The 134,638-nt window shown below is 52.1% G+C and overlaps 4 protein-coding genes and 1 long non-coding RNA gene across 7 annotated transcripts; 2 read left to right on the top strand and 3 right to left on the bottom strand.

The window, feature by feature from the left end:
• Positions 1-28,268: 28,268 nt before the first annotated feature.
• RRP1 (ribosomal RNA processing 1) lies at positions 28,269-44,551 on the bottom strand. Of its 2 annotated transcripts, XR_014076752.1 has the most exons (14): positions 44,359-44,551; positions 42,347-42,429; positions 40,887-40,944; positions 39,299-39,384; positions 38,829-38,890; positions 37,127-37,256; positions 36,968-37,032; positions 36,656-36,801; positions 33,750-33,829; positions 32,992-33,089; positions 32,838-32,857; positions 31,851-31,961; positions 29,586-30,878; positions 28,269-28,781 (listed from the first exon to the last, which is right to left on the bottom strand). XR_014076752.1 is itself a non-coding variant. In XM_081570032.1 (13 exons), the coding sequence occupies exons 1-13, from the start codon at positions 44,489-44,491 to the stop codon at positions 30,646-30,648; spliced, it is 1,305 nt and encodes a 434-aa protein (XP_081426158.1). In that variant the 5' UTR covers positions 44,492-44,551; the 3' UTR covers positions 28,269-30,645. The 2 variants fall into 2 exon arrangements, 1 of the variants encoding a protein (XP_081426158.1); XM_081570032.1 differs by having other exon boundaries at positions 28,269-30,878.
• Positions 44,552-57,735: 13,184 nt separating this feature from the next.
• Positions 57,736-59,393, bottom strand: LOC145538275 (uncharacterized). The gene is made up of 3 exons (XR_014076751.1): positions 59,222-59,393; positions 58,748-59,018; positions 57,736-58,129 (listed from the first exon to the last, which is right to left on the bottom strand). It is a non-coding gene; the product is annotated as an uncharacterized LOC145538275 (long non-coding RNA).
• A 57-nt stretch (positions 59,394-59,450) lies between these two features.
• Positions 59,451-62,919, top strand: LOC145538274 (cystatin-B). The gene is made up of 3 exons (XM_081570031.1): positions 59,451-59,642; positions 62,071-62,172; positions 62,584-62,919. Exons 1-3 carry the CDS (start codon positions 59,577-59,579, stop codon positions 62,710-62,712), a joined length of 297 nt encoding a protein of 98 aa, XP_081426157.1. The 5' UTR covers positions 59,451-59,576; the 3' UTR covers positions 62,713-62,919.
• Positions 62,920-75,472: 12,553 nt separating this feature from the next.
• Positions 75,473-79,496, top strand: LOC145538273 (stefin-C). The gene is made up of 3 exons (XM_081570030.1): positions 75,473-75,554; positions 78,649-78,750; positions 79,161-79,496. Exons 1-3 carry the CDS (start codon positions 75,480-75,482, stop codon positions 79,287-79,289), a joined length of 306 nt encoding a protein of 101 aa, XP_081426156.1. The 5' UTR covers positions 75,473-75,479; the 3' UTR covers positions 79,290-79,496.
• Positions 79,497-85,802: 6,306 nt separating this feature from the next.
• PDXK (pyridoxal kinase) lies at positions 85,803-116,543 on the bottom strand. 2 transcript variants are annotated; one of them, XR_014076750.1, is made up of 12 exons: positions 116,313-116,543; positions 102,794-102,848; positions 99,121-99,225; positions 98,444-98,527; positions 97,696-97,742; positions 96,696-96,781; positions 95,592-95,637; positions 93,480-93,591; positions 92,448-92,584; positions 91,333-91,399; positions 90,904-91,083; positions 85,803-86,776 (listed from the first exon to the last, which is right to left on the bottom strand). XR_014076750.1 is itself a non-coding variant. In XM_081570029.1 (11 exons), the coding sequence occupies exons 1-11, from the start codon at positions 116,397-116,399 to the stop codon at positions 90,971-90,973; spliced, it is 939 nt and encodes a 312-aa protein (XP_081426155.1). In that variant the 5' UTR covers positions 116,400-116,543; the 3' UTR covers positions 85,803-90,970. The 2 variants fall into 2 exon arrangements, 1 of the variants encoding a protein (XP_081426155.1); XM_081570029.1 differs by having other exon boundaries at positions 85,803-91,083.
• Between the last annotated feature and the right edge of the window lie 18,095 nt (positions 116,544-134,638).

Raw genomic sequence — 134,638 nt, 5'->3', positions numbered from 1 at the left:
TCTCACTTCACTCTGTATGACAGACTCTAGGTCCATCCACGTCTCAACAAATGACCCAAATTTGTTCCTTTTTATGGTTAATATTCTATTGTACATATGTGCCACTTCTCATTTATCCATTCCTCTGTTGATGGGGCTTCCCTTGTGGCTTAGCTGGTAAAGAGTCCACCTGCAATGCGGGAGACCTGGGTTCTATCCTTGGGTTGGGAAGATCCCCTGGAGACGAGAAAGGCTATCCGTTCCAGTATTATGGCCTGGAGAAGTCCATGGACTGTATAGTCCATGAGGTCACAAAGAGTTGGACACAACCGAGCAAATTTCACTTTCACTTTTCTCTTGATGGACATTTAGGTTGCTTCCGTGTCCTAGCCAGTACATTAATTGTTGTTGTTTAGTCACTAAGTTGTGACCAACTCTTTGGTCGCTAAGTTGTCACCCCATAGACTGCAGCCCACCAGACTCCTCTGTTCATGGGATTTTCCAGGCAAGAATACTGGGCTAGGTTGCCATTTCCTTCTTCAGGAGATCTTCCTGACCCAGAGCTCAAACCTGTCTTCTGCTTGACAGGTGGAATTTTTACCACTGAGCCACCTGGGACACTCCAAGACATTCATACTATTGTACGAATACATAGTGCTGCGAGTTTTAGCCATTCTGATGAGTGTTGTAACAGTAGCACATTGTGGTTTTTACCTTTATTTCCTTGATGTTTAATGATGCTTTTAATGAACACGTTTTCATGTGTTTGTTGGTCGTTTGTATGTCTTCTTTTGTGAAATGTCTGTTCCAATTATTTGCCCATTTCTTAACTGAGTTGTTTGTCTTTTTATTGTTGAGTTGTAGGAGTTCTTGACATATTCTGGACCTCAGTGCTTAACAGATATGTATTTTTACACACATTTTCTCCCAGTCTGTGGCTTGCCTATTTACTTCTTTTTATATTATTTATTTATTTGGCTGTGCTGGGTCTTTGTTGCTACATGAAGGCTTTCTCTAGCTTTGGTGAGTCGGGGATACTCTTCCTTGCAGCGCACAGGCTTCTCATTGCAGCGGCTTCTCTTGTTGCAGAGCACAGGCTCCAGGCATGCTGGCTTCGGTAGTTGCAGCACACAGGCTCGGTAGTTGTGTCTTGCTGGCTCTAGAGTGCAGGCTCAGCAGTTGTGGTGCATGGGCTCAGTTGCTTCAAATCATGTGGCATCTTCCTGGACCAGGGATTGAACCCATGTCCCCTGCACTGACAGGTGAATGCTTATCCACTCTTCTACCAGGGAAGTCCACCTATTTATTTCATAATGAAGCATTTTGATGAGCAGAACTTCTTAATTTTAATGAAGTCTAATTTTCTGTTATGGTTATTGTTTTCTGTGTACTTTGTAAGAAAGCTTTGCATACCCCCAAGTCAAAAAGATATTTTCCTGTTTTTATTCCTGGAAGGTTTATAGTTTTAGCTTTTACATTTATGTCTAGGATCCATCTCCATTTAATTTTGCATAAGATATAAAGTAGGGACGTAGGTTCATTATTTTCCACGTGGATATCTAGTCATTTAAGACTTTCTTATCTGCGTCAGATCACTTTAGTGCCTTTGTTGGAAATCAGATGGTGGTGTCAGAGGAAATCTAGTCTATTTTGCCCTCATGATGTATCTGTCTACTGTTTGCCAGGACCTTGCTGTCTGAATACTGGAGTTTTATGATGAAACTTGAGACGCAATAATGAGTCTTCCAGCTGTTCTTTTTCAGGAGAGCTTTGGCTAGTTTAGGTTTTTGTGTTTCCATATACATTTGAAACCGGTTCATCAACTGCCAGTTCATCAATCCCAAAGTCTGCTGGATTAGGATTGGGATTTTGTATTAAAGCAATAGATCATTTTGGGAGGGACTGACCTCTTAACAGTATTGGGTCTTCCAAGTCATTGAACATGGTATATATTAGGTCTTGTTTAATTTCTCACACCATGTCTTTGTATGTGTGTGTGTACATGTGTGCAACTTATTCATTATTAAAATCACAAAGTTTCATTGTTAAAAAAAAATGGATACTGTATATAGCACAGGGAACTGTGCTCAACCTTGTGTGGCAGTCTGGATGGGAGGAGAGTTTGGGGAAGAATGGATACATGTATATGTATGGCTGAGTTCCTTTGCTGTCTACCTGAACCTATCACACTGTTAACTGGCTTTAGTCCAATTAAATTAAAAAAAAAATTTAAATCTAAAAACGGAAAGTACAGTAAAGTCAATATAATGAACAGAAAAGAAAATGCCCCACTGTCTGTGCTATTGCTCAGAGACCCCAACTGTTAACAGTCCAGTGTGTTTTCTCCCTGTCCTCTTTCTATGCAGTTTTGTCTGTTTTGTGTGGCTGTTAGTAGTGAATATAAAGTTGTGTGCCTTGCATTATGACTCAAGCATGCTGTAGCAAACTCTGCTGGTGCCTGCCATGTGCCCTCAGTTTTCCCCAAAGATGGATCCAACACCTGTTTCTTGCCTCTCTGCCTGAGGGTGTATGTCTCCAGCCCCAGAGACTGCTTGGATGGTGGTGCACAAAGCTGCTGGAAGCCTTGGGGAGTTGATGTAACAGGAGCAATCCTCCAACAAGGAGACAGGAGGCTGCACGGATCTCTGGGAAGTGTTTCAGCGTCCCCGGTGGGATGGAGCTCCCAGCTCAGGAGGGCATTCTCCTCCCCTCTAGGTCCTCTCCCATCTCCCCCAAGGGGATCACCTCATGCCTTGGACCAGCTTTGGCAGGAATTCAAACTAAGATGCCTAGACAGCATATTAAAAAGCAAAGACATCACTTTACTGACAAAGGTCCATCTAGTCAAAGCTATGATTTTCCAGTAGTCATGTACAGATGTGAGAGTTGGAAAGAAGGCTGAGCGCCAAAGAATTGATGTTTTCAAATCATGGTGCTGGAGAAGACTCTTGAGAGTCCCTTGGACAGAAAGGAGATCAAACCAGTCCAACCTAAAGGAAATCAGTCGTGAATATTCATTGGAAGAACTGATGCTGAAGCTGAAGCTCCAATACTTTGGACACCTAAATGGGAAGAGTCAACTCTTTGGAAAAGACCCTGATGCTGGGAAAGATTGAACTCAGGAGGAGAAGGGGATGACAGAGGATGAGATGGTTGGATGAAATCACCAATTCAATAGACATGAACTTGGGCGAACTCTGGGAGATGGTAAGGGACAGGGAGGCCTGGCATGCTGCAGACAATGGGGTCACAAAGAGTCAGACACAATTTGGTGACAAGAAGAACAACAACAACACACTAATATGCATTTCCCTGGTGTCTTAATTCTCTTGGAAACATCAGCTTTAGTTGCCATGTAATAGTCCATCCAATATGTTTACCGTTGTTTTCTCAACCCTTCTTTCCTTTTTGGTGAGCTTTTCACTCTCAGAAGTTGTATGTGATACTTTTTCTTGTACCAAGAGTAATTTCCTTAGGATCGCTTCCTGGAACAGGAATTTTTTTAAGGCTCAAATTCATTCTGTCAAAATGCTCTTCTGAAAAACTTAAACCAATTTAGAGTCCTCCTAGTAGGATATAAAAGTGCCTGCTTTATCATATGCTAAGTGGCTCATATTTTTTAAAAGGAATTAGCATCTACTCTTAGTTTATGTAATGGAAAAATTAAAAACCTGAGTGGTTTTTTTCCATTTCAGGTGATTCAGGAAGGAAACAGACACACCATTGATTTTCACAGCTTTCTTCTGTGTTTCTCTCCTGTGCATGCGTGTTAAGTTGTGTCCAACTCTGTGTGACCCTATGGACTGCAGCCTGCCAGGCTCCTCTGTAAATGGAATTCTCCAGGCAAGAATACTGGAGTGGGTTGCCATGCCCTCCTCCAGGGTATCTCCCCGACCCAGGGATCAAACCTGCATCTCTTATATCTACCTGCATTGACAGCAGCAAATGGCTATCATGGCTATCATGGCCATCAGGGAGTGCTGGCCAGAAGGCCCACTGGAGCAGAGGAAGCAGCATCCACAGCAGTAACAGTGTCTGGGCTTGGAGTCAGGTCTGTCCTCCTTTGGAGCAACTCAAGGACCAGGTTTGGAGGAAAAATTGATTTCTCATTTTTCAGATGCTTTTAATTTGGCTGAAGAAATGTAATAAGGTGACAAGACATGTATAGCTGAGAAATGTGACTTAGGAGAAAAAGATTATTAAAAACTAGCTCTTCATTTGGTCTCCAAAGAATTCCACTAGGGTCAGTGTCTTGGCATCGACCTCCTGGATAAGCAAGATCGACTTCATGTTTAGCTGGTTTCCATGGTAAACAGAATGATGATCCCAAAGAGGTCCATGTTCTGATCCTCAGAACCTGAGAGTGTTACCTTATGAGGCCAAAGAAACTTTGCAGATGGGGATAAAGATGGGAAGACGCCAAGGTGAGGGAGCTTTGATATAATCACGAGGGTCCTTTTGAGAGGGAGGCAGAGGGTCAGAGTCAGAGGAGACTAGATGCTACCAGCAGGTTGGGGGAGGCCCTGTGCTGCTGCCCATGGGGGCAAAGGAGGGGCCATGAGCCAGGAAGCAGTGCCTGTAGAAGCCGAAAGGCAAGAAAAGGTTTTTCCCCAGAGGGCCCAGGAGGAAAACGGCCTTGCCCAGACCTCGATTTTAAGACTTCTGACACCCTGAACCAAAAGATAACACATCTGTGTTGTTTCAAGCCGCTGTGCTTGAGGCCATTTGTTCAGTAGCCACAGGAAACCAGGGCAGCTATGGTCTGCTCTCCTGGTCACCAAAGACCCTCACAAGCTTGTCTCAATGCTAAAGTCTCCCGTGCAAGCACCACTGTCTTAAAATGTCCAGCAGAGTGAGAACTGCTTTAAAAAACTCCAACATGGATGGACCTAGAGGTTATTATGTTAAGTGAAGTAAGTGAAACAGAGAGAGATAAATATATGATATCACTTAAACGTGGAATCTAAAAAAAATGGTACAAATGAACTTATTTATGAAACAGAAATAGACTCACAGACATAGACAACAAATTTATGGCCACCAAAGGGGAAAGTGGGAAGTGATAAATTAGGAGTTTGAATGAACAGATACACACTACTGTGTATGAAATAGATAAACAACAAGGACCTACTGTACAGGACAGGGAACTGTACTCAATATCTTATAATAAACTATATGGAAAAGAATCTGAAATAGAATATATATCAATGGGTTTCCCTGATGCCTCAGCAGTAAAGAATCTACCTGCAATGCAGGAGACACAGTCAATGTGAGTTCGATCCCTGGGTCAGGAAGAGGCCCTGGAGAAGGAAATATCAACCCACTCCAGTATTGCCTGGGGAATCCCATAGACAGAGAAACCTAGCGGTCTACAGTCCATGGGTTGCAAAGAGTCAGACACGACATAGCATACATGCACAATATGTATAACTGAACCACTTTGCTCCACACTTGAAACTAACACAACTGTAAGTCATTTATACTTCAATTAAAAAAAAAAAAAAAAACTTCAACCAGTCTCCCAGAGGTGGTAACTCTGCAGAAGCTGCTCAAAAATCCATGACCGGGGATAAAGTATGTTGTGGGTGGGAACCCAGGATCGTATCGGGGCAACCCCTCTCTGTGCCAACACAGTGGGGTAAATGGTGTCAGATGGTACAAACTAGCAGTACATTTAGAAGAACAACTAATTCTACTACATATTAAAGATAAAATGGGCATCTTTTTTCTAAGACAGGGCCAGCTGGTCCCCTTCCTGGGCCTCAGCTGTGAGAGCCCACACCATGCACTGGAGGGCGTGATGTAGACGCCCCCTCCTGCATCCACCCAAGAGACGCACCTGCCCTCTCCCTTGGGAGATGGAGGGGGGACCAGGTCGTGCCTGTCATCCTTCCGTGGGTCTCAGTGCTGTTTCATATTCACGTGGTTGTGTTTTCAGGGACCTCCACCCACAGTTTTAATTTGATTCCTTTCAGTTCAGTTCAGTCGCTCAGTCATGTCCTACTGTTTGCAACTCCATGAATTGCAGTATGCCAGGCTGTCCACCACCACCATCACCAACTCCCAGAGACTACCCAAACTCATGTCCATTGAGTCGGTGATGCCATCCAACCATCTCATCCTCTGTCGTCCCCTTTTCCTCCTGCCCTCAATCTTTCCCAGCATCAGAGTCTTTTCAAATGAGTCAGTTCTTCGCATCAGGTGGCCAAAGGATAGGAGTTTCAGCTTCAACAACAGTCCTTCCAATGAACACCCAGGACTGATCTCCTTTAGGATGGACTGGTTGGATCTCCCTGCAGTCCAAGGGACTCTCAAGAGTCTTCTCCAACACCACAGTTCAAAAGTATCAATTCTTCTGTGCTCAGCTCTCTTTATAGTCCAACTCTCACATCCATACATGACTACTGGTAAAACCATAGCCTTGACTAGATGGACCTTTGTTGGCAAAGTAATGTCTCTGCTTTTTAATATGATTCCTTTAGCCGACCAATAAAGTGACATTAAGCACCTACTGAGTACAAAGCCTGCTGGTCACTATTTCTGCCAGTGCAGGGCCATTTAGGGGAGACTAAAACATGAGTCACACTGCCAATACCTTGACTTAATTTCTATTGTATTTTTTTTACTTTCTTTAAAAATTGATTTTCATTGTAGTATATTAATACTTGCTTTACAAAGTTGGATTAGTTTCTGCTGTGCAACAAAATGAATTGGTTATATGTTTAAATGTATCCACTCTTTTTTTTTTCTTATAAATAAGCTTTAAATTTCCCAAGGTCTGACCGGGCCCCCAGGTCTTTGTGGAAACGAGTGCATCAGGTGGGAGGACAGAGCTGATGTTGTTAGTGGCTGGTTGGCTCGGCCATGACTCAAATATCGAAGCACAGCCGCCTGGCCTGTGTGTGTCTCATCCCCCAAGCAGGCCCATGACTGTGGGGGTGCTGGAGGAGGGGGGCTGATGCTCACGGCCCTCCACCATTCACACTGTTCCTCTCCCTGTGTCCCGGAGGAGCTAGGATCAGAGGGACGTTCCTGGGCCACAGAGACAACAGTGGAGCCACAGAGCCAGCAGAATGAGCACCTGGGAGGCACTCAGATGCTGGGGAGGGGAAAGAGGCCTGCAGATATTGAGCGCCTGCTGTGTGCCCTTGGTGAGTGACCTCTAAACAGTCCCTTTAAAACGATCCCCAAAGATAAGCCTTATTGTGCTAAAGTACTGTTATTCCCACTGCCCTGTGAGAACACTGGAATAGATTGGAGGATGGGGCTGGAAGACCCCTCCTCCCTAGAGCCGGCTGACTGCTCTGAGATGGAAATGACGAGTGCAGGCCTGCGAAGGCGCTGAACCCAGAGCATGCACAGACCCCCGAGACAGTGCAGACTGACAGGCTGCTATTACTAATACTATTATGACCTCCGTGCTCCAATTGCCTGTTTCACAAACTCTCAGGGCACAGCTAAACATGTGGGATACAAGGGCAGGGTTGCTGAATGTGAAGGGGTTTGTCTCTGATCACTCGAAGCGCTTTGGCCTCCAGGAACGTGGCTGCAAATGGTCCGCCTTGGATCCGGGACGGGAGGGGGCCTGGCTGACGGATTCCTGAGCACCACCCATGACGACCAGGCTGGCCAGAAAAAGGCAGGCTAGGGCGCATGGGCGTGAGGAGGGGGATGCAGTAGGAGGTGAGCCTTCTACAGCTCCTGCTGCCAGCACTTCTAGAAACAGGTATTTCAGGGTCCTTTTGGAAAGCGGTTTCCAAAGAGGGGTTTTGCCCTGCCGTCATGTACCCAGGACAGAGAGGAGAGACACTCAGGGCTGAACCTGAGGTAGAGGGGAGGCAGGAGGGGGCTGAACCCTCCTTCCCTCCTGGGGGCCGAGGGCCTGTGAGCCAGGTGGGGCCCTGGGGCAGGGGCTCCTTCCACAACCACCTCAGGGCTCCCAACACAATTGAGAGAGGATCTCAAGGAAGATGGGGACCTTACTGAGGGTGTGTTTCTAAGGTTCCACATGGGGTCTCCGCAAAGGTCTTCACCACCCTCTCACCTGATCCCAGCGTGTTGTCCAAGATGAATCTGGCCAAGGTCACCACGGGACAGACACAGAGCCTGGAGGCCTCAGAGCAGGGGATCTCCACCCTCCTTGTGGGCGGCAGACCTGGCCGGAGGAGAGCTGAGGGGCCGGATCCAGGTAGCTCCTCTCTCTGGGCCTTTTTCCTCGTTTGCATAAAAGGAGCAGCAAGAGGAAGTTTGGAGGATTCTAGAAGATTCTAGAAGACTAGCCACAAGACCCTCTGCAGTCGAGGTCTGAGCAGGGGCCATGGAGCCCGACCCCTCAGGACTGAGCGCTCAGACCCCTTATCATCAGAGAGCAAGTCACCTTTTGGCACTCACTTTCCAGACACCTGTCCTTGAAACAAAAGAGCTGATTCCACCCAAAACAACCTGAAAACAGGTCAGCAGGGACAGGGATGCTGGGCAGCACCCCTTCCAGAGCCTGACAGTCGAGAGAAAACTGCTTCTGGAGACATTCTCAGGCCTGAACACAACAGTGTGTGGAGAATACCCACTGCTGACCCCAAGCTGGGGCCTGTGGGCCCAGAGGATGGGCTCCTTCACCCCCAAGTCCTCCTGAAAGTGTCAGAAGGTCCTAGAAGCCTGTGTTCTCATGGTAGAAATTGCCGTCAGTAGGCTGTCTACCCCGTTTCTGATGACAGTGTTATCTTGCCCAGTGTGGACACCCTGCGGTGTGGGTTGGGTTGTCTATCAGCTTGATGGACATGAATCTGAGCACGTTCCAGGAGATGGTGAAGGACAGGGAAGCCTGGAGTGCTGCACTCCATGGAGTCACAAAGAGTCGGACACGACTGAGCGACTGAGCAACGCTTGGCAGGGTACATTCTTCATAAACAAACCCTGACTCCCAGTGTGATGGCATTAGGAGAGGGGACTCTGGGAGAACAACAGTGACCTGCCCCTAACTGGTTGACAGGGAATCGAGGTCCCACTGGGGTCGCTCTGTCACCGGAGCCTGTGCTGGAAACTGGGACAGTCTTGTGTCCCTCTGCTCTCAGTCCTGTCCCCTCACTGCCCAGCCTGGCTGCTATCTAAACAGTCGCTGCTTCTTGCCCTGTGACCATCTGCAGCTCTGCCTGGTGACAGAGGTCTGCTGGGTCACCCCACACCTCTCTGCTGCCCCTGAGGCTCCCAGAGACTGAAGCTGCCTCCCCTCCAAGCCGTGACCCCTCCCCATGTCCGTCTGTGCCTCCCTAACTTCTGCCAGTCCGCTGGCACTGCCCCTCCTCAGGGCGCCTACCTCCTGCCCCTGCCCTGTGGTGTGGTCCTGGTAGCCTCTCCCTTTGCCCCTTGCCCCAGGGTGTGGGGACCCACAGCCCCCATCAGCCATGCCCCTGAGCCTCCCCGGAGCCCAGCCCAGAGCCAGGTCAATGCTTAGACAGCAGGGGACCAACAGGCAATGAAGACAAAATGAACACGGCTATTTTTTTAAAATAGCAGTTACTCTCAGAAACTGAGAAGAGATGAGGCTTCCTTAGCGGTCCAGTGGTTAAGACTCTTCGCTTCCAATTCAAGGGGCTCAGGTTCCATCTCTGGTCAGGAAACTAAGATCCCACAAGCCACGTGGTGCGGCCAAAGGTAGAAATAAAGAAGAAGAAATAGAAGTGAAGATGGGTATTTTTATTAATAAACGTGGGTGAATTTACTAAAAAAAAAATTGACGTTGACATTATTTGAAATGTGAGGTTCAGTTTTGTGACCAGACCAATCCGAGCTGCAAAATGCAGGCTGCTTCCCTCCCAAGCGTTCCTACTGAGGGCCAAGCCCCCGACACCCCAGGAGCATCCCGGCCTAAATGACTCAGGAGTGATAAGCCCCCACTTTATTCCACATTCTCCTCCTTAAGAGTTGTGGACACTTGGGCTACATACACATTTTTGCCATGAAGTGTGAGTCTGCGATGGTCTGTGGGTTTCAGGGACCCCTGCTCTCCTTCATTCCAACTGCTAAGACCATGGAGACTGATCCCAGTTGGAAACCTGACCCAGTGCGAGGAGGGAGGGGCGTGTGCAGGGGCTGAATCAGGTGGGGCGCCGCCAGGGCTCAGACCCACCCTCCAGGAAAGACTCACACTGCACTCCTCTGTGGGCCGATCAGGGCCGGGGCCAGCAGTTGGGGACAAGTCAGCCCAGCCCCCGCTATGAGGAAGCTTGTGCCCTTATGAGGAGACAGACAAAGCCTGTATTACAGACTGCGGTTACTGCCATGAACAAAGCCAGCAGGGGCTGAGGTAAACAGAGTGTGGGGCACCTCCTTCAGTGTTCCAGTGAATGCCTGCCCCTCACTGCCTGTCCACTATCCATTCTCCAGGCCTCCCTTTAAACACAACCCCAGTGTTGATGGTGTGGCCATGATTACAGCTCTGAAAATGTTTCTCAGCTCCCCTTGCAACAGGGTTTGCCAATGAGATAGAAATGATGGGCTGAGACTTCCAGAAAAGTTCCTTAAAGAGGGCAGCCTCCACTGAGAAATGCTCTCTTCCCTGTTCCGTTCTCTTTCTTCCTGCTTAGAATATGATTGCGATGGTTGGGGTTCTAGTGTCCACTTTGTGACATGAAGTGATCTTCCGAAATAGTATTTGGGAATCCAAAGTTTAAACAGAAAGTAAGTTCTAGAGCCAAGCACTGGACTTGTGATTCTAAAACCTGTATTCCTCACTCTCTCCAAACCCTTTCCTCTCAACACACTCAGACACACACACACACACCTGAGATGGAAAACATTTTAAGGGGAGCTTCTTGTGGGAAGGAAGGCCCCTCTGAGTGCAGAGAATGTTTCTACTCATGTGAGTTCAGCTTCATGCAGAAGGAGCAGACAGATCAGATGACAGTAATTCTTGTTCTCCTGAGAGCTCTAAAATCAAACTCTCAGTTTTCCTCTGTGACTACAACCAGATAGAATTACATGGTGCCAGCAACTTATAAATAGGATGAAATAAATGGGGAGAAACGAGCAGATTAAGCCACAAGCCACCAGGAGAAATCAGGAGGAGGAATTTGCTTGGTTGCTTTTTCTCACATCCCTCGACACTGGCTGGGGTGCTCCATCTCTGCATCTGCTGTGTGGCCTCCCAGGGAGCTCTGGCTCCACTCCCCTCTCACATCAGCAGAACCTGACATGCCAGTGCAGAACATGGTGCTCGGGAGTCCCGTCTGCACTCTCGGGTCTGCCTAGGACACTGAGTCGGTAGAGTGAGACACACCTCAGGAGAGAGACGTTCATCGCGATAGTCTGTGTTTGGTGGCTCCACATTCCTGCAGGTGAGGGTCCCGCAGAGAGCAGCTCCAGGCAGATTCCAAGGCAAGCCGGGTAGGGGCACACCGGCTCCATGGCCAGGTCAGCCCAGGGATGCTTTCTCCTCCAGCATCTTCACCAGGAATCAGATGCTCACTCGTCTTTGCAAACACGCCCCAAGTCCAGAGTCCACATGAAACACACTGAAGAGGAGACAAGATTAAAAGTAAGATATGCAGCGCTTTGTCTCCGGAGCTGTCAAACTCCTGGGGTGTGCAGGAGAGGCACAGCTGTGATCTGCTCTTGATGGTACTGCCGCCACACAGAAGGCGATACTGAAATACATCAGATGGGACGGCAGGAGATGTGCTGAGAGGCAGGAGCAGCTCAGCCTCCCTGCGACACCCCCCCCCCCCGCCCAAGCTCTGCCCAGAGAGACGTCTGCTAGGGTGAGTCTCAAGGAGCCCAGCCTGTGTCTCTGGTCTGCAAGTTTTCTTTTTTTTCATGGAAGAATGAGGACTATTTTCCTCTCTTTTTCCTTCTTTTTCATTTTTGGTCTGCAAGTTTCTAAGCAGGACAGAGAACCTGCCTGGTGGAAGCCTTGGGCACGGCTGCCAGGAAGACGTCCAGATGCCCATGTGCAGTGACACCTGTCCTGGCCCTTGCTGTCTGCTTTTTTTTTATTATCACATTTTAAATTTTGAGATGTAGTAGATTGACATGCAGTTGTAAGAAATAATACAGACTGTGTTTTTATCCCGCTTCTCCCGTGGTGACATGCTGCAAACTGCAGAGCTCTGTCACACCAGCACAGTGACACGACACAGACACAGCCCCGCTTCCCCACGAGCTCCCTCCCGCTGCCCTCATCTCTTCACTCCCAACCCTCCAGCCCCACTGGCTGCCAATCTGTCCTCTCTTTGCAGCTTTGTCATTTTAAGGATGTTCTCTAAAAGGAATCATATGTATGTAACCTTTGGGGCTTGGCTTTTGCTTCCTCAGCTTAATTTTCTGGAGATTCGTCCAGTGGACCATGTTAGCCAACAGTCTGTTCCTTTTTGTCACCAGTGTCTTTTGAATGGCCCATCTGTATTTGGGGACACGCCGGGACAACCGTGCCCCGGTGTAGGAGCCAGAGCTCCCTCCCCACCTCTCCACCCCCAGCAGCCTGACCCAGGCTGAGCTGGGTGTCCCAGGTGAGGCTTCAGGTAGGGGAGGGGGCTCAGCATGTGACAGGCATGTTTCCAGGTGCAGGCGAGCTCAGACAGCTTTTAGGGCCTCAGTGTCCAGGGTCAGGGTGGGCAGCAGGCAGCCAGGAACTTTCCTGACACGAGTGTGCAGCACCAGGGCAGAGGCTAGGGATTCTGAGGGCCTGATCTCAAGGTTTGGAGTACTGCTTTTAGAAGCTTCCACCTGCTTCTCTGGCCTCCCCACCAGGCCCTGAGCCCCTGCTGTCCCTTCAAACATCCCTTTCCAGCTGAACAAGCCTGAGAAATGTCTCCTGCTGTCAACTGAAGACACTGATTGGGGTACCCACTTCTCCAGAAATGAGATGGGCTATGGGCCTGTGAACACACAGCTAGGGACAGAGCCCCATATGCATGAGCCCACCTGGGTGATGAGAGGGGAGCACTGGATAAGGAGGCCAGCCCAGCTGTGCAAGGGTCACACCCCCACCTCTCGGGTCTCGGTCTCCTTGGCTGGAAGCCAACACACGTCACACAACGCCTGTCCTGACAGCACCTCTGTTCAGTGGCCGAGCCCTGGTTCTGGCTGCGTGGCTGTCATCGAAACAGAGAGCTTCACCCCATGAGACCTTGTCTCAGGGCGGGTCTAGCCCCGGAGTCTCCTACCGGGCACCTGTCTCCTTTCTCTGCCATCCACCCCTCCCCTTGCACACTCACAGGCACACACACTTGCACACCCAGGCTCACCATCACACTCACAAGCCCACATTTGGGGTCTGAGCCACTTTCTGGGAACTTTATGCTCAAAAATGAGCTTGAGATCAGGAAAAAGAAAGCTGGCAGTCTGCCTGCTGTTTAATTGCTTCATCTTCATTTCTTATGGTGCCCTGGTGAGGCATCCATTTGGTTTTTGTTTCGTTTTGATTTTACCTCTTAGGAAATGAAACCAATGATGCTGGGCAGGCATCTGACAGCAGGAGACACCACCCTTACCTTCCTCCAGCAGGGTTAGGGTGACTGCAGGCCTCTCGCCACCGACCCTGGGGGTCCAGACCCCCCCACAGGGTCCTCTCATTTTGCCCCTCCCATCCCACTAGGCCCAAGGCATTGGCAGGTCACTCCAGATTAGATGTACAAAGGACAAGAACCCCCAGATGCTGTGGTGGGGGCATGGGGGCTGGCCTGGGTCCCCCAAGGTCAGGAGACGGCTCAGGGATCCTGCGGGCAGGGCCAGCCCAGGCAGGAGAGCCTTGCTCACTCAGGTAAAAATATAAGTGAAAGCCAAAAACTCAGCAGTGGGATAAATAATATTTTAATAAGTCAAAATGGATGCCCACCTCCCAGATATCAAAAGTTTAAGTAGGACATCTCAGTGGGGCAGTGGCTAAGAATCCGTCTGCCAATGCAGGGGACGTGGGTTCAATCCCTGGTGTGGTGAAATCCCACATGCTGAGGAACAACTAAGCCCCTGCACCACAGCTGCTGAACCTGTGCTCTAGAGCCCAGGAGCCACACCTGCGGAAGCCCCTGTACCCTAGAGCCTGTGCTCTGAAACAGAGAAGCCGCCCCAGTGAGAGGCCCATGCACCCCAGCGAGGAGTAGTCCCCATTTGTTGCGGCTTGAGAAAAGCCCCCGCAGCAACGAAGATCCAGCACAGCCAAAAATAAATTAATTAATTTTAAAAATTTTATAAATAAAAGCAGAATCTGGCCCTAGCTTCACTAACCCTTTTCACTCACCTCTCGTGACCCCAGCCCCACTCATGGGCAGCTTGATCCCCAAAGCAGAAGTGGAAGGATGACTCAGGGGTCCGCGTGTGGCTCAGGGCTCTCTGGGCTTTGCAGCCAGTCAGGTCCTCCTGTGGCCCATGTGGAAGAGGGCTTTGAGAAGTGAGTTGGGGTCGTTCCCTGGAGTCCTACAGCTGTTGCTCTGAGCATCACCAATGCACATGCACATGTGCTCACGCACACACATTCACATCCACATGTGAACATGTGTGCACAACAGCCGGCCTCCAGGGAGCCCCTCCTCACTGACTGTGGGCTGGAGCAGTGGCTGCTGAGTCCTCTTCAGCCAGAGCAGATTTCTGAATCCAGGTCAAAAGTCATCTAGGCAAGAACTGATGGAGGCCTAGGTCCCCCACGGGGCTTAGGTAGTGATGCTCTCTGACTCAGGTGCCAGCTCTGCCTGGGCACTGACCCTCCTGCAGGGACACTTCTACATGTGCATGTATGTGTGTGTGTGTGAGCACGTGTGGGTGTGAGCTCTGCGTCTACTTCCCTGGCTGGACGTCATGTCCACCGGGCACAGCCTCTCATGCTACCCACCCCTCCACTCTGCAGCACAGAGTCGCTCACTCTGCTGGAGTGAGGAAGGAATGACATGGGCAGGAGTCAGCGGGCGTGTGCCTTTCTGTGCAGTCCGTCCTGTGAAGCTCCACATTGCAGGGTGGACTGTGTTCTACTGCCAGCGCTGCAAGGCTGCCTGTCGACCTCGTGGCTCTTCAGGGCTGTGGGGAAGGCAGGTGGGCTCCAGGGCCAGAGGTGCGATTCCCACTGGCCCCAGGGAGGGAACGGCACAGACAGCACCACCCACACTGGCTGTGCTGGGAGCCCCATCTCGAGGCGGGAGCAAGGCAGAGATGGGGCTCTGTCCTTGCTTCCCCTCCCAGCCACGATCCTCCAGGCCTGACCCGACCCGTCGTGCACACTCATTACCACTCCCTTCTTGCAGCTTCCAGCTCCGTCCGCCCCACTGTTTATAGTTGACTGTTTTGGGGACACAAATGGCCACTGTGACTCGGCCTTTAAAATCCACTGATGACACTGGGCTGAAACGTTTGCCGGCAGACTTGGAGTCTGGAGGGGAGGCAGTAAAACTGTCTCTCTTCTCTTCAGCGCTGTGTGTCCTTTCATGTCCCAAGAGGCGTCTCCAAAAACACAGCTTATTTTAAATAAACCGCCCACTCCTCCCTCTCCTAACCCACCATCCATGGGAGAGAGGCGTCTCTTCCATTTGCAGGTTTAGGAAGGTCCCGGCTGTTTCCACGTGGCCCCAGTTTCCCAATTTCACAGCTTCTCCTTTGTCCTCCCCAATCTTGGAGGGCAACCTTTGCTCAGCACAAGCAGATTGAAAAAAAAATGATAAAAACCTTATCCACAACTTATCCACGTATCCACACTGCTGTGGGCCTGTGTGCCTCTAAGTACTTTACACGCATCAGGTCACTGAATCCTCAGACAACCCTGAGCTGGTGCGTTGCCAATTACCAGGTGAGAGACGGGAAACGGGGCTGGCTGTCAGTGCACCGCGTCCCGAAGCTGCTCTGGGCTCGATGGTCCTGAGGTCCCCAGAGCCTGAGCCCTTCCTGCCCCCTCATTGCTTGTTAGGAGGCACCAGGGGCTGCGGGCTTCCGACCAGGTGAGTGTGTGAAGTGTGGGGGGTGATGTGGGGAAGACCCCACGTCCTGGGGACCTCTCGCCAGGGAAGCTTTCATGAGCTTCCGGCCAAGCCATTCTAAATGCCCATGGGACTGGCCCAGGAGGCAGAGAGGGTCTCTGGCCTCTCAGCAGGCCCCCACCCCAGGGCGAAGGGACCCCTCATCAGCAGGTCTTCCCCTCCCGCTGGGTTGCCATAGCTGCCGAATGCTGCCCTCATCTGCACTATTGGGTGGATCGGGCTGCCATCATCCTGCTGAGCAGCCGGGCAGGTGGCGGGAGGGAAGCGTGGCTGCTGGCGGCTCTCTAGCCCAAGGAGACACCAGAAGCCCTGAGCGAACCTCCTGAGGCTCATGCCCCAGGCCTGCGGGGCCAGCGCCCAAGGAGCACAGGGAGACAGGCACCCTTGCCTGAGCCAGGTGTTGGCTTGTCCGCCTCCTGGAGACAGTCACCCATTCCTCTCCTGGAAGGAACTGGCAGATACCCAGGCAGGAGAGAGCAAGAGGGGAAGTCCAGTGAGAGGGCAAGTCGGATGAGGATGGCAGAGCCTCAGTGCTGGCCAGAGAGCAGGGGTACCTCCTCCTTCCAGGACAGATGGGCCAGCTTTCCTGTACACACACACACGCACATGCACATACACACCACACCACACACACACACATACATTCACTCACATGCATACACTCACAGCACACACACACCCCAGATTCACACATGTGTGCATACACACAACACAGATACACACTCACATGTGCATGTGTTCCCCTGATCTGAGCTGTGTGTGTGGTCCTGTGGACCCATGCAAACTATGAACACAAGAATGCATGTGGACGTGGGTAACAGCCTCACCCCTACTATGGTCACACTGAGGACCTGGGACAACAGCCTGGAGACTGCTAGGCCCTAGGGGGCCCCAAGCTGAGACCCTGATCACACCACACACACACACACACACACACACACACACACACACACACACACACACACACACACACACACTGGCTCTGGTCCAGTAAGAATGTGTCCCGGAGGTTCGTGGCAGTGCAGTCGGGGGTGTGGGCAGCCCAGGCCGTCCAGAGGGCTTCCCAGGTGGGGAAGGGGCTCCACATGGCCATGAGCCATGGAGGAAGGGATGTCCCCACCACACAGGGGAAGCCTCACAGTCAATGCAGGAGTTAACAATGAAGGGGGGATGAAGTCCCCGCACAGTGACAAAAACGTGGACCCAACAGGCAGTCCTGCAGCGGAGGACCCACCAGCAAAGTCCAGGAGTGGACAACTGAGGTCAGAGAGAAAGAAAGGGATGGAAGAGGGACTCTGGGTGAAGAGACGTAGGCATTTCAATCTAAAAACAAACGGGCAAGTCTGGCGGCCCTGCAGTGGTTAAACGGAGTTTAAATAGAATTGAAAAGAGGTGTTCAGGACTTCCCTGGGGGCTCAGTGGTAAAGAACCTGCCTGCCAATGCAGGAGACACAGGTTCCCTTCCTGGGCCAGGAAGATCCCACATGCTGCAGAGTATCTAAGCCCGTGCTCCACAGCTACTGAGCCTGTGCTCCAGAGCCCGTGTTCCATGACAGGAAGAGCCACTGCAAAGAGAAGCCCACACACCACATCTAGAGAGGAGCCCCCACTCACCGCAACTAGAGAAAAGACTGACAGCAATGAAGAGTCAGCTGAGCCAAAAATAAATATTTTAAAAAACTGTGTCAATAATCTAAGAAAGTAGATGTTCAAACAAAAACTTGTCCTCCCAGGAGAGGGACGAAGATGGACCTGCTCCCACGACCACGCTGAAATCACAGCTATTCACAGAGCAACTGTTGGTGAGAGGGACTGGAAGCCTAGAAGAAAATACCCAGAGTAACACACCCATGGAGACAGAGAAGTGTAGTGGAAGTCAGGGGCTGAGGCTGGGGTGGGGTGATGGGTAATGGTGCAGGGCTCCTTTGGGGTGATGGAATGTTCCAGAACTAGGCAAAGTGGAGGGTTGCACCACCCCGGGGATGTATGAAATGCTGCTGACAGTAAATGTCATGTGATGTGTGTTTTACTGCAATAAAAACTGCTTAGGAAAACAAGAACCAGACCAAACTATTGGCTCTAAGGAAGAAAGCACACTTGGGTGGTGACCTGTTCAAACGCACAGGCAGAGATAACTGTGATGAAACCAAGTTTATATGTGAAGGCAGGACAAGAAACATTAAACATGAGATCCTCTCTGTATGTTTGTTTGGGCCTCTGCCTCGCACAGGAACCTGACCTCCTTCAAGGTGGGAAGTCCTGCGGCCCACAAAGATGGATTCATTCTCTCCCTCCTGACGCTGGCGACACTTCTTAGAGGAATGACTGTAGAAGGTCATGGTGACTGGCCGCTCTCTTGTACATGCTACCTGGACTCTACACCCCTGGTGAACTTGAAGTAAAATGCCAGACCATCATTTTGATGCATAATCCTTTGTCTCAAACCATCCTGTCATGGAACACAGGCTGTGGAGCACAGGCTCAGTAGCTGTGGAGCACGGGCTTAGATACTCTGCAGCTTGTGGGATCTTCCCAGACCAGGAAGGGAACCTGTGTCTCCTGCATTGGCAGGCAGGTTCTTTTCAACTCCTAGCAAGTGGTCAGTGCTCAGAATTTCTGAGAATCTGCTTCCCAGGTTAGAATCCTCAGTTTGGAGTAAAATTCCGTTTGACTCTTCACATGACCGTGAACTGAATTTTCCTGGCCCACCACGAGAAGCTGGGATGGTGGTTACCTGTGTGGCTGGGTGCAGTATGTGGAGGGGCCTCGGGGCGGGGTGGGGGGGCTTCCGGTACTGCTGTCTGGCCTGGGTGGGCTCCCCTCATAAGCACGTTTCTCATGGTTTCTATGTCTGGTTTCCAGGACTACAGGCTTTTGGACGCGCCCTGGTGGCCATGAGCCTGATACAGGGCAGCTGCTTCTCCCCTCCAACACACACCTGCCACCCCTCACCTGCTCCCTCCGCATGGCTTCCCCGAGGGCTTGCCCATCTATGGGCACCTCTAACCATCTGTGTAACCCCCAGAGGAACAGCCAGCTGGCTCCTCTGAGCCCACAGACATTGTTGGAAACAGGAGGAGGCAGGGCTGGCCCCTGCTCCCAGCCTCCCGTGTCCATGGGTGCTTGTGGGCAGAGCCAGGAGGAAGCTGGCCAGTGAGGAAGCCGGCGGGGGCGGGGCGGTCCTTCAGAGAGACCCCCATCCTGAGCTGAGGACACAGGCAAGGCGACAGCCAGGCTGAGGGGGGAACACTGGTCTGTGCCCAGAGTCTGGCCAGTTCCTCAGCACCCCTGGCCCCTGGCTCCCACGTGGGTGTCGTGGTGGGAGGGCGTTCAGTGAAGGGGTCAGGGTGAGTGGTGGCTGCAGAGGCTGTGACCGTGGTGCTGACACTGAGGGTGGGGTGGCCTCGGTGATCCTAGGAGGGAGCTAAGATGATTAAACATGAGAGTGCACATATTTCTCTCCAGGTTAAGTCTGGAAGGAGGTGGCTGCCTGCCATGGTAGGTCCCTGTCCCCGGGGGACCCATCTGACCCATATCCCAGAAGGGCCTCCTGTGTAGACAGTGGGTTCGTAAGTAAGCAAGGGGCCGGCCCCACACAGGACATGGACTTTTCATCTAGATTCAGGCTTTCTGTGTATAAACTAGAACGGGATGATTTAAAGCAAAATTATTTTAATTTTACAACGTAATATAACCAGTTGATCTACTTTGTTTTCATGTAAATGCTTGGCTTTTTAAACACATCCCATTTCCAAAGGTGGCAATAAAAGAGAAATCATGAAAATGATGTTTTCCAAAGCTTTCTTTTACTTCTCACAGAGAAGCAGATAACATCTCAAACAGTTGAAAGAAGAAAGAATCGTACAATAAACCCCGATGATCTCAGTGTTTCCCCACTTGAACACCTGCGTGTGTCCTTCCCACAAGGATGCTCTTGACCTTCCCTGGTCAGCCTGGAGGTCAGGAGACACGGGGGCGGGTGGCGTCCAGCCCTTGCTCCCGCTTGAATCCTCTGGGGTCCTGTGACATCCTTGGGATCAAATCGGGTTCCCTGAGAGCATCACTCTTCCGGCACAGTCCCGGCAATGTCTGTGTTTTCCTAGTGTGTTTACTGGTGTCATAGATTCGGTCTATAGATGGAGACCAGCTGGTGTCTCCACTGTGCTTCTGTAGCACCCCACCCCCAACCCCACTTCTTTTCCTATAGTTTCTGCTGAGCCAGGCTGCTTGTCCTGCGGCATTTTCTCTGGACTAAAGGACATGTTTCTATAAACAGGCATCCACTCTGCAGACCTAATCCATCCTGGATTCCTCTTCTTTCTTTCTAGACTTCCTTGCAGGCAGGGATAGGGTCTCTGCCAGGAGGCACTACAGCTGCTTGTTTCTCCTTTGTGATGTCATATCCATTGGTTTCCATCCCTCACACCCCTTAATTCATCAGGCGCCACACAGTGATTCCCGGATCCTATCCTCCTGTCTTTGTCTAACTCCCCGTAGTCATCTCTCGACTGCCCTCAGGCGGGGGAGGGTCTGGGGGGTCTGAGCAGGAAAGGTGAGATTGGCGTGGAATCTTCAGTGGGCCCCCAGTTCAGTTCAGTTCAGTTGCTCCTGACCCCATGGACTGCAGCATGCCAGGTTTCCCTGTACATCACCATCTCCCAGAGCTTGCTAAAACTCATGTCCATTGAGTTGGTGATGCCATCCAACCATCTTATCCTCTGTCGTCCCCTTCTCCTCCTGCCTTCTATCTTTCTCAGCATCAGAGTCTTTCCTAATGAATCAGTTCTTTGCATCAGGTGGCCAAAGGATTGGAGCTTCAGCTTCAGCATCAGTCCTTCCAATGAATATTCAGGATGATTTCCTTTAGGATAGACTGGTTTGATCTAGTTGCAGTCCAAGGCACTCTCAAGAGTCTTCTCCAATACCACAGTTCAAAAGCATCAATTCTTCAGCACTCAGCTTTCTTTATGGTATAATTCTCACATCCATACACAACTACTGGAAAAACCATAGCTTTGACTACATGGACCTTTGTTGGCAAAGTAATGTCTCTGCTTCGTAATATGCTGTCTAGGTTAGTCATAGCTTTTCTTCCAAGGAGCAAGCGTCTTTTAATTTCATGGCTGCAGTCACCATCTGCAGTGATTTTCGAGCCCAAGAAAACAAAGTCTGTCACTGTTTCCATTGTTTCCCCATCTATTTGCCCTAATGGGATGGGACCGGATGCCACGATCTTCATTTTTTGAATGTTGAGTTTTAAGCCAGCTTTTTCACTCTCCTCTTTCACTTTCATCAAGAGGCTCTTTAGTTCCTCTTCGTTTTCTGCCATAAGGGTGATGTCATCTGTGTATCTGAGATTATTGATATTTTCCCCAGCAATCTTGATAACAGCTTGTGCTTCATCCAGCCCAGCATTTCTCATGATGTACTCTGCATAGCAGTTAAATAAGCAAGGTGACAATATACAGCCTTGACGTACTCCTTTCCCAAGTTGGGACCAGTCCATTGTTCCATGTCCTGTTCGAACTATTGTTTCTTGACTTGAATACAGATTTCTCAGGAGGCAGGTAAGGTGGTCTAGTATTCCCATCTCTTGAAGAATTTTCCACAGTTAGTTGTGATCCACACAGTCAAAGGCTTTAGCATAGTCAATGAAGCAGATGTAGATGTTTTCCTGGAATTCTCTTGCTTTTTCTATGATCCAACAGATGTTGGCAATTTGATCTCTGGTTTCTCTGCCTTTTCTCAATCCAGCTTGAACTTCTGAAAGTTCTCGGTTTATGTACTGTTGAAGTCTAGCTTGGAGAATTTTGAGCATTACTTTGCTAGCATGTGAGATGAGTGCAATTGTGCAGAACATTCTTTGACATTGTCTTTCTTTGGGATTGGAATGAAAATTGACCTTTCCCAGTCCTATGGCCACTGCTGAGTTTCAGCCCCATCCAAACCCCACAGGTGTATTTGCACAGCCCTGTCCACAGAGCTCACATCTGACCTGTTAACCCAATGGCAACTTCCATCCTGGTGGATCTTCTCCATCACCTCCCACCTTGTGCCATCAAGAGCTGGGCGAGTTACTGACATGGCACCAACAGTGGAGGATGCTGACACTACATTGGGGTCAGGGTTTGCATGTTGGGCGTGACCTCAGGCTCAGTGTGACAAAAATGGAGGGAGAATGGATGGCAGAGCTGGGCAGGCTGAGGGACCCGCTCCCCACTCTCCTTTCTGTGCTGACTTTGACACAAAGCTAGTGTCTGGCGCCATTTCATCTCATGCTATCTGCTCTGGGACATAGCTGTTAGGGGCTTTTGAAAAGCGGGGAGACTCTCCCCTCTTTCTGCCTCATGCAAACACTGGCTAATGTTTGGAAATAAAATCTGAGCTTGGCAGAGATTAAAACAGGGCATGAATTTCACAAGATGCCTTCTGGTCTGGGGACACGTGAGTTTCACAAAATAAACTGGCTTCTGTTTTCTGTTAGAATCTACAAGTGTCCATCTGGTCCCTGCCATGAAGGAAAAAAACAATCTTCAGAAGGGTGTTGAGAAATACTTTAAGATTATTAATTATTTTCAAAATTCCTGCCAAGGCAGGAGAGACCCTCTCTCTCTTATTAAGGCTTGGTTACCACACACCTCTGGGCACGGTCCTTAGACAGGAGCGGCTGCCAGCGGCTGAACGTGTCCCCCCAAATTCATGTGTTGACATCCTGACTCCCAGCGTTTCAGAGTGTGACTCTGTGGAAAGAGGCGACTGAGGTCAGATGAGGTCACCAGGGTGGATGTTGACCCCAGATGAGTGTGTCCTTATGAGAAGGAGGTCAGGACACAGACAGGTACAGAGAGATGGCCTAGCGAGGAACCAGCCCTGCACACACCATGGTCTTGGATGTCCAGCCTCCAGGCTGTGAGAAGCTAAATTCCTGTCATCTGAGCCCCTGTCTGCAGTACTTGTTAAGGTGGCCCCGTGACTGCTCACCTGTTCCCACCCACCTCACCCTGCAGCCCTCTAGCCTCCTTGCTGCTCCACCAGCAGTCACACTCCCCATTCAAGGTCTCTGCTCCTAATATCCACTCGACTCCTAGCTTTGCCCAAAGGTGACCTCAGAAGACCACCCCTCGCCCTCCACACCTGATCCTTCTCCTCCCTCTACTGTCTCCAGACCCGCAGTCTCTGCCTCTAGAGTGTGATTCCGTGAGGACAGAGTCTGGCTGTAAGAGGAACCCCATCCGGGGAGCCCACAGCAGTGATACCAGGATCCCTGGGGGCAGAGGGGCTCACTCCACTGCTGAAGCCTGGGTGGTCACTTGGGCCACTTGGGTTCATGTCCTGTTTGAAATTCTGAATGATTATAAACAGGGGTTGTAATCATTCATGATCTGCCCCACAGATTCATTCTTTAGACAAGATCCTGCAAACTGTGGGCCTTGGCGACCCCACCATATTCTAGACTCGTGGGCACACGCTCCCAGACACCAACACCTTGAATGTTCTCATCAAGGTTGTACCCCAACTTCACGGTCAGTGTTGGATTTGGGGGCCTTCCCCAACTGGCTGGCCTGGCCTCAGGACAGTCTAACCCCGTAGCTGCCCTGCTCCAGGGCTCCCATGGAGCCAGGTGGGAGCAGGTCCCCAGCCAAGCCCATGAGCAGCCGCTCCTTCCCAGCCCAGCCCGCCTCCCTACCTTCTCCTGTCAGTCACATGGATGAGAAACCACCCCCAGCCATCAATGTCCCCCAGATCCCCTACAGGCAAACTTGGGGTCCACATTCCCCTGGGCTGCGTGTGCCCCAAGTTCATGCAGAAACGGGAGCTTTCACAGCTCCCAGAGACCTGGGTGCAGCCGCCTCACTGCCTCAGGGACCCATCTGGCCTGAAGCTGGCTTCTGGCCAAGAGTCTTTTCTCCAGTCAGCTCACCGCCTCCTTCCTGGAACCTTCTGGAACGTGCTCAGACTCCACAGGGTCGTTACTATGAGGGAGGCAGGTGGGGACTTTGCTCTCATCTAGAGAGAAATGCATGAATGTTACCAGGACTTTCTGAAAAGGAATTCTTTGAGAAGGAAAAATAACAAAATAATCAAATCTCACCAGGCCTCTCAGCTGCTTCCAGCCAGGAGAGGAAAACACTCACATCAAACAGGCAGGGGCATGGCCGAGTAGGAGCAGGCCACCGACTGATCACAGCACCACGCTTCCCACAAGGCGAGGTGGGCGAGTCAGAAAACCCACCTGAGTCCTGGACCGGGGGCTTCGGGAGAGAGAGGGATGGTCAGGCCTGATGTGTCCTCAACGACACTCAGCTGCAGAGCTGATGGGCCTGACTGCATTGTGTTTCTTTGCTTTGTCACGAGTCCTTACCCTTAGAGAGGGACCCGGGAGGTGTTCTTCACTCTGCCCACCCGATGCTTCCATCACTGCTATGGTCCCAGAGGCTCTGTGGCCTGTGGGTGTCAGAGTGAGGCCTTTCCTCTGGCCAGCGGAGGGCCAGGGCAGCATGAGGCTTGGGGCCTGGGCTGCAAGCCCAAGACCTTCTCCAGTGGGGATGGTCAAGGCCATGGGAACCCTGGTATGAGGGGACACCAACCACACAGGTCTGAGGACCAAGGACTTGACCATTGGTGACCTCACCTGAGGCAAGACAATTCCTAGAATTCACAGGGGCAAGCCTGGGAACCCCTCCCCTGTGTAAGCCCGCGTGTGTCTGGGTTCTGGAGTTAATGCATTCTGAATCCAAAAGCCCCCACTTCTGAAATTTAACCACATCTTTAGTTCACAGTAAGGTAGAATTTACTTAGATATTAAAGGACAGGGGCACTTCCCTGGTGGCCCAGTGGTTAGGACTCCGCACTTCTACAGCAGGAGGCATGGGTTCACTCCCTGGTTGAGGAACTAAGATCCTGTGTGCCACATGGCATGCCACCAACCCCTCCACCAAAAAAAAAAACAAATTAAAAGAACAGACACAGACTGTGATGCCAAAAGCCCAAAGCACAAACCCCTTGTCCTGAGAGCAGTTGAGGCCACTCTCCTCGGGGAAAGGGGCTGGAGGCAGAGGCCCAGACTTGGACTGGAGTCCCAGTGAATCTGCTTGGTGCCAAGTCAAAGGAGCTAGGAGAAAGTGAGAACCGGTCAGGCTGACCTGGAAGGCTCGTTTCCTTAGAAACCGTGTTGCTGAGAGAAGCGTAGCCAAGCTGAGCGCCCTGGGCACAGAGAGCCGCACACCGACGGCTGCAGCAGAGTTAGGGTTTACTGCAGGCACAAGCCAGCGAGGGACGACAAGCCAGGATCCACCTCCACTGGGTCTCTGGGTTGGGGGATGTGTTTAGGGGAAGAGCAGAACAGCTGGGGTGAATCACCGTCTCCAGACATTTCTGACACGTGGTTTCGGGAGGCAGGAGGTTTCAGGTGGTCCATGGCTCAGGAGTCTGTGAGCTCGTCTTGCCCTGGAGAAACTGCTTGGATGTGCACGTTAATGATGAGGTTATAGCAGCAATTTAAGTACCTGCATGATGTTATCGCCAAGAGTACTCTCAGTCACCTGATTGGCTGACCAGGATAGTCAGTGCAGGATTGCGGTCAGAGGGGACAGAAAGGGGGTAAAGTTTTGGATAAGAAATGAATCATAAACTCAGTATGGGAACTTGGCTTTAGGGGACGGGGTTCCAGAAGAGGGACCTGGCCCGGAGAGTGGGGAGCCTGATCTGGGGGGCTGTGCATGGCTGTTCACGGAGCGCTTAGGTGAGAGCAAGAGCAGGACGTTCTGTCCTCACAGTGGGAGGCTGTCAAGGTGGGCACCAGCCAGACAGTCCTCCACTCCCTCCCTGGAGGGACACAACCCAAGGCAAGGCCCAGGCTGCTCAAGTGCCAGGAAGCACGTAGGGTGCCTCCCCGGCACTGCGGTGTTCTCTAAGCCTTTCACTCTCTGGCAAAGCTCCCAGGGCAAGCAGCTCTCCAGGGGCAGGAGTCTTCTGCTCCTGGGTCAGGCTCTGAGGGTAAGACTCAGGAGAGAAAGAGGACATGGGGCCTATGGCATTGGACCTCAGGCGACCCAGGATGCTCCCCTGGTTGGAACCTCCTCCCCACCCCCCACCATCCCGGGGTGTGCACACCTGCAGATACCCTCCCCTAGCACAGTGGGCCTGACCTCATCAGATGAGCCGGGCTCGGGACGAAGTCAGAGGGATTCAGAACATGAGGCTTTCTCCTGCCAGCTGTAAGCACATGGCCGGGAGCCATGGGTGTGTGGCTGGGAAACGTGGGCCCATGGTTGGGAGCTGTGGGTGTGTGGCCAGGAGCTGTGGGCAGTGGAGGAGCTCAGAGCCAGTCCGGCGGACAGCCACCAAGAAAATGGGGACCTCAGCCTCGATCTTGGGTGCAAAGGATTGAATTCTGCCAGCAAGAAGCAAGCTGGACAGGGCTCGGCAGCCCGGAGACCCCTGACCTCCGAGGCTGCTGTTTTCATGCCACGCTCGCGGTAATTCACGAGGGAGCACAGCTATCTCGTGCAGGACTGAATAAACATTTAGGCAGGAAAAGGGCAAGGGGACAGGGCAGGAAACAGGCAGGAGGGGTGGCTGTGAAGAGGGGTGCGGAGCTGGGCTGCCAGGGGCACCTCAAGGCCTGGGGTCTGGCTGGGGAGTATAGCACCCCAAAACACCAAATGTCAAAACTGGAAATCACATAGCTTAGGCCCCCAGGTGAGGTGGAGGAGGGGAAAGGCCGATCAAGGTCACCAGGTGATATGCGGGCGCCGCATAGCCAAGGCCCCAGGGGCAGGGGTTGTCCCATCACCCCTGAGAACCACTATGCAGACCGCTCACCTCCCATCCTCTGTGTGATTTGGTGATCTGGCGCTGGAGCAGCAGTTGCGACACACTGGGCAAACCCCGACTAGGGTGACCGCCTCCCGGGAAAGGAGGACAGAGGTAAGACTGGTTTCCATCGCCTCCCCCAGGACTGGCCACAGTCCACCAATCAGGGACGCTCTGTGAAGTCACCTGAGATCCCCAGCCCCACCCCGTGTACAGAGGACACAGGCCCAGAGCAGACGGGGACTCGCCAGGGCAGACCAGGACCCAGGCTTGGCTGTTGGCAGGTGTGTCCCCAAGCCCACTCCATCCCACTGCAGGGTGTATGTGTGTGTCCCAAACCCCTCTGGCTGGTCCCTCCCCTGCGACATGCAGACCCCTCCTCATCCCCTCCCCCTACAGCCTTTAGACTTGGCCTGGGCCAGAGCTCCCCACTGTTCCCTGCTCCTGTTACAGTATTACTTCACCTGGCTCCAGCTACAATAGAGGGGGTTTGGGGAGGGTTTGATGAGCAAACCATGGGCTGATGTAAGCACTTTAAGAACTCTGGGCTGTTGTTTTGGACCCTCCTTAGCAGGCCAGGATGAGAATAGACTTCAACCAGGGTGAACCAGTGGGGGAGCTGAGAACCCACACGGCTGCCACCCCTGCCTAGCAGGACAAAGTTCCAGGTGGGCCCACGTGTACTGACACACAAAGGGGGTCCCGGAGACACCACTAGTGAACATGCTCCAAAGCCCGTCCACTCTCCCAGGAAGAGAACCATTAACAGAGCTGTTATAACCACAAAGCTGTAAAACATACTTGCTACTTGACACTCTCAGGTCACTCAGACATAGGGCTGTTTGTTCTAGACCCCGACTGCTCCAAAAAACTGTAAGTGAACTTCCTAGCCTGGTGATCACTGGCCCCAAAGCCTCCCCAAGGGTAAGGAAACCCTAAGCACAGGGTTCCTTTGGGGGTAAATGAAGATGTCCTAAGAAGGGCCGAGGTGATGGTGCACTACCTTATGAATATACGAAGAACTGCTGGATTGCATCCTTTAACTGGGTGGACTGAATGTTTATAAAGTAAATCTGAATAAAGAAGCGGCCCCAGCAGACCCTCATCCACAGCAGCTCCTCCCAGGGCTGGGGCTTCCTGCCAAAGCAAGGGGTAGGGAGCGAGCGCCTGGGGCAGGGTCTTAGGAGCCGGCCTCAAGTTTCCCACTGGAGACTGAGCTGAGGATTAACATTCCTGGTATCAATGGAGTACGTATAATCTACTGGATTAGACAGGAAACCACGAGCCCCTGACACAGATCAATGAATAAGTGGCAGTTTGAGAGAAACTGGGTACCAGAATTTCAGAGCCCCTTCTACACTGTTAGCCCCAGGGGGAAGGCCACTTTCTCAAGATCCGCCGCCCTCTCCACACACACACACACACAGGCAGGTGGAAACTCTGCGGGCTGGACACACACACACACAGGTGGGTAGAAACTCTGTGGGCTGGGCAGGATCCGGGGAGAAACCACATGACATCTGGGATGCTCCCACCCGAGGGTGGATCTGCACAGAGAGGTATTTATTACTCTGCCCCAAAGGGAATGAAGCTGACACACGTCCCAGTGTGTGTGAACAACAGACACACTGAAGGAAGGCATACACTGAATGATCCCCCCCATCTGAAAATCCAACATGGAGCAATCAGCACGGGAAGTAGGTTGGGGGGGAGGGTGGGGACTAGGGGGGGACCAGGCGTCCTCGGGGATGGAAATGGTTGATGGCGCGTTAATTACATCTCAATAAAGTGCTTTAAAGGGAAAAAACATGATACATGGGGAAATAAAAACAATGCCTCCTTTTGAACACAAGTTTTCCAGGGAACAATGGTTGGCATCTTTACCCATCTTGCCCAATGGGAACGTTTCCTAACACTGGAGAAACACTGCCCTTCAGAACGACAGCGACCCACTGTCCACCAGCGCCCGCAGCTAGATAACGCGGTTAAAGTTGAAGGATCCTGAAGACACGGGATGCGTTTGTACAGCTTGGCCTGCAATGGTGATAGGAGCAGGGTGCTGAGGGAGTTTCGGAGGGCCGGGGTTTGAGAACTGCAATCAGGCATGACGCTTTTTCTTCCCCCCAGAAACTTCTGCAGAGATGGTTGCTTCCTTACTTTTTGATCAAATGAATTTCACCAAACAGAAACCCATACCAACTCGCACCCACAGAACAGCACTAAGAGCAGCAGGACCCGCCCTCCCTCCCAGGGTCCCTGCTGAGGAGGAAGGGAGGGCTTGAGGGCGCCAGTCAGGTCAGCCCCTCAGCCAGCCCTGCTGCCAGCAGCTTGTCTCTTGAAGCTGCTTTGAGTGTTCACCCACTGAGGTGAGAGGAAGGCATTCTGGCTTGTACAGGAGTTAACCTGCATTTTATGCTAACTGCAGCAGTCTGATAGTGGCCTATCCAAATTACACCGTGACTGTGCTTTAATGACTGAATAGAAGGGCACAGTCACAAGGAGTAAAAACTGAAGGTTAAGTGCCTCTCTTCCTGGGACGCCAGTCCTTCCCTAAGGCTCCTTCCCAGGTGCCAAGGCCGTGCTGACTCACTGTGCACCTGTGGGCCTGGTTTTGAAACCGTGAAGGAAAGTGTCCCTGACTTGTCAGTATTTTTCATTCTGACAAGACATAAACCTGTATGGAGGACTTCCCTGGTGGTCAGGTGGTTAGGACTCTGTGCTCCCAACACATAGGGCACAGGTTCAGTTTCTGGTCAGGGAAGACCCTGCAGGCCAGGTGGGGCAACCAAAAAAACAAAAACAAATTGTGCTGTAAACCTCCCTTCTCTGGAGCAGTACCTTAGCTGAGAGGCTGTCCTCCGTGTTCCAGTCCTCAGTCTGGCTCAGATAAAACTCTCTTCTATTCCTATCACAGACTGGTGACTACTTCTATCAACAGGGGAGAGAAGCACCGTAAACTCGGGGACTTAACCTTCCCCCCCGACCTGGACTGGAAGGGGGCCCACTGGGGACCTCCTCCGAGGGTACGAGCCTGCACACAGCTGGGCTCGGTAAACTGAGGTTCAGCTCCAGGCTCTTTGGGTCCTCCCAGGCTGGGCCTCTTGCTGGGCTCAGCCACATACCTCGGCCCAGCAGACGCCAGCCTGGCTGGAGATGGCACCCACTCAGGCAGCCCTCTGCCACGGCCACAGCACCACCTGGAAGCCCCCCAGACCCCACACTGTACTGCACCCCGTTTCCTGTCTCCATTTCCTGTCCAGTCAGGGGTCAAGCCAGGAGCTGAACCCCAGTGGAAGGGAGCAGGGGGCCTGGCAGGCAAATGCCCACAGGAACCTCAGGCCCAGCTCTGCCTCCATGTCACAGATAAGGGGAGGGTGGGGAGCCGACCCTCCTGCCCACGCAACAGGGCTGGCACAAAGCACCAGTTCACTGTCAGCTCTCAGCCCGAGCTGATAATGTACACGTGCAGACAGCACTGTTAATGCTTGGCATCATCTCCAGTGTCTGAGGAAGACATGCACAGGCTCTGGGGTCCAACACCAAAACTGCCGGCACCTGCCAGGTCACATGACTGGACACCCCGTGAAATCACACCGGGGCAGGACCGGTGTATAGGCACCACATGGCACTTTATTTATCAACACCCGTTGAGTGGCCAGTCTCCCGCCCAGGGAGGGTGTCTGGCGGGGGGGCCTCCAGTCCCAGGGCTCGCCAGCCTGCGAGGTCAGCACAGCCACAGTGTTTCTGGGATGTGGGCACCAAGTGAGGGCCCGACCCCGTTAGTCCTGGCCTTGGCTGCTTCTTGACACAGTAAGTTGGGGAACAGTTAGCTTCTGGAGTCTCAGGGACCCGGCCCGACTGTCTTGTCCCCTCATCCTTCCAGGGGGCCTGGGGGATGTCACTTCTGGTCCTCTGGCCTCCGCTTCCTTTTAGCTTTTGGTTCCTGGCAACTGGCCATCCTTGCTTTGGCCCCCACCCGAAGCCACCGCTGCCTCCTGGGGGCCCCTCTCCCGCCATGGCCCCCGGGCCGCTCCTGGGGCGCAGGAGGGTCACTGCCTGCTCTCTGCCACCGCCTCCTCCTCGTGGATCCTGAGCTCGAGTCTGGATGTAAGGCCTCCTTTGCACATCTCCCTGAAACACAAGGCCGAATGAATGAAGCATCAAGATCAGCTCCGACTCCCGAGATTGTCTGGGGTGCTGGGCCCGGGTGGCAGGGACAGTGTTCAGCACGATGGCCCTGGGAATGGACCTGAGTCAGCCACCCAAGGGCCTGCATCAGTGAGGCTGGAAGGTCCACAGCCAGCAGGTGGGTGCACAACCTATGTAGACTGACCAGGAAGTGGGCCTTTAGGATGACCCGAGTGAGGACAGGACCAGGAGAGAGAGAAGTGGGCAAAGACAAGATGGACGGGGGCCCCAGGCTCAGTGCATGGGGGCGGAGGGGCCACTGAGAAGGTGGGGCTGCAGCTCAGTCGATGTGACAGCTGTGAGTGGCATCCAGGGCCCAGCCTGGCGTGGGTGCGCAAGACGTCCAGACTGCAGAGCAGCCTGGCATAAATGGACCCGGACAGGACTGGCCTGGGCTGGAGCAGGGGTGAATGGAGACCCTTCAAAGGGCAGGTCACATTCCAGCCACTGGCCTGTGTACAAGCTGGTGGGGAGGGGAGGAGAAGGGGAAGGGGAGAGGAGTGGGAGGGGAGGGAGGGAGGGGAAGGGGGAGGGAAGGGTGGGAAGGGACAGGAGGGAAGGAGGGAGGATGGGGGAGGGGAGGGGGAGCCTCTAAAATCAAGGAGGGCGCAGTGAGGTCAGGGGGTTCCTGGAGGATGCTGCAGAGGAGGAAGGGGAGGCGTGGAGCAGGTCAAATCAAAGATGGAAAAGGGTCAGGAAGAGGCAGCAGACCAAGCCGCAGGGAGGGAAGGAGAATGGGGAAGAGAGCGAGGGCGTCTGGGCCACGTTGCCACATCTCCAAGACACCTGGGCGGGGGGCGGGGTCGGGGTTTGCAGCAGGCTGGGGAGGGAGACAGGCCTCAGTCACAGGTCACACAAGCAGGGAAGGGGCGGGGAAATGGACACAGGTAATGAAGCCCACACCGCCAGGCCTACCTGTCTTGTCCTGCAGCTGGGATCCAGACAAGCGCTTCTTCATTCTCACCCGCCTCCCGCCCCGCGGATTCCGGTATGCTTCTTCTGGGATGTCAGCTTCAGGGAAGAGGCCTGAGGACCGAGGCAGGTGTTCAGGAGGCTGCAGGCCAGGGTGCTTACGGTCCGTGCGTCCACTGCCTCCAGCACCCCGCAAGCACCACAGCCATGAGCTTTGGGCAAGGAGCCCTGGTTTGATTCCCACATGGCCTAGAGCAGCTCACGGGGCATTGCCAGACATTGTCTGGAAGAGCCCACGTGGAGCGCTGGACGCGTCACACTCTGCCTCACACTTAGCGGGGGAGTCAGGAGACCCTTCAAAATACTGATGGGTTTGAGTCACACAAGTGTATGTCAGTCAAAACCCACCAGATGAACCCAATGTTCACGTGCTCTGTTGTATGTTAAATTCACCTAGAAAGTACTACCCCAGCATGAAGTGTTTAGAAAGGACACTCTGACTGAGGGGTGGGGGTGGATATATGATAAATCAAAGATGATAAAATGCTAACAGTAGAATCTAGATACTCACCGTAGAATCCTTGAGACTGCACATATTTAAAAAGTTTCATAATGAAATGTTGGGGGGAAAACACTTACATCTTCAACCTTACACTTTCTAGGAAACTGTCTTTCAGAACAAGCCCTACCAGCTCCACCAGCCACACACCGAGAAGTGGAGCTATATGTTGCACTGCAGGCCAGCAGCATGGCCGGCCCGGGGAACTTGCTAGAAATTCAGGTTCTCGGGCCAGCCACCCCCCACCCGACACACTCAGCCCTGAGAACCCCTGGGCTTCAGCAGGATGTGAGATGCACAGGCCCGCAGCAGCCTCCCCCAAAGAAACACCACTGGCCTCCCTGCAACCACCGGTGCTGGGGGGGTGAGCACGTGACCCGATCCACTCCCTGGAGGAAGAGATGCTGTCGAGTCTGGCGCCCAGTGCTCACCTTCCGCGAGGACCTGCAACCTGGAAGGACGAGAGAGTCACTCACCATGCACCTGAAGAGGAGGGGTCGCCCCCCCGGGGAAGGCCCTCAACCCGACCTCTAAAGATGGGCCACCCATAAGAAGACAGGCAGAGCAGAGGGCCGGGGCACTCACTTCCGGATCACTTTGTAGAGGCGCTTCCGGTTCTGTGGAGGGGTGTCCTGGCGACTGGCCATCTCGAACAGTCTGTTGGCAACAGACTTGTAGTCGAACTGCTCAGAAGAGAGAGGCCACAGAGGCCCAATAAGCCCCCAGGTGCTCCCAGAATGAGACCCAACAGAGAACACTCACGAGAACCAACGCTAAGGCCACCCGAGGCCCCTGGCTCTGCCCCCACACCCTCCTCCACCTGGCAAGTGCTGGCCCCAGCACACGTGGCCCCTGAGAACATGAGGGGCCGCACGGCGAGCCTCTGCACAACTGCAGATCCTCCGGGAGCCATGTCAAAACGAGCAAGAACAAGTAAAATTAATCTAGTGAATTTAGCCCAAGACATCTAAAATTTTATTAACTCATCAAGTAATCAACATCTGACACTGACTAGGAAGGCCCGTACAGGTCCAAATCACCTGAAGTCCCTGATCTTGTCTGCTGAGCTCAGGCTCCGAGTGCGGACCTGAAAGCCCCCGCTCAGCAGGCGCCACCCCAGTGGCCCCAGCACCCGAAGGGGCCGGGAGCAGCGGCGGGGTGACTGCCGAGCGGGAAACCTGGACTCAGCTTCCCAGGGCCCGGTCACCAACTCCCCTTTCAGCAAGTTTGTGTTCTACAGATGAGCCTCCAGGGCCCCTGCCTCCCACCCAGTCCCAGCCAGACAGATGCCGCCCTGCTTGACGTCCAGAGCCAAGAGCTCAGCCCACAAACCAGCCACACACCTGCAGGACAGTGCTGGCGCTGTCCTCATCGTCACTTCCCGCCTGCTCGTCCAGAGGGGGCTGAGCCCTGCGGACACAACCTAGAACAGAAGGGCCCCATAGACATGCCTGATGCCTCAGGAGTTACAGGCCTGACCTGGGACCCAGGCACTCTGCCTGCAGGGCCACACTCGGGCTGAGGAGCCCACAGGGGCATGGCAGGGGCACTGAGGGCCTTGCCCCAGGGCAGCAGTGCCCCCACAGACTGGGAACCAAAGAGCTATCCCAGAGACGGCAGGGCCTGACCACTCCCAGTGAAACCGGGAGGGGCTGACAGAACACGGGGGCACCTCCGGCAGCAATGGCGGGCCAGGAGTCCCAGGAGGAGGAGGAAGGGGGCTGTCTGGCCATGGGGTGGCCTGGACTAAGAGGCAAACAGGGAGAGCAGTTTTGGGTGAGGGAGCAGACACCAGACACTCGGGGCCCTGCCATCTCCACCTACAGGGGACAGGTTCGATCACCAGCTGGCCTGAGGGGCGAGCATGTGTGGCAAAGAATGACAACAGCAGGGCTGTGGGCAGGCCCTACGCCACCATGGGCCCCTGGGTCCATCTGTGCTGGTCACTCAGGCTACTGAGGACGAGGAGGGGAAGGAGGGCCAGGAAGGACGCCCAGGACGGCCGGGGAGTGTTGAGGGGGACGACTGACCAGCAAGAAAGCCAGGGGCACCAGCAAGGGGGCCGGACTCAGAGGCTGCAGCAATCAGCTCCTGCTGCCACCATCCGATGACCACCCACCAGGGCAGAGGACCATCCAGGGGTGAAAGGACAGTCCCTTCAACAAATGTGCCAGAACACCCGACATCAACACAGAGAAAGAAGCTGGACCCTTACTACCACCACGGACTAAAACTAACTCAACACGGACCAAAGACGTAAAGAAAGAACCAAAATAGTGAAACTCAGACGAAAACAGGGCAAAAGCCTCAGGAGACTGGATCTGGCCACAATTTCTTGAACTAAATGCACAGGTAACATGGAAAATTAAGACAACCAGACCTGATGAGAACTTTCAAATCTGTACATGAAGAGACTGTGAATACAGTAAGAAGGCCACCCTACAGCAGAAGACCCCCGCACATCGCAACCTGGGGAGGAGCTACGACCGGAACATGTGGAAGCGCACGTCAGTTGCAGTCGTGTCCGACTCTCTGCGATCCCATGGACTGTAGCCTGCCAGGTCCTCTGTCCATGGAATTTCCCAGGCAAGAGTACTGGAGTGGGTTGCCATTTCCTTCTCCAGGGTCTCCTGCATTACAGGCAAATTCTTTACCAACTGAGGTACTAGGGAAGATGCCAGAACATATGAAGACATCCTAAAACACAATGAAAAAACAATGACTCAAAAAATGGTCCAAGGGCTTGAATATACATTCCTCCAAAAACACATGAAGAGCCAACAAGCACATGAAAAAGCGCCTGACACCAACAGTCATTAGGGAAATGCAAACCACAACCATGGTGAAGGCACTCCCACTCGAGGGCCACTAGCAAAGAAGACCAGAAACTGGGAGGACGTGGAGGAACTGGAGCCCTCTTGCGCTGCTGGCGGGAACGTAAACGAGGCCGCTGCTGTGGGAACCGTGTGGCGGTTCCTAGAGAGTTAAACACGGATTACCTGAGGACACAGCAATCGCACTTCTGGGCGCAGACCAAAAAGAACTGAAAGCAGGGTCTCAAACAGATATTCATACACCCGTGTTCATAACAGTGTTAACCCCAACAGAAAAACACGGAAGCAACCGCAAATTCCATCTACCAACGAAGAACAAAATGTGCACTACACATTCAATGCTGTATCGCTCAGCCTCAAACATTCCCACACAGGATACGGCGTGGCTCAGGGAACTAAGCCAGACACAATGACAAATACTGTGTGAGCCCACTGCTATAAACACAGATGCCAACAGGCAGGGTCACAGGACTGACAGCAGGGCGGCGGGTGCCAAGGGCTGAGCTGGCCAGAGGGAGGCACGGGGACAGCTTTGGTCTGGGAAGAAGAGAAGTTCCAGAGACGGACAGTGATGACAGCTGTACAACGTGAACGTACTTAGTGCCACTGAGCTCTGCGCTTACACACAGTTAAGCTGGTAAACCTCACATCACATGTGTTCTACAACAAAAGTCAGGGGTGAAAAAGTCTGCAGCTGGTGGACGACTCGCACCCCTAAAGGCACGAGGACCCACCACACAGTCCCCCCGAGGACACAGCCATGAGCTTAGCTGGCGCCCCCCAAGGACCCACTTAACACAAGGTGGACAGATGGGACCGGACACAGTCGATGCAGGCCCACGGGCCCTGCCTCCAGGGGGATGTTCACACGTGCTGCCTGCTATTCTTCGTTCACACCCTCTCCCTCGTCCAGCTCGATCCAGCGGGCCCCACTCCCAACACCAGGGACACACAGCTCCCATCCTGGTGGGTGGGGCCGGGCAGCCGGTGGTGGGAGACAGGCCAAAAAGATGAGCAAGTGACTTGTGTAATTTTAAGTGATCTACTCCAAAAAGTGATCCACCATGGAAGTGCCCATTGAGCAAGCTGGGTAGGGGTTGGGAGGCTGCACTCTAAAAGGTGGGCAGGGCAGGGCAGGAGTGATGGAGGGCAGAGACCTCACAGAGGCAGGGAGAGCGGGGCGGATACCCGGTGACAGAAGCAGAGCCTGGGGAGTTGTGAGGACGCAGAGGGCATGGAGTGGGCCCTGGGAGAGCAAACGACACGTGTGTTTGTCACCCTGGCTGCTGCACTGAGAACAGACTTCAGGGGTGAGGGCAGAAGCGAGGGGGTGGGAGGGTGTATGAGAGGAAGGTGAGGGTCCACTGCAGGCTGGGACCAGGACCGGCTGCCACCCGGGTGCGTGTGGTCCTCACCTTTAGGGGGCTCTCTGGACAGCACACCCTGCTCCTGCGCCTCCTCCTCCTCCTCCAGCTCATACATGAGCTCTTCAATGGCCAGTGGGGCCTGCTCCACGATTGTTTCAAAGATGCCTTGAGCGATGTTGTGCAAAACCAGGGAGCTGAGGGGCAACACAGAGCCGCTGTCAGGCTGGACCATCCTTGTGCCGCCCCTCCCCACGTTGGCCTCTGGACCTCGCTGGACCGTCGTGAGCACACGGCATCTCCCAAGGGCAGCCCCTCAGGGACTCAACGGAACAGAGGAGGCAGGCGGGAGACAGCACTCACTCCTGAGTCTGGGCAGCGATCGTGCAGAAGGGCTCGATGAGCCTGAGGTTCTGGTCTGCGGTCAGCTGCAGGGAGAGGGTTGGGGCTCAGCTCCCGGGCCACAGGCACCGAGCAGCCTGACTACTGCCCCCTCACCCTGCCTGGCTGCCGTCCACCTACCTCGTGGGCGCCCACTTTGGTCAGCTCCTCCAGGAAGATCTCGATGAAGTGGCTCTTCACCCCGTTGGGGGCTTCACTGTCCGGGTGCAGGATCTCTGTCGTTAGCAGCTCCAGCAGCTGCTCGGTTTCTCTGGGGAAGAAGCGGCAAGTCAGGCAGCAGCACCAGGGGCCGCTGAGGGCAGCAATACCACGTTGCTGTCCCCGGACCATAAGGGATCCAGGCCGGGGCCGGAGACCTCTCCTCCAGGCCGTGACACACACACACTTACCAAACGTCACCTCAGTCTATTACATGCGTGAGAATGGAAAAGGGCCAGAAGAGCAGATAAGCTAGCTGTTTACACAGGGCAACGGGAGGTTACCAGCTTCTTCATAAGGATCTGAGGCTGAATTGCCAGCAACAATGAGGATGGAACTACCTTCCTAACAACACCCCCAAGTTAACACACGTAACACCATCGCTTCCACTGAGCCCACTGCAAACCCTGCACCGCTCCCCGCCAGACAGCAGAGCCCTAAATCCTGATACGAGGGACACTGCCAGCCTCAGGGCTTCACAGGATTTTTAAGGATGAAAGTCACTAAAAACCAGAGGCAGCCTGGCCCTATACATGGAGTCAAGTCACCCATAGCCATTTTCAACCTAGAAAAACAGCTCCAATAACTTCAGTCCAACTCCTGCTTATTTTTTTTATTGGCTGTGGGTTAGATCAGGGGCAAGACTTGAACTCTGTGATCCTGAAGATGGAAAAGTCCTACAGTGATGTGGGCCGTAAGCGGCCCTCTCCAGTTTGGCAGCTGTTTTGACATCTGGGTCCTAGATTTATTATCCTTGTGTTTAAAAATAAATTGCTTTACCATCATTTTTTAAACACAAATCAATTCAAAATGTGCTGAATCAATGAATTCTAAGCCCTTTTCCCAGCACCGCCCTCCCCAAATTTGGTGGCAGCAGGACATTCACAGGTGGGATGTTTGGACACACTCTCAGTAAAATAAAAAAGCAGTCTCTATAAATTCCACACCCGATTCCATGCCCCTTTTGTACCAAGCACAGAACACCACCATATTTTAAAAGTAATTGTCAGAGAGTCCCCCAGTGGCCTAGTGAATTCCGGGCTTTCACTGCCATGGCTGGGGTTCAAACTGGGGTTCAAACCCTGGTTGGGGAACTGAGACCCCACAAGCCATGCAGCACAGCCAAAAAAAAATTCTTTTAAGTACTTGTCTGCTGGAATTAAAATTGCTTTTCAATGTTTTTAAGAAGTTTTCTGAGTTCTTTATACTGAGCATGCATCCCTCCTATCATTAAAAAAAAAATTTTTTTTAATTTAATTTCAAAAACTTTAAAACGTGAATCTGCAGAAACTCACTTTATGTTGTGATGTCAGACCGCCCCCTGGAGGTTTGGAAACCTGCTGGCAGAACATGGACGCAGGGCAGCGAGGTGACAGACAGGTCCAGGCAGCAGTAGCCCCGCCCATCTGCCCAGAGAGCCCTGCCCACCTGTCTCCAGGAGGGACTAGCGGGGAGGGGTAGCTAAGACCAGCAGAGCCCTGCCCAGCCCCACTGGAGGACCCCGCCCAGCTGCCAGTTGCCAGGGAGGCCTGAGATGAGCCAGGAAACACAGGCCCTCTCAGTCTGGAGGGATACAGACCAGCCAGCAATGGGTGTGAGCAGCACAGGCGGTCGGGGCACTCACCTCTCGTCCCATTCCTGCGTCTGCAGGGCCTTTAGTGCCTCGTGCAGGACCATCCGCATGAGCTGTGGCACAGGAGGAGACCCCGTGAGCAGACCAGCCCAGACCTCCCTGCTGCCCGCCATCTGTGTGCCCACCATGCACTGCAGGCCCTCGAGAGCGCCCGGGGACTGGGATGCCAGGCTCCCAGGAGCAGCAGCACGGACGCTGGGGAGCGACCGCAGCACCTGGACTGATGGCTATGATGGACGTTCCCAGAGTGAAAACAGGACAAGAAGCTCCTCTGCGGGAGCGGAGCCTCCAGACACACCAGGTCTGCACCACACGGTGCTCACCCCTCAGGGGCCTCGCCCTCAGCACTGTAGGGCAGGGGCGCCAAGACCAGGAGCCTGGACACCGAGCTCAGCTCTGGGAGCGCTGTTCCCCAGCCCAGCACCATGGGGCCCCTTGCGGGGAGCAGGCAACATCCTCACCATGTAAAACTTGTCCAAGCGCAGCCTGTCGATGCCCGGCCACTCACGGTTCATGGTCTGCCAGAAGGTCTGAAGGAACAGGTGCTCTAGGGGAGGGACAAGACCAGAAGAGTTGGGGGGAAGCGGCAGTCACCTCTGGAGGGGAGGGGAGGGCAGAGACAGTGAAGAACCCTGGTCAGGAGGCCCCACGGCAGTGACCTTGGGGGCCCTCGGCCTGAGTGCGCTGAGAGCAGCGCTGTGGGTCTGGCTTAAAAATGGGACTTTCAGGAACCTCAGAAAGAAAAGTACAGCCCAGCCACATCTCTGAACATCAAGCGTAAAGAGAAGGTGAGGCCTGGCAGGAGAGGTGATGCCCAGGCCGCCCCTCCCCACACGGCCACTGCCACTGCCCCCCCACCAGCACCTAGAGCCCACCCCACCACTTACCCACTGGATCCACTGACCTGATCAAACACAAAACCCTGCCAATAACAGGTGTGTCAGGACCAGGGGGCTGTGGGTTCAACCAGGTCCCCCAAAGTCCTAACCTTCAACCCTCAGAATATACTTGGGAGACAGGTCTTTAAAGAGGTGATGAAGAGAAAAGGTCACTGGCGTGGCCCTAATCCAACCGGACTGCTGCCTTTATAAGGCGATTCAAGACACAGACATGCACAGCCAGACGGCCACGTGAGGACACAGGAAGAGACGGCCATCCACACACCCAGAGAAGAAGCCTGAAGAAATCCTGGCCTGCTGACGCCCTGACCTCGGGACACGAAGGTCACCACTATCGCCTGCTGCAGAGCATCACCACAGAGAGGGCTGGTCAAACAGTCCAGTTAAGGACAGAACTGCGTCCATTACCTCGCTCAAGTGTCACCAACTGGACGCTCTGTACCTGCCCTCCTGCTGAGCATGGAAACGCTTCTGCACGTTCTTAAAAGGTGAAACTTACAGAGAATAGATTTCCTTAGATGCAGTACAGAGTCTCCCAAGAGAAGAAAGTAGTGTCTGTAATTGCACAACCCCTGCTTTTGATGACTTTGGCTACTTAACCATAACCAAACTACACCTACCCACATAGCCAGGGCACCACCAGCAATGGTCCCAGTGGTCCCAAGGTCCAGGCCAGGGAGGCCGCCCAGCCTTGCCTGCCCTTGGAGCAGGGTAGGGAGGTCACAGATGCTGGCACACGGGCCCCATCCCCAGAGCTCAACTCAAGAGGACCAGGGTCTACATACACATCAGGATTTCTAAAGACACAAGTGACGCCAAAGGGCAGGCGGCAGCGCTGAGGATTCCTGATGCTAGTCCGAAGAGTCAGGAAGACGCACTGCAGGGAGCTCACGCCGTCAGCTGCGGACACTCCACAGCTTCCACCAAGATTCTAAATGGAAGGCATTAGCCCTCCAGATCTCGGAGCTGAGTTTGTCCTGGGTGAGTGAGGAACACTTGCTGCAAACCAGGATAGCCTCTCCCGTACCAGCAAACGCCGGCCGGGATGGGGACCTCGCTCCTGCTCTCAGAACGCAGGGCTCGTGTTCAGGGGCTAGGCCTCTGAGGATCCAGCCTCACTGCTGGGGGTCACCGTGGCAAGGATACTTACGTGCCTCTGTGGTCTGGAAAGCATGGACAAGCTGGGAAATGGTCCGGCCAAGTTCCTCCTGCACGTGAAATAGGACAAACGCCCTCAGTCCCTGAACAAATGGGATCCTACGCAACAACCAGCGGCAGGAAGAAACTTAACTGTCCTCACTCATTGTGGGATCCGGCTCCACAGGGCCCCACAGCCCAGCGAGCTTGGGGTCTGGAAGTCTCACATCACTAGAAGAGGCCTCCCCTGAAGGCCATGCTCACCTAACCTCACAACAAGCAAGGGCAGGGACTGCCCTCCTGACCGAAGCCCAGCACTCAGTAACGGAGATTGACAGTCAAAGGGGGCAGGGGAGCAGGAGCCTGGGAGCACACAGCCACCTGGAAGGGGGGCTGAGGAGACCCCCTAGGTTACTAGCTGCCTGCTTGCCTCGGTGCACAAGCACCACCTAGTGCACTGGACCCTAGTGTAGCATCTGAACTTTATTAAGTACCATCAGTACTCAGGGTGTTCTGAAGAGCGAACACTTCCCACTGAGACACACCCCAAGAAAGGCGAGTACTTGAGGGCAGTGACACCACTCTGTAAGATACACAACGATGGACATGTGCCATGATACACGTACTCATGCCACGGCGGGGGGGGGGGGGTACACCACCAGAGCAACCCTCGTGGACTCTGGGTGCTGATGATGTGTTGGGTGAGTCCATGGATTGTGAGAAAGGGCCCACTCCCACAGGGGTGTGGATAACGGGGGAGGTAGCATGTGAGAAATCACAATACCTTCTCCTCTCATGTCGCTGTGAACCTAAAACTGCTCTAAAACTCAAAGCTTGTTTTTATAAAAGACAATTAAGAAAAAAAGGCTAAGGACTTCCCTGGTGGTCCAGTGGCTAAGACCATTCCATGCTCCCAATGCAGGGCCCCAGGTTTGAGCCTAGGTCAGAGAACCAGATCCCACATGCCGCAACTAAGACCTGGTGTGGCCAAACAAATAGAAAAGAGGGAAAAATACTTGTCTCAGAAGACTCAGATGCTGTCCCCTGGTTTCCAGCATTTCAGCACTCAGCCCTTCATCTCTGACAAACACAAAACAGACAACCCAGGGGCCTCTCCAGGGGTCCAGTGGTTAGGACTCTAAGCTTCCACTGCAGGAAGATGGGTTCAATCCCTGGTCAGGTCAGGGTACTAAGAGCCCACACTGCTCCCACCCCCAGCCAAAAAAAGCCAGAAAACCCAGTTTTCAGCCATGATGTACTCTGGCATTCACCAGCATCGCTATGGTGCCCAACTCACCAAGTGTGAGACCCTCCCTAACCCAAGGCCCTGGCCCTTAAGTCCTTAAGAAAAAAATAGCATCAAAGCTATAAAACCGCGCTCAGCATGTCTGCTACAGTAAAACGAGGGCTGACAACATGCTCGTCCGCCCTCCCACTCATACTGTGGCCTTCTGTAGCCTCTTGGGCACTCACCTGCAGCAGTGGCTTGTCCTGCATCCACATGCAATAGAACAGTCCTTTCCACACCTTCAGCAGCTCATCATGAGTGAAGCCACCTGTGCCAGAAACAGCACCATTCAGACTAAATGAACCCCATCTTTTAGTGCCAGAACAGCCAGAGAATTGTGACTGCCTGAATTAGACCCAAGTCTTCTTACTGTCCAGGTACCTGGCCCTCATTCTCAACCAATCTTCCCAACTCAGAATCTGCTGGACCAGTGGCTGCAGGGTCTCCCACAGGTAACTGCTGTTTGATTCATTCAATAAATGTTTACTGAGAATCTCCAAGTATCAGAGACTGTGCTCCATTTTTGAGATTCAAAACTGAATGAGTCACCATTTCCTGGGCTGGATGGTGGCTACGCAAGTGAAGCTGTTGGCCACAGTTCACCCAGTGTTACATCTGGGCTTTGCACACTTTTCAAATTTTAAAATTACACATTACCTTATTCAGGCTCGTTATGACAAAACTAGACAGCATATTAAAAATCAGAGACATTACTTTGGTGACAAACAACCATCTAGTCAAAGCTATGGTTTTTCCAGTAGTCATGTATGGATGTGAGAGTTGGACCATGAAGAAAGCTGAGCACCAAAGAATTGATACTTTTGAACTGTAGTGCTGGAGAAGACTCTGAGAGTCCCTTGGACTACAAGAAGATCAAATGAGTGAATCCTAAAGGAAATCAGTCCTGAATATTTATTGGAAAGACTCATGCTGAAGCTGAAGCTCCAATACTTTGACCACCTGATTAGAAGAACTGACTCATTGAAAAAGACCCTGATGTTGTGAAAGATTGAGGGCAGGAGGAGAAGGGGACGACAGAGGATGAGATGGTTGGATGGCATCATTGACTCGATGGACATGAGTTTGAGCAACCTCTGAGAGTTGGCCATGGGGTTGCAAAGAGTCGGACACGACTGAGCGACTGAACTGACAGATACATATATTGACTAATGAAGACAGATATACAAAATCACCCAACAAGTATATACTGAGGTCTTAACTATGTTCTGGCACCCTGTTTCAGAGCACTGGTTCTCAGACTTTATTAATAGGATGGCATCACCTGGAGGGTTTCTTTAAAGATTCCTGGGCTTCCCAGGTGGCGCAAGTGATAAAGAACTTGCCTGCCAATGCAGGAGACATAAGAGACGAGGATTCCATCACTGTTGGTAAGATCCCCTGAAGGAGGAAATGGCAACCTCCTCCAGTATTCTTGTCTGGAGAATCCCAGAGGAGCATGGTGGGCTAAGGCCCATAGGGTCACAAAGAGTAGAAGTCGGCTGACAAGACTAAGCACACACACGACCCATCTGCCCATCTGCCCATGTGATTCATCAGGGCTGGGATGGGACTCGCAAATTTACATTTCCAACAAATGCTCAGGTGATGCTGAATTTGCTGATGGGGCCACGGTTGTGAGAACCACATTCTGAGAACCACTAAGGAGCGTGATTTCTGCCAACTGTATACTGCATGAAACTCAAACGACAATCCAACAATTACCCGAGAAAAAAATACCAACAGTGACAAATGCCGCTCTGAGAGAAAAAAACATGGTGCCCAAACTGGATAGCAGGGGTAGCGGGATATACGGGCTGACAGGGTCCTCCTCGCAGAGTAAGGCAAGTCTGAACTGGAAATAGATTAGGGGTTTGGCTGGGAGTGAGGGGGGTGGCCCTCCGCAGAGGAACATATGGCGGCCGACAATGAGGTGACGCCGCTCACCTTCAAATCAGCCAGCGTGGATAAGGGGATCAGGGCCAAGCGTTCAGGCGGGAGCGCGAGCCGGGGGGTGGGTGGGAGCATCGCCACGGCCCGACCAGGCTCCGCCCGGCCGGCCGGACCACGTGGAGGCTCCATGCGGCTGGAAAGTCGGCTAACTCGGGCCGCCGGCCCCCAACCCGGGCCACCCCGCGCCCCCAGCCCGGCCCGGTTCGCGAGACGCCCGCGGCCCACATCCCGCCAAACCCGCGCCAACCTTCGGCCCGCTGAGTTCTGGCGACGATGTATTTCCGGAGCTTCCTCACCGCCCGGTCCCGGGTCACCTGCTCGTTCCCCGCCAGCCGCTGCGCCAGCTGGATTTCGGGCGGGAGTTGTACTCGCGGACCCATGACGACGGCGCCGAAACCCCACGATTCCAGCTACCTCGCCGTCGTTCCTTGGCGCGTTGCGTGACGTCACACGCCCGCGCCGCCCTCGATGGGATTCGGTGTGACGTCACGCTCCCGCGCCGGCCTCGCCAACCCTCGGAGTGACGTCACGTGCCCGCGCCAGCCTCGCCCGGGTCGCACGCCTCCGCCCCCTAGTGGCAAGGCCCCACAATGACAAGTGTGCGGGGCTCTGTCTGGCTCTGTTCATTCTGGACACTGACAAGTAAAAGGAGGCCAGCATTTGCCCGCCTTTTGGGAGGCGGAGAGGTGCGGTAATTTATCGTTGGCTGCAGAGGGAAGGCTCTTCTTTAGCAAAGAATGCCAGCGAGCACAGACAGAGGAGTGGTGGAATTGTAGAAATTCCCCCCAATGAATCCAGTGAATGTTGGTTCAGGCCAAGGTCATCAAAAACACCACGATGCCAGGGGAGTGTGGTCACAGCGGGGTTTGCGCGAGTATCGCCCACTCCCGCAGTGGCCTGCCGCCCTGGCGGGGCCCCCACGCTACAGCACCGTCAACCGTGTGGCATGCTGCACTGACCTCGTCCACCCTGTAGGTCCGCGACCGGCCTGGAACACAGAAAGGCGGAAGGCGGCACACAGGGCAGGGGGAGGCAGTCGCAAAACTGTTTCGGGACAGCGCCCCTCAGTAGCCTTTTTCAGTAATGGGTCACATGTCAGGGGGATCCAGGATCCCCAGATTCATTGATTCACTAGGAAGACTCTTGGCTGTGATTTATTATGGCAAAGGATTCAAAGCACAGGGAAAATGTTTATAGAGCGCATGTTCCCCTAACTTCCCAGCAAACAGCTATGACAACACATAGCTCCTCTTAGGAGGAGCTTGTTAGAGATCAGAGTCTGGGGCTTTTGGGAGACTTCCCTGGTGGTCCCATAGTCAACACTCTCCACTTCCAATACAGAGATCCCTGGTCTCCCAAATGACTCGAAACACCGCTAAAAAGTTAAAACAAAAAGCCCAGAATTGTTATTATGAGCTGGTTACAGCACCCTCTACCAGACACACCCAAATTCCAGACTCCCACAGGGAAAGCAGATGTTCAGCACCAGCTGTGTTGTTGGTCCAAACACCTTAGGCCCATGAGTCACTCTTATCACAATTAGGGTGATGGGATTGTTGTTGTTCACTCACTAAGTGGAGTCTGACTCTTTGTGACCTCATGGACTGCAGCATGCCAGGCTTCCCTGTCCTTCACAATCTCCCGGAGTTTGCTCAAACTCATGTCTATTGAGTCAGATGCCATCCAACCATATCATCCTCTGTCGCCCCCTTCTCCTCTTACCCTCAGTCTTTCCCAGCATCAGGGTCTTTTCCAGTGAGTTGGCTGTTTGCGTCAGGTAGCCAAAGGACTGGAGCTTCAGCTTCAGCATCAGTCCTTCCTAGGAATATTCAGGATTGATTTCCTTTAGGATTGACTGATTTGATCTCCTTGCAGTCCAAGGGAGTCCAAGACAAGGGTCTTCTCCAGCACCACAATTCAAAAGCATCAGTTCTTCAGTGCTCATCCTTCTTTATGGCCCAACTCTTACATGCATACATGACTACTGGAAAATCCATAGTTCTGACTATACAGACATTTGTCAGCAAAATGATGTCTCTGCTTTTTAATACATTGTGTAGGTTTGTCATAGTTTTACTTCCAAGGAGCAAGCGTCTTTTAATTTCCTGGTTGCAGTTGAAACAGAGCAGGACCCTATGGTCCTTGCCCCCTGCCCTCTCCTCATGTCCTCTGCCTGCCTTTTGTATGTGGAAAACTTTAGTGAAAGAATAAGTTTAATCAGAGAAATGAGAACATGTGAAAACAAAGAAAAAGTCTAAGGAGACTAAATAATAATAATGTAGTCATTAAGCATAGTCAAGGAACTTTAGTTCTTTCTCAAGGGCTATAGATAACATTCTGAGTCATATCCTGTGAGCTGTCTTATAGATCCCAAAACACCAGGTGAAGAAGTTAACTACATGATGACCAGACTGTACCCAGGACGTGAGCTGCCACAATTCAGAGAAATGACCGCAAAGAAACGGGAACAAATGTACCCTGGAACTGAAGATTAACTGTACCTAAAATAAGCAAGATGATGCTGGTCAGACCACTGACGACCAATTTGAAGATGACTGTGCTCTTTCTGCCTGTAACCTCCCCACCCCAACTTTGTCTATAAAAGCTCTCACCCACTGCCTGTCAGGGGGTGGGAGTCAGCCTTTGGACAGATGTCTGCCACCCTACCCCCCAGACAGTTGTCGACATATGAAATAAAGCAAATTCTCCTTTCCACCAACCTGGCCTGTGTATTGGCTTTTGAGCAGTGAGCAGCCCGACCCACACACTATTCAGTAGCATAATGACCATCTTCCGTGATTTTGGAGCCTAAGACAATAAAATCTGCCTTTACTTTCACTTTTTCCCCATCTATTTGCCATGACGTGATGGGCCTGGAGGCCATGATCTTAAGTTTTTAAATGCTGAGTTTTAAGGGAGATGAGGACCCTCCCCAAATCCAGGTTCCCAGCTAAGGGTCAAACTCATTTGCTGGACTCTCTAAAGATAGCAGTCAGGCCTTACATTAATGCTTTTCCGCACAGGCAAGGTAGTAAATATTTCCACCTCTGTGGGCCAAAACAACTGCTCCTTTGGTGCACAAAGCAGCTACAGGCAACATGTAAATGAATGGATGCGACTCTGCTCTAATAAAAATTTATTTACAAAAACAAGTGACGGCCCAGGGTTAGGCCCAATGGTTATAGTTTGCCAGCACATGGGGGAGAAGAATGTCTCAACTTTAAGGAAATAACAGTGACCTGTTCACTGAGAGTTAAATGTCATGTCAATAAATGGATCACATACATGTAGTACACAAGCAAATATGGCAAAATGTTAACAAGGATTAACTCCAGGGGAGGAATACAAGTGTTCATTGCCCTATTCATCTAACTTTTTCTGTTTGAAAAAGCTATTTAAGTTTTTCACCAGCAGTGGCACTGTTAAACAAGACAAGATCCCTGCCTCACAAGCCAGGACTCAGCAGAGATGCCAGGCAGTAAAGTAACAAATCCTTGCACTCCAGAGAGGACAGCGCTCTAGGAAAAGCCTAAAGCAGGAAAAGGGACAACAAAACCTAAAGAAAAGAGCCATTTTAATAGACATTCAGTGAACTTCCAACACAGAATGTCACCAAAATAATATAATGAAATGGAGCAACGTATACTTTAAAAATATTGGGTTGGCCAAAAAGTTCAATTGGGTTTTTCCCTAAGATGTTATGGAAAAAGCTAAATGAACTTTTTGTATGACTCAGCATACTTGACAGTGTATACAGCTATTAGATGCTGACAGCTAATGAAGGATTTCTTGCATATTCAGTGGAACTAAAAAATACATGTCTTTGTTCAGATGAAATAAAATTTATATTTTAAGGCAGGATGAGAAAATTAAGCATAAATTTCTGTCCATTTGGGCCTCCTTCTGCCTTTGATGGCCAAGTGCATCCAAATTATACGTTAACCAGACCTCCTCAAAGGTGGGAATGCCCTTTCAACCATAAAGATCATTTTTTGTTTTGTTTTGTTTTTCCTGACACTGGCAATGTGACTTCTTAGAATAGCGTTCTTTCCCATCTTCGTAGGGGGTCATGGTGACTGGCTGCTGGCTTTGCTGCCTGGACTATGTATCCTTGGTGAACTGTATCTAAAATGTCAGTATGTCATTTTGATGGATGGTTCTTTGTCTTGAAAATGTATATGACCATGCCTTCAACTTCTAACAGCCAGAACAGTCTTCAGAATTTTCTATAGGAGTTTCTCCTGGGTTATAATCCTCAATTTGGCTGAAATAAAATTCTCTTTTTTCTTCTTGTCAACTGAATTTTCCTCGACAATTCTACATGCAAAATTATCCTTCTTTAGGAGACTTTTCAAAATCCGCTGTGCGTCGCAGGCAAGAACCACCCATGGATACTCATCAGTGGGAGAAGGGTGATGACAAACATGATATTCTTATAGCCTCAAAGTACTTATTGGTTAATGGGAAAATTAGTAAAGTTACAATGGAGAAACCCAGCAGACATGCCTTCACTCAAGATGGAGATCTACATCACCAGCAAGACATATGGACATCACATGCCCTCAAAGTGACGCACTGAAAGGACAGCATCACTTTGGTGTTGTCCCTGCCCCCACACACAGCCTCCACCTCATCCAGAGAAACACCAGACGAGCCTAGGCTAGGACCATTCCTCAAAATAGGCAATCCACCCTCTTTAAGTGTGTCAAGGGTATAAAAGGCGAGGGCTGGGAACCTGTCCCAGGTTGATGTCTGCTCAGAGGACTTGACCGGGAAGGGCCAGGTGGAAGGAACCTGGGCCAGGAGGACTCTAGTGGGAGTGCAGTGAGACAAGCCTGGATTCTGGACACAAGCTCCTCACAGGGCATCTCCAGCCTCACTTCCTGCTTTGGTAACTACTATGTTTAGGCTTGTGTAAGAGTTTAAGGGTGTCCCTGGTGGTTCAGATGGTAAAGAATCTGCCTGCGATAAAGGTTTGATCCCTGGGGCAAATTCCCTGGTGAAGGGAACGGTAATCCATTCCAGTATTCTTGTCTTGAGAATTGCATGGACGGAGGAGCCTGCCGGGCCATACTCCATGGGGTCGCAAAGAGTCTGACATGGCTGAGTGGCCAACACTTCAAGAGTTTAATATTTAGGGAAACTGGATGAAGAATTCACAAAAACCCTGTAGTATTTTTGCAGCCTAAAATCATTTCAATATAAAAAATTTTTAAAAAAAAACAAAAAAAATTAAAGTTTAAAAAGAAAGAAAAGCAAGGGACTTCCCTGGTGGTCCAGTGGAAGACTCCCAGCTCCCAATGCAGGGGGCCCAGGTTTGATCCCTGGTCAGAGAACTAGATCCCACATGCTGCAGTGAAGGTCGAAGAGCCTGTATGCCACAACTAAGACACAGTGCAGCCAAATAAAGAAATAAAATGAATATTTAAAAATTAGAAAAGCAAGAACAGAAAATCTGAGAAGACTTGGGGAAATGATGTATTTTTCCATTTCTACAAGCATTATACACCCTCCACCCCATCCTACCCCAAGGGCAGGGTTTTTCTCTGTCCTACTTGTCTGTACCCAGGACGGTGCCTACGAGATGACAGTGTGCAGAACAGATGTGAATAGCTCACTAGGTACAAATTAACAACAGAAGTGTGCTCACGTATTTGACAAATAACAAAACCCAGCATCTCTCATCTCCTGCAGCATCGTGGGAACCCACTTCCCATCCTGAGGTCGCCCTGCTTGTGTTCATTTTCTGGAACATGGAAAAACCCCGTTTATAGACCCTGTGTGTCTTCCTAAGTCATAGTCTTTCAACTCCAGACCAACTTGGTGTAGACCAGAAGGGTGTGTGTGACACCTCTGAAGCACAATTTCATATCTGTGCTAGGAAGCATGTGTGTTGAACCAGGGAGGGACTCCGTTCCCTGGAGAGGCTATAACAAAGTGCCAAAAACTGAGTAGCTTAGAACAATAGAAATGTATCATCTCCCAGTTCTGGAGGCCAGAAGCCTGAAATCAAACTGTCTGCAGGGCCATGCTTCCTCTGAAGGCCCCAGTGGAGGGTACTCTCTGCCTCTTCCTGATTCTGGGGCTCCTGGTGTTTCCTGGATTGTGGCCGAGTCATACCAGTCTCTGCCTCCATGCTCACACGGCCCCCTCCCCTGTAGCTCTGTCCTCACACGCCGTTCTTCTGTCTCTCTGTGTCTGCTCATGTTCTTATAAGGACACCAGTCACTGGATTTAGGGCCCACCCTCATCCACTATTAACCTCACCTTACCTAATTACATCTTCAAAGAACTCACTTCCAAATTAAGGTTCCATTCTCAGGTTCTGGGTGGATGCGACTCTGAGGGGACACTGTTGAACTCATTACAGAAGGGGTAAAGAAGACAAAATAACTGACGGTTACCACCATCTAACGAGGGCCTACCATGTGCGAGGACTTACTCGTAAAGTATATAAAGCCTCTGTAAACTTTAAAAGAATCCTGCAAGGAAGGGATGGATCATGCATTTCTAAAATAAATATTCATTGATTTATTTGGCTGCACTAACTGTTCGTTGTGGTGTGTGGGATCTTTAGCTGTGGCATTTGAATCCCGGCCCCTGCAATGGGAGCGCAGTCTTAGCCATGGGACTGCCAGAGAAGTCCTGACCTTTGCACTTTAGTAGGTGAGCAAGGAGGCTTACAGGGGATGCTCTTGTGCAGAGTCTGTAAGAGACAGGTGAAGGTGACACCCAGGCCAGCCCATGTGCCCACCACAGCTGTGGGCACCCCACATGCCAGCCAGGACCACTTCACGGGTGGCAGGTGGGTCATGTGCACAGTTAGCAGCATGGACCTGAGCACAAGGGCTGTGCCCGGTGTAGTTCAGGTGCTGCCTCCGTGAGATTCTTGGTACTTTTAGAACAAGGGCCTGAAGGTTCATTTTGCACATGCATTAGACAGCCTGGCAGATCCGGCTGTGGTCATGGCCCCGCCCCTCCTCCTCCCAGAACCCCCTACCCCATCCCCCAGCCCCCTGCTGCTCCAGGACTCACACCCATTCACTCCATACTGGCTGCTTCTCCCCCCATATTCATCCCTCAGTTGTTATCATAGAAGATTAAGGAAATAGAATAAGTTAGGGGAGGGAACCAACCATGGTCTCATGCATGCGTGCTAAGTCGCTTCAGTCATGTCCAACTCTTTGTGACCCCATGGACTGTAGCCTGCCTGGCTCTTCTGTCCATGGGGTTTTCCAAGCAAGGATACTGGAGTACATTGCCCTGCACTACTCCAGGGGATCTTTCCAACCCAAGGATCAAACCCATGTCTCTTATGTCTCCTGCATTGGAGATGACAGGTTCATTACCATTAGCACCATCTGAGAAGCCCATGGTCTCATGGTCTAAAGGAAAAATTTCTGACAGATTTGTTCTCTATTTTCTGTGCATAGGATTTTTATTAATTATATGTCAATTAAATAGAATCTATCAATTGTATTAACCACATTATATTGACTGTTTTGAAACTGCTTCTCAATAACACATCTAGCATTCTCCCATGATGTCATTTACTCCTCGAGAATGAACACTATTCCAAAACTTTTTTTTCCTAAAAACAAAGAGTCCTAGGACTTCCCTGGTAGTCCAGTGGCTAAGACTCTGAGCTCCCAATGAAAGCGGGATGGGTTCGATCCCTGGTCAGAAAATTCGATCCCATATGCCATAACTAAGAGTTCACATGCCACATCTAAGACCTGGGACAGCCAAATAAATAAATAAACATTTAATTAAAAAAAAAAGAGTCCTTTAAATAAAACTTTGGAAAAACACAGAAATTCACAGAGCGTTGTTAAATACCCTTTCCCCACCTCTAGTGATGGCTACTGTTAGCATCAGTGAGTGTCCATCAATCCCACAGATGCCTGGGCCCCACCAAGCACCAGGGAAACTTGGAATCTAAAGGGCTGGGAACTCAGGGTTACAGCAAGCACCCAGTGCTGCCAACAGCAGGGCCCTGGAAGACACAGTTCTATAGACACTTTTTCCCAACTACACAGGGCTTCTGGCTATAGACAGAGGCTGGGCAGTGAGGGGGCTTCTAAATTCGGGGATGGACATTTTTACACTAATAGGTAAATCTTCTGTCCCTCCATTAATTTTCCTTTAAAAAATTTCTAGCATTGCCTGCTTTCATTGTGAAGTTTTATTTTTGTAACTGGAACAGAGCAGGACCCTATGGGGCCTTCTTGGGACAATATGTATACGTGTGCTCAGTCATGTCTGTCTCTTTGTGACCATATGGACTGTAGCCCGCCAGGTTCCTCTGTCCATGGGATTTCCCAGGCAATAAAACTGGAGTGGGTTGCCATTTCCTCCTCCAGGGGAATCTTCCCAACCCAGGGATCAAACCTGGTCTCCTACATTAGCAGGTGGATTCTTTACCACTGAGCCACCTGGGAAGCCCAGACCATTCCCTTACCATCCTCCACCCACTTCTTGTCTGTAGAAAAAACTAGCCAAAGAATAAATTTAATCAGATGAGTGAGAACATGCAGAAGCAAAGGAAAGCAGTCAAACAAGACTAAATAGTAACAGTTTAGCCATTAAAGACAAGGATCTTTGAGGAATACCCTGGCAGTCCAAAGATTAGGACTTGGCGCTTTCGTTGCTGGTGGTCTGGGTTTCATCCCTGGGTAGTGAACCAAGAGCCTGCCAGCCATGTGCTGTGGCCAAAAAGAGACAAGGACCTTTATTTCCTCTTTAAAAATCGATGATTAATATTCTGAGCCACATCCTTTGAGCTATTTTAGAGATACTGAAATCCCTACCGGGTGGAAGAAGTTAACCTCATGATGACCGGCCTATGGTCGTGATAGGAGCTGCTCCATCTTGCACAATTCTGAGAACTGGCCTCAAGGAAATGGGAACTAACCAACTCTGGAACTGAAGACTAACTGTACACAAAATGATCACGAGGATGCTGATCACACTACCACATGACTGACTCCAAGATGCCTGTCAAAGGGAATGCGTCTGACTCCCAGATGCCTGTCAGCGCTGACTGTGCTGCCCCGCACGTGGCTCCCCCTCCGCCCCGGCCTTGCACCCCCGGAACTCCCCTTTGAAAGCTCTTGCCCCCTGATCAGCAAGGGAGAGTTGATTCTTTGGGACATAGGCCCACGTCCTCCCCAGGATTGCCGGCTTCCTCATGATAGCCATCTTTCCTTTTACCCAACTCTTGACTCCTAGATTGGATTCCTGAGTGACAAGCAGCTGAACATGAGTTCCATAACATAAAGAGTCAAATGTTTATTCAATGCCTCCTTTGTGACAGGTATGGAGGTAGGAACAGTCCCAGTGCTGCCTGTCTGCTGGGGACCTGGACAAGCATCCGTACGTCATTAAGAGACACACACAGAACAGCTGGGTTAGCCCAGGACAGGTCAACAGGGGTACCCAGGGTGTCACCTGCCCCACATGGGTCCCAGTCTTTCCCTTCTGATTCTTCTAAGCTTAGAAAAGCTTCTGCCTACATTACTTTATAGCAACAGCCTTTCACCACGTACATCTGTTTCCTCCCTGATTTCTGCACCTCCCTCCACCTTTCAGAGGGGGCTCAGGGCTGCCTCTGCTCAAGTCAGCTGCTTCAAGGGGCCTGGCTCAGAGATACAGACTCTGCTTTGCCTCTAGCTCACCTAGGCTGCCAGGCCTGTGATGGGTCCCGATGCAGGAGGCGAAGCAGAGATGTGCCCACGTGGGGTACCAATTTTCAAGTTTATATCTACTGATATTCTCCTTGCTACTGAAGATAAATAGGGAAATTTAATCAATACTTAGTTGTTTAGATGTGTCATCTTTTTTATTTTTTTCCTCCATCCTCCTCCTCCCCACCCACGCCCCGTCAGAGGATTTCTTGGGCTAGAATTTAATCAGCACAGACTCTGGGGATGGAGTTTTTGCCTGATGGAACAGAAACAACTGAACAGAACGGGGCACAGGTGGGTAAGTCGCCCTCTTCAGCATGTCGACAGGGATGCACATAAGCTGGGGTGGGAGGGGAGCAGAAGACGCCCTTTTGGACTATTTTGAGCTGAAGGCAATCAGGACCCAGTGGATCCAGAAAACATTATTACCTCTTCCTTAACTTTCCTGGTGGCTCAAACAGTAAAGAATCTGCCTGCAACGCAGGATACCTGGGTTTGACCCCTGGGTCAGGAAGATCCCCTGGCGAAGCTACCAATATTCTTGCCTGGAGATTTCTATAGACAGAGAAGCCTGGTGGGCTACAGTCCATGGGGTTTAAAAGAGTTGGACATGACTGAAGTGACTTAACAACATAACAACCAGAAGAAGAGCTATTAGAGATTAACTTTTTTATCTGACTTACCTTCACAGCAGGGCAAGCACTGACTACCAACCTCGCTCTCTGTATCTCCCTGTGAAGAGCCCTCCTCCCTCGGGGAGCCCCAGGCCCCCACCCTATTCCTCAGCTCAGGATGCCATATAAGCCTCAATTGCCAGACTCATCACTCTTGGTCTCAGATCTTTGGAGTTCCTGTATGTCAGAAACTAAATTTGTATTTCTCCTGTTAATGTCTGGTATCAATTTAATTAACAGTCCAGCCAAAGAATCCAGCAGGGAAGAAGGGACAATGTCTGCAGCTCTACAATTGTCTTGCTGGGGAAGAAGGGGCCACGAGACACTGAGGAAAAAGCCACCGTGGCTTCTACTGACTCTGGGAAAACCAGAGATCACAAGGGAATCTTCAAAGTTGCTTGAATTTAAAACAATTGTTTGGCTTCACTGCACAGCAGGCACGTGGAATCCTAGGTCCCCAACCAGGGATGGAACCCATGCCCTGTGCAGTGGAAGCATGAAGTCTTAACCACTGGACTTCCTAGGAAGTCCCCTAAAATTTTGATCCTTCTGAATACAGATTTCAAATTGAAGTGAATGGTCCCAGGGATCAAGGCGAAGAGAGAGGAAACTCAGTCTCTTCCCCTGGCTCCAGTAAGATGAGAAGCTGTGGCCTCAAGGAATGAGAGATAGACGTCAGCATTTTTCAGGGCCTTTGGTAGAAAAAGTAATGCTCATTGTGGGTGGGATTTATGTTTGTTTAGTTATTATATACAACGATAGTGATAACATTATCCATTCACCCTAAGGCTCAGACACTGACCCAAGCATTTCATGTCCATTAACTCACTTAGTGCTTAATTTAGACACAGAGAGGTTCAGCAGTTACTCCCATGCCACACAGCAGGTACACGGAAGGGCTGGATCAGCATTAAACCATTTGACCTTATAGCCTGCCTTCCATGGCAGCTTGAAAACATGTCTGGACCCAAGCCTGCAGCAATAAAGCAACACTGACTTCATAAAGCAGCATGAGATACTGACTGTGTTGTTGTTATTGTTGTACCGTCGCTCAGTTGTATCCAACTCTTTTGTGACCCCATGGACTGTAGCCTACCAGGTTCCTCTGTCCATGGGATTTGCCAGGTAAGAATACTGGAGTGGGTTGCCATTTCCTCCTCCAGGGGATCTTCCCAACCCAAAGATTGAACCCACGTCTCCTGTATTGGCAGGTGGATTCTTTACCACCAAGCCATCTGGGAAGGCTGGACACTGACTATACATACAGACAATGGCCCATTCACGTACATGCAACTAGAGAACTCTAACCCACAAACTCTGCAACGACTGCCCAGAAGCCAGACCACAGCCTCTACAGCCACCAGCCAGGAACATCGCAAGTTGGTCATGACTGCCATCTTCCCTAATTTTTGCTCCTCCCCTTTCTAACCTAGGACAGCCAGAGAAGGTCAAGAATGCCCCCGAAATTAATCACACAGGATCCTCAGCTTTTAGCGAGCCTGCCCACAGCTTCTCCAGGCCTTGGGCACACCTAAGCTTTCCTCCTTTCTAGTACAAGCTGTGCCCTCCTCTGCCTGCCTGTGAGGCTCTGCCAAAACCCAAGTCAAGTTGGAGGACCCCTGCTACAGCCAACTCTAAAAAACAGCCATCCACAGGTGTGTTACCCTCCTACTTGTTTTTATTTTTGAAATAAAAAAGTCCATTGCTGCATGGGCTTTCTCTAGTTGCAGCGAGTGGGGGTTACTATCTAGTTGTGGCTAATGGGCTTCTCACCGTGATGGCTTCTCTTGTGGCAAAGCACAGGTTGTAGGGAGTGCAGGCTTAGTAGTTGTGCCCTGGCCCACCAGCTTACTTGCTTCACAGCATATGGGATCTTCCTGGACCAGGGATAGAACTTGTGTCCCTTGCATTGGCAGGCGGATTCTTAACCACTGAACCACCAGGGCAGTCCCCTCCTATTTGTAAAAGGTGAGCACCTACAGACCAGTCCGGCAGGGAAAGAGGGTCACGCACAGGGAGGCATCTCAAGGTGGGCCACTCCCCCCAACCTACCCCATCCCCCAGCTGTAGAATGACAAAAGCCACAGAACTGCTTTCCTTGCCCTTCTTGCTCATTATATTATGATGCTTTGTTTTCAACACAGAGTTTTCCATTTTTATGGGGTCAAATCTATCTCTCATTAATTTATTAAATTAAGAATTATGGGAGTCTTCAATGTTCATCGCAGCACTGTTTATAATAGCCAGGACATGGAAGCAACCTAGATGTCCATCCGCAGACAAATGGATAAGAAAGCTGTGGTACATATACACAATGGACTATTACTCAGCCATCAAAAAGAATACATTTGAATCAGTTCTAATGAGGTGGATGAAACTGGAGCCTATTATACGGAGTGAAGTAAGTCAGAAAGAAAAACACCAATACAGTATACTAACACATATATATGGAATTTAGAAAGATGTTAACGATGACCCTATATGCAAGACAGCAAAAGAGACACATGTATCAAACAGTCTTTTGGACACTGTGGGAGAAGGCCAGGGTGGGATGATTTGAGAGAATAGCTTTGAAACATGTATACTATCACATATGAAACAGATCGCCAGTCCAGGTTCGATACATGAGACAGGGTGCTCAGGGCTGGTGCACTGGGATGATCTAGAGGGATGGGATGGGGAGGGAGGTGGGTGGGGGGTTCAGAATGGGGAACACATGTACAGCCATGGCTGATTCATGTCAATGTATGGCAAAAACCACAATATTGTAAAGTAATTAGCCTCCAATTAAAATAAATTAAATATATATATATATATAGCAGTGAATTAAAAAAAAAAAATTACGGGAGTCTTGAAATGGAGTCCTGTGACTTCAGAGTCATGCCCAGGTGTCTCTCTTATCTTGCCTGCCTGTCCTAGCCAGACCTGTTCCATCACATTCTGTCTAATCAATTAGGAGTAGTGAAAGCCAGGGGCCTGGCTCCAGCGTCTCAATCAGCATCACTGTTTGTGTGCTGCTCTGAGTCATCCTCCAGGTAAGAAAACCTTTTACAGAGTACAGCCCCAGGGTCTGAGACCACCAGATCAAAGACATCCAGGCCATAAATGATTAAGACGATAACCCCAGGGACTTCCCTGGTGGTCCTGAGGCTAAGACTCCACACTCTGCAGAGGGCACGGGTTCAATTTCTTACTGGGGAAATTAAGATCCTAAGTGCCAGGAGATGTAGCAAAAAAAAAAAGTTCCAATTCAAGGATACCACCTGTTTTTAATGATCTTTTATTTATTCATTGGTAAGAGTTCTTTATATATTCTTATCAGGTATGTGTAATGAGAATACTTATTCCAGTGGGTGGTTCGTCTTTTCATTCTCAAAAAACTGTCCTTCAATGAATAGTTTTCTTTATATATTCTTATCAGGTATGTGTAATGAGAATACTTATTCCAGTGGATGGTTCGTCTTTTCATTCTCAAAAAACTGTCCTTCAATGAATAGTTCTTTCTTTCCATTAAACGCAAATGATCAGTTAAAAAATAAATAAAAACTGCTAACTCAGAGACTCCCCTAGCAGTCCAGTGGCTAAGACTTTGCCTTCCAACCAAAGGCTGCATGTTCAATCCCTGACTGGGAAACAAAAATCCCACATGCCTTGTAACCTAAGATACAAAACATAAAACAGAAACAATATTGTAACAAACTCAATAAAGACTTAAAAAAAGAAAAAAACTGCTCACTCAGACCAAGGAGGGTGGGCCTGAGGCTGTCTCCCCCTCCCCTGCTTTGCTGACGCCCCCCTCCTCCTCCCCGGGCGGAGTGAAGCTCTCTGAGCTTGGGCCTTTGTGGGGTGTCAGTTTCTCCTTCCCTGCCTCCCCAGGGCTCAACCTCACCTCACCTCCCATGCTGCCCTGAACTTACAGACCAGGTTCTGCCCTGGCACGTCCCAGAAAGGCTCCCCTCCCCACACACCTGCTCACCGGCCGCTCCCACTGAGGCTCCACGCTGGGCCCCCAGGAGGCAGGGCTGGCCTGCACCTGCAGAGTCAGCCCCCAGGGGTGGCAGAGGCCCAGCGCCCAATGAGGAGCAGCTGGACTTTTCTGATAGGCTAGTCCTGTCCAGACAGCTCACAGCCCCACCCTGCCCCAAAAGGACAGGGACCCTTTCTTTCCTGGGATATTACACGTACTCTAAATCCTAAGCGAAATGGCCAGCACCAAACCCTTTACTAATGCCCTCCCCCGACCCCCACCCGGGCCCGAGGCCCTGGGAGTCATCACCTCGCTGCCACTGGACTCCTTTGTGCCTCTTCTGTCCGTCCACGTAGGCCCTTCACCCTGACCTCAGGTCACACGACCATGGTGTGCAGAGCAGACCGGTACAGGTGGGGAACTGAGTCAGGCCTGGGGATGAGGGACGCCGGGCAGGGGCTTCTCTCCCCTCGGCCCTGGGCAGCTCTCAGGGCCACTCCCCGCTCCTCTGCGAACCCAAACACCTCTCATTTCAAGACCCATCACTGTCATCGCAGACAGCAGGTTAAAGTGTGGGGACCTGGAAGCCAACACAGGAGAGAGGGTCTGGGGGCCCTGAGTGGCCCGGGTGGCCGGGAGGAGGCAGGCTGAACCACCTCCACCCCGCGTCCTGCCCGGCTCGGGACGCGGAAACCTAGACGAGACCCATGGCTCAGCGCCCACCCCCGCGGGGCGGGGACCACCCCTCTCCCCCAACCCTGCAGGCCGCGCCCCCGCCCACACCCTCTGACTCAGCCTCAGGGGAGGACGACACCAAACCCCGGGAGGGGGGACAGCACTACAGCACACGACTCTTGGTCCCCAGACGGTGCCCGCCGGGGGTCCCGGGCTGCTGCCGTGCTCCTGCCCGCCTCAGTCCACACTGACCAGGCCGGCGCTCCACTCCCTTCCGGGACGCCCCGCACCCCATTTCCGGTTCCGCGCTCCCCCCGCCGCGCGCTTGGTTTCGCCCGCACATCACAAGACCGCCGCGCCAGGTCTGGGCGCTCGACTGTGCTCGACCACTCCCACGAGTGTCCGCTGCTCAGGCGCGACCGCCGCCCGGTGTCCGCACGCTCCCGCCCCGCCCGCCGCCAAGATGATGTGCGGAGCGCCTTCCGCCACGCAGCCGGCCACGGCCGAGACCCAGGCCATCGCCGACAAGGTTCGGGCTGTGTGGGGCGGATGGGGTCCTGGGGGCCGGGGGCGTCCGCGGGCATCCCCGCTGGGACGGAGGCTCTGCGTCCGAGCGCATACCGCCCTGAGCCGGGCTGGACGCAGGTGGATGCACCTCCCTGCCTGCGAAGCTCTCTGATGCGGAGGTGTCCACTGGGTTAGGGGGCGCGAGGTGACAGGGAATAGCACTTAAAAGAGCAAAGGATACGGCAGGCGGGGTGAGGTCCCCATGAGTGAGTCTGGGGTCAGGGTCCCAGGCGTGCGAGACGGGCTGGACTGAGGTTAGCCCTTTTTGTGAGTTTGAAGTGGTCTCCAATAAAAAGTTTAGAAACAGGAAGTAGCTGGGTCGAGGAGGCAGAGCCCGGTTCAGACTCTGGTCAGCTGTCCAGCCCTGTTTCCAGAAAAACAGTTACACCAGAGGATCAGGTTGGGGTGGGATGAGCTGGGCCTGTCCTGCCTGTCATCACAAGTAGGGCCCAGGAGGCTCCCGTTCTGATAAGAAGAGGCTGAAGACAAGCTTTTGTCCTTTAACTTTCCTCCCTGGCTGCTGCCTCCTAAACCTCAGGCCATGAGCTCAGCCCTGTCCTCTCTCCCGCGGTTGGGACCATCTGACTGCGGTAAAGAAGGGGCTGAGTTAGTCTCCTGAGACCTGTGAAAAGGAGGAATTTGCTGGGACGCCCAGAAGAGCCAGATAGGAGATTCCCAGCTTTTCCCCTGTGGCCACTCAGAGAGCCCAGCCCTCCCCGCCTCTTCCTAGGTCTCCAGGCCGGAGAATCCCTGCTGGTCACCTGAGCCTTGAATGAGTGTGAGCCCCCTCGGGAGACAAGAGTTGCTGTCACTAGGGCCTGCACTTGGGGTCCATCCCTTGAGAGTGCGCCATCCTCACTGCCCTGCTAACAAGGAGGCCGCCCATGTGCTGGGTGGGCTCTGTGAGGGGCAGGGGTACCATTTGGTGGCCTTTTGTACTGAAACTTTCATGAACAGGTGAGGAGAAGTGAGGCCAGAGACAGACCTGTACCCACCACATCCAGTCCTGTCCTAGGTCCCTCCCTGGCCCTCTGCCCACCTGGTCACTCTGGTCTGGGAACTGACAGCTTCCTCGTGACCTGGGGCCTTGTGAGCTTTTCCTTGGCTCCTGTCCAGCCCATCTTTCTCCTGGTCGGAGCTGTGTTGGTGACCTGCCATCCTGCAGGCCTCCACCTCCCCTGCTCCACCACCTCTACCTGGCTTCTCCCCAGTCCTTGCACAGGGTGGGGCTCTCCTGCCTCCACTCCTGAAACAGGTGATTCCATCCCAGACCCCCAGGAGGGTCTGCGGGTGTCACTCGCCCCTCCCTGGTCAGGTAAACTGTCTGAGGGTCAGTTCCCTGCACACCTAGCAGGAACAGGGGCTGCACAGGTGAGTGTTCAGTCGAAGCTGGGCACTGGCTCAGAGGAACACACCCAGCTCATCACCTGAGAGCCCTGACCAACTCAGAGAGAGCAGGCAGCTAGATTCTCACTACCTGACCCTCCCTCTGATCCTTCCTTCCACTTCTTTCACAGGGAGCGCCCCTCCCTGAAGGCCTTTGTCAAGTGACTCACTGGCATGTATGGTGGTGATCCCCTGGGCTCTCCAAGCAGCACACTTCTGGTCTTAACTGAACTCCCCTGACCCCCACAACTGGTCTGAGGATTCCAGCGCAGTCAGCGAGCGCCTGCGGCTGCCAGTGGCCCAAACAGCAGCCTGAGCACTGGGAAACTAGATTAGGTTTTCAAGTCAAGACAAGACAACCTGCTCTCCCCTTCCTCCTTAAAAATTCTCAGTTCCCCAAAGGCCAAGACCCGGGAAAACATGACTGATCTGAGAGTATGATTAACATCTGACAGCAAAGATCAGAAACAGTCTCTGCCCAAAGGCCCTGCATCCTAGAGAGACCATCTAAAGATCTAGCAAAGCATTTTTTTTCCTACAAAAGTACTTTATCTCCTGCATATTCTGTCACAGAAGAAATTAGGATTACATAAGAGAATTAAGGCACATCAGTAAGATGGGAGCTTAAATTTAATATTAAATTTTAACATTTTTAAAGGTTTTTAGTTTTCAAAGTAAAAACTATATACTCTTTCAAATGAAGGTTTGAGTAAAAATGATAAATAAGGTATGAATTTATATACACTGTTGTAACCATGAGAATATAAACTATCCATGTCTGGAAAAAAAAGTGCTAATGATACAGGCAAATGATACCATTGAAACCACAGCAGAATTAAAGAACTGTTTTCTCTACTTGAAATCAGGGCCGGCATTGTAATGTGTCTGCTCAGCTGTGAAGAACAGACATGCTCTAGAAAGTGTGTAGAATGTGTGCATTAGAGTTCAGCTGTAACATCTAATACAGGTGAGCTCACCTGTCTCTCCCTTTTCCCCTTCCCCAGGTGAAGTCCCAGCTAGAGGAGAAGGAGAACAAGAAGTTCCCAGTGTTCAAGGCTCTGGAGTTCAAAAGCCAGTTGGTTGCTGGGAAGAACTACTTCATCAAGGTGGGGTGTCCCCCTCAAAGGAAGGTCCAACCTGAGGTGGGAGCTCACCGGTGCCCAGGGCAGGGGTGCTCAGCAGGGTCCAGTGGCAACCCTCATCTTCAGGGGTTTGGTGGCTGTCTAAAATGAGCATGCGTGTGCAAGCATGTGTGTGTGTGCATGTGTGTGCTGCGGCCTCCTTGGAGAAGAGGACCAAGCCTCTCGGGTGACTAAGGGCTCTGCTGGAGTGAGTGTGGGTGAGGGGTGCTGGCTGGGCACCAAGGGCGTCCCTTGCACTTGAAGGAGGAAGGTGGGAATGGCCTCAGCCCAGTCTCCAGGGACATGAAGGGATGCACCTCCGGGCATCCAGGGCCTGCCTCCCTGTCCAGCCAGGTCCAGAGGAGCCACCTGCCCCTCACTGGACTCTCCTTTCAGGTTCAAGTGGACGAGGATGACTTTGTGCACATCCGAGTGTTTGAAAGCCTCCCGCACGAGAACAAGCCCGTGGCCTTGACCAGCTACCAAACCAACAAAGGCAGGCACGACGAGCTCACGTACTTCTAGGCCCGATTGTGCAGAGACCGTCGCACACGTGGGTCTCTCTGCTGCAGACCTGTCTGGGAGCAGGCGCGGTGCTCCTGGGGGTGAGGTGGTGTCTCTGTTCCCGGCTTTCGCTGTGTTCATTTTTTTCTCCCAATCCATGGTTTTAACTAAATTTCTTTCGAGGAGGGCTTGTGTTATCTTTCAATAAATATGCGTTTTCTGTTTTCACCAATTGTCTCTGTTGGGGTTTTTTCCTTCATCTGAAGCTATCATCACAGTAGAGAAGTGTCAGCAGGTGAGAGGTGTCCTGGGTGGAGCCCCCGCTGGGCCTCCTGCAGCCTGAGACCCCTTCCCTGAGGAGCCAAGGTGGGGGAGAGGGTGGCCCAGGCGATGGTGGGCGGTGGTACACCCAGGGTTCCGGGAGCCTGTGCTCTAACCGCAGCTCCACATGCCGTCACGGTGACTCTGTGTCGTGTTCCCAGGCCTCAGAACCCCCACCCCACCCAGTACAGTAAGAGGGGGTGAGAAAATCTGACCCTAGAGCATTAGTTCTAGATGGTCGCAGATACATTCATGCATTTCTGCTCGGGAAGAGATGCACAGATGTGTGCGGGGAGGCGGTGACCTGCAGGGCCCGCTGAGTGCCGTCTCCTGCGACTCCGGCTCCAGCTACCCACTGACTGCCCCGGGGTATGCGCTAGGACTGCCTCAATGCTTTCTGGTTTCAGCAGCCGGTTACTACCATTAATGAAGTCAGTCCAGTGGTGTGTTTGCCGTGTGTGTGTGTGTGTGTGTGTGTGTGTGTGTGTGTGTGTATGTTTGTGTGCAGTAGAATAGAAAAGTGCACCCTGCGTTGTAAGACTAAACACTGAGGACAGTTTTATGTGGCTCAGGGTCCAGGTAGACAGCCTGTTCCTGAGGGTCAGAGTCTCACCTTCCTGTCTCTGCTTTGTCTCTGGGGCAGGTGGTGTTTTGTGCCAGGCCTGTCACTGGAGGCTGGGAGGTCCAGGTCATGAGGGCCAAATGCAGAGCAGGTAAACACTCCTTGGGGAGCAGACAGACCTGTGAGAGCAGGAGAAGGAGACTCTGAGTCAGGAGCTGTGTGGGTCCTGCTCTCTCCTGAGCTCTAGGATAGAAAACTTGCATCTCGGGCTCTTGGTCTGGCAAAACAGAAGCCAGTGAGCACATTTACACTGACTTGAAACCAGCTGTATTTCCACCTGGAAACTTCCAGTGAAAGGTGGGGGATGGGGGATGCTATGTAGGTGCCTGGACAGGGTCGACAGCCCACACCTCGTAGCAGGGAGCATCTTATAGCAGGGAGCATCTCCTAGCAGGGAGCACGGAGCACAGGGACAGAGGCAAGTGTGACCACCGGGTTCAGACAGAGGGTTCCCCAGGTGGTCCTGGGGGTGACAAGGTTTTGACACTAGAAGAGGTGGTTGCACATCACTGTAAATACACTAAACACAGTGAAGTGCACACTGTCAAATGGTAAGCAGACTTCCCTGCCAGTCCACAGGGCAGACCCCACACTTCTACTGCGGGGGCCTTAGGTTTGATCCCTGGTCAGGGAACTAAGTTCCCACATGTCACACAGGGCTGCCAAAACTAATCTAATTTTTTTAAAAAAAGAGGGAACCTACTTCAAAAAATAAATAGAATAAAAAGAATAACTAAAACAGTAAAGTGTATGTTGTAAGAATTTAACCTCAGTTAAAAATTGATTCAGATGCAGACAGGACACCAGAGGCAGTTTGGGGCATGGTGGCAGAGGGTTTGGGGGACTATGGGGGGAGCTCTCTCGTTGCTCCCAGACCCAGTGTCCCCACCAGCTGTGGGCGCTGACCCAGTGGACACCCCTGCTCTCTGGCCTTTGTGGTCATAAATTCGACTCTGGTTTGGGAGGCATTTGCTGAGAGATCTGGAGATACCCAAGCCTAGGAAAGTAGGCCATGTGAAGACAGAGGGGGGATGGAGAGCTGTCTCTACGAGCCGAGGACCCCCACAGGGCAGCCACCCCTAGGACGGGGAGAGGTGGCAGGGGCTTCCCGCTGAGCCTGGGAGGGAGCATGGCCCTGCTGACACCCTGACTTGGGTCTCCGGCCTCCAGAACTGGGAGCAAGGATACTTCTGTTGCCTTACACCCCCAGTGTGCGGGGCTTTGTGCCAGCTGCCCCTGGAGACCCATCAGCAGTGGAGCTGGTGTGCTGGGTGGGTGGCATCTTCCCCTCGCCCGACTCATCTTCTCTCAGCAGCCCTCAGGGGGTTCTTCCTCTCCTGTGGGTTCCTCTGTTAAGCTGATGATTAACTGAAACGTTACTCCTTTTCGTGTTCTGCACCTGTTCCTCCTCAGGACTGAGGAGTATCAGAGAAAATGGGAGTCGGGATAGAGCAGAACCTTGGAGCACATGCCCACACCTGCCATCCAAGTAGGAAAGCAAGCAGTTGACGATCAGGTGGAGTCACAGACTCGATGCCTGGTTCACGTTCCTGAGTTGTATCACAGATGCCATATTGTTGTTCAGTCGCTCAGTCCTGTCCGACTCTTTGCAACCCCATGGACTGCTATATGCCAGGCTTCCCTGCCCCTTACCATCTCCCAAAGTTTGCCCAAAGTCATGTCTGTTACATCGGTGATAACCATCCAGCCATCTCATCCTCTGATGCCCCCTTCTCCTTCTGCCCTCTTTCTTTCCCAGCATCAGAGACTTTTCCAATGAGGCGGCTGTTCGCAGCATGTGACCAAAGTAGTAGAGCTTCAGTTTCAGCATCAGTCCTTCCAATGAGTACTCAGGGTTGATTTCCCTTAAGATTGCCTGGTTTTGATCTCTTCACTGTCCAAGGGAGTCTTCTACAGTGCCACAGTTCGAAGGCATCAACTCTATGGCTCTCTGCCTTCTTTATGGTCCAGTTCTCAAAACCGTGTGTGATCACTGGGAAGGCCATAACCATGACTATATGGATCACTGTTGGCAGAGTAATGTCTCTGCTTTTCAACACACCGTCTAGGTTTGAAATAGCTTTCCTGCCAGGAAACGATCATCTTCTGATTTCATGGCTGCCATCACCATCCATGTTTTGGAGCCCAAGAAGAGGAAATCTGTCACTACTTCCACCTTTTGATCCTCTTATTTGCCATGAAGTGATGGGGCTGGATGCCATGATCTTAGTTTTCTTAATATTTTGTTTGAAGCTGGCTCTTTCACTCTCCTCCTTAACATTCATCAAGAGATTCTTTAGTTCTTTGCTCTCTGCCATTAGAGTGGTATCATCCACATATCTGAGGTTGTTGATGTTTCTCCCGCCTATCTTGATTTAGCTTGTAACTCATCCAGCTCAGCATTTCTCATGATGGGCTCCATCTCTTCTTGATCTCTTCAGTGTCTAAATCTCTACCATTTCTGTCCTTTATAATGTCCATCTTTGAGCAAAATATTCCCTTGATATTTCCAATTTTCCTGAAGAGATTTCTAGTCTTTCCCCTCCTGTTGTTTTGCTCTATTTGCATGCACTGTTCATTGAAGAAGACTGTCTTGTTTCTCCTTGCTATTCTTTGGAGTTCTGCATTTCTCCCTTCATTTTTGCTTCTCTTCTTTCTTCAGCTATTTATAAAGTCTCTTCAGAACACCCCTTTGCCTTCTTGCATTTCTTTTTCTTTGGGATGGTTTTGTTCGCTTCCTCCTGTACAATATTATGGACCTCTGTACCTAGTTCTTCAGGCACACTCTTTACTAGATCTAATCCCTTGAATCTATTTGTCACCTCCACTGCATATTCACAGGGAGTTTGATTAAGTCATACCTGGCTGGCCTAGAGGTTTTCCACACTTTCCCCTTATTCCCCACTCCCCACTTATTCCTGAGAGAGTAAAAGGCAGGAAGGCAAGGGGTCTCCAAAAGGAGGAAATAGGCTGCAAGTGTCAGACATTTGTTTTCCTCTCAAGCAGCAGGAGGAAACAAGCTAGTGTTATATTGTTTCCCCTTCTCTATACAAATTTAAAAAGAGGTTTCTCTTAAAACACTGTTGCCATAATGACACCTGGTTCCACCTGAATGTAACTTTTCTCAAATTTTGATCTAACCAATGCATTTTTCTTATGGAAATGTTTGTCTTAAGCTATGTTAATGTACTATACTTTTACCCTAGACTCTCTTCAAGTCGGTTCTGCCTGAGAGCTCAGATTTAGGCTCAGAACTGACTTGACAAACCAGTATGTTATACTCATACATTGTTCTCCTAATCTATGTAAATGAAACTATTTGTATAGTAATCTGCCTTTCTTCAAGATTCAAGTCAATGGTTATATGGCCCAAGTTGACTGGCTTGGTGCCAAGATTATCTCAAAATGCATCTTGTGGGTGAGGGTCCTGGTGCCATTCTCTGAGTTTTGAGACATTCCTTTCTTTCTTTTTTTTTTTTTTTTAGCTCAAACACAGTAAAAGTTTATTTCTTGCTCAAATAACAGTCCTGGGCAGGTGAATAATCAAGGGGCAAGCCCTCCTCTATTTAGGATCCCAAACTGATGGATACCCAACCATTTTCAACATGTGCTTTTCAATGTCACCTCCTCAGACATCCAAGAGGGGAAAAGCATGTGAGGGATATATATACAGAGTTTTTTGTGGGTCAGGTCTAGAAATGTCTTTTCTTTTTTCTTTCTTTTTTTTTTTAAGAGACATTCCTTTCTTTCATTAACTCGGATCATGAATTCCTTATTGCCAAATTCAGACTGAAATTGAAGAAAGTGGAGAAAACCACTAGACCATTCAGGTATGACCTAAATCAAATTCCTTATGACTACACAGTGGAAGTGAGAAATAGATTTAAGGGACTAGATCTGATAGACAGAGTGCCTGATGAACTATGGATGGAGGTCTTGTACAGGAAACAAGACCATCCCAAGAAAAAGAAATGCAAAAAAGCAAAATGGCTGTCTGAGGAGGCCTTACAAATAGCTGTGAAAAGACGGAAGTGAAAAGCAAAGGAGAAAAGGAAAGATATACCCATTTGAATGCAGAGTTCCAAAGAATAGCAAGGAGAGATAAGAAAGCCTTCCTCAGTGATCAATGCAAAGAAATAGGGGAAAACAATAGAATGGAAAGACTAGAGATCTCTTCAAGAAAATTAGATACCAAAGGAACATTTCTTGCAAAGATGGGCTCAATAAAGGACAGAAATGGTAGGGACCTAATAGAAGCAGAAGATATTAAGAAGAGGTTTCAAGAATACACAGAAGAACTGTACAAAAAAGATCTTCACGACCCAGATAATTACAATGGTGTGATCACTATGACCTAGAACCAGACCTCCTGGAATGTGAAGTCAAGTGGGCCTTAGGAAGCATCACTATGAACAAAGCTGGTGGAGGTGATGGAATTCCAGTTAAACTATTTCAAATCCTGAAAGATGACTCTATGAAAGTGCTGCACTCAATATGCCAGCAAATATAGAAAACTCAGCAGTGGCCACAGGACTGGAAAAGATCAGGCTTCATTCCAATCCCAAAGAAAGGCAATGCCAAAGAATGCTCAAACTACCACACAATAGCACTCATCTCACACGCTAGTAAAGTAAAGCTTAAAATTCTCCAAGCCAGGCTTCAGCAATACGTGAACCGTGAACTTCCAGATATTCAAGCTGGTTTAGAAATGGCAGAGGAACCAGAGATCAAATCGCCAACATCCGCTGGATCATCGAAAAAGCAAGAGAGTTCCAGAAAAACATCTATTTCTGCTTTATTGACTATGCCAAAGACTTTGACTTTGTGGATCACAATAAAGTGTGGAAAATTCTGAAAGAGATGGGAATACCAGACCACCTGACCTGCCCCTTGAGAAACCTGTATGCAGGTCGGGAAGCAACAGTTAGAACTGGACATGGAACAACAGACTGGTTCCAAATAGGAAAAGGAGTACGTCAAGGCTGTATATTGTCACCCTGCTTATTTAACTTATATGCAGAGTACATCATGAGAAATGCTGGGCTGGAGGAAGCACAAGCTGGAATCAAGATTGCTGGGAGAAATATCAATAACCTCAGATATGCAGATGACACCACCCTTATGGCAGAAAGTAAAGAAGAACTGAAGAGCCTCTTGATGAAAGTAAAAGAGGAGAGTGAAAAAGTTGTCTTAAAGCTCAACATTCAGAAAACTAAGATCGTGGCATCCAGTCCCATCACTTCATGGCAGTTAGATGGGCAAACAGTGGAAACAGTGTCAGACTTTATTTTTCTGGACTCCAAAATCACTGCAGATGGTGATTGCAGCCATGAAATTAAAAGACGCTTACTCCTTGGAAGGAAAGTTATGACCAACCTAGACAGCATGTTAAAACGCAGAGACATTACTTTGCCAACAAACGTCTGTATAGTCAAGGCTATGGTTTTTCCAGTGGTCATGTATGGATGTGCGAGTTGGACTATAAAGAAAGCTGAGTGCGGAAGAATTGATGCTTTTGAACTGTGGTGTTGGAGAAGACTCTTGAGAGTCCCTTGGACTGCAAGGAGATCCAAACAGTCCATTCTAAAGGAAATCAGTCCTGGATGTTCATTGGAAGAACTGATGTTGAAGCTGAAACTCCAATACTTTGGCCACCTGATGCAAAGAGCTAACTCATTGGAAAAGACCCTGATGCTGGGAAAGATTGAGAGCAGGAGGAGAAGAAGATGACAGAGGATGAGATGGTTGGATGGTGTCATCGACTCGATGGACATGGGTTTGGGTGGGCTCCAGGAGTTGGTGATGGACAGGGAGGCCTGGCGTGCTGCGGTTCATGGGGTTGCAAAGAGTCGGACATGACTGAGCGACTGCACTGAACTGAACTGAAGAAACTATATAACATTCAGCTAAAGACTAGCAGGCGGGCACTCTTTCTGCCCCCTTCTGATGTCTCTGTCAGAAGCTCTCTCTATCCCTTTATACTTTAATAAAACTTTATTACACAAAAGCTCTGAACGATCAAGCCTCATCTCTGGCCCCGGATTGAATTCTTCTCCTCCGGAGGCCAAGAATCCTGGTGTCTTTGGTTCAGCAACAACCTTTCATTTCCCTGAGTATAAGCATGAATTTTGCTATGAGAAGCTGATGGTCTGAGCCACAGACAGTTTCAGGTCTTATTTTTGCTGACTGTGTATAGGTTCTCCATCTTTGGCTGCTGCTGCTGCTGCTGCTAAGTCGCTTCAGTCGTGTCCAACTCTGTGTGACCCCATAGACAGCAGCCCACCAGGCTCCGCCGTCCCTGGGATTCTTCAGGCAAGAATACTGGAGTGGGTTGCCATTTCCTTCTCCAGTGCACGAAAGGGAAAAGTGACAGTGAAGTCGCTCAGTCGTGTCCGACTCTTCGCAACCCCATGGACTGCAGCCTACCAGGCTCTTCTGTCCATGGGATTTTCCAGGCAAGGGTACTGGAGCTGGGTGCCATTGCCTTCTCCACTAGGTCTTCATAGAACCGATCAACTTCAGCTTCTTCAGCATTGGGGGTACAGGCATAGACTTGGATTACTGTGATGTTGAATGGTTTGCCTTGGAAATGAACTGAGATCATTCTGTCAATTTTGAGGCTGTACTCAAGTACTGTATTTTGGACTCTTTTGTTGACTATGAGGGCTCCTATGTTTCTTCTATGGGATTCTTGCCCACAGTAGTAGATGTAATGGTCATCTGAATTAAATTCACCCATTGCAGTCCATTTTAGCTCACCAATTCCTAAGATGTTGATGTTTATTCTTCCCATCTCCAGCTTGAACATGTCCAATTTACCTTGACCTGTGGTACTAACATTCCAGGTTCCTATGCAATACTGTTCTATGCAAAATCGAATTTTACTTTCATGACCAGCCAATCTGCAACTGAGCATCATTTCTGCTTTGGCCCAGATGCTTCATTCTTTCTGGGGCTATTAATACTCCTCCTCTGCTCTTCCCCAGTAGCTGATTGGACACCTTGATCAGTTCTATGAAGACCTAGAAGACCTCCTAGAACTAACACCTAAAACAGATGTTCTATTCATCTTTGGGGATTGGAATGCAAAAGTGGAAAGTCAAGAGATACCTGGGGAAATAGGGAAGTTTAGCCTTGGAGAACAAAATGAGGCACGGCAAAGGCTAACTGAATTCTGCCAAGAGAATGCAACAAGACCTGGGGGGCTCATCTTTTGGTCTCATATCTGTTCATCTTTTTGTATAGTTCATGAGGTTCTCACGGCAAATTTACTGGGGTGCTTTGTCATTCTCTCCTCCAGTGGAAATTAACTGAGCAGTCAGTGTTCAGATGGATTCACAGACTCAGTGCCTGGTGCACATTCCTGAGTTGTTCCCAGATGCCATAAGTATCCCCAGAAGGAAAAAAAGCTAATTGTGTGATGCCAGGCTGTAGCCATGACATAAGCTGTTCCACCTTGGGCAATACTGAGTCCATGGTTAGCACAATTCCAAGAACTAGCCTCAAGAGCATGGGACTAACACTCTTGCCCATCGCGATGTATATTTCTGTGGGCATCAAAGTAAGTGTACCTTGTTGTGCCCGGACTTGTAAGCAAGCAACTCAGTTGTCAGCAAAAGATGCTACAGACCCAAGTCAACATCATCTCTGAATATACAGTGCCATGTGTCAGCATGAAGAAGTTTCACAAGAAAGAGATTCCATCCCTATTCAGTTCAGTCCAGTTCAGTTCAGTCGCTCAGTCATGTCTGACTCTTTGCAATCCCATGGACTGTAGAACATCAGGCTTCCCTGTCCATCACCAACTCTCAGAGCTTGCTCAAACTCATGTCCATCGAGTCGGTGATGCCATCCAACCATCTCATCCTCTGTCATCCCCTTCTCCTCCTGCTGTCCATCTTTTCCAGCATCAGGGTATTTTTCAATGAGTCAGTACTTCGCATCAGGTGGCCAAAGGATTGGAGCTTCAACTTCAGCATCAGTCTTTCCAATGTACATTCAGAACTGATTTCCTTTAGGATTGACTGGTTTGATCTCCTTGCAGTCCAAGGGACTCTCAAGAGTCTTCCTCAACACCATAGTTCAAAAGCATCAATTCTTCGGCAGTAAACTTTCTTTAAGGTCCAACTCTCACATCCATATATGACTAGTAGAAAAACCATAGCTTTGACTAGACGGACCTTTGTTGGCAAAGTAATGTCTCTGCTCTTTAACATGTTGTCTGGTTTGGTCACAGCTTTTCTTCCAAGGGACAACCGTCTTTTAATTTCATGGCTGCAGTCACCATCTGCAGTGATTTTGGAGCCCAAGAAAAGAAAGTTTGTCATTGTTTTCATTGTTTCCCCACCTATTTGCCATGAAGTGATGGAACCGGATGCCATGATCTTTGTTTTCTGAATGTTGACTTTTAAGGCAGCTTTTTCACTCTCCTGTTTTACTTTCATCAATAGGCTCTTTAGGTCCTCTTTGCTTTCTGCCATAAGGGTGGTGCCATTATCATATCCGAGGTTATTGATATTTCTCCCAGCAATCTTGATTCCAGGTTGTGCTTCATCCAGCCCAGCATTTCGCGTGATGTACTCTGCATAGAAGTTAAATAAGCAGGATGACAATATACAGCCTTGACGTATTCCTTTCCCAATTTGGAACCAGTCCATTGTCCCATGTCTGGTTTGAACTATTGCTTCTTGACCTGCATACAGATTTCTCAGCAGGCAGGTAAGGTGGTCTGGTATTCCCATCTCTTGAGGAATTTTCCACAGTTTGTTCTGGTCCACACAGTTAAAGGCTTTAGTGTAGTCAATGAAGCAGAAGTAGATGTTTTTCTGGAATTCTCTTGCTTTTTCTATGATCCAATGGATGTTGGCAATTTGATCTCTGGTTCCTCTGCCTTTTCTAAATCCAGCATGAACATCTGGAAGTTCTCAGTTCATGTACTGTTGAAGCCTAGCTTGGAGAATTTTGAGTATTACTTTGCTAGCATGTGAGATGAGTGCAACTCTGCAGTAGTTTGATCATTCTTTGACATTGCCTTTCTTTGGGATTGGAATGAAACCTGACCTTTTCCAGTCCTGTGGCCACTGCTGAGTTTTCCAGATTTGCTGGTATATTGAGTGCATAACTTTCACAGCATCATCTTTTAGGATTTGCAATAGCTCAGCTGGAATTCCATCACCTCCACTAGGTTTATTTGTAGTGATGCTTCCTGAGGCCCACTTGGCTTCACACTCAAGGACGTCTGGCTCTAGGTGATCACACCATTGTGGTTATCTGGGTCATTAAGATCTTTTTTGTATAGTTCTTCTGTGGTATTCTTGCCACCTCTTCTTAATATCTTCTGCTTCTGTATGGTCCATACTATTTCTGTCCTTTATTGGGCCCATCTTTGCATGAAGTGTTCCCTTGGTATCTCTGATTTTCTTGAAGAGATCTCTAATCTTTCTCATTCTATTGTTTTCCTCTATTTCTTTGGATTGATCACTAAGGAAGGCTTTCTTATGTGTCCTTGTTCTTTGGAACTCTGCATTCAGATGGATTTATCTTTCTTTTCTCCTTTGTCATTCACTTCTCTTCTTTTATCAGCATTTGTAAGGCCTCCTCAGACAACCATTTTGCCTTTTTGCATTTCTTTTTCTTGGGGATGGTTTTGATCACAGCATCCTGTACAATGTTACGAACCTCATCCATAGTTCTTCAGGAACTCTATCAGATCTAATCCCTTGAATCTATTTGTCACTTCCACTGTATAATCGTAAGGGATTTGATTTAGGTCATACCAGAATGGTCTAGTGGTTGTCCCTCCTTTCTTCACTTTAAGTCTAAATTTTGCAATAAGGAGTTCATGATCTGAGTCACAGTCAGCTCCCGGAATTGTTTTTGCTGACTGTATAGGGCTTCTCCATCTTTGGTTGCAAAGAATATAATCAATCTGATTTCCACTCCGATTATGCAAGAATTATCTTGAGTCTGAAGTGTCTCAGGGCGGGAGAGCGGGACAGAATTTTTAGGGAACCATTGCCTGAATCTTCCCCCGCCGGTAAAAACACAATAATAAGCACTTGCCTGAGTTGTCTCACAATAGGAGTGAAGAAGGAATTCATAGGGCCTGGACTCCATCTTAGGCCTGTTCGTGCTGATCATGTTCGGCCACCTCTCTAATGGACTCTGAACTCTGTGCTTAGTGCCTGTGGAAACGATAATAGAAGGATAAGACCCCCTCCGGACAGGGGAATCTTGAAGATTGTATCCAGGTTACTCATCACCTAAGAGAAAACATACACTGATTCCCCTACCTCCGGACAGGTCATAAATTTTTTTCTGAAACCTCGGGCTTATTGATTATTGACTGTTTGAAATGTAACCTCGGGCTTATTGATTATTGACTGTTTGAACACATAACACATGAATGATGGGGTTATTGTGATTGTATTTACCTTTCCTTTGTTTATGTAAGTCACAAGGAAATTGGGTGGTGGGTTCAGACACATACACATGGGGTATAAAAGATTTTCACAAATGCTGGTCGGGGTCCTTGGCTAAGAGGATACTCTGCCTTGGGCCCGCCGGTGTAATAAACTGCACTTCACTATCTGCATCGTCCTTCTGAGTGAGCTTGTTTCCCAGAACGCGTGGCTATAACAGGAGTTCCCTGTAAGGTGTGCATTACTGAGAAGCTGCCACCAAAATCTAACTGGAGACTTCTGGGGGCCAGAAGGAGGTGGGTGAGGCCAGCCTGTTCTTTGTCCAGCCAACCTCCCAGAAACACTCTGGCTGGAAACTATCTTGCCTGAGAGATGTGTGCACCCCCAGGAAGGGCCTCAGACCACACCTGGGCACAAGAAGATGACTGGCCAAGGATGACCTGGAACGCTAACTCCACCAATATCCAACCCGAGACTGGGCTGACCACAGGGCAGAGCGGTTCTCCTGGGTTCCCTCGACTCTGCTGCCCACTCCCAGGCGCCCCTTCCCCACCAAGGCCTCAGCTGTGTTTCTCACTACATGTGTCCCCTCAGATAATTGGTTTCTCAGTGTTACACAAGAGCCCAGGCTTGGACCCTAGAAGGGTGCCCCCACCCCAGCCTGGGTAATAGTTGAACCTACTCTAAATCCTATCCCACGCATTAACGCATCAGAACCAAGTCCTAGTAAGTAACACCATCCATCTGACCCCTGTGCCATCTGAGGCCCTGGAGTCATCGCCTCCCTGCCCCTGGACTCCTTTGTGGCTCTTCTGTCCACCCACGTCAGCCCTTCCTGTGTCACTGGTCACATGTCCATGATGTGCACAGCAGCCCACAGGACAGGCCAGAACGGGTGGGGTGCTGGGCCTGGCTGGGGGATGAGGGGCTCCAGGCGGGCACAGGCAGGTGGCACTGAGGCCCAGGCAGCCCCTGCCCCTCTCCTCCAGCTCCTCCAGGTTCTGAGCTGGTGAGGGCTTCTCTTCTCTCTGCCCTTGGCAGCTCTCAGGTCCTGCTGTTCCCATGTCTCCAGACCCCTATGACCCCCATCATCCTCCCATCCGAGTGGACCCCTCTCTCTCTGGAGATTCTGTTGGCGCCGCCCCGCACTCCCACGCCCATCCTGCAGGGAGCTCCCACCCCTGCCTTGTGACTCTGCCGCCCAGAGGAAGATACCGAAGTCCCGCTCCCCGTGTCAGAGCATGTTCCTGAATGGGACCAGGACTTCCCCTCCCTGTTCCCTGTCCCTCAACCTAGGCACCTCTCCTGGCTCCGCCCATGCATCACAGGACCATCCCTCCAAGTCTGGGAGTTTTCCATTAGCTCCAGTCCTAGGAGTGTCAGCAGCTCCTACAGGTCACCCGCCCAGCCAGCCGACTGCCGAGATGTGGGAGCCAATGGTTGGTGGGTTCTCAGATACTCAGGCTGCCACAGCCGAGACCCAGGCCATCGCTGACCAGGTAGGGCTGCAGCAGGCAGATGGGGTCCTGGGACCACGGTGGTCAGCAGTCATCACCTCTGGGACAGAGGCACTGCGCCCTAGCACATCTCGTTCTCCCTTGAGAAGAGAGAGGGGGCAGAGGAGTTGGAGAGGGAGGTGAGGTGACAGTTGGGGAAAAGCCCACGGAGAGCAAAGTACACAGCCAGGGGTGAGGTCATCATGAGTGAGTCAGGGCCCCAGGCCTCCCAGACTCGGGCTGCTATTTTAGCACTTTTGTGTAGGTTTGAAATGCTCTCCAGTGAAACGTTGAGAAACTGAAAGTAGCTGGGTCAAGTAGGCAGAGCCTGGATCACCTGAGCAGCGATCCAGCCCCTTTTCCAGGAAAACGCTTGCACCCGAGGGTCATGTGGGGTTAGGGCCTCTCCCCCTCGACCCACCCACCCCTGCCCCACTGCTGCCTCCTACATCCTAGGGCATGTGCTCTGCCGGGTCCTCGAGCCTACCATTGGGGCTATCTGACAGCAGTCAAGGTAGGGATAAGTCAGTCTTGTGAGACCTTAGACACTGAAGGATCTGGGAGACAGCCAGTGAGAGCCAGGCAGAAGGCTGTTCCCTGTTCTCCCCCTCCGTGGCCACTCAGCCCAGCCCTCCCTGCCTCTTCCTGGGTCTCCAGGCCTGAGAATCCCCACTGGCCATGTGAGCTTTGCGTGAGGGTGAGCCCCCTTGGGAGACAAGGGTTTCTGTCTCTAGGGGCTGCACTTGGGGTCCATCCCGTGAGAGTCATGGGTCAGTGAATCGTCCTCACTGCCCCTGGGAGTGAGGTGGCCACCTGTGTGCTGGGTGGGCTCTGTGAGGGGCAGGGGCACCATCTGGTGGCCTTTTGTACTGACGCTTTCATGAACAGATAAGGAGAAGTGAGGCCAGAGACAGGCTTGTACCTATCACATCCAGCCTTCCTTGCACAGAGCAGGGCTCTCCTGCTTCCACTCCTGAGACAGAGAGGTGATTCCATCCCAGGCCCCCAGGAGGGTCTATGGGTTTCACTCACCCCCGGGTTGGGTAAACGGTCTGAGGGTCAGTTCCCTACAGCTCCGTGAAGAAGGGCTGCATGTGTGAATGTGGAGACAAGGGTGGGGACTGGCCCAGGGGGACACACCCACACTGACCACCCTGAGAACCGTGGCAGCCTCATGGAAGAGCAGGTGGCCCACTTTCTCACTACCTGACCCTCCCTCCTCCTGTCCTTCCCCCCACCTAATCACCAGAGTGCCCCTCCCTGTAGGCCCTTGCCAGGTGACTCACTGGCAAGCATAATGGTGATGCCCTTGACTCCCCAAGCAGCAGGCCCTTGGGCCTCCCTGAACTCCTCCCACCCCCAGAACTGGTCTGGGGACGTTAGCAGAGTCAGCGAGCTCCTTTGGCTGTCAAGACAGCAGCCCGAGCATTCGGAAACCAGATTAGATCTGAAAGTCAAGACAAAGCAACCTGCTCTCCCCTTCTTCCATAGCAAAGCTCAGTTCCCCAAAGGCCAAGACCCTAGAAAACCCGACTGATCCGAGAGTATTATTAACATCTGACACCAAAGATCAGAAACAGCCTCTGCCCAAAGGCTCTGCATCCTAGGGAGACCGTCTAAAAAGGCAGCAAAGGACTTCCCCAGTGGCCCAGGGGAGAAGAATCCACATGCCAGTGCAGGGGACCTGGGATCCATCCCTGGTCTGGGAAGATACCACATAGCACGGAGCAAGTAATCCCAAGTGCAACAACAATTCCCGAGCCGAGCTCCAGAGTCTGGTACCCGAGATTACTGAAGCCCCCATGCCTAGAGCCTGTGCTCTCAACAGAAGCCCCCACTCTTTGAAACTGGAGAAAGCTGGAGTGCAGCCACAAAGACCCAAGGCAGCCCTCCCAAAAAAATGAAAAAGTAAGTAAAGGTTAACAACGGAAAACCCAGAGTTATGGCACATTTAAAAAATAAAAACTAAAAATAAATAAAAATTTAAAAATAAAAAAGCATTTTTTCAACTGTAATAGTGCTTTATCTGTCGCAGAAGAAACTGAGATTCTTAAGAGAACCCTGGAAAAGGAAATGATAACCCACTCCAGTATTCTTGCCTGGAGAATTCCATGAACAAAGGAGCCATGCAGGCTACAGTCCATGGGGTCGCAAAGATTCGGACACCACTGAGCGACTAACATTTTCACTTTCACTTTTTTTTTTCAAGAGAATTAAGGCATCTCTGTAAGATCAAACCAGTCAATCCTAAAGGAAATCAACCCTGAATATTCACTGGAAGGACTGATGATGAAGCTGAAGCTCCAATCCTTTGGCCACCTGCTGGGAAGAGCTGACTCATCAGAAAAGACCCTGATGCTGGGAAAAATTGAGAGCAGGAGGAGACGGCATCAGCAGAGGATGAGATGGTTAGGTAGCATCACCAACTCAATGGAGATGAATTTGAGCAAACTCTGGGAGAATGGAGGACAGAAGGAGCCTGGTGTGCCACAGTCCATAGGGTCACAAAGAGTCAGACACGACTTAGCAACTGAACATTAACAACAGAAGATGGAAGATTGAATTTTTAATAAATATTTATTTATTTTATTTTGGCTGTGCCACTTAGTTACTTGCAGCAAGTGGATCTTCCTTGCGGCACGTAGGATATAGTTCACTGACCAGGAATCAAACCTGGGCCCCTTGCATTGTTGTCATTGAGTCTTACCCACTAGACCACTGAGGAAGTCCCTGGAAAATTATATTTAACCTTCAGTTTAGTTTAACTCTTTAAAATATTTTAATTTTCACTTTTAAAAGAGTAACTAAAAAGTGGTATGTAATCTTTCAAAAGAACTAAGTAAAAAGAATAATAGGGTGTGAACTTATACACATTGTCTTGATGATGAAAATATAAAATTCCCATCCTTGAAAAAGAAAAGAGAAATGATACAGAGAACATTTTTCTATCCTTTATCATCAGAGTCAGTTGAGTGTGTCTGCTCAGCTGTGAAGAACAGATGAGGTGTAGGAAGTGTGCAGTGCACAGGTGTTAGAGTTCAGCTGTAATGTCTAATACAGGTGAGCTCACCTGTCTCTCCCTTCTCCCCTTCCCCAGGTGAAGTCCCAGCTGGAGGAGAAGGAGAACAAGAAGTTCCCTGTGTTCAAGGCTGTGAAATTCAGGAGCCAGGTGGTTGCCGGGATGAACTACTTGATCAAGGTGGGGTGGCAGCCTCTTGGGAGAGTCCGGCTGAGGCGGGAGCTCACCGGTGCCCAGGGCAGGGGTGCTCAGCAGGGTCCAGTGGCAACCCTCATCTTCAGGGGTTTGGTGGCTGTCTAAAATGAGCATGCGTGTGCAAGCATGTGTGTGTGTGCATGTGTGTGCTGCGGCCTCCTTGGAGAAGAGGACCAAGCCTCTCGGGTGACTAAGGGCTCTGCTGGAGTGAGTGTGGGTGAGGGGTGCTGGCTGGGCACCAAGGGCGTCCCTTGCACTTGAAGGAGGAAGGTGGGAATGGCCTCAGCCCAGTCTCCGGGGACATGAAGGGATGCACCTCCGGGCATCCAGGGCCTGCCTCCCTGTCCAGCCAGGTCCAGAGGAGCCACCTGCCCCTCACTGGACTCTCCTTTCAGGTTCAAGTGGACGAGGATGACTTTGTGCACATCCGAGTGTTTGAAAGCCTCCCGCACGAGAACAAGCCCGTGGCCTTGACCAGCTACCAAACCAACAAAGGCAGGCACGACGAGCTCACGTACTTCTAGGCCCGATTGTGCAGAGACCGTCGCACACGTGGGTCTCTCTGCTGCAGACCTGTCTGGGAGCAGGCGCGGTGCTCCTGGGGGTGAGGTGGTGTCTCTGTTCCCGGCTTTCGCTGTGTTCATTTTTTTCTCCCAATCCATGGTTTTAACTAAATTTCTTTCGAGGAGGGCTTGTGTTATCTTTCAATAAATATGCGTTTTCTGTTTTCACCAATTGTCTCTGTTGGGGTTTTTTCCTTCATCTGAAGCTATCATCACAGTAGAGAAGTGTCAGCAGGTGAGAGGTGTCCTGGGTGGAGCCCCCGCTGGGCCTCCTGCAGCCTGAGACCCCTTCCCTGAGGAGCCAAGGTGGGGGAGAGGGTGGCCCAGGCGATGGTGGGCGGTGGTACACCCAGGGTTCCGGGAGCCTGTGCTCTAACCGCAGCTCCACATGCCGTCACGGTGACTCTGTGTCGTGTTCCCAGGCCTCAGAACCCCCACCCCACCCAGTACAGTAAGAGGGGGTGAGAAAATCTGACCCTAGAGCATTAGTTCTAGATGGTCGCAGATACATTCATGCATTTCTGCTCGGGAAGAGATGCACAGATGTGTGCGGGGAGGCGGTGACCTGCAGGGCCCGCTGAGTGCCGTCTCCTGCGACTCCGGCTCCAGCTACCCACTGACTGCCCCGGGGTATGCGCTAGGACTGCCTCAATGCTTTCTGGTTTCAGCAGCCGGTTACTACCATTAATGAAGTCAGTCCAGTGGTGTGTTTGCCGTGTGTGTGTGTGTGTGTGTGTGTGTGTGTGTGTATGTTTGTGTGCAGTAGAATAGAAAAGTGCACCCTGCGTTGTAAGACTAAACACTGAGGACAGTTTTATGTGGCTCAGGGTCCAGGTAGACAGCCTGTTCCTGAGGGTCAGAGTCTCACCTTCCTGTCTCTGCTTTGTCTCTGGGGCAGGTGGTGTTTTGTGCCAGGCCTGTCACTGGAGGCTGGGAGGTCCAGGTCATGAGGGCCAAATGCGGAGCAGGTAAATGTTCCTTGGGGAGCAGACAGACCTGTGAGAGCAGGAGAAGGAGACTCTGAGTCAGGAGCTGTGTGGGTCCTGCTCTCTCCTGAGCTCTAGGATAGAAAACTTGCATCTCGGGCTCTTGGTCTGGCAAAACAGAAGCCAGTGAGCACATTTACATTGACGTGAAACCAGCTGTATTTCCACCTGGAAACTTCCAGTGAAAGGTGGGGGATGGGAGATGCTATGTAGGTGCTTGGACAGGGCCGACAGCCCACATCTCCTAGCAGGGAGCATGGAGCACAGGGACAGAGGCAGGTGTGACTGACCACCGGGTTCAGACAGAGGGTCCCCCAGGTGTGTCCTGGGGGTGACAAGATTTTGACATCAGAAGAGGTGGTGGTTGCCAACCATTGTGAATGCACTAAACACATTGAAGTGTACACTGTCAAATGGTAAGCAGACTTCCCTGCCAGTCCACAGGTTCAGACTCCACACTTCTACTGCAGGGACCACAGGTTTGATCCCTGGTCAGGGAACTAAGTTCCCACATGTCACACAGGGCTACCAAAACTAAGTCAATTAAATTCTTTTAAAAAGAGGAAACGTACTTTAAAAAATAAATAAAATAAAAAGAATAAATACAATGGTAAAACGTATGTTGTGTGAGAATAAATACAGTGGTAAAGTGTATTTTGTGTGAATCACAACTCAGTAAGAAATTGACTAAAATGCCAACAGGACACCAGAGGCAGTCTGGGACAGGGTGGCAGAGGGTTTCAGGGACTGCTGGGGGTGCTCTCTCATTGCCCCCAGACCCAGTGTCCCCACCAGCTGTGGGTACTGACCTAGTGGACACCCCTGGTCTCTGGCCCCCAGCGCCTGCTTCAGGGACCCCCAGGTGCAGCTGGGCCCTGCCTGCTCCAGGGACTCCCAGGGCTACCTGGACCCTGCCTGCTCCAGGGCTATCCTCTCCAGCCAGTCTCTCACTCAGCCTCAGCCCCTAACGGTCCCCCACCAGGAAGAGAATCTGCCTGGTCTCTCTCTGCACACTTGCAAAGGGCCCCTCAGGTCACCCACCCTGAGTACCCTCTGTTTCCCAGACCAGACTGAGGTTTGTGCACTGGGGAGACACAGACACAGTGGCCCACCCCACTCCCACCAGCCAGCACCCTAGTCCTCAAGCTCTCCAGACAGGGAGGAGCCCCTCTGGGTGGGCAGGCACCTTCTCCGCGCCCACCCCACCCTCTCTCAGCAGCCCTCGGGGGCTTCTCCTCCCCTGTGCCCAGAATTCTTGGGCTATGCTTGGAGGTTCTGCCGCCCAGGTCCCCAGAACTGCTGAGTGGCCAGCCCTTGTGTGATGTGGAGGCCGTGTTCCTGCTGGGAGGTGGGCAGAGGGGAGTGCAGGGGCCTCCAGGCTCAGCTCAGAGAGAGCAGCCCGCAGGCACAAGCTCTCTGAGTGCCCTGGGAACACGGGGTCTCTGCCGACAGATGAGGTCCAGCAGGTGTGGCTGGGGGGCTTGTGCCCTGCAGACACCTGTGGCCGTGGCCATCTGTCTCATCCAGCTGGAGTGCCCAGGGGGCCCTAAGCGAGCTGCCGGAGGAGGCACCAACTCCCACTTCCCATCCTCGCCAGAGCAGGGGTGCAGGGGCTTCAGGGCTTCAGAGCTTCCTGCTTCTCAACCCCCTCCACAGCACAACCTGGTCAGGAGTCTTGTCTGGGCACAGCCGTGATGGACTCTGCCAAGCTGTTTGTGTGCCAGACCCCCCACTGGCAGGGGCAAGAGTGGATAGCAGGGCAGATGGGACCCCTTTCTAAGGGAGCTTATGATGTTGTGGGTGACCAAACACTGATGGCTTCCCACTCAGAGCCGACCTCCCCCCCTGCCCTGAGGAAAGAGGGACTGTATAATTGGGACACATGAAAACCCACACTTCCCAGACTCCTTTGCAGTAGGTGTGGTCACACAAGCAGGTGGGATTCAGGCACAGCCTGATCAAGGGGCTGCCACAGGGCCAGTCTGCTGCAGCTGGTGTGCTTTCCCAGAACTCCTCTCCCAGGAAGCTCTGTGTGACCACAGGGACCGGCGTGTAGGTCCACTGGGGTAGGGGGAGGTCCTCAGGGCCAACTAGAGGACACGGGGTGGTTCACCCACTCAGCTCCTCAGGAGACTGGTACCTGACCTGGTGTGGCAGGTGGGGAGGAGTGGAATTGCTAGGCCCCTTTGGTGGAACCTGACCATGTCTGCTTTCCTTCCTCCTCACTCTTCCCCATGGGGATGCTCACCTTTGCCGCCTTTAAGGATAAACCATCAAGGAGCACATGGGAAAGGCTGCCTGGTGACTGGCCTACCCAGGCCTTCAGTCTGCATGTGGCCCTGAGCACTCAGAGAAGGAGGGAGAATTACAGCCCCACCCAGTACACAGCTATCTGTGGATATGGTGGCCTCCTGGCCATTGAGCAGGTATGCCTGACAGGGTCTCTGGGGTGAGGGCATGATAGGCTTTTCCAAGGGAAGCAGGCCAGGGGCTCGGACATGACATACGCCCCCAGGAGCCTAGACCAGGCCCAGGCCAGGGCACTGCTGGGTGACCCACCAGCAGCCGGCTCAGCAGTCCTGGGCAGTGTTTGCCCCATAAGGTCTTTGTTTGGACTGGGGGGTGAGGGGGCAGCCAGAGATTTAAGGGGGTGGAGCTTGGGGGATGAGCAGTCTGGCCACCTCCCTGGGTGGAGAGGCACAGCTTCCATCTGGGCTGGAGCGCTGCAGGAGGGGAGGGGGGCGCTCAGCTGATTGTGTGGGTCGGGGTAGGCCTGAGACCTGCCCCACTAAAGTCCCCTGGGGATTCTGAAGGGCAGAGGGGTTGAGACCTGGGGGCCCTGGAGGACGCAGTCAGGTTGGAGCCGCACACCTGGCCGCGAGGCGGGGAGGCTGGGCTGCAGCCCTGACCCCTTTGCTTTGGGCCAGTGGCCAATCTGTGCTCCAGGGAGCCTCTCAGCAGAGCAGGGACCTTGGCTTATAGAAGCCCCTCTCCAGTCCCCACCTGTGTCTTCTTGTGGGCTTCTTTCCTGAGTCTGGGGTCTTAGGGGCCCCTACCCCAGGGTGACCTCATCTAACTAAACTGTATCTGCAAAGACCCTATTTCCAAATAAGGCTGCATTCACAACCAGGGCGGGGAGCTGGGGGCAGGCAGCAGTTAGGATAGACACTCTGGGGACACAATTCAACCCACAACCGAAGTCACAGGTGGCCCACATCAGCAGATGTTCTCCTCTTGTAGCTAACGCATTGCACCCAGCCCGGTCTCCCAGCCTGAGACTCCCACCCACCTGGTGCTCCCCATGTCTGCTGGCACCCAGGAGCTGGTCCTGTGCTCTTGGGGCGTGTAGGACCTTCCTAGTAGCTCAGGCTGTGCTTCTTTCTCCACTTGGCTGAAACCTGTCTGGTGACAGGCCTGGAGCAATGGAGGCAGTTGAGGCCCATCTGAAAGGAACAAGCATCAGCACCTGTCTCAGGTGTGTGACTGTTGCTTGGTCTCCAGATGAGGGAGCTGAGTTTCAGCAAAGGCAAAGGTGGTGGTCTGCTGCAGCATGGGGCATCCGGATGAATTAGGGGTTGGGTTCAGGATCCTCAGGTGCGTCCCTCAAGCATCCCTATCCCAGGCTTCAGGGCCCTCTCCTCCCCTATGAGGACCCTACTTTCAATGTACTGGGCTTCCCAGGTGGCTCAGTGGTAAAGAACCTGCCTGCCAATGCAGGATACGTGGGAGACGCCGATTCAGTTCCTCGGTCAGGAAGATCCTCTGGCAAAGGAAACAACAACCCACTCTAGTATTCTTGCCTGGAGAATCCCATGGACAGAGGAGCCTGGTGGGCTACAGTCCATGGGGTTGCAAAGAGTCAGACATGACTGAGCGACTTAACAACAATCAACTTTCCATGCTATCCAACAACAATCAACTTTCCATGCAATCCAGTCTTAGTTTACAGGGCTGCCAGGCCCCAGGTGTCCGCATCACTCATCTGCCTCCTCACATGTCTGCTTCCCTCAACATCTCATCAGGACACCAGGTACCATATTGAGCCCTACCCTGCTGCAGTGTGACCTCATCTTAACTGTACATCTGCAAAGACTGTTCCCAAATGTCACACTCTCGAGGTTCTGGCAGACCTTTTTGGAGGATACCATTGATCCAGGGGAGACACCTGTCAAAGCTAAATTTAAACATCCTTTTCAAGGTTGCTACCTTTATAACAAGACCCTGAATTCTACACTCCAAGGGGGCAAACTGTGAAATGTGAATTGATCTTTGTGAAACTTTAGGAAGGAAGTGGGGGCGAGGGATGGATGGAGGGAGGGGCAAGTGCCTATTCTCCTCTCCCTCTCCTCCCTCTCCCCCCACTCCAAAGTCACACACAAGGACCACACACAAGGTCCACACCCCAGGGAAAGCAGAGCAACAAGACAGAAGGGGCCAGGGCCAGCCTTGTGCTGGCTGAGACCCTGCTGCAGGGGTCAGCCTGAGTCTGCACCTCATGGGGAATTTATTCAATGCCGTAATTTAGGCAGAATTTCAGACAGGATGAGACTGTGCGGCTGTGATCCCAGAAGCCCTGGGAAAGCTCCCCGCAATGCACATCCTAGTGCCTGAATCCTATGGATGTACCCTACACAGTAAAAGGGACTTTGCAGATGTGTCTTAAAATGAGGAGTTGGTCTTGGAGTAGCCAGGTGGGCCCAGAGTCATCACAGGGTCTCCATGAGAGGGAGGCAGGAAGGTTAGTGTGAGGAAGACTGAAGAGGCTATGCTGCTGGCTCTGAAGGTGGAGGAGGAGCCATGAGCCAAGGGGCGCAGGTGCCTCTAGAAAGATGGAAAAGGCAGGTTAGAGATTCTCTCTGGATCTCCAAGAAGGAACCAGAGCCGCCCACCCATTTTCAGACATCTGACCTTCAGGCTGTAACAGGATAAATGTACATTGCTGTAAGCCCCTCAATTGGTGGCAACGTGTTACAGCAGCCACAGGATCGGTGTCCCAGCCTCAAGGGCTGCACTGGGCTGGCAGAAGGGGATTTGAGAGGTGGAGTCAGAGGTGCTTCAGACAGGACCCTGCATCCTCGCTCGCCTTCTCCCTGCCTGTCCGATGGAGCCTGGTGCTGCCTGGAAATGACCCTAGGACTTATTTACAAAGGTGTCAGTAGATGGCAGGGAGAGCAGGTACCGTCCGGCCTCACAAGACCAGTGCTGTCACCACCGAGACATGAAGGAAGCCAGAAGGAGCGTGAGGCTTGGTCAATGACCAAAGCTGCTCCTCAGAATCGGGCAGGAGGATTGGGAAAGGAACCTGCACTCTCTGAGCCCCAGCCCAATCCTGGGGGAAGCCCAAGGGCCTGGAGCCCACTGCCCAGAGCATCCAAACAAGCCCCGCCCCCACTTCCCGGGCAAAAAACAGAGAGGGTTAGATGGATAGGACGTCTGGCTACACGGGAACGAAGCTCCTCTGGGAAAAAGAAACCACACTTCAACAGCATCACCATGAAAATATTTATTTGTGATAATCATAAGTCAGTAAGACCAGAACAGACAGACACGGCCTCAACAGTGCTGCAAGGGGTTTATGTTTAAAACACATCCACAGGCGCACAGTAGGTGGGGCTGGCAAGTAGAGCACAGGGCTAGTGAAACCATCGCCGGAACTGCAGGGAGCCCCTCTGGTCCCAAGGCTGTATCACTTCCCCCAGATTCTGGAAGGACAGGGTTGGCACCAACTGGCCTGAGTCAGAGCCTCAGTCCTCCTGCGGGTCCAGGTTTGTAACTGTTGCTGGAAATCCCGAGTGAAATTCTAGAAGTATGCAGCTTTGAAGCCAAAAACATTCAACACGCCACCCACACACGCCTAATCCTTCAGGGCCTGCGTGGGGTGAAGTAAGAATTCACTTCCATCTCCCCAGCGTCAACACTGACGCCTCCCATCACCAAGACAATGGTCCCAGGTATTTTGCGGAAATGCACAAGTTGCCTCTATCCCCTCTTCACTCTCTGGGGCACATGGGAGGCGCTGCTGCCAGGCTCATCCATTCCCTTCGTCTGTCCCTCCTCCATCCTGGTCATGATCCACACTCACCCTCCTCGAGCCAGAAGCTGGGGGCTGGGTGAGGAAGCAACAGTGGTCCAGAACCCGCTGACCCAGCTCTGTATCCTTGGGTGCACGAGGACCAAGACACCTGGCTGCGGGGCTCCCGAGCAAAGGGCCCTAGGGTGGTGTGCCCCCTCCGTCTGCCTGATCCTGCCGGGCAGAAGGTGGCTCTCGTAGGACAGCGCTGCCCCCGGCCAGGCTGAGTGGTCCGTGGCATGTCCTCCCAAGACTGTTTCCTGCTGCAGAAAATTGGGCTGCTGAGGGGTCGGGAGCATCCTTCACTGCAACCCTGGAGCTTGGGGCCCCTCCCTGAGCACACGGCTCTGCTCGGCTTTGACAGTGGAGAGCTTTAAAAACACCTGTTTACTCTGCCAGGAGTTAAAAAGAAAAATTTTAAAAGAATCTTCCATTCATATAAAGTTTTAAAATATTCTCTAAGCCAGACCTAAAATTACTTGCCAAATGACCAAAGACTTCTAGTGAAAGGCAGGAATGTAGCTTGTAAGACAATGTTTCTTGATCGGTGTCTTTGCACATTAAGAACAAGACGTCTTGCACCAAGAATGAACTGCAGGAGTCCAGCAGAAGACAGGAGCTAAGGAGAGCTCATGGTTTTAGGAACTGAGACCCCGGGCCATGTGGCAGACACACTCAGGGGCCCCCTCCCCATGCAGCGAACAGACTACAAACCCCAGTTCCGGTTCCGATCACCAGACAGGAAAGCCCCTGAAGAAACACCCCTAGAAGGGTGGCTGCTGTGTCGCACGACGGGGGGCGGGGAGAGGACCTGTGCCCTCACTGCCCCCTGCTGGCAGAGACCGGAAGCAAGGCAGGACTCAAACCACAGTGTTAAGTCGCTTTAGTAGTGACTCTGCACGACCCCATGGACTCTCACCCACCAGGCTCCTCTCTCCATGGGATTCTCCAGGCAAGAACACTGGAGTGGGTTGCCAGGCCCTTCTCCAGGGAATCTTCCCAACCCAGGGGTCAAACCTGTGTCTCTTACGTCTCCTGCACTGGCAGGCGGGCTTTTTACCACTAGCGCCACCTGGGAAGCCCTCCGAAAACAACAGAGCTGTCTACAAAAGCAGGCTCCTGCTCAGGACACTTGTGGCCGCAGTAGACACAGACCCAGGCATGCCAGCTCTGCACAAGGCTGAAAGGCCACACATGTGCAGGCGCTCGATCCCTGCTTGGTGGGGGACCAGTCTGACTGGCTCTCATGGGCAGACCTGGAGAATATTGCAGGAGGGGGGCGGGGTCTTCTGGGGAGAAGACATGCATCCTGACCAAGCAGGCCCAAGTTCAAGGCTTCCTGGCCTTGAGCCATAGACCTGGGCTCCCAGAGGGAGAAGGCCCGCCTTCCCGAGGGCCAGGGGTCCCTCTGAGTGTCCCCTGGCACATCCACCTGCCGCCTCCCTCAGTAGACACGGGAGTCAGCTCTCCAGGGAGTCCGGATGCAGATGGCTACTTGGGGTGATGAGAAGGAGCCCCCAGCAGCTGGGCAGTGGGAGGTGGTGTGGACCCAAAATGGGTGGGCCTGGGATCTCAGAACTGAGTCTGGGGGCCACGTGGCTTCCACCCAGACTCAGAAAGCCAGGACCACATGGCAGCAGCCCTGTGGGCACATACCACTCTGCTCAACACAGTCCCCTCCTTCTGGCCCAGGCAGGTGCTTAGGGGTCCTAAGCAGACCCCGCCCTGCCCCAGAGGGAGACCTGAGACCAGGCGAGCAGCCAGGGTGGGTTATTCCGGCGTGGAGCACAGCCCAGTTCTGTGGTCATAGGCACTGTGATTCACAAACATGGGCCCCGCCGCCCCAGGCAGGTGGTCCCAAGAGGGCGTGTGCACAGTGCGGTCCAGGGGCCTCCAGACAGAACAGTGTCCCCTCCTCTACGGTGTGAACTGAGGAGTGAACAGGAGGTCCGAGAAATGAGAAGGTCAGGAGTCCCAAGACAGCCTCAGCCACTGTGAAATGAAGCACCCTCTGAAGACTGGGTCTGACAAGTTTAAGGATAACAAAGAGAGCATCGTTTTTTATCATCACTGACACTTCTCACAAAAACAGCGCAGACTAGCCTGGCTCCCTCTGCAGGACTTGGCACTGATTCAAGGCTGGCTCAGGAAGAAGGACCATGTTTTGTAATCTGTCTCTAAGGTCTCCAGAAGGTTTGAAATCTACACCCTGGGAATAAGCAAGCAATTCAGGGCCAATATAACTTTCATCTGAAATTACTATTTTCTGTTATTCAACTATAGAAAGTAAAAAAAAATAAAAAGGTTAATTCTAACTTGGAGCCAAACTGTATCAGAACCCACTGCCACCGGGTATGGGTAAGTTCTGGATGGGAAATTCTGAAGAGATAGCCAGAGCCTCTACTGTCGTCACGACAGATGGACGAGGTCCCCAGGGAAACGCGCCTGAGATACGCAGGTTCAGCAACATCACGACAGACAAAGAGCGCACTTTGCTTGGGTGGGGAGGTTGGAGGTGGCTCTCACAGAAGCCAAGGGTCTCTCTGTGGGTCTCGAGCACCCCAGACACTCCCGAGAGCCCCGTTTTCCTTCTCCTAGCATATGGGGCTTCGGCCCCGGCCTCTCCTCACAGCTGTGGCTTCATAGTTCAAGGAGACAGAAGAGCTTACGGTTTTACCGGTGGAACAGTTCTAATTGTTCTGTGTATGATACAGAGAATTAAGAGCTAACCCCACAGTGGGGGCCAGGACCAGGAAGCACGCTGTCTGCCAAGTGCACTTTTCTTCAACTTCACAGTGCACACAGAACAAGCTGCTACCCCCAGCACCACGTTTTCAGGGCAGCTTTTCACCATCTTGTTGAGATAATCAAGTTTCTCGCTTACAAGTGTAAGTCATCTTACATTTGCTCTCCCTAAGTTTTTTTTTTAAAACAGGAAACAGAAAAAGAAAAAAGATTTCCCATGGGCTGGCGGTGTGGCCATCTCCAAGCTCTAGTTGGCAGTGACCGTCTTTTCCACGAAAGGCTCTGTGAAGGCCAGAGCCCTGTGGGACTATGGTGGGTCCCTGGCCGCCCTACTGGGGGGCTGTGCCCCTCCTGGCCTTCCTGCTCCTCCTAGGCCAGCGTGCCCTGCAGGACCAGGAAACAGGACAGGGACACATGCCCTGACCTGCTGGCCACTGCAGGGAGCTGAGAACCCTGACCCTGTACACAGGAACTAATGCCCGAGTTAAAACATTCAGAACATGAGCGGAGTGGGGGACAAAGACGAGAGAGGTTACACAGAGCCCAGGGGAGACCAGCCTGCCTTCATCCGGGGGCATCTTCAACACAGGGAAGAGGGCGGCCCTGAGGCAGTGAGCATCCTGGAGACACAGGCCTGGCCTCAGGAGGGAGCCTGCCTGTGGGGCCGGGGCTGCCCTAGGAGAGCCTGCTTCCCCAGGGATGCCCACCTGGGCCCCGACATCCTGTAGTCTCCCTGCTTCCCTCCAGAGAATGCAAACCCTGAGAGATGCAAACCCCGCAGGCCCCAGAGTCGGGGGTGGGCTCTGAGCATGGGGCCACCCTGCCTGCATCCGCGCCAGGGGAGGGTCCTCAAAATTCTGGGCAGAGTGGAGCCGGGGAGGCCACCCGAGCAGCGGACGACTGGCCTGCTGTCCGGGCTGGCGCCCACCCACAGTGGGGAGGGGTGGAGCCGCGCCTTGCTTCCTGGCACCTGGCGGGCACAGGACACAGAGCAGCAGGGGAGCGGGAGCAGGGGGACAGGATAACTGGGGGTGGGGTTGCACACGCCAGTGGGGGGCGGGGCAGGAGGCCGCCTCCACCTTCTGGACACATCTGTCACCAGCAGGGGGCAGCAAATACACAATGTGTGACCGACTGGCTCGACCACAAGAAGCCTGAAGACCCACAGGCGCCCTCGGCCACACACCAGCCTCTGTCCCGTGGGGGTGCCGAGGGACGCTGAGTTACATGGCAGCCCCCCCCCCGAAACACAAGGAATGTGCAGAATTCCGGGGTCTTGGGAAGGTCCCCGCCAAAGTGACTGTGCTGCGTTTGTGCGTCTGAGCTTCAGGAACTCGTTCATACCAAGAACAGAAGCAGAGACCCTGAAACCCCCAGGGGCTACCCTGCAGCAAAGCAAAACGTTCTGAACGGGGAACACAGAAGGTGAGCTCAGAGCGAGGATAAAGACATTTACATCGTTTTTCTGGACATGAACACTAACCCCTGACTCGCGAGAGGCGGACACCGTGGTCTCCCTGGGCCCCACGCTCAGGAAGGGGACACGCCATGTGCCCCAAGCCAGCCCAGGGCCTGGAGACCTGAACACGGAGCTGGTTTTCCAGGAACCTTGGGGGAGGGGAGCTGGGGGTCCCAAATTACAAATCTCTGCGATCACTTTGTTATTTTTAAAAAGCACGACTGGCACATTTTCACAATTAAGACCAGTGGATGCTGGACACTCACGAAAGAAAAAAATATTAAGTTTCAGTCACACCTCTAAGGCAGACATTACATTTTTCACAAGGTCGGAAATGGAGACATCTAACACTGGGCGTGACGGAGGCGGGTTCGCGCGGCCCTCACAGCACCGTGGCGTGGACAACGATCTTGGGGCTCTCGATGTCCTTCTTGCTCTGCACCATCCTCAGCTCCAGCTGGGCCGGGCTGGGTTTCACTCCTTCCCCACACTTGGCTGCAGGACAAACACAGCATTGACGACAGGGCCAGGGCGGGGGGAGAGTCATTCCAAATTTCTCTCTTCCTTCCCTTTGCCTTTGGGGTGAGCCCCCAGCGCTCGTCCCTGAGTATCCATCTCAGCAGGGAGCTCCACCATGCTGCCTCTCCCCAGCCCTAAAGGCCCCGGCCAGGGAGACAGTGGGAGCCTCGGCCCTGCATGATGCCACCCCACACCTCTGCCTGCTCGCCTGCCTGCCACGCCTACCTTTGGCACACTTGATGGTCCGCTGCAGAACGTGGTGCATAGCTGACACAGTCTTCTCACAGGCTACCTGCAGGGAGGGGAGGATGCTGAGCCCCGCCCACACGGGGCGCTCTGCCCCCCAACCCCTATGCTGCCCGAAAGGACACTGCCCACCAACAGGGCACTGGCTCCACGATCACATGCTCCCCTCACCAGGAGAGACGAGCAGACAGGACTATGCACTAAACAGACCACAGGCAACTGTCAGTACTGCCTGGCACATAGTAGGTGCTTAAAAAGCATTTCGGGAATGAATCTGTTATAAAGAACATACACAGGAAAGAGCTCCTGCCCCCAGGCTGGCCAGAGTCACTGCGAGCCAGCCTTTCAAAGTTAAAGACAGGGCTCAGCAGTGCCAGGTAGGCAAGCGGACTCCCTCCCGGACAGCAGGATCTGGGCTGAGCTGAACTCAGGCTCAGCAGAAGGTCCCCCATGAGGCCTCAGTCTGGGCATCAGCAGGCCGTGAAGCAGGTCTGAGCTCACCCTCTGCCCTCCAGGGAGGAAGGAGGAAAAGAAACGGAAGAATGTTGGCTTGGAGTCACAGCGCTCACCCAAGCCTTGCAGGTGATGGGAAGGGCCGCGTCCCACCCTGCATTTCACAACACCGAGCGGGGCACCCAGCCATGTAGACCGCCGGGGAGGGTGCACACGTGCCCCCAGTGAAGGAGGGCAGCGCAGATGCAGGTCAAAGGACACAGATGTGATGCCTCTGCCTGACCACGCAGCACAGAGCAAGGACACCGTTCCCCAGGTTACCAACCCAGTCTTGCAATTGCTCGCTTGGTCAGCACACAAGGGCACTGCAGACATTCACACACCAAGTGTGGGGAGGGACAGACAGGGGACGTTCCGTAGGAAGAGATGAGTCTCCAGCAGGTCTGACCGCAGGGACTGTGTTCTGAGATGCCCTGTCCTTGGATTTCCCTCCCAGGGATGCTTTTAGACCTTGAGATGCTGAGGCCACAGCTCCCGTGTCCCCACGAAGCCCTGAGATTTCACTGGGCTCAGGAACCCCCGCGAGTTAGCCCGGCCAACTCCAGCATCTTAATGTGCTGTCCCCTTTGCACCCTGCTGACCTTGAGGTTGTTGGGGTGCTTGTGTGTCCACGCCAAGAGCATGGCAGCGAAGAGGTCCCCAGTGCCCACGAAGACCGCGTCCACCTTGTGCATCTCCATACGGATGCGCTGCGTCACCACAGAGCCGTCGGAGGCCCCTGGGGGGAAGAGTTCAGCATCTGGGGCCCCAGATCCTCGGCTGGCAGAGGCCCCGCAGTGTGGCCTGGGAACTGGCCAGCCCTCCCCTGCATAGTGTCGGGGGCTCAGCCCGCCTGGATCCCCACGCTCCCCAATGACCACCCATCCCAAGTGAGAAAGTGAGGGACTGGAGCCCCAGAGGGCTACACAGTCAGGGTAGCCTGTGGGGAACAGTGTGCAGCCTGAAGGTGAGGGGCCAGTACATGCCACATGGTGCAGCGGGAGCTGCAGGGGATCTAGAGTTGTAGGGACCACGTGAACTGGCTGAAGTAGGGGTGCGTGTACAGGCGTGTGTGCATGGGAGTCTATGAGTGTAAGTGTCCTTTTCCACAGACACAAAGCCATGCATGTGGGACTGCTCTCTAGGCCAGTGGGGTGACCCCAGCCTTCTGTCGTTTTACACTGTGGCAGCCGCATAATTAAAATACTGACACGGCAGAGTGTGAGACGAACTCCCACTGATGTCAACACCAGGACCAGCTCCGAGGTCAGGAAGGGTGGGGGTGGGGAGATGCCTGGTTCCCCCAGCAGTTGGGCTCCAGCTGGCTGGTCCCTGTGACCCTGGAGTCTATAAGAAGGGACGCTATCCGATACTGCGCTACCAGCTCGGCAATGGACACAGAGCACTGCATGGTGACCCTGGGGGAGCAGTCAGTACCCCACGCTCACTGGATCCTAATTCATGGAAACCTCTCCTGATTCTGTTTCCAATCTGGTCTTGGGAGAAGAAAGGTGTTGGGAGGAGAAAGCTGGCCACTGCCGAGTCAGGCAGGATTATCTTTCCACTGAACCCAAACCTCGGAAGCCTCAAGGGACCCGCAGTGGGAGGCAGCGCAGCGCCGGGTGGGGACCTACATGTCCTCTGGCTCCCCAGCGCCATCAGGTAGTCACTGCCCCTCGGGGAGAGCAGGTCCGAACTGGTGATGACCACCGTGTCCGGGCCCATGGAGTGCAGCATGTCCATCACCTGCCAGACACAGGGAGCACGTCAGCCACGCCTCAGCCACTGCCAGGGAGCTGCCCCCCCCAACCTCGTCCCCCATACCCTTCAGGCTCTGTTACAGAGTCTGGATGGGAGGAAGACAGAGGCTAAGAATGTGCTAGCCATACCCTGGCCTCACCCAACACCCCCCACACCCCCGCCGCCCAGCACTGCCAGCTTGGCCAGGTTATAGCCGCGTCCCAGTTCCCTACCCCCACCCCGAGCTTCAAGTCCAAGGGTGCACGCCTGTCGGCCCCCACCCTGCACTTCACCTGTGCCCAAACCCTGGAGCCATGGACCTGCCAGCCATGGTCCTCCCGTCCTCCCCTGGGCTCTAGGGCGGCAGGACCCACGCCCGGCAACCCCCAGGCAACAAGAGATCCCACCCCGTCCACCCTGGGAAAGCTTCGAACTCATCTTTTATTCATTCAACAGACACATACCCCCCCACCCCCAGCAACACACGCACTGGGGGGCACTGTGCGGCAAAGTGCCGCTAAGCCAGAGTGGATGGAGGGGAGCGGAAGAGGCTCGTGCCAGGCGGGAGGAGGTGACTCCACTACTGACCCAGGGCCTGCGGCAGGGGAGGGCACCAGCCAGAGGGTCCTAATGAGGAGTGGACATCCTGTCTTCCCCATGCCAATGCCTCAGAGCAGCGTGGGTGATCTCGCAGGTGGGGGCCTGGCTGAGCACAGACTCTGGGAGATGAGTCCTATGCCACACACACGTGTGCACGCCGAGCACACCCATGCATATCCATCTGCATGCACCCACACACTATACTTGCAGACACACAACGCATGCACATACTCCAAATGTATGCATACCCTCCTCATACACTACACGTACACACCCTGAAGGCATGCAGAGTATCACAGCACCACAAGGGGGCATGCGGTCAACACAGCACCCCTGCGCCGGGGACCAGAAACATCCCTAGTTCCCAAGGTGGGCCAGTGCATTTGAGATGGGGTCAGGATGACACCCCTGGCCACTCAGTGCAAGACCCTCAAAGCAGGGAAGGGATTCCTCCCACCCCGCTCTCCTGCCCCAGGGGGCCCTCTGCCTGTTGGGGAAACAGACACACAGCCCCACGGGTCTAGGTGTGACCACGACTGGCCGCCACCAGCTCTGACCCTGGGCCCTGGCTCCTTTGAGCGTGTTTTCCTGGGCTGTGAAGTGAGCACAGCCTCTAAAGAGGCCCAAATGTGGAAGGTATGAGGCCGTGGAGGCCCTGGTGCTCTGCGCTCTCAGCCCAGGGGTGGTAAGCCCCACCTAAGGCAGAATCCTGGCAGGAGACCTACGGACCCTGAGCAAGTCCCGAGGGAAGGCTGAAAAGGACTCTGAAGAAATCTCACCCAGGGCTGCAGGGAGGCCCAGCACACCCTTCCTGTCTGGACTCCCCCACTGTGGACTCCAGAAACACCAGCCAGACCCCAAGGGACAAGTCCATTCTGTGCAAGAAATCTTCACCCTCACTGTGCACACACCCACACGCACTCTCACACGTGCACACAGGTGGGACACACCCTGTAGATACACGCAGAGACTGGGGTGATGCCCACAAGCCTGGGAACGCCAAGGACTGCCTGTCACCTCCAGAGGGTGGGGGACAGGCCGGAAGGGGTTCTCCTACAGAACAGACAGAGCATGGCCAGCCCACCATTCTGGCCCCAGGGACCCTGAGAGCAAACTTCTGTTGTTCTAAGGCACCCCTTCTGCAGCACTTCAGGACAGCTGCCCTGGACCCTCCTACAGGGACAGCTGTGATGAGCAGTGGGTGCACCCAGACCCAGCAGGCACTAGGCTGCCCATGACCAACCAAGTGGCTGAAACCACATTTACAACGTGTCCCTGGCTGGCTGACGGGAAGCCGGATATTGGCCATGAGGGCACCCATCTCCCATGCCTGAGGGCGCGTGGCTGTCCACCCCACCACGAGCAGGGCTATTTGTCCCATGCCAGGTTCAGGAAGGTCTCCTTACCTCCAAGGCTTCTTCCTGGCTGTGGATCTTCCTCCCAGTCAGCAGCCTGGAAGACAGAAAGGCACAGGTGAACATCGCTTCCCCAGAGCCCACCTGTAAGAGTCCGGGGCTCTGGTGCACTGGTGACCCCTCCTGCCCACTGGGAACTGACTGGGCATCTGCCAGCCATCATGGACCAGGTGGATACCATGTCTGGGGTTGTTATTACTGAGTCAGCTTTAAAAGGGACTCACAAGTCACAGGGGGTGGTGAAGTCCCAGATTATGGTTGATGTTTGCATGTTAACAACGAGGAAGGGCGGCCAGGCATGGTCACAGAATAGTGCCCGTGAGGGCGGCCAGCATCCACACAAACAGCTGTAACCTTGGTTTGCCACGTTCACAGGAGCCACCAACCACCAGGGCTATCTGGGCGAGCTGCCATCCCTCAGGATCGACCGGTCCAGGTCAGACAACCCCAGTCCCCAAGAATCCAGGAGCCCCATCCCCACCTTAAGGGGTGGTCTTGGAGCCCAAGGGGCTGTGGCTGATGATCCAACAGAGCCGGCCGCTATGGGAACCCACTCACTGCACCGCTTAGCCAGGCCCCACGGCCCAGGAGCCTACTTGTCACTCCCTGGGCACCTTGGCTCCCCCAGTCATCAGGTGGTGCCGGGGCTGGGCATCCAAGGAAAACCCCTGGACACAGGACCCTGGGCAGGGGGGTTGGCACGGTCCTTTCAACCTCATGCAGAGATTAAGGACATGGGTTTCAAAGTTCCAGGGGGCGGCCTGCATCAGCTGCTGTGGGCTCTCTATCCCGTGGGCTGTTGTCAGCCAGGTATGCCCTCAGCTCCTCAGGGCACCTCTGTCCCTTCCTGTCCCCAAGAGGCTTCTGCTGTTCGGGAACATGGCTGGGGGTCAGCATGACCTCAGGGAGTCGGGGTGAGAAGACTAACCACTGTTGTTGATGACTGGCACCTGCCCTGGCACTCAGGTGGGCCGGCGGCTCCCTGACATGGGAGGACCTGCCCCGCACACTGGGGCCACTCTGGCTTGGTCCCTCCCTGTCACTCTCCCCAAGGGGTAGGGGCTTGATGGCCCTGGGCTGGCTCAGGTGACTTACTCAGCCTCGAACTGGTTGGGGGTGATGATGTCTGCGACGGGTACCACCTTCTCTCTGTAAACGGGGAGGAGGTCATCGGGGACGTACTGTGGGGAGAAGATGGAGCAGGCTGACCCATGGGGTGGGGATGGGACCGGGGGAGATGGGGGACAGGCTGACCTGTGGGAGTGGGGATGGGGCCTGGGGGGCAGCAGGCTGACCCATGGGAGCAGGGGTAGGACTTGGGGGGTGGGGGGCAGGCTGACCCATGGGGGCCAGGGTAGGATGACCTGGGGGGCCTCGTGCTGCAGGGAACCCCAAGGCAGGGCTGGGAGAGCCCTTCCATCCTGATGATCCAGGTCAGGTCCCCACCAGCAGCTCTCCACCCCCTCTCTATGATGACACTACCCACTCTACCCCTGGTCAGGGGCCGGAGCCCCAGGCCCACTGCCAGTTGGTGTGTCATTGGTGGGCTAAGAGTGACTTCTATGGTTTTAAATGGTTGCAGGGGGTGGGGGGGAGTCAAAAGGAAACCAGTACTTTGTGACTGAAGGGAAAAGAAGGGGGCAGCAGAGGGTGAGATGATTAGACAGCGTTACTGACTCAATGGACATGAGTTTGAGCAAACTCCCGGAGATGGTGATGGACAGGGAAGCCTGGTGTGCTGCAGTCCATGGGGTCGCAAAGAGTCAGACACGACTGAGCCACTGAACAACAACATTTTGTGACACATGAAAACTAGAGCAAATTTAAGCTCAAGTGTCCACACCTAAAATCTCATTGGAAAACAGCCACGTTCATCCTTTTGCAAATCATCTGCGGCTGCTTGAGCTACAACAAGGACGCCCGGCCCTGAAACTCCTGCTCTCGGGCCTCCACAGAACCCCCTCTGCCAGCCCTGCTGCTCCTTCCCGAAAGGGAAGCCTTCAGGTGTGCAAGCAGCATCTTGCCCAGGCAGACACTTAGAGAGCACTGGTGCCCAGCCCCCCGACCTCCCCTGAAAACGCAGGGACACACTAACCATGGCGCCTTCTCCGTTGCGCTGGTCTCCCATCACGGGGTCGCACACTGTGGACACAAAGTGCAGCTTATCAGCAAACCTGCGGCTGTCCAGAGGAGCCCCAGGCTTGTTTGGTTAAGTTTCATGCATGCAGCTAAAACAGGAAAAGTGCACTTCCCCGGAGGTCCAGTAGTTAAGAATCTGCCTGCCAGTGCAGGAGACATGGGTTCAATCCCTGGTCCAGGAAGATCCCACATGCTGTGGAGCAACTAAGCCTCTGCACCACAACCACAGAGTCTGTGCTCCAGAGCCTGGGGGCCAAAACTACTGAGCCCGAGTGCCTTACAGCCCGCGCTCCACAACAACACAAGCCCACCGCAACGAGAAGCCTGAGCGCTGCAACGAACAGCAGCCACCATTTGCTGCAACTAGAGAGAGAGCCTAGGCACAGTGAAGACCTAGCACTGCCAAAAATGAATACATATTTAAAAAAATTAAACGGGAAAAACATAGCACCCCCATCTTCATTTTTGTCCTGACCTGGCATTTTATATTTTCTGTCAGGGCCCCACCTGGGGAGTCTCTCATCCCAACCCCCCAGGGACACACACACACCCAACCTGACACTGATCGCAGCCTCTCTCACGTGCCCCAGACCGACACCTGATTCAGGGTGAAGACGCCTTTCAGGCTCTCGTCCCTGGAGGCCAAGTGCCGGGAGGGGCAGAACGTGGAGTGGGGGCAGTAGGAAGAGGACCCCAGCACCTACCGTACACGAGCCTGGGGTTCTGCTGCTTCAGCTCCTGCACGATGTCCACCACCATGGCCAGGAAGGACTTGTCTCGTGTGTAGCCTTAGGGAGGGACAGAGACTCTTGTCACCCGACCACGGCAGAGAAGACACAGCACCATCACACCTACCTGCCTGGAGAGTGGCAGGCAGAGCCCAGATCTGCGGCCAAGACAAGCGTCCCAACTGCAGGCACCCAGGGGACACGGGCCATTTCCTGGGAGAAACGCTAACTTTCACAGGAGAGGAGGAAGCCATGGGTGAACGAGCAGCATTTTCCTTCCTCCCCCTCCACTTTCCAGAATAAGCATGTTCACGTCTCACCACGTGTATAAACACAACCACGTGGGATTACACACCAGATGCCAGCACATCGCTCACAGGAGTGTTTTCGCCCCTGACCCCTTCCCAACACTGTACCTGTCCCCGGCTGTGGGCATGGGGACCCCGGTGTGGAGATGTGGCACAGCCAGGACCCCCAAGGTCACTACCCGGATGTGGCGGTCACAAGGGCCCCACTGAGCTCCTGGAGGCACAGCCGTCCCTCCTTGCGGGTGGCAGGACAGGGAGCAGCTGGGTTGGGGTGCTCTGGGTCTCCCCGCCTGTCCACCTGGGCGGGAGGCAGGTCTGGTTCCCTGTCCACGCCCCTGGGCTCACCCGTGAGCACGTAGTCATACTGATTCACGCTGTTCAGCTTCAGCCCGTCGTACAGCTCCTGGAGCTCGCTTGAGTTCAGCACTTGGCCCTTCCAGTGTGAGTAGCCTGGTGGGGATGGGGCGAGGGGCAGAGCAGATCACGTGAGGCCCTGATGCTGCGTGAGGTCACCCGGGCACAGAGACTCGGCGGGTGCCCCCCAAAGCATGTCCTGGGGTTGCTATCACTGAGCCAGGGGCCCAGCCACCCTCCCAGTGCAGTGAGGCCCACTTGGCAGCCCCTAAGGACCCATGTGCTGCCTGCGCTGCACTGACAGAAGGGACTCAGGGCTGCGTGATTTCTCCCCGTCCCTCAGTAGGGCACCTGGGGGCATCCCCACACATCACAGTCCCCAGCTTTGCCAGACTCTGCTGTGTGCGTCTCCTATCCAGGCCAAGTGTTTTGAACAGTCACCTGGGCACCCCAGCAGGTAGGAGCTTCTCACATCCCTGCTCCCATCCAAGGTGAGCTGCACCCTATTCAAGTCTCAGGCCAAATCCTCCAAGAGCCAGACATGAACTAGAAAGAGGCTGCAGCCTGGGTTCTCGGCCCAACAGGCACCCAGGTGGAGCCCCTACCCAGGCAGGCAGTGGGCCCTCACCTGGTCACCCACCGAGGACATCCTGAAGTCCACCCACAGCAATTTTGTCCCTGGCGGCCCTAATGCCAGGAGGTACCCCTTGAATGGATGGGTTTCTAAAGACATAAGGTAGAGCCTCGGGAGGCCTGATTTCTGCAACAACAAAGTTGAGTACTGACCACAAGAGGCAGACCACAGTACAGGACCGGCTGTGGGCCTGGTGAAGGCGCTGCAGGGCCCTCCATGTGCGTGTAGGGTGAGGGCTTGGCCGCCGCAGAGCAGCCTCTGAAAAAGCACATGGGGCAATGCCCGATGGCCCATCAGCTGTTCTCTAGGAAAGCATGGCCTCTGGTGGACCCCCGTTCACGGGTCAGGAAGGGCAGGAGCAGGGAGGGTCCTGAGGCAAGGTGACCCATTCATCACCAGGCTGTCCCCACAGGTTCTGGTGTCTGCTAAGATCTGGCAGCCCTAGCTAGATCCCCACAGGTGTTGCTGCCACAAAATCCAATGGCCCAGGTGGGAGGAACCACAGTCACTCCTGAACCATGGTTTTCAGAACACCTTTCCAGACAGGGTGTATTGTTTGTTGTGGTTCTCATTGTGCAGGGCTTGTGGGATCTCAGTTCCCAAACCATGGACTGAACCCGGACACTTGGCTGTGAAAGCACCAAATCCTAACCAATGGACAACCAGGGAATTCCCGACACTGTGGAGCTTGACTCCACCACACGTGTACTGCGTTCCTATCCGAGGACTGCTGTGATCGAGAACCACAGGCCCTGTGGTCCTCAAGGCCAGCGTGCAGGATGGAGATGTCACAGGGCCGGCCCCTCTGCTCACTACACACCCGGCTCCTCTTGCGTCCTCACGTGGTCATCCGTGTGTGTGTCAGTGTCCTGATCTCCTCTAAGGATACCAGTCAGAAGGGAGCAGGGCCACCCCAGTGACCCCACTTACCTTTAACTACCTCTTTAAAGGCCTCATCTCTAAACAGTCACATTTGAGGTTCCAGGAGTCAGGACCTTAACAGGTGAATCGAGGGGACACAATACAGTCCGTGACATGCAAGTCAGCCCCTGTGGGGTCTCAAACACCCCCCACTCCCACCTGGGAGGCCAGCTTCCTAACGAGACGAGGAGGTTCAGGCTCACAACATTCAGAGTGCACCCCCCACGCCCCCCTCAGGCCCCATCCCTCCTCTCCTAACTCAGGAGACCCTTCTGAAAGACGGACACTGGGGTCCTCCATCCATCCCACTCAATTTACAATTTACAGATGAAAGAAACTGCAGAGGCTGACCCCAAGGGACCCAGCTCCTCCCTGAGCACCTGATCCTGCTGCCCCCCAGGGAGGTCACCGCCAGGCCGGCAGCAGATCACAATCTGTCACACTCTGAGCTCTGCATGCTGGACGGCTGGCCCACCTCAACCCCCAACCTCCAGCCCCTTCCAGTTTCTTCCAGCTGCTGCCCAAGGGCTGGGATAGCGTGTACCAGGAAATCCCTGCTGAAGGAGCTGCCAGAGAATGCTGGCCGCAGGCAGGGGCTGCCCTGGAGGGGAGGCTTCAAGTCTAAGCCACACTGGCTCTTTTACTTTAAAAACAAACAAAAATTAAAAAGCAAAAAAAAGGGCAGTAAAACCTACAAGCTCTGCGGAGGTTCACTGGACTGACAACTTCTGGGGACACGTCCAAATGTCACTGTGGCCAGTACACTGGGGGAAGCAATGGCAGGAAAGGCTTTTTACTGAGAGCGGTATGTTCTCCATCTGGACCGGGCATAGTTCCTCCTCCATTGATGTCTGTTACCCCCTCCCGCCAAGAAGCAGACACCTTTCCGCATATCTGATGCTGGGCCACCTGCCAGGGCTTCTGGGACGTTCTGTGCTCTGAGATTCTGTTTGGGTTCACAGTAACTTCAAAGAAGGGATGTGGCGACATTTCTAAGAACTGAGAGGCTTTGTCCCCCTGCCGCCATTAGCTCAGGGCAGGGCGGCTCCGAGACCATAGGGCCCTTGCCTGACGTCTCGGGCTTTCCAAGGGCCGAGATCTCACGAACCCGAGCCAGCAATCACACAGGCTGTCCTTGGGTCCCCATACACAAAGAGACACACTCACACGGGCTCCCTGAGGCTCAGGTTCTTAATAGAGAAAACCAGAATCTTCTCTCCTCCTAATACCATTGGGGCCCTGTGGGGTTCCTGGGCACAAGGCCTTTCTGTGCCCCCACCTCTTTGATTATGGGAAACAGCCTTCACTCAGCCTCCATGACCTTCCGAGTTCCAATGGGCAGATTCAAGCAGTTGTTCACATTAGGGAAGGGAGGGGATGTGAGACCAGGGAGAAATAAACAGTCAAGAGCAGCAAGTTGGGCAAAGTCCTGTTTCTCCATCACCAAGTACACACAACAATGTCTCTGAGCTATTCTGCAGATACTGAAAGCCACTCCAGGTGGGAAAAGTTAACGATTAACCATGGTATGGTATGCTGCCCACAAGCATGCAGACCCCAGACCAGTGGGACCTGAAGGTTGATGATGCTGACTCCTACTTACCTCACCACCCACCCCTCAGAAGAATGTCAAGCTGACCACTCCCTCTTTTACTGTAGAACTTGTCGCTGTCTTCCCCAAATTGGGACACTGGGTTTTGAGGGCATGAGCCCACTGTGTCCCCCTTTGCCTGGCAAAGCAATAAAGCTCTCCTTTTCTACTTCACTCAGAACTATCTCTGAGATTTGATTCGGCATCGATGTTCAGAGAAGCTGTGCTTGTGGCAGTGCTCCAGCCCATGGTGTCACCCAGGTGGGGGCCCCCCGAGCAGGTGCCTGGACCACCAACCTTAGCTCAAGGAGGAAACCGAGGACTAGGCGGCATGTCACCCACCTGGGTCGTCCAGCCACCAAAGCAGCTGAGCTGATTTAGATGTGCAGCTGGCAAACTTGTCCCCCACATGCTCTATTTCCTGTCTGTAAGATGAGGGGGGCAGCCCCCTGAATCTAAGGGACCACCTCCCATGCCCACACCCAGCTCTGCCAGGATGGCTGAGACCAACGCCTTACCTGTGTGGTTTGAGAACTGGACCGAGTTCACTGCATCGACCTCAAAGCCCAAAACCTGCAGGGTAGACAGAGAAGGGGTGGGCATAAGAGAGTCGGCGGGCATGCACGGGCACGCAGCAGGTGCCTGGCATGGCCGGGGCAGGCAGGAGGGTCTCCGACCTGGAGAACGGGAGGAGGGTCTCCCCAGGGCAGCCTCAGCACCCACAACTGCAGGGATGAGCATGGAGGTGATGGGGAGTGTGGGGAGCAGCCAGCCCGAAAGGCCGAGGCCCAGAGGCCATGGCCCACCTGCTGGAACTGCCACCAAATCAAAGTGCTCAGAGACCAGCACGGGATTCATCTGTTTAGACACAAGCGGCCAGTCAGGCCCTCTCTGCTGAGGCCCCCACCCAGATTGGAGGACAAGGCCGAGGGCTCCCACTCCCTCCCAGGGAGCCTGGCTTATAGCTCCTGCATTCTCGCAGGTCAGCTGGGGAGAAAGGCGCCTGGCTGGGGCCCAAGGTCCAGAGACAACTGTAGCCACAGACCCACTCCCGGACAAGAGGGACCCCACCCCACTGGGCCAGCCTCACTGGCCCCAGCTCAGGTCACCCGGCCACTGCTGGGGCTTGGACGCCCATCTGTGTCACCAGTCTCTCCAGAGCTCTGGGGGCACAGTGGTAAGGGAAGGGAGGGTGGGCTCTGGTGCCTGGCACCCGCCTGCACGAGGCCGCAGGGACCACCTGTCTGCCCAGAAGGTCCCTCCTCCTCTCCTGGACTCGCCTGACCCCCCCCCCATAACCCCCCCCCACAGGAGGTCAAGACCCTGTGCAACTTCCTCCTCTCCTGGACTCTCCTGACTCCCTTCTATGCCCCCTCTCTCCCTCCCCACCTCCTACAGGTGGTCAAGACCCTGTGCTCTGGGGCTGGCAGCACAGAGCAGGGTCTGATGAGGGGTCACTTGTTCACCAGACACACCACTCATGACACTCTCACAAACCCCTCACTCTGCTCCCCAGCCCTGGTCCCCAGTCCCCTCCCTATGCCCAGCCAGCTCTCAGCTGGGAGGTTCACTTCCACCAGCAACTCCAGCAAAGAAGCCACATCGGGGGAAGCGAGAGGACAGCACCCTGTGGGGTGGGCAGTGTGGCGGACAGTGTGAGGAGCCCCGGGAGTCAGGTGCTGTCAGGTGCTCGTCCCTGAGCTCCACTGCTGATGGGGGAGGAGGTGCCACCGCTGACCAGTGAGGGAGGAAGATGAGGCTAGGGTAGGGGGAGCGAGCCTCAGGGACTCAGTGCCGGGACCCCCATTAGACGTGGCCCCTGACCTTCGGGCATGCTCCCTTTGCTGAAGATGAGAACAAAGGCCCTTTGCCATAACTGGACCAGTGGACAGTCCCTGGCTGTCCCCACCTTCCTGTCCACCAGGAACTTACCAAACCCTCCACTCTCGCCTTCACCTGAACACCAACAACTTCCGGGTGTCAACTCAATGTCCCCAAACAAGCAAAGCTCTCTGGCCACAAGAGTGTCTGTCTGCTGCGGGTGTCAAGGCAGGACTGGGGGTCCCTAGGTGAGGATGTGGGCCACAGCCTAGCTCTTCATGGGGGCTGTGGTTACCAGGTATGCTCCTTTTGTGAATTCATTGAGCTGTACACTTATGAAGTCATTCTAAAAAGCCAGTATTATGAGGACTTAAATCAAGAAAAAATTCCAGTCTTCTTAACCTAGAGAGTTAAAACTGGCAATCTGCAAATTTTCTTGCCAGATTTCAGGGCCTCTTAGACAGACAGAGCTCACGGTATTTCAGATCCCTAAATTCTAACCAACTCCAAAGAAACAGATTTGAAGCAACGATGACACAAATCCTGAAAATCCTGCCAGAATACCCTGCTCCATTGCTTCTGGAAGCGTAGATAATTAGTCCTTTCGAGTCAGCACACGTGAAGCAGCTATTTTCTGTTTTTAAATGATAGTGCTAATCACTGGGCTGACATTTCCATCTCACACACCAGCAGCTTATTTGTCGGCGTGGCAGGCTCGTGTGAGGGGCCCTGTCAAAGCCTCATGCAGGTTCGGGCAGGTGCAGCAAAAAGCCAAGACACAGGGCCCGGCTCCCTGATGGGAAACGGGGGACCCCAGAGAAAGGAGGTGCCTGTCGTTAACACTTTGTCTTCTGCTCAAACCTCTGCTTCTGTGCTCAGCTCTGGGACCTGGGGCTGGGACCCTGGATAGCACATCCGTGCTCAGCTAAGGGCTTCTGACGGGACATGGGAGGCGGCGGGGGAGAGACCAGAGATGGAGGGTCCAGCCCCTGCTGGTCACCTTCCCCAGCACCGTTTTTCTTCACCCACAGAGGCAGGGCCCCCGGAAGCAGCTGAACCCACTCTGTGGTCTTTCCATTGCTCCCAGCACCCCCATCACACAGCCCTAAACATCCCATCTCCCCCAGCTTTAAGTCCCAACTGTAAGCAGACAGGGGAGGTGGTCCCTGGAGAAAGAACCAGACATGGTGAGTCTAAATGTTTGGTCTAAGCCATGCTGTGAGCCAAGCCTGGTCATAGTGCTTGCCCTTGAATAGGTCTCGGTAATTAATGATCTTCAGAGAACAAAAGAATGCAGGACAAACAGTTATTGAGCAAGAGGAGTAACAACAGCAAAGGAAACCAGTCAGATGTAAAGACCCCCAGCTCCACTTCCCCTCACTCAGCCTTCTCCCCTTGCTTGCCCTTACACAACCCCATTGAGTGTGGGTGGAGCCACCAGGGAGTCCAGTCTATTCACATGTACCCTTAGGAGCAGAGTTCTCGTTCCCTAAGAGAAATAAAAGCAAAAATAAACAAATGGGACCTAATCGAACTTGAATGCTTTTGCACAGCAAAGGAAACCACAAACAAACCAAAAAGACAACCTACGGGCTGGGAGAAAATACGTGCAAACAATGTGACCAACAAGTGGAAGACTTGGCGTTCAGTTGCTGAGTCCTGTCTGACCCTTTGCGACCCTATGGACTGCAGCATGCCAGGCTTCCCTGTCCTTCACCATCTTCCAGAGTTTGCTCAAATCCATGTTCATAGAGTTGGTGATACTAATGAAATAGTACTCAGCCATAAACAGGGAATGAAATAATGCTATTTGCAGCAACATGGATGGATGTAGAGATTATATACTAAGTGAAGTCAGACAAAGAAAGACAAATATTATATGATATCACATATATATGGATACTAAAAAATAATACAAAACCAGAAACAGACTCACAGACACAGAAAACAAACTTATGAGGAAAGGAAGCAGGGCAAGGGATAAATTAGGACTATCTGGACATGTCACTACATCTAGAAGATAAACAACAAGGATTTACTCTATAACACAGGGAATTATATTCAGTATCTTATAATAAACTATCATGGAAAAGAACACACATGTATTAACTGGGTCACCATGCTACACCCCTGAAACTAGCACAACATCGTAAATCAATTACATTTCCACTTGAAAACAAGCCAAGCAAAGTTCTCTGACTGGGGTGGAAGAGGATGCCCATGTGTTCTGGAGGAGAGGACTCAGCACCCTGCTGGCCCTGAGCACGCAGGCTGCGTGGGGAGCAATGCCGCCGTGCAGCCATGCAGCTCACATAGCTCCAGTGACCTGTACACCAGTAAGTCTGCTACCTGCCCCAGCTCCCACCCCAATCAGCTGCAGACACATCCTCAGCTCTGGCGGCCACTCAGCCTGTCTTCCAACCCAGACCGGCAGCTGGGGGTCAGCTGGCAGAATTACACCAGGGAAACCGGCCCTCCCCACCCTCGCCAGGTTTTCACCATTTACCAGCAACAAAAGAAGAACTGGCTAGTTCAGCATGGGAAGGGGAGGGGAGGGGAGGGGAGGCCTTCAGAGATCAGGGAGAGCACCATCTCGGGCCTAACCCCCCTCCCCCTCTCCCACCAGCCCGGTGCCAGCCAGGGGCAGGTGCTGCTGGAATTCTCAAGCGGGACTGTTTCAAGTCCTCACTCTCATCCAGGGAACCTCTGTGTGTCCTTCCCCTGATCCCCAAAAGCACCCAGCTGACACCAACCTTTGAGGGCCACCTGTGGGATGAGGCCCAGACCCCAGGCTGTGTGTCCCACTGACTGTGAATTCCACACTACTCTCTGAACCCCTGAAGCCCTTCTGCCTCTGGGCCTCTGTAAGCCCCACCAAATCTGAAACAGGGACTCTTGGCTCCAAGACCCTGTTGGAAACCTTGTCTTCTCAGCCTCCACTAGAGTACCCAGGCTTTGTGGAGGGTTTAGGAGTTTGGGCTACCTGCCACTATGACCCCCTGGGATGAGTCCTGTGGGCCTCTGAATGCAGGCTGGGGGCCAAAGCCGGGCTTCGGGCTCCGCTTCAGAAAGAACTAGAGTCTCAGCCAAGAGGCTCCATGTCCAGCTGGTCTGCTACCCACCGAGGTCGTGCCAGGTCAAGTTCACTCAGCTACTGAGGAAACCTGGCTCCACGAGACCACGTGAGCACGTCTAATGCTGGGGACACAGGCTCAGACCCGGATGGCCAACGAGAGGCACAGGCAAAACGGGGGCCCTTTGGGCATCAGACAGGGCCTGCTCCTTAACCCCATGCTCCAGCTTCCCACCTCACCACCAGGGCAGGGGAGACCCCAACGGCTGGCATGCATGCCCACTCAGAGGAGCACATTCAGAAGCTCCAGGGGCGTCTGCCTCAAAGAACAGTGACATCAAAGACAGCATCCACGCAGGCTCCCATGTCCTGGCAACGTGGGCCTCAGTCCACCCTTTAGGCACAGCATTCCTACTGACGGCAGCTACACATGCTGGGGGCCTAAAGCCACATCTGAGCCACTCATCTGTGCTCCTGCCTGCATGCTGCATCATCAACCACCGCTGACAGCTGGTTACACACAGTGAGAGCACGCAGAACACGGAGGAGGGAGGCCCAGGCCACTCAGGTTCCTCCACAGGAGGGACAGGGCTGGGCAGCGAGAGGGCTCACTTCACCATCTTCAAAACCTTCACTGAGGCTTGTTTTGCGAGACCTTTTGAGTTACTCCCCTAGGAAATCAGAATTAGGAGAGAGGGGACACAGGATAGCCATGTACCTGTGGTCCGACTGGTCAGCCTTGGGTACTCCAGGGTCCCTTTCTCCACCCGTCCCTGGTCAGCCCGACCGCTCTGCCCAACTCTGAACCACCCGCTCCTTGTCTCCCACGGGAGCTCCACTGGGAACAGCCCCGTGTTCCCCGAGCAGCGGTGCCCCCTCACCCCCGCCCGGCTCGCCTTAAGTCCCAAGGCCACCTTCGCCCCGCGTGCACCCTCGTCTGCTCGGTGGCCAGCCCCGGACCCCCTCACCCTGGCCCCAGCCCTGCGCCCAGCACAGTGCACTCACCCCAGCTGCCAGGCCCCGCACACTAGCTGGTCAGATTCAGCTGGGCACTGCCCTAAGAGAGGCAGTCTTGGCCCAAGCTCCCAGCAGCGCTGGCTACAGACGCGGGACAGGCCGGCAGCTCTGGTCAGGGGACAGGAGAGGCTGCCCCTCCTTGGCCGACCCCACGACTCTGTCCCAAGGCCGTGGCTCCACACATTTCTCTCTCCTGGACAAATTCCATCTCCTTTCCCCTTGGTGGCACTCTCCCGGAGCACTCTGAGCAGAGCTGGCCGCTCTTATTTCGAAAGCTCCATGTGGGTGAGCTCTAGGGATATCTAGGCCCATAAGCCACACCACCAGGGGGGCCCTCTGCGTGCGGTCACAGAAGCACCTGCTCAGGCTTCCAGGCCAGGGGCCTCTCAGCACAGACCCTTCCAGAAAGGTCCCTGTGAGGGGTGGTCATGCCAACATGAGGCAGGGTGCCACACCACACAACTGCACACGCACCCCCACATGTACACACCCACAGCTGAGCACACACACACAACACACTCGCACACGTGGGTATACCCACACACACCACAGCCCATTAAGTTCTTGCTTTTCTATATGACAGGCAAAGAGGAATGACACAAATCTCAGCCCCAAACTAAGAAAAGATTACAAAATCAAGATATTGAGCAACTCTGGACATTCTTGGGAAAATACAAAAGGCAGGAGAAATGCTGAAGCAATAGCTAAGTTCCAGGGTTGGGACACACTGGATGAGACAGGGACTCCCAGGGGGAAGCAAGCAGAGCCCAGGCGTCCCAGGTCACAGGGTTCCAGCCCTGGTGCACTCCCCTGGGAAGAGACAGGGGGCCCGAGGCGGGGCAGGAAGAAGGGGTGCTTTTGGGCATTGACTCCCTGGCACTGTCTGCCAATGCATGTGCCACCAGGAAAACCTTGAAGGCAAACACTACATCTTTTAAAGGGCAGGTGACATCCTTCCAGCATCTTTCAAACAAAGTCCTGCTAGAAAAGGTCCTTTTTATCCAAGGAATTCTAAGGAAAAAATGTAAAGATTTTCCAAGGACCAGGTGTTTTAAGACGAATCAAGAGACCCTCTGAACAGGGCCACTTTACAGCTCAGGTGATTCTTAAAGGGGAGAGGCTGAAAATAAGCTGCTTATGGCTGGAAGTGTCCCCACCACCCCCCAGTCACAAGCCTCTAGGAGAGGCCGGGGTGAGCCGTCCACACTTGCTTGCTGGGCAGCTCTGAGGCCTCTGCTCGGCTCCCGTGGCCCCATCACTAGGCAGGGAGGGTCTGAACCTAGGTTTCCAGTCCAGGGGCCTCTCAGCACAGTCCGCTGCCCCCCGCCTACCCCTTCCTGCCAGGTGTCCAAGCCAGTCCACTGGCAAACAGGCCTGGCTCTGATGTCCCTGCACAAGAAATCGTCTCTAGCCCTGCTGGATGTCTGGGCTCTGCTTTTGCACCGAGGGGCCAGGAGAGTCAGAGAACGAGGTGGGTTTCTGTAGGCCCCCAAATGCTGCTGCTGCTGCTGCTAAGTCGCTTCAGTTGTGTCCGACTCTGTGCGACCCCATAGACGGCAGCCCACCAGGCTCCCCCGTCCCTGGGATTCTCCAGGCAAGAACACCGGAGTGGGTTGCCATTTCCTTCTCCGGTGCATGAAAGTGAAAAGTGAAAGTGAAGCCACTCAGTCATGTCCGACTCTTCGCGACCCCATGGACCGCAGCCTACCAGGCTCCTCCATCCATGGGATTTTCCAGGCAAGAGTACTGGAGTGGGTTGCCAGTGCCTTCTCCGGCCCCCAAATAAGACAACCCCTGACCCACCTTCCAGGGCTGCCTGTAGTCTCAGCAACATGATACTGAAATGGGATCTGAGCTAAGGTCCCAAATCAGATTCTCAAGGTCACAGAATTATTTATGTGCCCCCCACCCCCCAGCATGGCCCTTCAAGGCGGCACCCTGGGCCTCCAGTGACCCCAGCAGAGGTCCTGGGTGCCCGAGGCCGCCGTGCCAAACCAGACACGGTCTCAGAAGGAAGCACGCACCACACGTCCAGCACGAAGCCAGCTGCCACCTGCCTGGACACCCTCAGAACGACTCATCTGCCCAGCAGAGTGGCTGTTGCCATCGCAAGTGCTGGCCGCCCTGGCAGGATAAGTGCCTGGCGGCCGGAGGGAGACACAGGAGTTGCGGCTGAGGAGGCAGCTTGACTCCCACCTGTGCTGTTCTTCCCACAAAGGACAGCTTTTGGATGCTGGGGCTTTAATTAAACACCCAATTTGTGCCACTTTTAAATCTCTCTGAATAGGCTCCCGGAGAAGGCAATGGCATCCCACTCCAATACTCTTGCCTGGAAAATCCCATGGACGGAGGAGCCTGGTAGGCTACAGTCCATGGGGTCGCTAAGAGTCGGATGACTGAGCGACTTCACTTTCACTTTTCCCTTTCATGCACTGGAGAAGGAAACGGCAACCCACTCCAGTATTCTTGCCTGGAGAATCCCAGGGACAGTGGAGCCTGGTGGGCTTCTGTCTATGGGATCGCACAGAGTCGGGCACGACTGAAGTGACTTAGCAGCAGCAGCAGAATAGGCTCCTTTTAACTCACAGTGAATTGAACAGCAGCCCCTGAAATATATACTGGCTGAGGATTCATGCACATACTGAACTGGAAATTGGGCCTGGCAAGATACAATCAAGTTTAAGCACCTCAGGCTAAGATGGCCCTAGATTATGTCAACAGACCCCACACCCAATGACAAAGGTGCTCATTTGAGACATACAGGAGCAGCCTGTGCAACAACAGGCACGGACTGGAGTGATGCGGCCACAAGCCAAGGATGCCTGGAGCCCCCTAGAAGCTGCAAGAGGCAGGAAGGACCCTCCCCTCCAGCTTCTGGGGGAGGGATCATGGCCCAGTCAACATCCTGACTTCAGACTCTTGGCCTCTAGAGCTGCGGGAGAATAAATCCATGATTTTAAACCCCTTTGTGGTACTCTGTTACGGCCACCCCCCAGAAGCTCATACATAGCCTAAGCCTCATGTACCTGCTGTATTTTTGTTTCTCTTTTTCTTTTTTTGACTGTGCTACGTGGCATGCAGGATCTCACAGCCCAGACCACGAATCAAACCCAGGCCCCCTACATTGGGAGCCCAGAGTCTTAACCACTAGACAACTAGGGAAGACCTTTGCTGTGTTTTCACCAAAAAAATGGGGAGCAATAGGGCAGGAGTGGGGTTGTGGGGCTGCTGGACAATGGGAGTGAAGTGGAAGTGTTAGTCGCTTAGTTGTGTCCAACTCTTTGCGATCCCATGGACTGTAGCCTGCCAGGCTCCTCTGTCCATGGAATTGTCCGGGCAAGAATACTGGAGAGGGTAGCCATTCCCTTCTCCACAGGATCTTCAGATTCTTTACTGTCTGAGCCACCAAGAGGATGGGTGGGACCTATAAAAACACAGGAGGAGCTGCTGGATCAACAGGCCTATCTTCCCTTACACAGAGGGGGCTCAGAAGAAGTACACTTCCAGCCAGGAAGAACGTGAGGTTTTCTACTTCCAAGAGGAAAGCAGCCCGCAGAGTCCAGGGTGGGAGGAGGCCACACTGGGTCCATCCACCCCTTCCCTTTTCTCTCCCTAGAAGCAAGGTCAGAACAGCGAGAGGTCCCAGGGTCTGCCCAGGGAAGGGGCTCCGGAAGCATCATAGGCATGACGCCCTTGACTCTGCAGCCCCCACCTCCAGAAACAGGACAGGAAGGCACGAGCTCACCCTCTCACTCCCCTCGCTTGCTGCCGATGTGGGGTCACCCTGTCCATGGCTCTACGCACTGTTGCTGGTCACAGCAGCATGTGCCCCTCAGCCACTAAAGTGGACTATGAACTCGAGCCCAGAAACAAGTCCAAAACTAGGGTCAGGGTTCTGGTCCTTTCATGGGATTCTCCAGGCAAGAATACTGGAGGGGGTTGCCATTTCCTTCTTCAGGAGATCTTTCCCACCCAGGGATCAAATCTGGGTCTCCTGCATTGCAGGCAGATTCTATACCACCTGAGCCACCAGGAAAGCCTGTGGGCACCTGGCAAAAAGCAGTTTGAGAACCAGAGCCCTGAAGCCCAGACATCTAGCTTGCAAACATCTAGCCAAGACAACCCCGGGAGTGGTGGGAGGTCCCTGGGCAGGGATCCCAGGCTTGCAGACATCTAGCCAGGACAACCCCGGGAGTGGTGGGAGGCCCCTGGGCAGGGATCCACACTGCACCCCACCACAAGCAGAGCCTGGGAGCCTGGCACCATGTGATCACTAACAGGACTGTTCTCACTGTGCAGATGAGGCTGAGAATGTTTGGGGGGCACGGCGGGCCCGAGAGGTTTCTCCAAAGCCTGGGCACCCGGGCACCGGGTCAGCACCCCTCCACCAGCAGCCTCTCCACCCTGCACAAATGCATATTCTCTTTCCCCAAGTTTGTGGGGCCCAGCCAGACCCCACCTACTCCTGCCATTTCCAAGCTCTCTTCCCACAGTCAGCTGTGTGGGTAACCCCTCCTGTGGCGTCTCCAGCTGTACAGCATCCATCAAAATTCAGAACATTTTTCCCCACTCGGCACAGCTCTGTAGTCAGGGGACACCTGCTGGAATTGTGCAAGGCACGGCCACTTCCAGGCTCTGCTCACCCCAGCCCATCCTGCCCCAGGCCCCGCCCACTGCCCTGCCCCTCTGTGCTCCTGCAGTGCTCACATGTTGGGTGGGGAGCAAAATGCCTGCAGGAGACCCCACGGAGCCTCCTGTAGCCCTTACGAGAGCTCGGCAGCCTAGCCAAAGCAAGTGCGCAGACTTAAGGGGAATCTGGAGTCTGGACAAGGAAGCACTTAGTGGCCAAGGGGAGAAAGTGTCCAGTGAGCTAAGGAAAATCTCTGGAAATTGTTCTCATATGAGCTGAACTGTGTGTCCCAAGTGGGACCTCAAATGAGGACTGTGTGAGTGCTTGTGCGGCTGAAACAAAGTTTATTATTCTGAGAGTCCATTCCTAGGCAGGTTGATTAGAAGGGGTCCCCAAGGAAAGAGGGGTCTGAAATTCTCAAGGAAGAGGAAAGGACAAACTTTTTTTCCTCTCTACATTCCTTAGGATTATATAACAATAATGTATCCTGCTTGAGGACAGTTTCTGGAACCACCCCCCACCCTGTTCTGGCTAATCCTGTTATCTTAAAATGTAAATTATGGGAGTGGGTCTAATAAGGTCTTTACAACCTCCAGACATTCCTTTGATTCACTGTAATAACTAATTAGAAGTATATAACTCCATTGCTAACACTAGTGAGGGGGCACTCTTTCTGCCCCCTTCTGATGTCTACGTCAGAAGCTTTCTCTATCTCTTTTATACTTTAATAAAACTTTATTACACAAAAGCTCTGAGCAATCAAGCCTCGTCTCTGGCCCAGGGTTGAATTCTTCTCCTCTGAAGGCCAAGAATCCTGGCGTCTTTCGTGGTTCAGCAACAACCTTTCAACACCATCAAGGTGGGCTTGGTTTGGTGGAGCATGTTTTGAGAGCCACCCTCTCTGCTTTCTCCCCCTCCTCAGCTTTTTCCACCCACCCAAGACTACATTAAGAGGAAATGATTCAGGCAAAGGACACAGGTAAGGAAGTGATCCAGGCCTGATGGAGGCCCTGGCCTCCCTTAGATGCCCCAGGCACTTGGCTGCCCACAGGCCCTACTACCTCCCTGTCTGGTCTTTGTGCAGAGGGGACTAAGAAAAGCACCCTGGGCACTGGGGCCACCTCACTCAGCAGCCAGCACCTCCGAGGCACCTCCCAGGAACGGTCACCCTTATTGCATCCTTGGAGTCAGGCACTGCGCCCATTCCACAGATAAGGCAACTGAGCACTAGAGAGCTCAAGGTGGAAGGCAGCCTCTTCAAGTGCCCAGCTTAAGAATGAACCTCCAGGGGAGTGTGAACAAAGAATAACAAAAGAGCCTGGCTCACTTCCAGTTCTACAGCAGTGGCCCATCTGAGGAATTCAGGATAAAAAAAACAGAAGCAGGTACTCAGTGGTTTGGGTAAACAGATGTTAGATGGATATTTCAGAAAGAATTTCAACGACTTCAAATTCCTGCATCTTTCCATACTTAGAATAACACTAAAATCAATAATTTAAGATATCTGTTCTTCATGATTAGCAGTAACCTTTTACCCAGAAGTAAGCTTGAATGCAAGTATTTCCCAGCTCCCAAAACCTGTGTACAAACTGGCCTCTCCCTGACCTCTCTGGAGCAGGGCCCCGAGAAGCTGTCTCCTGGGCTACAGTTCTCCGTGAGTCCATGACTCACAATTCCCTTGCTGTGTGTTTTTCTTTAAGTAGACAAGACGAAGTGCAGGGATGGATTAAGTCAGAGACAGGTGTTATCCCTACCCCGGGGATACAGAAGGGGGATTGCACGCCAGACGTTTGTCCCTCAAGACCACAGGTAAGATGCTGGACAGAGAGGACCTCAGGTAAGAACCAAGGTTCAGTCCTTCAGAGGCCCTTCCCAAGGGAGGTGGTCTGGAGGGGCACCCCATCAAGTAATTGGCAAAAGGACATGTTGGTCTGCAAGTTTAGGGTCAGTGCCTAGAAATGAAGGAACAGATGATCAGAGGAACAACTTGCCCAGGGAAAGAGAAAGAAGGAGCGGCCGCAGGGAGAGACAGAGGCCCAGGGAAGCAGCAGAGTCTGCACATCTCTGCACACTTCTGCCAAGGGCGGCTCCCTCCAGACAGGGTGCAGGTGGACCACTATCTGGTAGGGAACTGCCTGGTTCCACCTTCCGGGGCTGCCCCTTCAGTCCTGCACTTTCACCCCAGCACTGTCGCACCACAGAGGCCCTGCCCAAGCAATCAGTGACCAAGAGCTGGGGCCTCGGGACCAGTCCCGGAGTGCACCCTGGCTGCCCCCACGGTCTGCACCCCCACTGGTGGGAATGGGAGGGCCAAGGACCTCACGTTATCTCCATGGGTGCTCACAGATCACAGGCAGCCGGCCAGGCAGGTCAGCTGGACTTGAACCCTTGTACCATTCTACCTTCAAGTCTTTGTTCCACTGCTTCCTCCTCGGGAGACAGGCAAGCCAGCCTCAGGTTGGCCCTCAAGCTCTAGTGAAGGGTTCCAACCCTTCCCACGGCCCCTTCAGCCAGCTGGCACCTACAGGCCACTGTGACTGGGTGGCCCTTTACGATCTCGGGGGTCCAGCACAGGGCCCTCACGCACAGCATGCACAGCAGGGGCCAGATACCAGCTCCGTGTTCAAGGATCGGACCCAGAGACAATGGGCCAAAGGTGCATGGTCCAAGAGAGCCACCAGCCTGGACGCACAGCCTCCTGCTTAGCCCACAGGGCAAGGAAGTGATGGTGACCCCAAAGCAGACACCCCATTGCACCCACGCCTCATCCTGACCCTCCAAGGGGCCAGCCAACCACAACCTCGGGGCTGAGACAGGAAGCAGTGGGTGCTCACTGATGAATCACAGAGAGACCGTGAGGTGGGGGAAGAGGGAAGAAGCCCGTGGGCACCCCAGCAGGGAAAGGCTGACACATGTAGGAAGCGGCTTCTAGAGCCAGACCCTGCACTGCCCTCTGGGCTTTACTTCTCCGGAGCCAACACTGGCAGGTAGGCCCCCTCCGTCCCATCCCCTCCTGGCGACCGCCCCCTCAACGGGCAGTCGCAGGGTGAAGCCCACCCTAGCCGTCCAGGGCCGTCCACGGCCTCACCCGGAGCCTCCGGACCCGCAGGGGGCGGGGACCGGATGGGGACGGGTCGCCCACCAGGTAAGCAGTGCAGAGACCTACTCGCCCAGCGCCCACCTTCGCTGGGTCTTCGGCCGCTGCTCCGCATTTTCCCTTCCCCGGGGTCGGGCCGGTGGGAAAGTGCGGGGGCTGGCGGGGGCTTCATTCTAACCGAGCGTCCCCACCCGCGCCCCATTCCACCAGCGGGGTCCAAGTGCGGCCGCGGCCCCGGCCCCGCTCCTGCAAAGCGCCCGCCTCCCCCGCCCGCGTCTGGAACCCCGCGCTCCAGATCCTCCTGGCTGCCCGGCCAAGGTCACGCGGCCCGGCGGCGGCCACCCCTTCGCGGGCCCGCACGGCCGGGCGCGGGGACACCGCCGGGTTACGTAAGCGTACCTGCAGCGGGAACGTGGCCGCCCGGTTGCCCACGTAGCCGCGGACAACGTGGCTCTGAATGGAGAGCACCCGGCACTCCTCCTCCATGCCGGGCCTGCCGCGGCGGCGCGGGGCCGGGGGGTCAGCGTCTCCGCCGCGCGCTCCGCTCAGCTTCGGCCACGCTAGGGCTCCGCTCCGCCGCGGCCCGGATCGGCGCAGGCGCTCGGCTCGGACGACAGGCCGCCTTCCTCTGACCTCAGCGCGGCTGGGAACCCGCGGGTTCCGCGCTGCGCCGGGGCGGGCCGGGGGCGGGGCATCCGCCTGTCCCCGCCCACTCCCGCCCCTCCCGGGCAAATTGTCTACCGCAACCCAGGCCCGGGCAACCCACCCACATCTCTGCGCTACCGGCACGTGGGCGGCCACCCTCCAAAACGCCGGCTTGCACTTTCAGTTTTACCCGGTGGGGCGCTGCAGGCTGCGCCGGCCTTCCTTCATTCATCGGTTCCTTGAGTCCTTCATTCACTCCACACAGGTCCGCCCCCTGGCCTGCACCACGCCTCTAACCCCGGGGCCGCATACTGCCGGCGCGGCAGGACCAAGAGCCCCACCGACAAGAGACCCGGTGGAGGAAGCGCACCGGCGAGGCGCCCCGGAAGTGGGCGCGGACAGGGATGTCTGTAAGTGGGCTGCTGGGCAGGGAGTTACCGGGACCACCTTCCCCAGGGCCCGGTGGAGCACGGTGTCTGGCCCCAACTCCAGGCCCTGCAAGGCCCGGAACTCGCATGCTGTCCACCGCCCCTGTGGCCACCGCGTGGACCGGCGCTAGGATGCATGGGCCCTGCGACCCTCCAGTAGGACCAAGGATCCAGGCCCACCTTGCTACCTGGGCGCCCCTACTTAGGGTATGCACTCCTGAGCCACAGCCAAGTTACCCTGCAGAGGCTTGGGGGGCGGACGCCTCCAGCACCGTGAGAACTTTGGGGACCCAAGGGCCCAGTTCCCCCACCTTGGACACATGACTGGCCTTCTCCTCAGGGTGTGCTGGGCCGAGCCACGTGGCCAGTGCCCACCCCACCCACGCTGGGCAGTGTCCCCCATCAGAACCTATTGGCAAGAGCAAACCCATGTGGTGGTGGTGGGGGGCGGCTAGTCTGTTACCCAAGGCAAGTAAGATCACGTGTGCCACCGCACAGGGAGGTCAAACAAATCTATCCCACTTTGGGACAGAGGAAGATTTACTGCTGAGCAGAGTCAGGAGAACAGAGTGGTCCTAGTGGTTTAATCACTAAGTCCTGTCTGACTCTTGCAACCCCATGGACTATAGCTCTCCAAGTTCCTCTGTTCATGGGATTCTCCAGGCAAGAATACTGGAGAGGGTTGCCATTTCTGGTACCCAAAACCCTCAACTCCTCCATGGTTTTGTCGACTAAAAAAGATGCACAACTTGAGAGTTGTGAGTAAAGTTTTATTCGGGACAAAATGAGGACTGCAGCCCAGGAGGCAGCACCTCAGATAGCTCTGAGAGACTGTTCCAAAGAGGCAGTGGGAGGAGGTCAGTGTATAAGATTTTGGTGAAGGAGTTCAATACAATTAAGTGCTTACTTTACAAGAATTTTCCACTAATCAGGAGGAGCTGCTGTCACCATGAAGGGATTCTGTTCTTTCTAGATATGAGGAGATGCAAAGTATGGGATCACAAAATCTGTTCCTGAAAATATCCAACTATCTAAAAACCTGTCTCACCAGGTTCCCTGGAGCACAGAGTGCCTCTCTCCACCCTGATCTCCCTCGGGGGGGGGGGGGGGGCGGGGGGGGGGGTTGAAGGTCGGCAGCTGCAGCAGCACAGGGTTCAGTCTCCAAAGAATTCAGCTCAGTCATTCAGATGGGTCCAACTCTTTGTGACCCTGTGGACTGCAGCACAAATATTGTCACCCTGCTTATTTAACTTATATAAAGAGTACATCATGTGAAATGACAAGCTGGAATCAAGATTGCCAGGAGAAATACCAATAACCTCAGATATGCAGATGATACCACTCTTATGGCAGAAAATGAAGAGGAACTAAAGAGACTCTTGATGAAAGTAAAAGAGGGTGAAAAAGCTGGCCTAAAACTCAGCATTCAGAAAACTAAGATCATGGCATCCAGTCCCATCACTTCATGGCAAATAGATGGGGAAACAATGGAAACAGTGACAGATTTTACTTTTTTGGGCTCCAACGTCACTGCAGATGGTGACTGCAGCCATGAAATTAATAGATGCTTGCTCCTTGGAAGAAAAACTATGACCAACTTAGATAACATATTAAAAAGCAGAGACATTACTTTGCCAACAAAAGTCCATCTAGTCAAAGCAATGGTTTTTCCAGTAGTCATGTATGGATGTGAGAGTTGGAGTGTAAAGAAAGCTGAGCTCTGAAGAATTGATGCTTTTGAACTGTGGTGTTGGAGAAGACTCTTGAAAGTAACTTGGACTTCAAGGAGATCCAACCAGTCGATCCTAAAGGAAAACAGTCCTGAATATTCACTGGAAGGACTGATGCTGAAGCTGAAACTCCAATATTTTGGCCACCTGATGCAAAGAACTGACTCATTGGAAAAGACCCTGATACTGGGAAAGATTGACAGCGGGAGGAGAAGGGGGCAACAGAGAACAAGATGGTTGGATGGCATCACTGACTTGATGGACATGAGTTTGAGCAAGCTCTGGGAGTTGGTGATGAACAGGGAAGCCTGGTGTGCTGCAGTTCATGGGGTCACAAAGAGTCAGACATGACTAAGCAACTGAACTGAAATGAACTGAAGAACTAACCACCCGTATTTCATGGCTGCTCACCTTCTGAGATGGCTCACACTCTGTGGAGTATTTCTCCCAAGATCTTTCTTGCTTTTTGAGGTGGGCTATGTATGGAATATGTATCTCTCTAACTAAATCCACTTCTTACTCTCACTTTGTCTCCCTGAATTCTTTCTGAGATGCGACATAAATAACCTGAACTTTATTAAATCCTAACACCGGAGAAGGCAATGGCACCCCACTCCAGTACTCTTGCCTGGAAATCCCATGGACGGAGGAACCTGGTAGGCTACAGTCCATGGGGTCGCTAAGAGTCGGACACGACTGAGCGACTTCACTTTCACTTTTCCCTTTCATGCACTGGAGAAGGAAATGGCAACCCACTCTAGTATTCTTGCCTGGAGAATCCCAGGGACGGCGGAGCCTGGTGGGCTGCCGTCTATGGGGTCGCACAGAGTCGGACACGACTGAAGCGACTTGGCGGCAGCAGCAACACCAGGTGTGTCAAATCCCAGGACAGTGTGTTCAAGCCCCAATCTGGACTGTGTGGTTTCAGAGCCACACAGTCTGGGTTGGATTCCAGCTTCTCTAATGGCCGCAGCATTTCTCAGTGCAAGTCAGATCAAAATTTGGACTCCGTGTCCCCATTTTCTCGGACAGAGATGTAAGCATAGTATCGACATTCAAACAATGTTTAAGGGCATTCAACGAATTGACCTGAGTGGAGTCGAAGACATCGCCTGGCATGAGTGAGTGTTCAGTATGAGTTTCCTCTTCTTTGACACTAATCCCAATTCCCCTTCCCTGCTGAAACAGAAGTTGGTGGAAAATTCCTCTTTTCTTGTGACTACTGGACTCCAGGTGCCATTTTTATGAATGAAGAATCTAGTTTGGAATCCTTCCATGTTTAAGAAGTTGCTCCATTGTTGAGGAACAGGCTTGGGATGTTTCCAGTTCCAGAATATCTTTCTTAAGAGACAACAAGCAAACCTGAAACCTGGATTACCAGTTTTGTTTTGTTTTTTAAATTAAATAGGTTATTTATTTTTGCTTTATCTTGGGAAATGTGTGTGTGCTCAGTCACTCATTGTGTCTGAGTCTTTGCAACACCCTGGACTGTAGCCCACCAGTCTCCTCTGTCCATGGGATTTCCCAGGCAAGAATACTGGAGTGGGTTGCTATTTCCTCCTCCAGAGGATCTTCCTGACCTAGGGATTGAACCTGAGTCTCCTGTGTCTCCTGCATTGGCAGGTGGATTCTTTACCAGCATGCCACCTGGGAAGCCCTAATCTTGGGAACAGCCAAGATTTTCTGAACCTTAAAAATACTTTGGGGTCTTCTCTGGTGGTCCAGTGGTAAACAGTTTGTGTTGCAATGAAGGAAACGTGGGTTTGATCCCTGCTCTGGGAACTAAGATCCCATTTGCTGAGGGGCAACTAAGCCAGTGTGCCCCACTAGAGAAAGCCCACATGCCACTAGGAAGATCTAGCTCAGCCAAAAAAAAGGAAATACATAAAACACTTTGGGCCACCAGAAAATGCCCTAGATTCTTTCCTGGACTGTCAGTGTCAGTTGACATTTTAATCCTCAAACACGCTTGCCTGGTTTGAAACTCACCTTGCTATCTTTGGGTGGCTGAGCTGATCCTTGTGATAGCCTCTGAGGCTCCACTCAAAACAGCTGCAGGCCACTGGAGAGTTTTCAGCCAAGCTGTGCCTGACTTCCAGTGCAAGTCCCTGAGGGGCCATTACTGCTCGGCAACCCCACCCACAGAAATAACCTCAAGCCTCACCCTCTGTTCCCAGCCCGCCTTCACTCCAGTGTTCCCCCTCTCTCCAGTGATACTCTGATTAAGAACAGATTCGCAATCTGGGCCAACAGCCAAGAATTTTAGACCATCAGGGCGGCTCTTGGGGCAAATGATTCACTAAGAAAGAGAAGAGAGAGCGTGAAGGAATTCTCTCTTTCACTGGATTCATCTTCCATGGAGCATTTGGATTTTCTTGTCATCTAACTGGAAGCAAGGTTTGTTATTCTCAGCGGTTCGACTTCACTGCAGTGACTGCTTTTCTTTCCTTGCCCTGTGCCGCACAGAGGTTCTTAAACATCATTCACCGATTCTCTAGTTGTAAGAGAAATGAGTGTTGTGGAAAGCTGGGGGAGGTTACAAACATTAAGAAGAAGAAAACAGAAACTTGTCAGAGTCCCAGTGTCTTGAGAGTGTGTGGCTTTCTTCACTCTATGCACATCTCTCTGGTTTTACACCATACCTGGAAAGTATCTGATACATGGTCAGTGCTCACGAAATGTACTAACGTTTGACACATTAAACATTGGGATTTAATGTACTATGTGTACACATAATATTGTATTTTCATACATTCAAGGTTTTCTCCAGTATTTCTCTGTGGTATTTCATGACGACATTATTTTCATCACATGGAGCTACCAGAATTTGTTTAATCGTCTATTATTTGATGGTCAGTCTGTCTCCAGCTTCTCAGTGTTAAAAATATTTCACTGGACTTGTTTTGTCCTTGTTCAGTCGCCAAGTCATGTCCAGCTCCTTGGTACCCCATCAACTGCAGCACACCAGGCTTCCTTGTCCATCACTAACTCCCAGAGCTTGCTCAAACCCATGTCCATCAAGTCGGTGATGCCATCAAGCCATCTCATCCTCTGTCATCCCCTTCTCCTCCTGCCTTCAGTCTTTCCCAGAATCAGGGTCTTTTCCAATGAATCAGTTCTTCGCATCAGGTGGCCAAAGTATTGGAGCTTCAACTTCAGCAACAGTCCTTTCAGTGAATATTCAGGACTGATTTCCTTTAGGATTGACTGGTTTGACTTCCTTGCAGTCCAAGGGACTCTCAAGAGTTTTCTCCAACACCACAGTTCAAAAGCATCAATTCTTCAGCGCTCAGCTTTCTTTACACTCCAACTCTCATATCCATACATGACTATTGAAAAAACCATAGCTTTGACTAGACGGACTTTTGTTGGCAAAGTAATGTCTCTGCTTTTTAATATGCTGTCTAGGTTTGTCATAGATTTCCTTCCCAAGAGCAAGCATCTTTTAATTAAAATTAAGAACCCACTCTACCTGTGTATGTATTCTTTTTCATATTCCTTTCCATTATAGTTTGTCACAGAGTATTGAATATAGGTACCTGTGCTCTACAGTAGAAACTTGTTGTCTGGTTACTTTCTTAGCATAGATTCTTTGAAGTGGAATGACAGATAAAAAGATAGTTTATCTTAGATTCCTAACATATATTGCCAAATTATACTCTAGGAAAGTGTGTAATTGGCACTCCTGTTAGTGACTAATGATATTTTTAGCACAGACTTGTCAAGACTAAGTATCTTTTTAAAGGATGCTTGAAAACTGGAAAACAAAACACCAGATTTTTTTTGGGTACATTACATGGCTTTCAGGGTCTTAGTTCCCTGGTCAGGGACCAAACCTGTGCCTCCTGCAATGGAAACCTGGGATCCTAACCACTGGACCACAGGGAATTCCCATAGGAGACATTTTTAGATAAGAACTTGTGTAACTTCTCCCTAGAGTTTTATAGAAGCTACATATGCAAATAAAAGGAATTGATCTAATTGTAGAAGCTGAATTTTTAGAGTGCTAACCAAGGATTCCAAGAATGGATACGTGGTTGAAATAAGGAGGCGTTTCTTTGGGCGTGTTAGGACTGCAGCCTAGGAGACACAGATTCAAGAAGCACTTGAATTGTGTTCTGCCGGACTGACTGTACAATGGGAGACTTAGAAATGTCAAAAAAAATGCAAGATTACAAAAATTGTTTGCCAAGAACTGGGACCGGAGCTGGTGAAACTAAGGGTGCTTGTTAAATAAGAACTGGTTGGGGTTCGAAAGGATTATATAGTTGAGACGTGGGGGCTTTGAAACTCCAAGGTTCCCATTGGCAGCTGCTGGGAAATACTGTTTTGGAAATGGTTTGCAGTGTTCCCAAGTCTGACACAGTTCAGAAAATACAGGTTCTCGGTGATGCAGGAATGTGTCTGAAACCACATCCACCATGGCCACCTGGCTCCATCTTGCATGTCTGAACCAAGTTACTCAAGAGGTATAAGGGGACTTCCCTTGTGGTCCAGTAACCACTGGACTGCCTGCCAATGCAGAGGACGTGGGTTCAATCCCTGGTGTGGGAAGATTCCACATGCTGAAGGGCAGCTAAGCCTTGTGCTACAACTACTGAATGCGAGTGCCCTGGAGCCTGCTCCATGACCAAAGAAGCCATGAAGGTCAGAAGCTGGTGCACAACAACTAGAGAGTGGCCTCTGCTCTCCGCAAGTAGAGAAAGCCAGGGCACACCCAAAACTAAATGTGTAAAAATTAATTAATTAAAAAAAAGATATATTGGTCTTCTGGGTGCTTCTGATAATCATACTAAATGAGCCAGTGCTCCTCATCCCAGGGCTCACCCAGACCTGGTCATGCAGCAGGAGAGGCCACGAGAGTTACTGGCGCACCCACTTAGGGTACTTATTAAGGACTGCGCTGGCCAAGGTGCACCCTCAGCTCAGCAGCGCCTCATCTGGAAAACATGGGTAATAACAGCACCCTGAGGGCATATTTCCAGGGGAATCACAGTCACTGGAGCTTCCCTGGTATCTCAGACAGTAAACAATCTGCCTGCAATGCAGGAGACCTGGGTTCAATCCCTGGGTCTGGAAGATCCCCTGAGGAAAGGAACAGCTACTCACTCCAGTATTCTTGCCTGGAGAATCCCACGGACAGGAGCCTGGCGGGATACAGTCCATGGGGTCACAAAGAGTTGGACACAACTGAAGCAACTAACAACATATTGCCACCTGGCTTCCCAGGTGGCACTAGTGGTAAAGAACCCGCCTGCCAATGCAGCAGGAGATGTAAGAGACGCAGGTTTGATCCCTGGGTTGGGACAATCTCCTAGAAAAAGGAACGGCAACCCACTCCAGTATTCTTGCCTGGAGAATCCTATGGACAGAGGAGCCTGGCGGGCTACAGTCCATGGGGTCGCATAGAGTTGGACATGACTGAATCGACTTAGCATACATGCAAGCACATGAGATGATACATGTGGGCACACAGTAAATGCTGGTGGTTAGTAAATTCAGCTCTTCCCACTAGACTGTGACTCCATTAGGGCAGGGGCCAGTGCTGTCCTACACCCTGGCATCCATACTGTGCCTGGCCAGTGGTAGTCAGGTGTTAGATGGAGGGAAGGGTGGGTAAATCAATCAGCTGGTAATAAAAAATGCAAGTCTCAAAAAATTAAACATAAGATTACCAGATAACCAGCAATTCCATGTCTGGGTACATGCCCCAAAGAACTAAAAGCAGAGACTCAAACAGGTATTTGCACACTTATGTTCCATGCTGGCATTATTTACAATAGCCAAAAAGTGGAAAAGGTCTGACAAAGGTCCGTATAGTCAAAAGCTATAGTTTTTCCAGTAGTCATGTACAGGTGTGAGAGTTGGACCATAAAGAAGGATGAGTGCCAAAGAATTGATGCTGGAGAAGACTTTTGAGAGTCCCTTGGACTGCAAGGAGATCAAACCAGTCACTCCTAAAGGAAAAGAAAGTGAAAGTCGCTCAGTCATGTCTGACTCTTTGCAACACCATGAATAGTCCATGGAATTCTCCAGGCCAGAATACTGGAATGGGTAGCTGTTCTCTTCTCTAGGGGATTTTCCCAACCTGGGGATCAAACCCAGGTCTCCTGCACTGCAGCCAGATTCTTTCCCAGCTGAGCCACCAGGAAAGCCCACCCTATAGGAAATCAACCCTGAATATTCATTGGAAGGACTGATGCTGAAGCTGAAGCTCCAATACCTTGGCCACCTGATGTGAAAAGCCAACTTATTAGAAAAGACCCTGATGCTGGAAAAGATTGAGAGCAAGAGGAGAAGCGGGTGACAGAGAATGAGATGGGTGGATGGCATCACCGATTCGATGGACATGAGTGTGAGCAAGCTCTGGGAGATGGTGGTGGACAGGGAAGCCTGGCATGCTGCAGTCCATGGGTTCACAAAGAATCAGACAGGACTTAGTGACTGAACAAAAACAAAACAGTGGAAACAATGGAAATATCCATGAAAGCATGACTGTATAAACTAAATGTGGTGTATAATAGAACGCAATATTATTCAGCCTTAAAAAGGAAGGAAATCCTGACATGTACAACGTAGATGAACCTTGAGAACATTATGCTCAGTGATATAAACCAGCCACAAAAGGACAATACTATATGAATCCACTTACATGAGGTACTGAGATTAGTCAAAATCATAGAAACAGAAAGTAGATCGGTGGGTGCCAGGACCTACGCGGATGGGAATGGAGAGTTAGTATTTAATGGGTATAGAGTTTCCAGTTTACAAGATGAAAAGAATTGGGACTTCCCTAGTGGCCCCTTGGTTAAGAATCTGCCTTCCAGTGCAGAGGACCTGGGTTTGATCCTTGGTTGGGGAACCAAGATCCCACATGCCGTAGAGCAACTAAGCCAGTGTGCCACACCTAGAGAAAAGCCTTCCCACCACAATGAAGAGATCCCATGTGCTGCAAATGAGACTCTGCAGCCAAAAATTAAACATTGAAAAACAAAAGATGAAAAGAGGTATGGAGAGGAACTGTGATGATGTCTGCACAGCATTATGACTATTTAATACCACTGAGCTGGACACTTACAAGTGGCAAATTTATATTTTGTATATTTTACCATAGGAAAAAAATGGGCAAGCAAGCTCAATGCATTATCAAATAGCATGAAGGCAAATTCCCCACTCTAGGAGCTGACACATCAGATTTTAGCGAAACTAACACAGTGACAAGCCGAGGGTGGTAAAACATAATGTTCACTGAGAACAAAACACACAACAAGAGGTGTGGCTGGGTTTCTGGTTCACCCAGGTGCTGGGCAGGTGGAGTGGGGCCAGGACACCACGCCAACCAGAAAAGCTCCAGCTGTGGTGGCCTGGTGCTTGGACTGTGCAAAATCATGCCTGCTCCTCTTGGGCAGCCAGTCCCCAGAGGGTCTCTCTGTTGTGAGGCCCCAGGATGGAGGGGTACCCAGAGGTCATCCCAGGGGCTGCACCCCCACCCTCTTCCTGCCTCTCTCAGAGGATGCTTCAGCCTGGCCTCCACTGGCCTTCCACCTTCCTCCTCTGACCCCTGCTGACTCTCCTGCTGTCCGGCTCTGCTGGGCACCCTCACAGCTTCCCAGGCAGGCTGTTCTCATTGGCAGGCAGCATTCGGTGGTGCCCCTGTGACCTACATGTCTGTGAGCAGGACTCTCAGGCTCGGCTGGGCACTGACCAGGAGGAACCAGGAGCTCAGGAGGAACCAGGAGCTCAGCAGCCGTGTGCAAGCCACCATGCCTCTGGGTGAGGGTCACGCCAAGACAGAGCTGGGCCAGCCAGGCCCTGCCCCTTAGAGCAGACTGCGAGCAGGTAGGCCCTGCCCCTCAGAGCAGACTGAGCAGGCACGAAGCAGATGGTTTTGTTCCCCAGGCAACACCGATGCCTGTCAGAAGAAGGTCACATACTGACTGCAGTCCTATGAAACATCCAGAATGGGCAAATCTATGGGTCCTTAGAGACACCAAGCAGATGAGTGGTTGCTCACGGCTGGGGTTTGGGTGGAGAATGGGAGTGATGACAAATAAGGACAGGATTTTGGAAGGTTATGCCAAAAATTTCTAAAATTGGGTTATTCTAGGATTGCATGGTTCTATGAATGTACTAAAAATTATCAAAATGTGCATTTTAAATGGGTGAAGTCTATCGTGAATATTTCAGTAATTGTTTTTAGGGACTTTCCCAGTGGCCCAGTGGCTAAGACTCTGCGCTCCCAGTGCAAGGGGCCTGGGTTCAATCCCTGATCAGAGAACTAGATCCCACAGGCTGCAACTGAGGTAGAAGATCCTGAGTGCCACAGCTAAGACCCACAGCAGCCAAATACATAAATAAATGTTTAAAAAATAAAAATCTGAATAAAGTTGGTTTTTAAAAATCTTAAGAAAATGACATTCAAAGAAAAACAAAAAGAAGAAAACTGAATGCTTCAAAGAGAAACCCAGAAGAAAATAGATACACAGGGGAGGTCATTCTTTCAAAACAATGTTTTCTTTCTCTTTCTTTTTTCCTGAGCCTGCCTGACTGACAGGGAGGGCAGCCCCCTCAACTTGCTGTCTCAGGTGAGGAGAGGAAGAAAAGATCCAGAAATGCTTCTGAGCTGATACCCAGGGAACTTCCCTTAACATTTCTTGGGCTTCCCTGGTGGCTCAGTGGTAAAGAATCCACTTGCCAGTGCAGGAGACACAGGTTCAAGCCTTGATCCGGGAAGATTCCGCATGCTGAGGTGCAACTAAGCCGATGGATCACGACTGCTGAGCCTGTGCTCTAGAGCCTGTGTGCACAGGAGAAGCCACTGCAATGAGAAGCCCGTGTAACTAGAGAGTAGCTCCTGGCTCGTTGCAACTAGAGAAAAGCTCTCATAGCAAGGAGAACCCAGCACAGCCAAAAAGAAATACATGCATGAATAACATTTCTTGCAAGGCAGGTTTACCGGCAACAAATGCCCTCAGGCTTTGTTTATTTCAGTGGATATGGATCTCTTTGGTGGTTTTTCTTTGAGCACAGTGACTATTTCATTCCACCCTCCTGTTCCCGTGGTTTCTGAGGACACTCAGATGTAATCCCGGTCCTTTTGCCTCTATAGGTAAGGTGGTTTTTCCTCTGTCCTCTTTAAGGTTTTCTCTGACTTTGATCTCCTGCAGTTTGAATATGATATGGCTGGGTATAGAGGGTTTTTTGGCATTTATCTTGTCTGGTGTTCTCTTAGCTTCTTGGATCTGTGGTTTGATGTCTGTTGTTGATTTTATAAAGTTATCAGCCCCCGTTATTTCAGTCATTTCACCTGTTTCTTTTGTCTCCTGGTATTTCCATATATGGGCTTTCCTCATAGCTCAGTCCGTAAAGAATCTGCCTGCAATGCAGGAGACCCGGATTCAATTCCTGGGTCAGGAAGATCCCCTGGAGAAGGAAATGGCAACCCACTCCAGTATTCTTTTCTGGAAAATCCCATAGACAGAGGAGCCTGGTGGGCTACAGTCCATGGGGCTGCAAGAGTTGGACACGACTTAGTGACTAACCAACAATTTCCACAATATGTATACAATTGTCCTACAGTTCTTGGCTCTTCTGTTCAGTGTTTTTCATCCCTTTTTCTCTCTGCATTTGAGTTGGTCTCTACTGACATATCTTCAAGTTCATTGAGTCCCTCCTTGGTCACATCAGTCTACTGATGTCTCTAGGCGCATCGTCTGTGTGGCCCTGCAGGGCAGCTGTCTCTTGTTTGCAGCTCTGAATAACAGAGTCCTGTCTTTCATTTGTCTGAGTGTCGTTGTGTTGTGCCCTACCACCAAACAAAATCTTTACATCTTATAAAACACTGATAAAGAACCAGCGTCCAAAATATACAAAGAATTCTTGAAACTCAATCGTAAGAAAATAAACACTCCAATTAAAAATGGGCAAAAGATCTGAACAGACACCTCACTAAAGAAGATATGCAGATAAGCATGTAAAAATTTCTCAACATTGTATGTCATCAGGGAATGCAAATTAAAACAATATCACTTATTAGGACAGCTAAAGCCTGGAACCTTGACAATACCAAGTGCTGATGAGGGTGTGGAGCAATAGGAACTCATTCATTGCTGGTGGGAATTAAAATGGTATAGTCACTTTGGAACACAGTTTGGCTAATAAAGTTTAATAAAGCTACACATAGTTTTACCATATAATGTAGTAATTGCATTCCTTGATACTTACCTAGTAAGTGGAAAACTGACGTTCACACAAAAACTTGTACACAGACATTCATAACAGCTTTATTCCAATTATTATTCCAGTTGTCAGCAATGGGAACAACTAAGACACCCACAGTGGATGAATGGGTAAACAAAGTGAGGTCAGTTCACAGAGTGGGCTGTTATTCAGAAGTTAAATAAAAAACATGGAGGCATGTTGCTAAGTGGAAGGAGCCAATCTGAAAAGGCTACAAACTGTATGATTCTAACTAAATGATGTTCTGGCAATGGTAAAACTACAGAGTAGTAAGAGAAAGTTGGTGGTGGCCAAGGGTGGGAAGGGGGAGGGATGAATAGGCAGAATACAGGGCGGTTTCAGGGCAGGGAAGCTACTCTGTATGAGACCATCAGTGGTGGACATGTATCATCACAAATTTGTGGCAATCCACAGGATGTCCATCACCAAGAGTGAACCCTATTGTAAACCAAGAACTTAGTTAGTTAATAACAATGTTATAACCCTGGTTCATTAATTGTAACAAAGTGCTACACTAATTCCAGAGGTTAGTAATAGGGGAACCTATGTATGTGCAAGGGAGTATGGAGAAATCCTCTCTACTGTCAGAACTATTCTAAACAAACAAGCTCTATGAATTTAAATAACACAAGCTTATAAATGAAAATTGTGTGCAATTCTATGACCCATTGATAATATTTTGATGTAAATCTAGAATTTTTATGTTTTTTTTTCCTTTTTTTTTTTTTAAGAGTTAGAAGAGTTGGGGGATTCCCTGGTGGACTAGTGGTTAGGACTCTGCTCTCTCACTGCTGGGGGCCTGGGTTCAATCCCTGGTCAGGGACTAAAATCCCAAGTGCCTTGTGGTGTGGCAAAAAAAAAAAAAAAGAGGGTAGAAGAGTCAGATCTCTTGTGATATTTTTTAAATATTTATTTATTATTTTTGGCTGTTCCAGGTCTTAGTTGTGGCATGTGGGATATTTAGTTGCAGCATGTGAACCCTTAGCTATAGCATGTGGGATCCAGTTCCTTGACCAGGGATCCAACCTGGGCCTCTAGCATTGGGAGTGCAGAGTCTTAGCCACTGGACTACCAGGAAAGTCTGTCTCATGCTATTTTATACCCTGCCATTTTTACTGATCTATCAGTTCAGTGCAGTCACTCGGTGGTGTTCAGCTCTTTGCAACCCCAGCAGCATGCCAGGCTCTCTTGTCCATCGCCGACCCCTGGAGCCTGCTCAGACTCACGTATGGTGGCGTGCGTTTTTCCATGTCAATAATCACTTTACATCATCATTCCTCATGACTATAATTTACTTCAATGAATGTATATTTAGTTATTTTCTTCAGCACATCCTAGTCTCAGTTAATGGATGTTTAAGTTGCTACTGTTTCACAAGAATAGAGTTTTGTTTAAGCTACATGAGTTCAACTACAAGTGCTCAGCCAAAGAAAAGGGAGTGAAACCACCCATTAACAAAAGAAAAGGCAAGACATGGAAACAACCTAAATGTCCATTGATAGATGAGTGGATAAAGAAAATGTGGCACAAAAATATAATGGAATATTTGCTGTTCAGTCACTATGTTGTATCTAACTCTGTGACCCCATGGACTGTAGCCCACCAGGCTCCTCTCTCCATGGGGTTCTCCAGGTAAGAATATTAGAGTGAGTTTCCATTTCCTACCCCAGGTGATCTTCCTGGAGCAGGGATTGAACCTGCATCTCCTGCACTGGCAGGTGGGTTCTTTACCATTGAGCCACCAGGGAAGCCCAATGGAATGTGCTGCTGCTGCTGCTAAGTCACTTCAGTCGTGTCTGACTCTGTGCGACCCCATAGACAGCAGCCCACCAGGCTCCGCCGTCCCTGGGATTCTCCAGGCAAGAACACTGGAGTGGGCTGCCATTGCCTTCTCCATTGCGTGCAAGTGAAAAGTGAAAGTGATGTCGCTTAGTCGTGTCTGACTCTTAGCGACCCCATGGACTGCAGCCCGCCAGGCTCCTCCATCCATGGGATTTTCCAAGCAAGAGTACTGGAGTGGGTTGCCATTGCCTTCTCCGATGGAATGTGCTGTGCTGTGTTAAGTCACTTCAGTTGTGTCCCACTCTTTGCAACCCCATAGACTGGAGCCCACAAGGCTCCTCTGTCCATGGAATTCTCCAGATAAGAACACTGGAGTGGGTTGCTATGCCCTCCTCCAGGAGATCTTTCTGACCCAAGGATTGAACCCATGTCTTCTTCATTCCTGCATTACAGGCAGATTCTTTACTGCTGAGCCACTGGGGAAGCCCTGAGGGGATACTACTCAGCCATAAAAAAAAAAAAAAAAAAAAGAAATAATATCATTTGTAGCAACATAGATGGACCTAGAGATTATCATATTAAGTGAAATAAGAGAAAAACAAATACCATATGATATCACTTATATGTAGAATCTAAAATATGATGTAAATGAACACATCCATGAAGCAGCAACAGAATCACAGACATAGAGAACAGATTTGTGGTTGCCAAGTGGGAGGGGGTGAGGGAGGGATAGACTTGGAGTTTGGCATTAGTAGATGCACACTAGTATACATAGGATGGATAAACAAGGTCCTACTGTATAGCACAGAGAACTATATTCAATATTCTGGAATAAACCATAATGAAAAAGAATATATATATATATATGTAAAACTAAGTGGGCTTCCCTTGTAACTCAGCTGTAAAAAATCTGCCTGTAATTCGAGAGACCTGGGTTCGATTCCTGGCTTGGGAAGATCCCCTGGAGAAGCGAAAGGCTACCCACTCCAGTATTCCGGCCTGGAGAATTTCATGGACTGTATAGGCCAAAGAGTCAGATACGACTGAGCGACTTTCACTTTCACATAGAACTAAATCACTTTTTATGTGTGAATATGTATTAATCACTTTGTTGTACAGCAGAAATTAACATTATAAATCAACTATACCTCAGTAAAAAAAAAAGTAAAGGCAGTGGGTGTGGGTGTGGCTGGTGGTCTGGGGTGGGGCTCGGTGCCACCCGCAACTCCTCAGCTCCTCTCCTTCCCCAGTTTGCCCAAGGGGAGCACAGATGAGCTGAGTCAGTCTCTCACAACCAGAGAGTTTTTCTGAGCAACATGACCTGGAAACACAAGTCAGACATTTCTCTGGCCATCAACAAGAGCACTAATGCTCCATTCCCAACACTGGACGGACAGCCTTCATGGAGCTCCCAGGCCAATTTTGGCTTCACCCAAGTTTCACCAGCATGGTAACTGTAGACTCAGCCCCTGCACTAGAACAGCTCTAGGAGTGTAAACTTGCACAGCCTTTGTACACACTCCTACGTATTATCTGATGTCAAATTTCTGGCAGTAAGATTTTAAGGTTAGAGGGCATGCATATGTCTGAGATTCTGGATGGATATTTCCACACCACACTTGTATAAATGTGTGCCAAGGAAATGCCTACCAGCTATGTTTGACAAACATGAGATAAAGGCAACATCTGAAATGAATTCAGCAGTGGGTTTGATGGGGGATTAGACATGGGCAGGATGAATGAACTGAAGGATAGATTAGCAAGAAATGTCCAAGCCAAGCATACAGAGAAAATAGAGCTTTTAAAAACCATAGGAGAAGGTTAAATGACACGTGGAAAGTAGTAAGAAGCCTAGTACATGAGTTAAGAGTCCCACTTGGAGAGGAGGGAACAGCTGAGAAGCTCCAAAAGACAACAACTGAAGAAACACAGTGATCCCCGGGCAGGACAAATAGGAACTATCCCTAGGTCCCCCCTAGAAAAATCCTCCCCATCCCAGCCACCCCAACAAAGGGTCTTCTTTGACTTCCTGTGGACAGTGGCGCTCAGCCGGGAGGCCCCATCTCAAGGGCTTCCACCTAGTAAAATGAGGGGTAGTCTCTCACACACACAAGACCCTGGCACACTTTCAAGTCTGAAAACTCTTAATTTTGACCATAACCTAGATCCTAGGACTTCCCTGGTGGCTTAGCTGGTAAAGAATCCCCCTGCAATGCGGGAGACCCCAGCTTGATTCCTGGGCCAGGAAGATCTGCTGGAGAAGGGATAGGCTACCCACTCCAGTATTCTTGGGCTTCCCTTGTGGCTCAGTTGGTAAAGAATCTGCCTGCAACACGGGAGACCTGGGTTCAATCCCTGGGTTGGGAAGATCCCCTGGAGAAGGAAATGGCAACCCACACCAGTAATCTTGCCTGGAGAATCCATGAACAGAGGGGCCTGATGGGCTACAGTCTATAAGGTCACAAAGGGTTGGACACAGTTGAAGTGACAGCACACACAGATGCAACCTAGATCCTAAATGTGTTTTATATCTAAGCACAGCTGTGGACTGAACTGTGTCCCCCAGATCCATATGCGGAGGTGCTGAAACCCCAGTGTTCTGTATTTGGACAGAGACAGTAAGATTAAATGAGGTCATAAGGGTGGGGCCCTAATCCTATGGGGTTAGTGTTCTTATCACCACTCCCTCTACCATGTGAGGACACAGGAGAGGATGACTATCCACAAACTAGGAGGAGGGCCTCGCCCAGAGCCTGTCTGTGGCGGCATCCTGACCCTAGACATCCAGCCTCCAGAACTGTGAGATGTAAGCCTTTGTGGTTTAAGACATCCTGTTTGTGGTATTCTGTTCTGGCTTCCCAAGCTGACCAATATAAACATAGAGACATTTTTGCATGATGTTAACATTATTTTCCAGGAATGCAAATCCCATGCAAATTGGCAGAAGATTACACTTTGCTTTGTTTTGACCTTTACCTAGAGCTGCTCACCATTTCATAAAATCATGTTTCCAATGGCAACATCATATGGGACTAGTGTGGCCCATTCTATGCATCCGTGTCTCTGGGTTTTGTAATTATTATTGTTAGTTTTTATGTTTTGGTTGTGCTGAGTCTTCACTGCTGCACGCAGGCTTTCTCTACTTGCGGCAAGCAGGGGCTACTCTTTGTTTCAGTACACGAGATTCTCACTGCAGTGGCTTCTCTCGTTGTGGAGCACGGGCTCTAGGCACACGGGCCTCAGCAGTTGTAGCTCCTGGGCTCTAGAGCACAGGCTCAGTAGCTGTGGTGCATGAGCTCACTTGCTCTGAGGCATGTGGGATCTTCCGGGACCAGGGATGGAACTGGTGTTCCTTGCATTGCAAGGTGGATTCTTAACCACAAGACCACCAGGGAAGCCCCATGTAATCATTTGTTTTGATGGCTCTATGTGTCAGCCCAAGCCTGGCCCTCACCCAGGCATGCATGTGTTGAAAGAAGTTGATCTAATTATAAATGTATTTCTCCTTTATATTATAGTCAGGGCATAAAAGTATGTGAATATTGCAGATTCGTTTCTGGAGGGAGGTGTTCAGGTTTTGTTATGATGAGGCCTTGGTCTGACGAGGGAGATATTTTATTCAGAAATAACTCCCCATCAGACACAGGATCCTGAGAAGCTCACCTCCTGAATTTGGCTCCATCCCAAATGCAGTGCAATTTGTTCTGATACATTTCAGCAAATCTCCATTAAGACGGAAAGCAGATAGACAGCTTTGCCACAGTTTGCATTCAAAACCAGCCACACCACCTAATAGCTTCTACCATCTCCTCTGCCTCAGTCTCCTCATTTGTAAAAGTGAGGTCTGTAGTTTTGCAGGCTGTTATGACAAAGTGCTACAAGCCAGGTGGCTGACAGC

The sequence above is a fragment of the Giraffa tippelskirchi genome, chromosome 2, assembly GCF_054371585.1.
Source record: "Giraffa tippelskirchi isolate mGirTip1 chromosome 2, T2T-mGirTip1v1.2.pri, whole genome shotgun sequence".
In the NCBI taxonomy this organism is placed as follows: Eukaryota; Metazoa; Chordata; class Mammalia; order Artiodactyla; family Giraffidae; genus Giraffa; species Giraffa tippelskirchi.
Note: the sequence above shows the minus strand (reverse complement) of the source record. Positions and strands in the feature narration are given on the sequence as shown.

Coding starts and splice junctions, on each gene's coding strand:
- LOC145538273 (XM_081570030.1), top strand. CDS start 75,480: ATGTGGGAGCCAATGGTTGGTGGGTTCTCAGATACTCAGGCTGCCACA. Junction 75,555..78,648: donor CCCAGGCCATCGCTGACCAG/GTAGGGCTGCAG, acceptor CCCCTTCCCCAG/GTGAAGTCCCAGCTGGAGGA. Junction 78,751..79,160: donor GGATGAACTACTTGATCAAG/GTGGGGTGGCAG, acceptor CTCTCCTTTCAG/GTTCAAGTGGACGAGGATGA.
- PDXK (XM_081570029.1), bottom strand. CDS start 116,399: ATGGAGGAGGAGTGCCGGGTGCTCTCCATTCAGAGCCACGTTGTCCGC. Junction 98,528..99,120: donor GTATGACTACGTGCTCACGG/GTGAGCCCAGGG, acceptor TCCCTCCCTAAG/GCTACACACGAGACAAGTCC. Junction 92,585..93,479: donor GCTGGGGAGCCAGAGGACAT/GTAGGTCCCCAC, acceptor TCTTCCCCCCAG/GGGCCTCCGACGGCTCTGTG.
- LOC145538274 (XM_081570031.1), top strand. CDS start 59,577: ATGATGTGCGGAGCGCCTTCCGCCACGCAGCCGGCCACGGCCGAGACC. Junction 59,643..62,070: donor CCCAGGCCATCGCCGACAAG/GTTCGGGCTGTG, acceptor CCCCTTCCCCAG/GTGAAGTCCCAGCTAGAGGA. Junction 62,173..62,583: donor GGAAGAACTACTTCATCAAG/GTGGGGTGTCCC, acceptor CTCTCCTTTCAG/GTTCAAGTGGACGAGGATGA.
- RRP1 (XM_081570032.1), bottom strand. CDS start 44,491: ATGGGTCCGCGAGTACAACTCCCGCCCGAAATCCAGCTGGCGCAGCGG. Junction 32,858..32,991: donor CTCTACAAAGTGATCCGGAA/GTGAGTGCCCCG, acceptor TCGTCCTTCCAG/GTTGCAGGTCCTCGCGGAAG. Junction 30,879..31,850: donor CCAGCTGCAGGACAAGACAG/GTAGGCCTGGCG, acceptor CTTGTGTTTCAG/GGAGATGTGCAAAGGAGGCC.